General features: G+C 44.1%; 1 protein-coding gene across 1 annotated transcript; it reads right to left on the bottom strand.

Moving 5' to 3' along the window:
* Positions 1-44,725: 44,725 nt before the first annotated feature.
* On the bottom strand, positions 44,726-136,819 carry LOC120927350 (lysophospholipid acyltransferase 2-like). Its single transcript, XM_040337951.1, has 13 exons — positions 136,589-136,819; positions 128,091-128,236; positions 118,564-118,641; positions 93,512-93,601; positions 93,361-93,416; positions 91,199-91,253; positions 85,263-85,392; positions 81,780-81,954; positions 77,734-77,837; positions 73,417-73,481; positions 65,560-65,692; positions 50,884-51,035; positions 44,726-45,518 (listed from the first exon to the last, which is right to left on the bottom strand). The coding sequence occupies exons 1-13, from the start codon at positions 136,667-136,669 to the stop codon at positions 45,377-45,379; spliced, it is 1,407 nt and encodes a 468-aa protein (XP_040193885.1). The 5' UTR covers positions 136,670-136,819; the 3' UTR covers positions 44,726-45,376.
* Positions 136,820-138,323: the final 1,504 nt, after the last annotated feature.

The following is a 138,323-nucleotide window of genomic DNA, read 5'->3' as shown; positions in this document are numbered from 1 at the left end:
CGGCCAATCAGAATTGGACAGAACAGTCTCATGGCATGCCAATATGTTGGTTAATGATCATTTCCTTTTCTCTACAAAATAGGGAACAGCAGCTTCAATGGGTATGTGCCACATCAAGATGTTGGCCTGAGCTGAGCAAAGGGCACTGTTGTAGGAGTTATTAGTATCCCGGGAACTCAGTGGCAGGCAATTAAAATACTGCTTGTTGTTTCTGATGAGAGATTTGACAATGTATAGTTGGCAATAGTCAAAAGAAACATTTCTCAACTTTTTTAACCCTAGAGGAACTGTTGAGATGATTTTCAGGGCCCTTGATAAAATGAAAGTTTTCTAAAGGATTACAAAAAAGAATAATAAACATGTCATACTTACTGTACCTGCTCCATGCAATGGTTTTGCACAGAGCAGCCCAAATCCTCATTTTCTGGGGTCCCTCCACTGGCGCTCTTGGCCCCCTCCCCTGATCGCTCCCATAGCAAGCCATTGTTATGGGTGCACTCGTGCAGGCTTGCTCCTGAGCCGTGCTGTGTGTGTCCATTGACACACACAGCAAGGTTTAGCCCTGCCCCCGCTCTCTCCTCACTGCCTGTAATTGAAAGCAGCAGGAGCCAATGGCTCCCACTGCTACCTCAATCTCCAGTGAGGAAAGAGCCTAGAGAGCCACTGCTCTCAGGCACAGCGCTTGATCGAGATTGACTTTAGTTCTTCGGGGGTTAGTGGGAAGAATGCCCCTTACACTGGTGGTCAGTGTGATGATCTCCCCTTACTTTGATGGTCAGTGGGAAGAATGCCCCTTACACTGGTGGTCAGTGTGATGATTTGCCCTTACTTTGATGGTCAGTTGGATAAATGCCCTTTACACTGGTGGTCAGTGTGATGATCTCCCCTTACTTTGATGGTCAGTTGGATAAATGCCCTTTACACTGGTGGTCAGTGTGATGATCTCCCCTTACTTTGATGGTCAGTAGGATAAATGCCCCTTACACTGGTGGTCAGTGTGATGATCTCCCCTTTCTTTGATGGTCAGTAGGATAAATGCCCCTTACACTGGTGGTCAGTGTGATGAATTCCCCTTACTTTGATGGTCAGTAGGATAAATGCCCCTTACACTGGTGGTCAGTGTGATGATTTGCCCTTACTTTGATGGTCAGTTGGATAAATGCCCTTTACACTGGTGGTCAGTGTGATGATCTCCCCTTACTTTGATGGTCAGTAGGATAAATGCCCCTTACACTGGTGGTCAGTGTGATGATCTCCCCTTACTTTGATGGTCAGTAGGATAAATGCCCCTTACACTGGTGGTCAGTGTGATGATCTCCCCTTACTTTGATGGTCAGTAGGATAAATGCCCCTTACACTGGTGGTAAGTGTGATGAATTCCACTTACATTGATGGTCAGTAGGATAAATGCCCTTTACACTGGTGGTAAGTGTGATGAACTCCCCTTACTTTGATGGTCAGTAGGATGAATGCCCTTTACACTGGTGGTCAGTGCGATGAATTCCCCTTACTTTGATGGTCAGTAAGATACATGCCCTTTACACTGGTGGTCAGTGTGATGATCTCCCCCAACTTTGACGGTCAGTAGGATAAATGCCCCTTACACTGGTGGTCAGTGTGATGATCTCCCCTTACTTTGATGGTCAGTAGGATAAATGCCCCTTACACTGGTGGTCAGTGTGATGATTTCCCCTTACTTTGATGGTCAGTAGGATAAATGCCCTTTACACTGGTGGTCAGTGCGATGAATTCCCCTAACTTTGACGGTCAGTAGGATAAATGCCCCTTACACTGGTGGTCAGTGTGATGATCTCCCCTTACTTTGATGGTCAGTAGGATAAATGCCCCTTACACTGGTGGTCAGTGTGATGATCTCCCCTTACTTTGATGGTCAGTAGGATAAATGTCCCTTACACTGGTGGTCAGTGTGATGATCTCCCCTTACTTTGATGGTCAGTAGGATAAATGCCCTTTACACTGGTGGTCAGTGTGATGATCTCCCCTTACTTTTATGGTCAGTAGGATAAATGCCCCTTACACTGGTGGTCAGTGTGATGATTTCCCCTTACTTTGATGGTCAGTTGGATAAATGCCCTTTACACTGGTGGTCAGTGTGATGTTCTCCCCTTACTTTGATGGTCAGTAGGATAAATGCCCCTTACACTGGTGGTCAGTGTGATGATCTCCCCTTACTTTGATGGTTAGTAGGATACATCCATGCCCTTTACACTGGTGGTTAATGTGATGGATTCCACTTACTTTGATGGTCAGTAGGATAAATGCCCTTTACACTGGTGGTCAGTGTGATGAATTCCACTTACTTTGATGGTCAGTAGGATAAATGCCCTTTACACTGGTGGTCAGTGTGATGAATTCCACTTACTTTGAAGGTCAGTAGGATAAATGCCCTTTACACTGGTGGTCAGTGTGATGAATTCCACTTACTTTGAAGGTCAGTAGGATAAATGCCCTTTACACTGGTGGTCAGTGGGATGAAAGCCTATCTTACAAACTGTACAAAGATCTTTAGTGTCATGTTGCTGGTCCTGCCAAGTGACATTGGACCCTGAATTATGCAGGTACCATCACGTGGAAGGTCAATCAGCCACAACTCAGGGAACCCTCAACAACATCTCAAGGAACTCCCTGTTGGTCAAGAGCAGGGGTCTCCAAACTGTGGCCCGAGGGCCAGATGTGGCACTTTGCTAGCCTTTATGTGGCCCTTGGGGGACAATTCCTTCCAATGATCTGAGGTTCTATTCATCCCATTAACACCAACAATGGGGCACTGTATCTTCCATGGATACCAATGATGGAATACTATTCCTCCTACTAATAGGGGGAATACTCCTCCTATTGACCACCAACCCTGAGGCCATATTTATTCTCACTGATTTTGGGCCCGTGACATTTTCTGCCCCTGCTGGCCACAATCCGGCCCTTCTAAAGTCGGAAAGACAATAAAGTGGCCCTTTGATTGAAAAGTTTTGAGACCCCTGGTCAAGAGGATCTAAAAATTGAGATCCATAAGCAGAAATTATGGGTATCTGCTTACACTTTGCCACAATGGAAGCCTTAATTTTCTCTTGTTCACCCATAGGATGAATAACTGAAAATCAGCTGATTGCCTAATCCCCACGCTAACAGTTTGGATGGAGAAATCTCCACTGCTGGCTATTGTATTGTTTGACCGCAACACCCATAGCTCCCTGAATACGATGGCGTTGCCAAATAGTGACTGTATCCGATAGGATGCAGTCACCATTTAGCTGATAATTATTTACCTGACTCAGATGCTTTGTAAATTGACTTTTGTTGAGCTGGGTGGTATTGCAGCACCATCCATTTTCTCGAAATACATCTGATTCAGCAGAAATTGCCCAAAATTCAGGCCATCTATGTCCAGCTTAGCACTGGCTGTATTCATGAGATCTGTTTATTCTTAAGATTTGTCCATATGTCTATATCAGGTGTTCCATCGGATGACAGTAGTGAATGAGTATGTCAGTAGAGAAAAGAGAAGAATAGTGACTCTGCCAACATTTTCCAGTCTACAGAATAGTCACTTTCCCCTAGCTTTTCTAGTCTCCATTACGGTGAAAAACCTTGAGGGTTTACAACCCCTTTAAGGCCCTCATGCTCCTGTATCCATTCGAACATCATACATGGTGATATATTATTGCAAGAATGTGCAAAAATCGATTGATTATGCCGCGTACACACGATCATTTTTTGAGTTGTAAAAAACAACGTTTTTAAAAAATGTAATTTAAAAGATCGTGTGTGGGCTTCAGAGCATTTTTCGGGTTCTGAAAAACGACAAAAAAAATTTGAACGTGCTCTATTTTTTCACGACATTTTAAACTATGTCGTTTTTCGGGTTGTAAAAAATGGTCGTGTGTGGGCTTTAACGACGTGAAAAACCCGCGCATGCTCAGAAGCAAGTTATGAGACGGGAGCGCTTGTTCTGGTAAAACTACCGTTCGTAATGGAGTAAGCACATTCATTACGCTGTAACAGACAGAAAAGCGCGAATCGTCTTTTACTAACACGAAATAAGCTAAAGCAGCCCAAAGGGTGGCGTCATCCGCATGGAACTTCCCTTTTATAGTGCCGTCGTATGTGTTGTACGTCACCACGCTTTGCTAGAGCATTTTTTTTTCACTATCGTGTATAGGCAATGTTGTTTTAATGATGAAGTTGAAAATTTTTTTGTTTTTTCTAGAGGCTGAAAAACTTTGTTTTTTATAACCCGAAAAATTATCGTGTGTACGCAGCATAACTCATAGGTGTGCGCAGCCTTTTACATTAGGGTGTGCACCCCAAATCTCAAACATACATGAACGCCTCCTGCTGTCACAGGAAAGGAGGCTCTGGTGGTGGGAGACAGTTGATTGGGAGAATATTATGTTACGCCCTAAATACAGGTGTAACGTGTTCCCACTGTTGAACCTAGCCTTTAATATAATAGGGGCATTTACACTGGCCACTGGTATCCCCAACCACCCACCCGGTGCTGTCCCTGGCTAATGCTAATGCACACCTGGCACCCTGTCAAAAGACCGACGGGAAAACCGAGAACCGTCTCGGTCCCTTTTCCTCTGTACACACGGCCTGTTTTCCATTGCCAGGAGAACTTTGGTCGGGAGAACCGGCCGTGTGCATTGCTTCCTCGCAGTCTTTCCCATAGGAATACTGCTGGGAAAAAACGCTGCGATTCGCGGCGAGAAAAAGGAAAACATGTTCTTATTTTTTAAACCGCAGTTTTCCTGTCGGGAAAACTGCTAAGGAGCATATACACGCCCGGTTTTCCCGGCGGAAAAACGACCGTGTGTACTAGGCATTATTTCATATTTGGATAGAGTGGGATGCTTTAGTATGCCATTAGACTACCCCTTGATCCTGTTCTGTATTATGTTAGTCAAATAGATAAGAAGAGAGAAGACACATCCCAAATGGAAACCCAGACAGCTGTAAGAATGCCTTCCTCACTCTATCCAAAACAAAAATAAAGACGCTTTTGGCTGCAGTTGGTCATTTAGATACCTTTTGTCCAATACCTGCTGTTTATAATTTACACTGGATGGGTTTGGAACAACTGCGACAGATTACCTCTATAAAAAGCCATTGATCATATCAGTTGGTTTTTCTTCAGTAGGTGTTGTGACTCGCGAAATACTCCCTGTTGGGTGAAGAACAAATGTTTTGGCATTTAAAAAAAAAAACTAAAGAGGTAACCCCCATCTTATAAGTAAGAGTTTGGGATTAGTGTAGATGGGTACACAAAGAGCACCCAAGGGCCATTAACACCAAGCTCATATTAGTGCAGTTTAATTGACCTAGGCTATAACGATGTATAGATAAACTCTACTGCATTGGTGGACTCAGTAGCTTTTATTGGAGGTATAGGAGCCCCTGCTTGTGCTACAGAAGAGCAAACCCTAGACACACACACTGCAGACTCCCTGTTGCCTCTCGCATGCAAAACAATGATGTATACAATGGCCATGGCTAAAGCTAGCCATAAACACATAGGGCTAGATTCACATACCTTTAGGCGGGCGTAGCGTATCTCCAATACGCAACGCCGCCGTAAATTTGAGAGGTGCGTATGGTATTCTCAAAGATTTTGCGCCCGAAGTTACGGCGACGTAGTGTATTAGGGCCGGCGTAAGCCCGCCTAATTCAAATGTTGAAGCTGTGGGCGTGTTTTATGTTTATTAAGTGTGACCCCACGTAAATTAAGTTTCGAATGACGTCGGCAAATCGTCAATGCTTTCGACGTGAACGTAAATTACGGCCAGCCCCATTCACGGACGAGTTACGCAAACGACTTAAAACTTGAAAAATTTGACACGGTTCCGACGTCCATACTTAACATTGGCTGCGCCATCTTTTTGGTGGTTTATCTTTACGCCTGAAAACCCCTTACGTAAACAGCGCATCTTTACTACGACGGGCGGGGCGTACTTTCGTGAATAGGCGTATCTAGCTGATTTACATATTCTAGGCGTAAATCAGCGTACACGCCCCTAGCGGCCAGTGTAAATATGCAGTTAAGATACGACGGCGTAGGAGACTTACGCTGGTCTTATCTTAGCAATATTTAAGCGTATCTCAGTTTGAGACTTATGACGGCGTATCTACTGATACGCCCGTCGTAAGTCTACCTGAATCTGGCCCACAGATTTTTCTCAAATGGGCTTCATGAGATCTGAACTCTTAAAGTGGAGTTGGTTCCACCCTAAAAAAAAAAAAAAATACACAAAAATCCTGCTAATTTATGCTATTGAGGCTTTTATTTCTCTTTGGGGTGCTTATATGATCGTGCCCAATCGGGACGGTGGAAGTTTGTGAAGTACGATTTCCTAGCTCCCAACTGTCCCTAATTTCGAGGGACTGTCCCTGATTTGGAGCAATGTCCCTCTATCCCTCTTTCTCCCTTGTTTGTCCCTCATTTTGGTCTGATCTATATAGTTGTATATAAAATGCACTTTTTATCTTTCAAAATGTGTTTCCCAGTGCTAAACTTTTCATCCCAATTCTAAATTGCTGCATTTGTACATTTTAAAAGCCAATATAAAGGAATAGTGGTGGTAAAAAAAAGTCCTTGTGGATTTAATTAACCTTTTTTTGGGTTAATTCTCTTTTAAGGGGGTGCGGCATGGGGCGTGTCTTATGCCTACATACGTTTGTTAGTAGGTGTCCCTCATTCCCATCTCAAAATTGTGGGAGGTTTACAATTTCATCTGGATCCATTAAAGGCTGGGCATAGAGCCGAAAGCGTGTGCGATCACCCGTAATAGGAGATCATAGGGAGTCGGTAAGCGGCCATTCTTTAAGAGGTGGAAGTCATCTTTCTGAACATCGCTCATTTCTTGGTGCACTGTGATACATTGTCACTTTGAAAGCCACTTCACTGTGGACTTGATTTGCACTATGTATTATTTATGTATTATTTACTATTTACTATTTACTATTTACTTTTATGTATTATTTGATTGTTTAGCGCAACTTATCTTTGAATATTAGATAGGAAAGTATGTCATATTTACTTGCTTTAAACTTCTTCTTTTTTTACACTTCTTCAGTTACTTCCTGGTTTCTTGCCTAGGCAAATGATGTCATACATCCCAGGAGTCTTTAGGAGGGGAGGAGAGAAAGGGTGGTTTTCTTAGCACACTCTCCTGCATGCATGCCTGAGCTAAGGGCAGATTGATTCCAGGAAGTAAATGCTACATGAATCATTTGTGCTTACTCAAGAGGATCGCAGCCAGAAATGCTAGGAGGGTGTTTTTCAAAGTGATTTATTAACATAATAAAGCATAGAGACATGGATGGATGGGGGAGAGTTTGCTTTGAATATTAAAAATAAAGTAAATAGTGTTTTTGGTGTTCAGATGCAGTGAAGATCCGCTTTAATTCCCAAACAGTGACTTCATCTGATAGGATGCACTGTTTGGGGGACAGTTTTCCACCCAGCTCTTTCCATTTTTCCATTACAGTCGGACCAGGTGGGGCTAATAGGGCCACCCACGGCTCGAATTTTGTCCAAATCGTCAGGAATCAACCACAAATTAACCTGCTAGCGTAAGTGGTTAACATTTACGACCCGCAGCATTGACGTCCTTGGCTTGAATCTTAGCCAAGGCACTATCTGTATGAAGTTTACATGTCCTCCTTGTGCTCAGGTTTCCTATGGGTACTCCATTCAGGGCTGCTGTTAGAAATCATGGGGCCCTGTACAGCCTACCTGACAGGGGCCCCGCCCCCCTCAATATATCAAGACCATATTTTCACTAAAAATACACTAAAATCATTATTAGCGAACACAAGCATAACAGAGAACCTGTGTGAATTATCAATTTTTTATTATTTTTTTAAAAATTTTATAAAAATTATACTTTTTATAAAAATGTTTTTTTTATTATTTTATTTTACAATTTTTTTAAATTATTTATTACAAATTTTAACTTTTTTTTTTTTTTTACAGGACAGGAAAGACTACAATGCTTTAGGGGAGGGGGCAGCACAGTGACATGGGGGGGGGGGGATCAGAAGCAGGCAAGACAGAGAGGGGGATCGTGTCGGGGAAGCAATTACAGGAACGATGCCCTGTGTCTGTGTCTCTCCCTGCAGTAGTTGAAAGACGGAAAGAGGAGGAGAGACAGGCTTTCAGCTGCTGCAGAGAGCCGCACAAGACAACCTTCTGTAATTGCCCCTCCGCCCGACCTCACTAATTCCCCCTGCTGTTTGGGCCCCCCTGTGTGCCCGGGCCCAGAGGCGTATCTAGTGAAAAAAGCGCCTATGGCAAGCACTGAAACTACGCCCCTGTCGAAACATTTGAAACCCATCTTTCAGATAACCTTAACAAAAAAAACAGCTAACAAAACTAGTAATATTTATCATCCCTTGTGATACCTTGGGTAGTGACATATCCTCTTTATGGAGAAACCTGGGGTTTATTAGACCCCTGATCCCTCCTCTGCCCTCCAAGGCCAGGTAAATGCAGAACCAATACAAAAGTGATAAAATCTTCATCACTTAAGGCCCCAGTTTTCACAGAGGAGAGAGAGAAACTGATGTTCCTCCTTCTTCTTTGTGCGCTGCCAATCCGACCAGATGGAATGGGAGAGCCTGGGAGAACAGGGGAGGGCTGTGGCTGTAGGCAGCAGGGATGGCGCTGCCATTGTCCATCAGCAAAGGTGCTGAAAAGGAGATCCTGCCTATGCTCGGGAGGAGGAAAGAAGAGACCCTGATAAGTGCCTTGCTGCCCAGCCACTCAACAGCACCCCCTTCATATGGCGCCCATGGCACTTGCCATGGCTGCCATACCCTGGATACACCACTGCCCAGGCCCCCTACAGAAGGACTGGTGGTCCCCCCCCTATCAGCGGCCCTGACTCCATTACACCTTCCACAAGGTTGGTAGGTTTATTGGCCCTAGTATGTGTGTACAAATCAGCTTTGTAGCTGTGTTATCAAATTCTGCATGCTGGTCCATAGCCAAGCAATGGGGGAGTGAGTAGGCATGGTGTCCAGAGAGCTGGCCATGGAATCATTGGGAGTCCGATACAACTGATCAGATATCACACACACATATGCAATGATCAGTTAAACGTCTTGCATATCCATCAATCATATTCAAATAGGCCTTGGACATTTGGCACTGGTGATAAATGAGGCCGAGAGGATTTTCGCTACCTAGCGCAGACTTTAGAGTATACACTACCAGTAAACATGTAAGGTGCCCTCTGCATTCAGTTTCCTGACATTCTAGTTTTCTGTGAAATAAAGAGAACTCAGATCAAGGTAAACTGAGTGGACTTAGTGATTTTAGCACAGATGCAGTATTTGCTAGATAGCATTAGCAGCTCATTGCTTGCTTTCACTTACAGCAGTTTGTATTTGGCAGCACCTGTGTACACAGTAACAGCGTTGCCAGAGGCTACAATAAAACCAATTATCAGAGTCAGCCCGGGTTCAGTTAAGCTGTAGTATATTCAGAATCTTGCTGGTGGATGTTTGGTAATATATTCACACATGCAACCTCAACATCTAAGGAACTGCTAAGCTACAACGATGATGTTTCGGGAGCTCCCACTCATTGACTGTATTGAGAAAGGGATCCTTCACGACCCAGAAACATTGTGATACCCATTGCTTCATGTACACAAAGAACAAGACTATCACTATATCAAGGTGTGCTTCTTATTTCCTCACAACTGTATGGTGGCACCATCCACCAATTCACAACTTTGGGCAAACTGTAAGCTACGCAATAGATACAATGCAACGTTTTAGCAATAAAAACCTGACAAGAGTTGGCCATGCATGGTTATATTTTAGTTTGAACTTTTCCGAGGAAGTTCTAAGAAACCTTTCTTGTCATACAGTCGGCAAATTTCGTTCAAAAGTCCTTGGAATTTTGTCTGCTACTATATTTTGTTTACTTTGTATTTTATTTTAAATTTATATTTTTGTAATTGATTAATTCATTTTGTATTTTTTTTTTCTTTTTATAACAATGTATTAAAAGAAAAAAAAATGGTATCCAAGGTGTATGAAACAGGATTCATTACAATATATACTATTTTTCCAGAAATAAAACCACATTTAGGCTCCATTCACACTAATGCTTTTTTTGATGCATTTTGCAGAAATGCAGGGAATTTTTTTAACATGGTTTCCTATGGAACATGTTCACATCAATGCTTTTTTGTGCCTCAGCGTTTTTGGAAAGGGTCGGGGACTTTTTTTCCTGCAAAAAGCAGCGTTTTGCATGCAATAGAATTCAATGGATCTGCATCAAAAACGCAAGTGCAACGATTTTGCCGCGATTTGCGTTATCTTTAACCTGTTTATAGCTGGTTGTTAAAGGAAATGTAAAAAAATAAAAATTAATGGCTAAAAAAAAAAGGCAAAACGCAAATCGCGGTAAAAACGCACGTCAAAAAACGCAGCAAGCACCGCAAAAAGCATTGCAAAAACGCTCAAAAGCAACATGCATAGGTGTGAATCGAGCCTCAGTATTTTTAGTGCTTTTTGCATTTTGCAGATTTGCACTACAGAACGTGTTCCATAGGAAACCATGTAAAACTGTAGTGCAAAATGCAAAAAGCACAAAAAATGCATAGCTGTGAATCCAGCCTAAGGCTCTATTCACACAAATGTGTTTTTTGATGCATTTTGCAGAAAAGCAGGGACATTTTTTAACATGGGTTCCTATGGAACATGTTCACATCAATGCCTTTTTGTGCCTCGGCGTCTTTGGAAAGGGCCAGGGACTTTTTTTTTAGAAAAATGCAGCGTTTTGCTTGTAATAGACTTTAATGGACCCGCATCCAAAACGCGCAAATACCACATTTTTAGACTGGCTTGACACCTATGCATTTTTAGCGCTTTTTGCATTTTTTTTATTACAGATTTGTACTACAGTCCATTTACCATTGTTTCCTATGAAACACGTTCTGTAGTTCAAATCTTTCAAAATGCAAAAAGCACACAAAATGTATAGGTGTGAATCCAGCCTTACCGTGATTTTGACGCGATTTGCAGTTTGCATTTTTTTTACACTGTATGTAGCTGGTTGCTAAGGAGGGGGCTGGGAAGCTGGCCGCCGCGTCCTTAACAACCAGCGAGTCATCTGCTATCAGCTGGCTTCCCGCTGAATGTAAAAAATCTGCCGGTGTCTTGTCGAGCTAGTTCCCCTATCGTTATGGTTCCCTGCTTGACTGCGCAGGCGCAGACGAAGCCCACGGAAATCTCCAAACCTGAACAGCTGTTCTTATGCGCAGCTCAGGGCGGCATCCAGGCTCATTCTTACCATCCCCGTGGATTGGAGGATGTTAAAAAAAGAGCGAGCGCAGCGAAGCGAGGACGTGAGGCCGACTGGTCACTTACAGCAAATTCCACGTCACCCTGGACATGTTGCTACAGCTGATCAGGTTCGGTGATTTCCGCTGGCTCGGATTGCGCCTGCGCAAGCAAGGGAGGAACCATATCGATAGGAGGAACCATATCGGCAAATCACGGCTAAATAAAAAATTGTGAAAAAAAAACAGCGTGGGGTCCCGCCCCAGGTCCATACCAGGCCCTTGGGTCTAGTATGGATTCAGAGGGGAATGACAGCGGATGACTCATCGGTTGTTAAGGATGCAGCGGCCGGCACCCTCCTTAGCAAACCAGCTATATACAGTGTGAAAAAAAAGCACAAAACGCGAATCGCAGTAAAATCACGGTAAAAACGCATTTCCAAAAGCGCAGTAAGCACCACAAACAGCTCAAAAACAACAAGCCTTAGGCCTGGTTCACACCTATGCATTTTTTATTTTTTTTGCATTTTGCAGATTTGCACTGCAGTCCATTTTAGGCTCCATTCACACTAATGCATTTTTTGATGCATTTTGCAGAAATGCAGGCAAATTTTTTAACATGGTTTCCTATGGAACATGTTCACATCAATGCTTTTTTGTGCCTCTGTGTTTTTGGAAAGGGTCAGGGACTTTTTTTCCTGCAAAAAGCAGCGTTTTGCATGCAAAAAAATTCAATGGACCTGCATCAAAAACGCAAGTCCCGCGATTTTGCCGCGATTTGCGTTCTGCGTTTTTTTAACCTGTTTATAGCTGGTTGTTAAAGGAAATGTAAAAAAAAAAATTGCTGGCTAAAACAAAAAAGAAAAAACTGCGAATCGCGGTAAAAACGCACGTCAAAAAACCGCAGCAAGCACCGCAAAAAGCATTGCAAAAACGCTCAAAAGCAACATGCATAGGTGTGAATCGAGCCTGACATGGTTTCCTATGTAACACGTTCTGTAGTGCAAATCTGCAAAATGCAAAAAGCACTAAAGATGCCTAGGTGTGAGGCTAGGTTCACACTGCTGCGAATTCAAAATCGCAGTAAAATCGCGATTTTGCCGCGATTTCGGCCGCGATTTAAGAGACATCTGTGCAGGACAATTGCCGGCAAATGCCGCCGATTTGAGATGCGATTTGACATGTGAAATTGCATCTCAAATCGTACCAAATCGTACCCAGTGTGAACCTGGGCTGAACCAGGCCTGAGCCCAGGTTCACACTGGGTACGATTTGGTACGATTTGAGATGCGATTTCACATGTCAAATCGCATCTCAAATCGGCGGCATTTGCCGGCAATTGTCGGCAATGGCACCGTCCTAATCAGTGCAACGCAGCATCTGCGGTGCTGCACCGATTTCAAAAAGTAGTTCCTGTACTACTTTTTGCAATTTCGGGCCGCGATTTACATTGAACCCTACACAGATGTCTCCGAAATCGCGGCAAAATCGCGGCAAAACTGCAGCCGCGAAATCGCTATAAAATCGCGATTTTATCGCGATTTTGAATTCACAGCAGTGTGAACCTAGCCTCATAGCTAAAATGTTGTTTATTTGGGGAAAAAAAAGTTTAAGCCCTGGTTCACACTGGGTATGATTTGGAACGATTTGAGATGCGATTCGACATGTCAAATCGCATCTCAAATCGGCGGCAATTGTCGGCAATGGCACTGTCCTAATCAGTGCGACGCCGCATCTGCGATTTCAAAAAGTAGTTCCTGTACTAAATAATATCAGTTTGATCCTACTTACCATTAGAAAATTAATCGTTCCAAGTTTGTATATTTTTTTTGTGAAAAACCTTATTAAAAATTATTTAAAAAAAAAAAAAATAATCGTTCCAAGTTTGTATATTTTTTTTGTGAAAAACCTTATTAAAAATTATTAAAAAAAAATAAATAAAAATTAATCGTTCCAAGTTTGTATATTTTTTTTGAGAAAAACCTTATTAAAAATTAATAAAATAAATAAATAAAAAATTATCGTTCCAAGTTTGTATTTTTTTTTGTGAAAAACCTTATTAAAAATTATTTTTTAAAAAAATAAATAAAAATGAATCGTTTCAAGTTTGTATATTTTTTGGGTGAAAAACCTTATTAAAAATTCTTTTAAAAATAAATAAATAAAACTTAATCGTTCCAAGTTTGTATTATTTTTTTGTGAAAAACCTTATTAAAAATTATTAAAATAAATAAATAAAAATGTATCGTTCCAAGTTTGTATTATTTTTTCTCTAAGCGAAAAACCTTATTAAAAAGAATTTTCTAAAAAAAAAAAAATTACAAAATGTATCGAATGTTCCAATAATGAAGCATTTCAAACTAAATTCTACTCCATCTAAATCTAAACATAGTTTTTTCGGGACTTGCGTTTTTATTTCATTTGGACATCCATACATTTTGCCTATTTATTCAATCCTCCTGTCTCTCTACTCTTCCATCCTAATAACCAAAACAGGTGGTGCATACAATGAAGAGTAGAAGGCAGACTGGAATAAAGGCTTTCCATTGTGACAACACAAGAGAACTAGGACCAAAGTGGAGTGTATCTGCACAGTAAATGTTCCAATCTGTAGAACAAAGCATGTATAACAAAAGTCACAGGTGCAGATCTTGAGCAATTGTCCAAACGTATAGAAGCACATAGGGGTGTAAAATTAACAGGTGCTTAGCAAGTCATTTGTATATGAGCAAAGAAACACAATGCATTATGCATGTCCCAGAGACACACAGGATGCTGTGCTGATGTACTGAGTAGTGTTGAGCGGAATACGCCATATTCGATTTCGCGATATAACACGAATATATAGACGAATATTCGTGAAATATTCGCTAAAATCGAATATTCGTGATATTTTATCAAAAAATTTTTTTTTTTGCGAAATTTCGCGAATGCAAAATTGATTGCGAAATTTTGACAACTGTGGTAGGAGAACTCTGATTGGCTCTGATGCAAAAGAAGGGCGGAGAAAGTATTCGCGAATATTCGTGATATTTTATCGAAATTTCGCTAATGCGAATGCGAAATTGATTGCGAAATGTTGACAACTGTGGTAGGAGAACTCTGATTGGCTCTGATGCAAAAGAAGGGCGGAGAAAGTATTTGCGAATATTCGTGATATTTTATCGAAATTTCGCTAATGCGAATGCGAAATTGATTGCGAAATTTTGACAACTGTGGTGGGAGAACTCTGATTGGCTCTGATGCAAAAGAAGGGCGGAGAAAGTATTCGCGAATATTCGGAAATCGAATATTCGCAATTGCAAATATTCGGCAACGTAAAAGGATCGCCTCAGCTTAGCTACTCGGCCCAGGGTCTCTAATCATACCAGCAATGCTTTTAGACGTCGATAGGATGTGATCTGTTTTAAAAATAAATTAGAAAAAATACGAATATTCGGAATAGCGAATTTTGGCCGCGAAATTCGAGTTATTTGCGAATATTCGAATATGCCATATTCGTAACGAATATTCGCAATTCGAATATTCGTGAGCAACACTAGTACTGAGGACCAACGCTACTGTAAGGGTGCAAAATTACATTATCTTCAACCAGTGCTGGATTTCTAATGGAGCTGTGGCCCTGGACCCTCCGCCAGAAGAGGGACCTTCCTCTATACAAAAATATAATCATTTTTTTTTTTACAGTCTTTCTTAGGAATCAATATTTTGGGCCAGATTCACAAATAATTACAGCGGCGTAACGTATCCCCTTTACGTTACGCCTCCGCAAGTGCTTGATTCACAAAGCACTTACGTGTAAACTTGCGGCGGCGTAGCGTAAAGCCGTCCGGCGCAAGCCCGCCTAATTCAAATGGGGCGTGTACCATTTAAATTAGGCGCGTTTCCGCGCCGAACGTTCTGCGCATGCTCCGTTAGGAAATTTCCCGCCGTGCTTTGCGCGAAATTACGGCGCCCCGACGTGGTTTTTGAACGGCGACGTGCGTAACGTACATTCGTATTCCCGGATGTCTTACGCAAAAAAAAAAAATGTCAAATTTGACGCGGGAACGACGGCCATACTTTAACATGGCTGTTCTAAATCTAAGCCATGAAATAGCAGGCCTAAGTTTGCGACGGGAAAAAACGACTAGCGACGACGTAAGAGAATGCGACGAACGCGCGTACCTTCGTGGATCGCCGTAATCAGCTAATTTGCATACCCGACGTGGAAAACGACGCGAACTCCACCCAGCGGTCGCCGAAGTATTGCATCCTAAGATCCGAAGGCGTACGAAGCCGTACGCCTGTCGGATCTTAGCCAAATGCCGTCGTATCTTTGTTTGTGAATTACAAATAAAGATACGACGCGGCAAATTTGAAAGTACGCCGGAGTATCAGCAGATACTCCGGCGTACTTTTTCTGTGAATCTGGCCCTTTGTTTGCTATCATCTGTAAATGTTTTTAAAATTGTGGGCCATCGATAGCCCACGGTTTGGGGGTGGGGAGATCTGATTTGCACCATGTTACATGTTGCACCCATATGCCGCGTACACAAGGTCGGAATTTCCGACAAACAAATGTTCGATGTGAGCTTGTTGTCGGAAAATCCGACCTTGTGCATGCTCCATCGAACATTTGCTGTAGGAATTTCCGACAACAAAAATTTGAGAGCTGGTTCTCAATTTTTCCGACAAGAAATTCCAATCGTCTGTACGCAATTCCGACACACAAAAATCCTACGCATGCTCGGAATCAATTCGACGCATGATCGGGATCATTGAACTTAATTTTTCTCGGCTCGTCGTAGTGTTGTACGTCACCGCGTTCTTGGCGATTGGAATTTCCGACAATATTTGTGTGACGGTGTGTATGCAAGACAAGTTTGAGCCAACATTCTGTCATGAAAAAAAAACACGGTTTTGTTTTTCGGAATGTCCGTTTATTTCATTACAATATAAACTATGGGCCAGATTCAGAAAGGAGATACGGCGGCGTATCTCCAGATACACCGCCGTAATTTCAAATGTGCGCCGTCGCATCTTTACGCCGATTCACAAAGCTAGATACGCCTGAAAACATGGCTTCTGCCGTCCGACGTAACTTGCCTACGCCGGCGTATCGTGGGCGCATAGTTACGCTGGACGCATTCGGCATTCCCATTAAAAAATATGCAAATGAGTAAGATACGCGGATTCACGATTGTAGTTGCTTCCGGCATATCAATATACGTCGTTTACGTAAGGCGTCTGACCGACGTAAAGTTACCCCTTTTCACATCAAAAGCATGTCGGTTTCGGACATATCAAGGACAGATGTAAAGAAAACACAGATTTTTACATACTGTCCCTGGTTTTATTGAGCCTGGCAACCCTGATGGGGCCCCCTAATGGCATAGGGTCCTCGGGCAGTGCCCGAAAGTCCCAATGGTCAGTCCGCCCCTGCCGACCAGTTTCCTGATCGGCCAAAACACCAGGCGATCCAATTGGACGCCTAGGAGGAGGAGAGAGTAGAAGATCGACCGACTCATCAGCCACCACTGTGACTGTGGATGGCTCACACGCAGCTGCTCAGCCAATTCAAATTAGCCGGGTAGGGGGCGTGGATCATTTAAATTAATCCCAGGGTGCATTGCTCCAAATGACGTCGCAAGGACGTCATTGGTTTCGACGTGAACGTAAATGGCGTCCAGCCCCATTCCAGTCCCATTCACGGACGACTTACGTAAATTAAAAAATTTTGACGCGGGAACGACGGCCATACTTAACATTGGTTGCCCCTCATATAGCAGGGGCAACTTTACGCGGCGCAAATCTAACGTAAACGTCGTAACTTCACTGCGTTGACCGCGTGTACGTTCGGGAATTCGCGTATTTTGCTAATTTGCATACTCGATGGGGAAGGCGACACCTAGCGGCAAAAAAAAAATTGCATTCAAGATCCGACAGCGTAAGAGCCTTATGCCTGTTGGATCTAATGGATATCTATGCGTAACTGATTCTAAGAATCAGTCGCATAGATACGACGGCCCAGATTAGGACTTACGACGGCGTATATTGCGTTGCGCCGTCGTAAGCCCTTTGAGAATCTGGGCCTATATATATATATATATATATATATATATATATTTATATTTCTGAACCTATGTGTACAAAGAGTTACCTTTATTTTGTTTAGAATGAAAATACATTCTAACCAGTGGGCCGGATTCAGAAAAGAGATACGACGGCGTATCTCCTGATACGCCGTCGTATCTCTGAGTGCGGTCGGTCGTATCTATGCGCCTGATTCAGAGAATCAGTGTCTTACACCGTCGTATCTTAGGCTGCATTTTCTGGCTGGCCGCTAGGTGGCGCTTCCGTATGTTTACGCGAGGAATATGCAAATTAGTATTTACACCGATTAAGAAACGAACGACCGCCCGGCGCTTTTCTTTTACGTCATTTGCGTTCGACTTTAAAATTTTACGTTGTTTGCGTAAGTCGTTCGCGAATAGGGCTGGACGTCATTTACGTTCACGTCGATTCCAATACGTCCTTGCGGGGTACTTTGGCGCAATGCACACTGGGATATTTTACAGATGGCGCATGCGACGTTCAAAAATAAACGTAAAAACCGCGGGGTCAAGTCAAATTTAAATACAACACGCCCCCAACATGCCCATTTGAATTACACGGCCTTATGCCGCAACACATACGTTACGCCACCGTAAATAAGGGCGCAAGTTCTTTCTGAATACAGAACTTGTGCCCAAAGTTACAGCGGCGTAACGTATCGGAGACCCACCCCCACCAAAGTGTACTGCCTATCCCAACTAAGTCGGGGAATGAACAAGTCGGGGAAAGCACCTTGCGTCGGAGATACGTTACGCCAGCAGAAAGATGCTCGCATCTTTCTGATTCTGGCCCAGTGTTTTCAAGCAACATAAATGGGCTATCTCAAAAATTGTCCACCATGCTGATAAATTTCACTCTGCCATAACATAGCTTACAATATGAGTGATCACTTACTGAACTGAAATAATCTTTTTATTTTGCAGGTGTTCCAGAAAAATGGTTGATATCAAATGTGAACAATTACAATCAATGCAGGCAGGCTGGGAAGTCATGTTTGCTGTGGACTGCACCTGCACATAACAAATACATTTGTTTGTGTTAAAAAGATGATGGCAAAGTGAGAAATAATATACATTACACATCATTGGGAGTGTTAAATTCAACACCTATGCGTGGGTCAAAGTACTTCTGGAATTTCTAGGAAAGCTGTCTTAGCCTGCCATCTGGTGGACATTTTTCAGTACTGCCTCGCACATACAGTAGGTAAAACCTAATGGAGAACACAGATTAATTATTAACCACTTAAGGACCGGACCAATATGCTGCTAAATGACCCAAGGGGTTTTTACAATTCGGCACTGCGTCGCTTTAACAGACAATTGCGCGGTCGTGCGACGTGGCTCCCAAACAAAATTGGTGTCCTTTTTTCCCCACAAATAGAGCTTTCTTTTGGTGGTATTTGATCACCTCTGCGGTTTTTATTTTTTGCGCTATAGACCCCATTCACACCTAAGCGACAAAACGCCCGACGCGGGACGCTTCTGTCGCTAGAGGGGAGAATTCCCATTGCCGTCTATGGAGATGGTTCACATCTCATAGACGCGCAACGCCTGTCGCCTGAAAAAAAGTCCCGGACCCTTTTTTTCACGCGACAGGCGCGTTTTCCCATAGACAGCAATGGGAATACTTTAGGAAAAAAAAAAAAATTGAAACATTTGTAATCGCGGCAAATCTGCCGCTACACGCGAACGCGGCTGTCGCTTAGGTGTGAATGCAGCCATAAACAAAAATAGAGCGACAATTTTGAAAAAAATACAATATTTTTTACTTTTTGCTATAATAAATATCCCCCAAAAACATATATAAAACATTTTTTTTCCTCAGTTTAGGCCGATACGTATTCTTCTACCTATTTTTGGTAAAAAAAATCGCAATAAGTGTTTATCGATTGGTTTGCGCAAAATTTATAGCGTTTACAAAATAGGGGATAGTTTTATTATTTTTTTTTACTACTAATGGCGGCAATCAGTGATTTTTTTCGTGACTGCGACATTATGGCGGACACTTCGGACAATTTTGACACATTGTCATTTTCACAGCAAAAAATGCATTTAAATTGCATTGTTTATTGTGAAAATGACAGTTGCAGTTTGGGAGTTAACCACAGGGGGCGCTGTAGGAGTTAGGATTTCACCTAGTGTGTGTTTACAACTGTAGGGCGGTGTGACTGTAGGACTGACGTCATTGATCGAGTCTCCCTATAAAAGGGATCACTCGATCGACGCGCCGCCACAGTGAAGCACGGGGAAGCCGTGTTTACATACGGCTCTCCACGTTCTTCAGCTCCGGGGAGCGATCGCGACGGAGCGGCTATAAACGAATAGCCGCGCCGTCGTCCCGGATCGCTCCCCGCGGGAATCCGACCGGCGCATGTAGCGGGGGGGGGGTCCCGATCGGACCCCCGACCCACGTCTAGGCAGGGTCGTACAGGTACGCCAATGGTGGTTAAAATAGGACAAATTGAGCGGACTTTACCGGTACCAGTGAAGGACAATCACAACATAATTCTAATTAGAATTATGTTGTGATTGTCCTTCACTGGTACCGGTAAAGTCCGCTCAATTTGTCCTATTTTTATATCTTCTCAAGGATGAGGTACCCCCCATAGCCCATACAATTCCATATATAAACACTGATTATTAATTGGACAAAAGCGCTCTTTTTTTTTGTCAAGAACAAGGCACAAGGCTGATGTCTTATCCTGTAACTCCATTGAATCTCATAAGCAAATTCTCCTTATGAACCTTCTTAGGCCTACATTTCTTGACAATATAGCATTTTAACTGCATTGTGTAGCATTCTTTAGGTTGGGGGTTACAACAAATGGTCCTCCCCAGACAGGATAAATAAAAGAACCAGAGTCTTCACATCCTTCCGACCGGCGCATACAGCGCGTCACGAGTTGCCGAAAGAAGCCGAACGTCGGTGCGCAGGCGTCGTATAGAGCCGACTCGCAGTCCGGCTTCTTTTGGCAACTAGTGACGTGCTGTATGCGCCGGTCGGAAGGATGTCAATCACTTAGGAACGCCCAGTCCCGCAGATTACATACCCGGAAGCGGCGGTGAAAATACGGTATGTGCTGCACTGAAAAAAAAAAAACAGCCGATTGTCATTCTGACAACTCGGCTGAATGTAATGTTAAACATTTTTTTGGGGGTGAACCCCCTCTTTAACCCTCCTGGCGGTATCCCCGAGCGTGACTCGGGGTGGATTTTTTCTGCTATAATCGGTATCCCCGAGTCACGCTCGGGGTTGATATGCAGAGCCTGCAGCATGCGCTGGCTTACCTTGTCCTGGATCCAGCGATGTCACCGCGCTGTGTGAGCGAGTGGGACCTCGCTCGATTCACACAGCGTCCTCCTGTGCCGCCGATCTCCATTCCCTGCGACGTTACGACGCACGGGAGCGGAGATCGGCGCCAAATTCAAAAACGTAAACAACACAACAACACATTACATACAGTATACTGTAATCTTATAGATTACAGTACTGTATGTAAAAAATACACCCCCCCCCCTTGTCCCTAGTGGTCTGCCCAGTGTCCTACATGTACTTTTATATAATAAAAACTGTTCTTTCTGCCTAAAAACTGTAGATTGTCCATAGCAACCAAAAGTGTCCCTTTATGTTAAAAATGGTTTTAGATCAGCTAGAAAACAGCGATAATAAATTATAATCACTTGCAGAATTGTGCGATAGCGATTTGCGGGGAAATTCGTCATAAAAAAAAAAAATAATGACAACGACAATTCTGCAACTGAGCAAATTTCAGTGATTTTGATTTGATTACATTATTGAATAATTTTTATTATAATTATATTATTATTTGTTATAATTATTTATAATTATTTATTATATTTTAATTTATAATTTTGTTTTTAAAAAAATGTCATACCCGGGATGCCTATTAGATTCTTGTTTGGTCAGATTTAAGTGAGTTATTCCTAAAAATTACAGGCCTACAGTATAAAACGCCAAATTTCCTTGCAAATAATGGTACCGCTTTTGGTACGTAATTCCAGACATAATCATACCGCCAGGGAGGTTAAAGCTCTCTGAATGCTAGTCAAGGCCCCTGTCACTAAATAAAATGTCCTGTTTGCTTTGCTTTGGCTTCGCTTTGGCTTCGCTTCAAAAATTATATCCCACGTAGCTTCAGTGGTGAAGCCCTAGGGAAGCCTCATTGAAGCCCCACAAAGCCCCATCAAAGTACCAAGCAAATGCAAGGTGTAAACAGGACTGTAAGCTATCCATTTTATTTAGTGACAGGAGCTTCCACTGGCGTTCAGAGAGACATGTTTTGAAGCAAGTGTAAACATCTTCAAAGCCTCCATAGAAGTCTATGGCAAAGCCTCATTGAAGCCCCCACTGAAGCCCCACCGAAACCTCATTGGAGCCCCACGAAGCCTCACTGAAGCCCCACAAAGCCTCACCAAAGCATCACCAAAGCCCCACCAAAGACTCATCGAAGCGTCACCAAAGCCTAATTGAAGCACCAAGCAAACGTATGGTTTAAACAGGACTGTTAAGCCTCGTTTCAACTGAGCAGAACGGTTCGAGTGGGTACAGTTTGGAAGGGTTAGGATGGTCCGGCCTATGCAGGTGAGCGTTTCCACTGCAAGTCTGAAGTCCAGTTTCATCGGTCCAAACCGACCGTGTGTACGGCCCATCGGTCTGTTGTCCTTCGGACAAAAATTATCGAACTTGCTTTAAAATCGAACCGATGGACGGCTGACCATCGGTCAAAACCGATGGTTAGTACACAAAAGCATCGGTTCAAAACCCGCGCCTGCTCAGAATCAAGTCGACGCATGCTTGGAAGCATTGAACTTCGTTTTTTTTCAGCACGTCGTGTGTTTTACGTCACCGCGTTCTGACCCGATCGGTTTTTGAACTGATGGTGTGTACGCACATCAGACCATCGGTCTGCTTCAGCGGTGAACCGATGAAAACGGTCCGTCGGACTATTCTCATCGGATGGATCGAACGTGTGTACGCGGCCTCAGGGGCCATACAGGGTTTAGAAAAAATGCCTAGCGTTTCCGCCAATCAGTAGAATGTATTGTAGCTCCGCCCTAACCGAACCGTACCATTTTCTATGGCCCCACATCTGAAGCAGGACCCAGAATGGTGCGGTATGGTTCGGTTGTATGGGCCGCTTTCATAATGGAAACACTCAAAATAGCGGACGGTACCGAACCAACCCGAACCGATCCGATCAGTGAAAACGAGTCATAAGCTATCCTATTTTTTTAGTGACATTGCTTTGACTGGCGTTCAGAGAGCTTTAACAAAACGTGTCCGAAGCCATGTTTTGAAGCAAGCGTAAACTAGCCCTTAAAGTCCTAGGTAACTGGTTATTATCCTAATCCACAGGTGTCAAAGCAGCAGCATAAGGAAAGGAGGTACACTGTGATGTAAGAGAGAGTGGGGGGCTCAACTTCTGATGGTAGGGTGGCTCTTGACATCTAATGTAAGGGGGGGGGATGCGCTGGACATCTAATCTTACAGATACAACCGGCCTTTTTGAGAACAATCATAATGCTGATGCGGCCCACCATGAAATTGAGTTTGACACCCCTGTATCCAAGGGCTTTAAAGGGGTTGTAAAGGTTTGTTATTTATTTTCTAAATAGGTTCCTTTAAGCTAGTGCATTGTTGGTTCACTTACCTTTTCCTTCAATTTCCCTTCTAAATGTTTTTTTTCTTTGTTTTTTTTGTCTGAATTTCTCACTTCCTGTTACTCCTCAATAAGGTGTTCAGTAAGCTGTTCTAAATGACTTTCCATCGCTCGGATGATGGTGGAAAGCTTACTGAGGAGAAACAGGAAGTGAGAAATTCAAACAAAGAAAAAAAACATTTAGAAGGGAAATCAAAGGAAAAGGTAAGTGACCCAACAATGCACTAGCTTAACCGCTTGGGATCCGCGCTATAGTCAAATGACGGCTACAGCGCGGATCCGAAAATCCAAGTGGACGTCAATTGACGTCCGCCCCTTTGCGCGTTCCCCGCACGCGCTCCAGAACGCCCAGCGGGGAAACTCTGTGTTGGCCGTGTCCCAATTACAGTTCGCCGCGAACGGCCAGAGTGGCCGTTTGCGATGCGATCTGTGCAGCCAATGAGAGATGATCTCATATGTAAACATATGAGATCATCTCTCATTGCCGTTTTACACAGAGACAGCGTCCTGTCTCTGGAGAGGAGACCGATCTGTGTCCCTTGTACATAGGGACACAGATCGGTCACCCCCCCCCCAGTCACCCCCCTCCCCCACACAGTTAGAACACTATGCAGGGAATACATTTAACCCCTTCCTCACCCCCTAGTGTTAACCCCTTCAATGCCAGTCACATTTATACTGTAATTAGTGCATATTTATAGCACTGATCGCAGTATAAATGTGAATGGCGCCAAAAATGTGTCAAAAGTGTCCGATGTGTCCGCCATAACGTCGCAGTCCCAATAAAAATCGCAGATCGCCGCCATTTCTAGTAAAAAAAATTCTGTCCCCTATTTTGTAGGTGCTATAACTTTTGCGCAAACCAGTCGCTTATTGCGATTTTTTTTTTTTTTTTACCAAAAATATGTAGAATAATACGTATCGGCCTAAACTGAGAAAAAAATTTGTTTTTTTTCTTTTTTAAATTGGGATATTTATTATAGCAACAAGTAAAAAATATTGTATTTTTTTCAAAATTGTCACTCTTTTTTGTTTATAGCGCAAAAAATAAAAACCGCACAGGCGATCAAATACCACCAAAAGAAAGCTCTATTTGTGGGGAAAGAAGGACGTCAATTTTGTTTGGGAGCCACGTCTCACGACCGCGCAATTGTTAGTTAAAGCTACGCAGTGCCGAAAGCTGAAATTTCACCTGGGCAGGAGGGGGGTATACGTGCCCAGTAAGCAAGTGGTTAAAGGAACCTATTTAGAAAATAAAAGATTAACCTTTACAACCCCTTTAATGCTTTTTGAGTTTCATGTAAAATAATAATAGCAATAACAGTTCCCTCATTCTTATTTGTACAAATCTCCCTGATTCCCTGAACTCACTGCAGTTATCTAATGCAAAACTGTCTCTTACACTGCCAATTATTCTCCAAAATCAGCCTGTATTTTGAAGAATTCAAGCAATTTCTGCACTACCTCAATTTGTTCTGCAACATTGCGATCCTGGTTCATATATTTTACATATTTGGATTTGAAATTATACCATTTATTGGCTAACTAATTAGACTAAATTTATTTTATAGTATCTTTATTGTGAACATGTGATGAGAGATAGTCTTTACCCGCAGCATTAGACCAGTGGGACGTCCATCATAAGGTGTTGCGCAGGCTCCAGAAGGCGGGACCTGCTATGGGACTCGGCCACACTCGGCTACATTCGGCGGTGCTCGGGATCAGATCGATCCCGGCGGCTTGGGGCTAATAATGCAGTCCTGCCACCGTGAGACTCTGGGATTTACGGGGTCACATTTGGGGCTTCAGCCACGGCTAGCCACCCCCTCCCGACGCCCCTGGATTTCAGTCTGAATTGTTGGCTGTATTTGGACCTGAAATGGACCAGGAGACACACAGGACTCCTGTGCAATTCGCACCAGAGTCGCTCCAGGGATGTTTGAACCGGCTCAACTCAATTAAGAGCCGATCAGAATCTCCTGTTGTGCAAATTGGATGTGGGGAAACCCACATCCAATTAGCAATAGTGTGAACCCAGCCTCACAGTAAGATCATCAGAACAACCAATCAACTGTTTTGTTTTTAAAATGGAAAGCTCAGCACTTCTATGTTTCTTTAAAGATTAAAGTGGAGGTTCACCCCAAAAAAATCAATTTTTAACATTAGATTTAGGCTAATTAAGGGCTGCGGGACTGGGCGTTCCTATTTGATTGACAGCCTTCCGACCCTCGCGAGTTTCCGAAAGTAGCCGAACGTCGGTGCGCAGGCGCCGTATAGAGCCGCACCGATGTTTGGCTTCTTTTGGCAACTGGTGACGCGATGTATGCGACCATCGGAAGGCTGTCAATCAAATAGGAATGCCCAATCCCGAAGATCATACCTGGAAGCGGCGGGAGAACATCTATTTCTAAAACGGTAAGTACGGCATTGATTTAAAAAAAAATACCCGTTTCTGCTCCCCTTAATTAGCCTAAATCTAATGTAAAAAAAAAAATTTCGGGTGAACTTCGGCTTTAAGTTAGCCAGGTCTGGAACATTTGTTGCTAGCGCCTGTACTATACGTTAACCTGCATTCACACCTGAGCAGAGTCTATTTCAAGTTTTTTCAAGCATTTTAGAGGCAGTTCAGGTTCAGGTGTATGTTTTCTAGGCCAGGCAAGGCGGGGGAGAACAAAAATGTGCCTATTGTCCCTTTACTAACTCTCCTATTAAAGTCTATGGGGTCAAAAACACCTGATAACGCTCAAAAAACTTATTTTGAGCATGGGCCAAATGAGAGAACAAGTATGAACAGGGTCAATCAGAAACAATGTGATTCTGTGTATTGAGCATAGTCAGTTGTAGGGAAATCAGCTGAAAAATGCTCAAATGAGAAGGGGGCTTAAATATAAAGGCAAAATCATCTGTTCTCCAGTTATTCCTAATTTAGAATCTTCTGACTTAACCACTTTAGCCCCGAGCCTCTTTTTGAGACTTGTTGTTTACAAGTTAAAATATATTTTTCTTGCTAGAAAATTACTTAGAACCCCCAAACATTATGTATATTTTTTTTCAGACACCCTAGAGAATAAAATGGCAGTCATTGCAATACTTTAAGTCACACCGTATTTGCGCAGCGGTCTTACAGGCGCAATTCTTGTGGAAAAAATATATTTTTTTAATTAAAAAATAATACAACAGTAAAGCTTGATGGGAATAAGGGACACCTATCAGAAAAAGTATGCAGGCATAGGACACACCCCTTGCAACTCCCCCTTAAAGGAGAATTGTACAAAAAAATAAGATTTGTTAAACACAAAAGTGCTTTTTTTACCACTACTATTCCTTTATATTGGCTTTTGGAAATTACAAATGCAGACATTTAGAAATCAGATGAAAGGTTTAGCACTGGGAAACACTTTTTGATAGATAAAAAGTGCATTTTATATACATCTATATAGATCAGACCAAAATGAGGGACAAATGAGGAGGAAAGAGGGACAGAGGGACATTGCTCCAAATCAGGGACATTCCTTCAAAATCAGGGATAGTTGGGAGGTATGGTGTATGTGATCAGGTGGGTTAGTGTATTTGGTCAGGTAGGTCAGTGTAATGGTGCGGTAGGTAACACGTGTTACAAGAGCAGGGCAAAAGGGGTGAAGTCAGGGGCAGAGCCAAGGGGGGCAACAAAAGGAGTTTTTGCAGAGGATGTCAAAAAACCTTGCACCAGCCCTATGTCCCTTCCATCTAATCAGCTCTCAGAGCTCCCTTCACTGATCTCTGCTGAGTGTAATTTCAGCTCTCCGTCCCCTTTTTTGACAGCTCAGACAAGTTTTATAAATTCTTTGAACAAATGTAGAGAAAAGCATACTGCAGATAAACAGGTACTCCTTATGTAGGAGGATTTGTTTAACCACTTCCCTACCCGCCCATTGTCAAATGACGTCCACAGATAGGATCTCCCATCATATGACATCCTGGGCTTCCTGGCCGTCAAGGGAGCGCGCACGGCCGGTGCACGTGCCCGGCGGTCACGATGTCCGCCGAGCACCCGCAATTGCCCACAATCACAGCAGAGGCGAGGAGGCCGATGTGTGTTCCCAGTACAGAGGAACACAAATTGGTCTCCTTCCCTTGTGAGTCCCCTCCCCCTACAGTTAGAATGATTTACTAGGGAACATATTTAACCCCTTCAGCACCCCTAGTGTTAACTCCTTCCCTGCCAGTCACATTTATACAGTAATCAGTGCAGTTTTATAGCACTAATCGCTGTGTAAATGTGAATGGTCCCAAAAAGGTGTGAAAAATGTCCGATATGTCCGCCGCAATGTCACGGTCACAATAAAAATCGCAGATCGCCGCCATTACTAGTAAAAAAAATAAAAATGCAATAAATCTATCCCCTATTTTGTAGACACTATAACTTTTGCGTAAACCAAGCAATAAACGCTTATTGCGTTTTTTTTTTTACCAAAAATATGTAGAAGAATACTCCCAGGGTGCATTGCTCCAAATGACGTCGCAAGGACGTCATTGGTTTCGACGTGAACGTAAATGGCGTCCAGCCCCATTCACGGACGACTTATGCAAACGACGTAAAATTTTCAAAATTATACCCGGGAACGTCGGCCATACTTAACATTGAGTACGCCACCATATAGCAGCTTTAACTATACGCTGGAAAAAGCCGAACGGAAACAACGTAAAAAAATGCGACGGCCGATCGTACGTTCGTGGATCGTCGGAAATAGCTCATTTGCATACTCGACGCGGATTACGACGGGAACGCCACCTAGCGGACTTCGAAAAATTGCATCTTAGATCCGACGGCGTACGAAGACGTACGCCTGTCGGATCTAGCCGAGATGCCGTCGTATCTTGTTTTGAGGATTCAAAACAAAGATACGACGCGGGAATTTTGAAATTACGCCGGCATATCAGTAGATACGCCGGCGTAATTTCTTTGTGGATCTACCCCTTGGTTTTTTTATAGATTTTTGGGGGATATATATTATAGCAAAAAGTAAAAAATATTGCATTTTTTTCAAAATTGTCGCTCTATTTTTGTTTATAGTGCAAAAAATTAAAACCGCAGAGGTGATCAAATACCACCAAAAGAAAGCTCTATTTGTGGAAAAAAAAGGACGTCAATTTTGTTTGGGAGCCACGTCGCACGACCGCGCAATTGTCAGTTAAGGCAGTGCCGAATCGCAAAAAGTGCTCTGGTAAGGAAGGGAGTAAATTCTTCCGGGGCTGAAGTGGTTAATCTCTGTGTATCACCTGAGGTCAGTCACTTCACTGGGTATATGGAAGGGTTTACAACCACTTAAGGCACTTGTGCTTTGCATCATAGTTTAGTTATATTTAATTTTGCACTAATAGGTGGGCTGAGCCAGAGCTATAAAGGGTAGTAGCTTAGAACTGCCTCAAGTCAAATGCTCCCAGTCCCCTTCTGCAGCAACCCCATCCAATTTATAGCCTCTTTTCTTGGGTTGGGCATTATATAGAGTTCTGTGTTTACCCAGAGACACACAGTCCATTGCCCTGCTCTGCTGATTCATCTTGCAGAGGTGTGTGCAAGTTCTGGCAGTGGAGTTACAAACATGGGTGCACCGCAATGTACATTCCTCCCTGGAAGGATATCACTGCCTGGCACCTAGGTCGTGCCCATTTCACTGCAAGCTCTTGCCACAGAAGGCAATGGTTAGCACTGAATGAATAAAATGCTAAACATTTGGGAGCACTGGAGAAACGTTGAGAGTTTAGAACATTTTTTTCAAAGGAGTTAAAAATAAATGAAGATTATATGGAGATAGAAAGAAAGGATAAAGTGATATACATTTTCTACTATTTTATCTTTGATCTTATTTTAATTCCTATTTAGATTAGAATCTGTCACTTCCTTCAACTGGTACTGTCATATACCATAACTTTTTAAGCCCCTTTTGAAAAACAGAAACATGACATTTAACAGAAATAAGATGGCAATGGGAAAAATCCTTTGCTATTCGAGGGCTCCACTTTAGCTGGTATATGGTCATAGGCGCGCGCGCAGGGTGTACCGGGCGTGCCCAGGAGCACAGGGTGTGTCAGGGGTGCCCAGGAGCACAGGGTGTGCCCAGGAGCACAGTGTGTGCTGGGTGTGCCCAGGAGCACAGGGTGTGCCGAGGGTGCCCAGGAGCACAGGGTGTGCTGGGTGTGCCCAGGAGCACAGGGTGTGCCGGATGTGCCCAGGAGCACAGGGTGTGCCAGATGTGCCCAGGCACACAGGGTGTGCCGGGGGAAGCCCAGGCACACCCTAATCACCCCATGCACATTAGTGTTATTGCTCTGTGTAGCAACAGAAACATGGGAAAAATCTCCCTCTTATCGGTTCTGCCATAAGAGAAGTGCTTATACTCTTCTCTTTCACTGTGCCAGCAGGGAGATCAATGTGCCAGGGTCATATATATGTAGCTACATACACATGCATGTGTGTTTGAGCTTAAAGTGGTTGTAAACCCACTTTTTTCACTTTTACCTACAGGTAAGCCTATAATAAGGCTTACCTGTAGGTATCAAGAATATCTCCTAAACCTGTACGGTTTAGGAGATATTACCCCCGCAATGCGCCGCTGATTGCAGCGGCGCATGTGCAGGGGGGATCCTCGGCTAAAGGACCGGCAGCCGCGGGAGTGACGTCATCGCCGTTCCAGCCAATCATAGCGCTGGAGCGGCGATACCCGGAAGACACACCGGAGCAAGATGGAATCTCGCTCGGCGTGAACCAGGTAAGTGTTCCGAGGTAAGTATTTCATAATCAGCCAGTATGTGGTGCATACTGGCTGATTATGCCTTGCAGGTTTAAAAAATAAAAAAAGTTTATGCGGTTTACAACCGATTTAAGGGTGCACACCCTAATGCATTAGGCTGCGCACACCTATGTATATGGTGCAATCATTCCCATGAGGGGTCACAGCGCTATGCTGGACCGGCATGGGATGGCTCAAAGGGGAGATGTTGTTCTCTCCCTTTTCCCCTGCTTGTCTCGTGCTGCAGGATCGGAGTTCGCCGGGGCGGGACCGCCCCCCTCCCGTGATTGGTCGAAGGAAGACGGCACCCCATTGGTCGTGGCGTGCGGCGGGAGCCCGCGCTGAAGAAGCCTATATATACCCCTGCGTGAGGTGACCGCTCAGGCTGCTTCTTCCGTCACGCAGCAACGAGCGTCACCTCGCCTCACCTCACCGCCGCAGCCATGGATCCCTCCAGAGCCCGTGAGGAGCTTCTCTGCAAATTGCTAGAGAGGGCGGAGAGCGGAGGGGGGGAGGAATGGCTTAGGCGGTGCTTGGGTGATGAGGGCGGCTCTTGCTCCACTCCACCTATCCCAGAGGTGAAAACGGTCGGGGGCGGTACAAGGAAGCAGCCTGCCAGGAGGAATAAGAAACAGAAAACGAACGCTCCTCTGCAGCCTACCAGCCAAGAGGGAGCTGTGGTACAGGGTGCCCCTTGCCAGCAAGGGGGCAGCGCTACTCCCCCCCTTGCGGGGTCCACGAGTGGGCACGTTCCTGGCGGTGAGAATCTTTATGTTAATCATTTTACTAAATTGTCAAGTTTGATGGATTCTTTTTCTGAAGTGTTGAAACAGTTTAAAGGGGCACACGATAGTGGTGCTGATATGAGTGGTGTCACACAAGGTGCACGGGGGTCCGGTGCCAGAGGTAACGTATTAAGAAGTGATGGTGATGTTTCATGCGCACAGTTTGTTGGTGCTAAAAGAATGCAACATATGTCTGGTAATGACTTTAATGGTGTTAATATGCATGATGATATCAGTGCAGTATGGCAAGATTTAGGTGACCCCGCAATGCAGGTCAATGATACTTATTTATCACATGCTAGTGGATACCAACCAATGGCGGTTAACCCTATGTTGCCAATTAGGCCTTCTGCCATGACGGTCGGCGAGTCCTCTTTTAAAGAGCCCCTCCCATGCGCTTTATCTCCACTGGGCTTTCATTTATCTAAAACAGTGAAAGAAAAAATATGGAGGGGGGAGTACCTTGACATTTTGTCACTGCTTCCTGCCTCTAAGGAATTTCTGTCCAAGTCGGACAAGCAGGCAGGGGAGAGAGCGGAGGAGGATAGGAGGAGGGCAATCCCCAAGACGTTTCAGAATTGGCTGCAGGCTTTCTGTATATATGCCGCAGTCATGGGTGAACGTTTTCCTGGTAAGTGCTCCGGATTATTCCAGCATCTGGATATAATCGCTGAGGCTTTCCGCCATTTTGGCGGCTCGGCATGGTTCACGTATGACGAGAATTTTCGTCAAAAGCTAGCGGTCCATCCCTCGTTGCACTGGGGGTCCAAGGATGTGGGCCTATGGCTCAACCTGATGCTACCAAAGCCACAGTTTACCCCCCGCCCCCAGACGGCCGCTCAGAGCACATTTCGGAAGGGGTTTTGCTTCGCATTCAATGAGGGGCAATGTAAATTCCTCTCAAACTGCAGATTTAAGCATGAATGCTCATACTGCAGCGGTACTCATGCGGCGACAAGATGTTTCCGCAAAGCTGCCGCGAGCTCTTTCCAGTCAGGTTCCAGCGGCTTGGGGAAGGGCCCCGACGCCAGTGAGCTTGCCAAACATGCGCCCGTGGCTAGATCGTTATCCCGACCGCAAGATGGCAGTCCTGCTATCTGACGGGTTTACAGATGGTTTCCTGGTACCCACTTTCAGAGGCCCAGGGTGTACAGTGGTACGGAACTTGCAATCGGCGGTTACGCATTTGGATATCGTCCGGGACAAGATTTACAGGGAGCGTTTGGAGGGTAGGATTGCCGGCCCCTTTTCCGACCCTCCGTTTTCCGATTTTCGGGTGTCCCCCCTAGGCATTGTGCCGAAGAAGGAGGTCGGCAGCTTTAGATTGATCCACCATCTTTCCTACCCTCCCAAATTTTCTTTGAATGACGAAGTCGCAAATGTCAATGCACCAGTGTGTTACGCTTCATTTGACGAAGCGCTAGCCTTGCTAAGGCAGTCAGGCCAAGGGTCACTCTTAGCAAAGGCGGACATCAAGGCGGCTTTTCGCCTCCTCCCAGTTCACCCCCAGGGATTTAACTCCCTGGGTTTCCATTGCATGGGGCAATTTTATTTTGACAAATGCATGCCCATGGGGTTTTCTCTTTCATGTTATTATTTCGAAGCTTTTTCTTCTTTTTTGCATTGGGTAGCGGCAGAGGCAATACCCCAGAGTTTCATCCTACACTATCTGGATGATTTTTTATTTATTGGCCCGGCGGGGTCGTCGTTATGCATGGAATCGCTCCAGGTGTTTTCCGATGTCTGTAAGGAGTTCGGGGTTCCTCTGGCGCATGAGAAGACGGTTCTACCCGCAGTTTCCATAGAATTCCTGGGCATTACAATTGACGCTCAGAAGATGGAGTTCAGGTTACCGGAGCAAAAAGTGCAGAGGATGTCTTTGCTGATTACGGGTTTTCTAGCTAGGAAGAAGGTTTCGCTGAAAGAAGCCCAGTCCTTGCTGGGGCTTTTTGCTTTCGCGGCCAGGATCATCCCAATGGCTAGGGTGTTTTCGCGGAGATTCTCCTTAGCCCTGAGGGGTTACAAGAGCCCGTATGCTCATGTGCGAATCTCCAAGAGTATTAAGGAGGATTTGAAAATATGGGATTCCTTTTTAAGTAATTTCAACGGTGCATCGGCCTGGCAAGAAGATTTCATGGATAGCACACAATTGGAATTCTTCACGGACGCGTCAGGGTCCGTCGGTTTCGGGGCCTTTTTGCAAGGTCATTGGTGTTCTAGCAGGTGGCACTTGGAGTGGCAACAGAAGGAAATATTGCAGAACCTGGTCCTTCTGGAGTTATTTCCGGTCATCGTTGCCGTTGTGATTTGGAAGGACGCCTTTGCGAACCGAAGGATTTTGGTCCATACGGACAACAAAGGCGTCCTTTTTGCAATTAACACGTTATCTTCAAAATCTGAACCAGTCATTAAATTACTACGGTTTTTGGTACTTCATTGCATGCGTTTTAATATTTGGTTGAAGGCTGAACACATAGCGGGAAAAGTGAATAATATAGCTGACGCTTTATCTCGTTCACAGCTCAGGAGGTTCCGGGAGTTGGCCCCGTCAGCGGATCCGCATGGCACCCCCTGCCCAGACTTCCTCTGGGGCTTAATCTGGGATTAATCTTCACCAACCTCAAGGCCTCGGTATCGGAGAAAACATGGACGGACTACAAGCACTCTTGGAGCAAGTGGTGTTTGTTCTGTCGCGAGGCGGGTTTGGATTCTCTTTTTGTCACTTCATATGTTGCGTTATCCTTTTTGTCCCATTTGATCCAATCCCAACTTAGCCAGGCCTCTATTAGCAGGATTCTCGCGGGAGTTTCTTTCTTTTTAAAATTTGCCGGTCTCCCCGCTTTGACTTCATTTTTTCAAGTCACCCAGGTCATTAAAGGTCTTAGGAGATCTAACCCTGTGGTGGACGTCAGGCGCCCGATATCCATCTCTATGTTGGGGGACCTTCTGTCAGTCCTGCGGGAGGTATGTGTATCCGAATTCGAGGTTCTTCTTTTCAGAGCCGCATTCGCGGTAGCTTTCTTCGGTGCCTTTAGGCTAGGTGAATTCACAGCACCCAATAGGAAGTCATGGTCTTTTTTGCTTTTTTCGCATGTCCGTTTAGAGGGAGGCTCCCTTCACTTTTTTATGTGCAGGTCCAAGACATCCCAGCCAGGTCAGGGCCGTTGGTTTCGTTTGTCCAGTTCCCCAAATAGGGCCATCTGTCCAGTTCTTCACACATCAAATTATGTTTCTGCTAGGCCCGCGTCCGGCGGGTCATTTTTTATACATAAGGACTTATCCTCACTGACCAGGTTTCAGTTCTCGGCCGTTTTGGCCGCCTGTCTGAAATATCTGAACTTATCCGGTCTACGCTTTTCATCGCATTCGTTCAGAATCGGGGCGGCCACTACTGCTGACTCTCTGGGTTTGTCTGTTAACAAGGTAAAGAGTATAGGACGTTGGGGCAGTGACAGATACAAAATCTATGTCCGCCCGGGTCTCTTAACCCCTTGAATTTCTTTTTCAGATCATCCCAGGACAGTCGTATGGATCGTAGGCCACTCCTACATCTTTTGGGCCGCCAGGCAGGCTGGAGCTAGATCTTACTCGACTGCGTTAGGTCTGGACACGGATTTATTTATGATTTTTTGGTCTGGAGTCAGGGGCATGAGATGGCGGGGCTTGTTAGAGCATCTGTCCTACTTATCTGGCATATGGCCCGTCCCTCAGGTATTAGTCCTACACACTGGGGCGAATGACCTGGGAAAATACAGAACTTGGGATTTACTGTGTGAGATGAAGAGGGACTTGCACTCTATAACCCTAATGTACCCGGGGGTGGTGCTGGCTTATTCGGAGATGATCCCTAGGCTCCTATGGTCCCCTCAGGGCAGCCTTTTTTATGTGGATAGGATCCGTAGGCGCCTGAATAGGACGGTACATAGTTTCATTTCCTCCATTGGGGGGGTTTCCTTTCGTCACACCGAGTTGGAGGGGTTTTTGCCAGGATTATTCAGGAAGGATAAGGTGCACCTATCCATAATAGGTTTGGATATTTTTAATATGGGTCTCCAAAGTTTAATTGAATCGGCCACAGTGGTGGGGGGGCCACAGCCGGCAGCTTTGCGGCCGACTGGGGCCGGTGGGGAGTAGTCGTCCAGCTTCGGCTGGATGGACATTTATGTCATAAGAGTTTCAGCCAAAAAAGGGCTTACTTAATTATTTATTAATTTATTATAATTGTAACCCCCCATCCTGGTGGATGACACCGTGGCCAAAAATTTAATCCAATCTTAATAAAATTGTTGTATTATATTGGTGTGTTGTGTGTTATTATGGTATACCTTTGTGCTAGCCCATGAGGGGTCACAGCGCTATGCTGGACCGGCATGGGATGGCTCAAAGGGGAGATGTTGTTCTCTCCCTTTTCCCCTGCTTGTCTCGTGCTGCAGGATCGGAGTTCGCCGGGGCGGGACCGCCCCCCTCCCGTGATTGGTCGAAGGAAGACGGCACCCCATTGGTCGTGGCGTGCGGCGGGAGCCCGCGCTGAAGAAGCCTATATATACCCCTGCGTGAGGTGACCGCTCAGGCTGCTTCTTCCGTCACGCAGCAACGCCCACCCGCCCCCCCCCTCTTTTTGTTTTACCCCTTTTTCCCGTCACGAGGTCATCCGAAGTGGGGAGTAGTCGTCCAGCTTCGGCTGGATGGACATTTATGTCATAAGAGTTTCAGCCAAAAAAGGGCTTACTTAATTATTTATTAATTTATTATAATTGTAACCCCCCATCCTGGTGGATGACACCGTGGCCAAAAATTTAATCCAATCTTAATAAAATTGTTGTATTATATTGGTGTGTTGTGTGTTATTATGGTATACCTTTGTGCTAGCCCATGCCCTTGTTTGTGATGACTCTTGACACAGCAGGTTTTCATAGTGACCTCATGAGAGCTTCAGTGAAACTGTCAGAATGACTTAATACTCTAAGCGGAGCACCTGTGCTCACTGATCCTGAAAGCCAACACTGTTGTGAGTCCAGAGGCAGAGCCTGGAAACCCCCCTACCTAAGGCTATACGAACGCTGGCTATGATGCAGAAAAGTCCACCTGCCTGTTTGTGTAGTAAAGAGAGGCGATTTATCATCTAATGAAGCTATTCTCAGCCCTGTCCTCAGGCCTTAGGATCCCTTTCCAGGTGGATGGATGAAGCTGGCTAAACTATTAGTCCACCTGTGCTTCTTTAGGGGAGGCCAGGCAGCTAAAGATTGGGCTACAATAAAGATTTATTGCTTACAGAAATTCACAGCGAAATTATTCTGAAACCTACAGTAAATAGGAAAAACAGATTCTCTTTTTAGGAAAGCATTTTTTTCCCCAGAACCACTAAATCCTATATAAAACTAATATAAGTATCTTGACAGCCAGTGGAGCTGGCCAGGAAAGATTCATCCATTGATGTACGAGGAATCGATTAAATAACAGAAATTTACTAATATATTAGGTAGATTCAGGTAGAGTTAGGCTGACTTATCAGTAGATAAGCCGACCTAACTCAGAATCTACGCCGACTTATGTTTAAGCGTATGCTCAAACAGAGATACGCTTAAACATATCTAAGATTGCAATATTTTGGATGGCCGATTCACGAACGTACGCCCGGCCGCCGCAGTCGATTTACGCCGTTTCGGTAAGGCATTAGCAGGCCTAAAGTTATTCCATCTATTAGGTGGAATAACAATGTTAAAGTATGGCCGCCGTTCCCGCCGCGAGATTCAAATTTTTTACGTCGTTTGCGTAAGTCGTCCGCGAATCGGGATTTACGTAGTTTACGTCCACGTCGAAATCAATAGGCCCGTGCGGCGTACTTAGCCGCAATGCACCCTGGAAAATGTAGGTGCCCGGCGCATGCGCATTAAAATAAAAACTTAAAAAACGTGAGGTCAAGCCTCTTTACCATACAACACGCCCCCCTCCAAGACATTTGAATTCGGCGCCCTTACGCCCGCCCGCTTTAGGCTACGCCGCCGTATATTAGCAGGCAAGTACATTGAGAATCATGTACTTGCCTAGCTACCTTACGGCGGCGTAGCCTAAACAGGCTAAGCTACGCCGCCGCAAGTTTGCACCCAGGTACCTGAATCTACCTATATATGTCTACCCTAAGGCCACACTTATACGACAAACGTTCCGACATTAAGAGCGCATGATGTGTGAAAATCAATGTTTCCCTATGAGAGAAGTCTTAACTGGTCCTACACAAGTCGGTCCAACTCTGAAAATGCTCCCTGCACTCAGGACTGTATTCCTGACAAGGCCATCGAGGCCAGGCCTCGAGGCGGCAGTGGGTGCAGGGGTGGCGCCGGTTGTAACACACAGCGGGGGACTGCTGTGTCATGGAATTCCCTGTGAAAAGTTTGGGCGCGCTGTGATTAATGTCCCGCCCTCCTCCTACACCAGCCCGCTTGATAGAGGCAGTGTTCTGTCTATCACACAAGCTGGTCTAGGAGGAGGGCGGGACTTTTATCACAGCGCACCCAAACTTTTCACAGTGAGCTCTGTGACACAGCATGAGCAGGAGATGCCCGATGTGCGTAATGCACACACTGACTGGTGAGGCTACATTGTTTGGCACAGTAAGGCTGCAATGATGGTGGGGGGGTGTAATGATGGTGAGGGGGGCTCTAATGATGGTGAGGGGGGCCACAATGAGGGCACAGTGAGGCAGCAATGATGGTGAGGGAGGCTGCAATGAGGGCAGAGTAAGGCGGCAGTGATGGTGAGGCTGCAATGAGGGCACGGTAAGGCTACAATGATGGTGAGAAGGCAATGATGGGCACGGTGAGGCAGCAATGATGAGCAAAGGTTGGGGGACTTTCATTTTTTTTTTGGCGGGGGGCGGTATTGAAGGACCTGGCCTTGGGGCGGCAACGGGAGTAAATCTGGGCCTGCCTGCACTACTTTGGTCCGACTTTGATCCTACTTCAGCCCATTAAATATCATTGAAGTCGGATCAAAGTAGGATCCTTGTCCTAACCATCTGTCTTGTAACATCCGACATGGTGATTACAGCAGCAGTAAAAGGAATTTTACGTCACACTGGGATTGTTTTAATTGGTCAATGGACTAGTCATACTATCACAAAGTCGGATCCTGTTCATTCAAGTTGGATGGATGTAGGACCAATATAGGACTGATGTTGCAGAGCAAAGTAGGATGACAGTCCTATGACTGTTGTGTTGTATCAGTGTAAACCCAGCCTCAAACTAGCCATACACCAGTAGATTTTCATTTGAACATTCATATGGAGATTCTGAAAAAATCATTCATCAGAGCATTCAATCTTGCTGTCATTGAGTCATATCATTTTGTTCGAAAGTCCTTAACATTTAGTGTAGAGCCGCTACTTGAAACAAACATTGATTTGATCCCACTAACCGTCAGAAAATCAAACACAAAAAATACATTTTCCAACAATTTTTACTCTGGCAGAAACACCTTTTTCTTCTGCCATGCTCTCATTTTTATTGCTATGCTCAGCGAGGGTAGAACATTTATGGTCTGAGATCTGTACATGGTAATCTGATGGGGTGATGGCCATTTGGATAGAGTAAAACAGTAACTACCAGTTTTGCATACATATGATAAGGCCAAATCAATGAAACACTTACATCTCTGGGAAAAATCCTGGTTCAGCACCATATCTGAGCTGGCATAAAAGAAGACTTGAAAATTTATGGTCTGAGATCTGTACAGGTTAATCTGATGGGGTGATGGCCATTTGGAAAGAGTAAAGCAGTAACTACCAGTTTTGCATACATATGATAAGGCCAAATCAATGAAACACTTAAATCTCTGAAAAAAACCTGGTTCAGCACCATATCAGAGCTGGCTTAAAAGAGGACTTTTGTATCAACGACCCAATATGAGCTGAAGGTAGCCAAAGACGAGAGGTGGATATGAAGCTACTTCTGCCTACAGTGTGTCTAGCTTACCTACTGCTATTTTTTAAGATTAGGTGACAGTATTTTTTTTTTTATTCCATCCATTGATCATAGCGTTGGCAGACGAGTGCTGGTATTGTGTGACTTAAATTTGTTGGTGGCAAGAAAAAGCCTGACATTGCCCTATGAATAAAAAATGTTCTCTACACTAAAGTAGTAAGACCTCATCTGGAATATGCAGTTCAGTTTTGGGCCCCAGTTCTCAAAAAGGATATCGGGGAACTGGAGAAAGTGCAGAGAAGGGCAACCAAACTGATAAGAGGCATGGAGGAGCTCAGATTAGAGGAACTGAATGTATTCACTCTTGAGAAGAGGAGATTAAGGGGGGATATGATCAACATGTACAAATATATAAGAGGTCCATATAGTGAACTTGGTGTTGAGTTATTCACTTTACGGTCAACACAAAAGACAAAGGGGCACTCTTTACATCTAGAGGAAAAGAGATTTCACCTCCGAATACGGAAAGGTTTCTTCACAGTAAGAGCTGTGAAAATGTGGAACAGACTCCCTCCAGAGGTGGTTCTGGCCAGCTCAGTAGATTGCTTTCAGAAAGGCCTGGATTCTTTCCTAAATGTACATTATTTAACAGCCCTTTGGGCTGCTTTTGCTAATTACCCCATCTCATAACTTGCTTCTGAGCATGCACGTTTTCCCCCCCCTCGTTAAAGCGTACACATGACCGTTTTTCACGACGTGAAAAACAACGAGAAAAAATAGAGCAGGTTCTATATAAAAACACTGCCATTTTTCTCGTTGAGACAAATGCTCTGGAGCATACACATGTCCTTTTTTCACAAGCAACTAAAAAAATTGCATTGCGTGTGTACGCAGCATAAGGATGGGAGAGGTTAGGCCTTATTCTTGTTGTTTTCACCAATGTCCAATCACCTGAAAGTGGCAGCATAACCCCTAATGGATATGAAGATGTTCTATGTCCTGGGATGTACAATATAAAATGTTATGTCTAACAAAACAAAATAAGATCCTCAATGACCCACACGTGTCAAGAGTAAAAAGGCAGCCATGAAAGCTATGGGAAACTACATTGTCTGCTCCAGTTTTTTTTTTACCACCAGAATCCACTGCCATTACAGAGTATCACTCCCCCAATGCCTGATGTAGTTTCCATGATGTGAAATAGAAGCGAGGTTGAGAACCCCAATTAAAGGCCATGGCAGTCACTGGGAAGTTAAGAAACAGAAATGATTGCAAACACTTGCCTTATATCCTCCAGCTCATGTTGTGGCCGTATCCATCATATGTGTGGGCATGTAAAGCCCCAATTCCTTTTTCTTCCTGGTTTTCAGGGAGAGGTGCATGATGGGGCGATTTTTAGGCAAAGTAATGCCCAGAGACTCCTGGGAAATGAGTGTCATCATTTCCCAGGAGTCAATGAGGTGTTAGGACAGGAAGTTGAAGCACCGAGAACCAGGAACTAGGCAGATTACGAAATCTGCCTAGTAACAGCCAGATAGAAGAGAGTAAAAACATTTTTATTTTATATTTTTTTACATTAAAGGCAAGCTGTTAATAGAAAGTTCATTTTTAGGGTGGAACTCCGCTTTATAAAAGTACGTACACAGATTTTCATAAATTTTGCTTTATTTACGAACATGTATAAAATATATTGCAAATATAAAAAAAAAATTCAAAGGTCACAATGTAATTCTTAAAACATGCTCAATAATTTAGTGTTTCACCTAATATTCTAAATTATTAACAAAGGCCGATGAGCCAGCTAATTTGGCACAATAACAAAGAAATATGACATTGTACTGTATATAAATATTTTTGTTTCTTTCAGGGAGATGAATAAAGTTACTACTCTGTTTTAAAAACAGATGAAAGCATCCTAAAGGTGGGAAGGGTGTCATTTATATTTCCCCCCCAACATTGCAAGACCTGTAAGACTGGTGCTAGGCATTTTGTATAGTATGCACAGTAAACACCAAACACTATATTGGCACATGACCAACTGGCTTTCCTAGTTTGTGATGTATATATTTATGTTTATCTCTACGATGGTGACACAAATAATAGTAAATGGTCAAAGCAGATGGCATTTAGAGTGTTTGTTGTTACAGTGATCAGCATGTGACTGAAGTGCCAAGGGTAAGGTGACTGAAGATGCTGAGATAAGACTGTATGGGTGAACCACAGCTGCAGACCAGTTGTCCTGATGTTTGGCCATACATTATCCATTATTCTGTGTATATTACTAAATCTAAAACCTGGTACACACGTAAAGTTTTTTATCGTTCAACCCAGCGGGGTAAATAAAAAAATAAATTGACAAATCGTTGTATTAATACATGCAATGTTAATGTGGCGATCTCCTCGCTGTGCTTTTGTGTTCTGACAGGGAGACCATAACACACAATGGGGTAGATTCAGGAAGCAATTACGCCTGCGTATCCATAGATACGCAGCGTAATTGCTAAGTAGCGCCGGCGTATCGACTTTCTGTATTCAGAAAGCTCGATACGCCGACTGTAGCCTAAGATACCACTGGCATAAGGCTCTTATGCCGTCGTATCTTAGGCTGCATTCTGACGCTGGCCGCTAGGTGGCGTTCCCGTAGTTGTCAGTGTAGAGTATGCAAATTGCATACCCACGCCGATTCACAAACGTACGCGCGCCCGGCGGTCGTGTTTTACGTCGTTTGCGTTTGTCGCTTTCGTCGTAAGGCTGCTCCTGCTATTAGGAGGCGCAGCCAATGGTAAGTATACAAGTCGTTCCCGTGTTGCGATTTTCAAAATTTACGTCGTTTGCGTAAGTGAATCGTGAATGGCGCTGGACGCCATTTACGCTCACGTTGAAGCAAATGACGTCCTTGAGACGTCATTTACGGCAATGCACGTTGGGAAATTTTCCCGACGGAGCATGCGCAGTACGTTCGGCGCGGGAACGAGCCTAATTTAAATGATCCACGCCCCCTACGGGATCATTTAAATTACGCGCGCTTACGCCGGCCCCTTTTACGAAACGCCGCCGCAAATTACGGAGCAAATGCTTTCTGAATGAAGCGTAGCTCCAGTAATTTACGGAGGCGTAGCGTAAAAACGGTACGCTGCGCCGCCGTAGCAGTGCGCTCCCCTACCTGAATCTACCCCAATGTTTACAGACGGACACACTGATCAGCCATGCTTTTTTTCCTTCCTTTCCCATTCACATGTATGCCATGACCAGTTGGCCAACAGACAAACCTCTAGGTAGTCAGATCATGCCTGCATGTCTAACTGTCCCTCTTAGGTTTATGACAGCTTTACTGTGGAAAAAAAATAATACAGGAAACACAATGGTTTTACAGTACAAAATCTTTAGAACTGAGGTCGTGTCCATAAGACATAACGTGGTGCTTAGTAATATACTCCAGACACACAGATCCCTTTAGATGAAGCTTCTTGATTTCTTGTATTAAAAAGACCATTACTATCAATAAATGTTTGTTTGGTAAGCTGGTTAAAAATGCCAGTCGATATTAAACCTAGATAAATAAGTATTGTATTTGTGGAATAAAACCAAATTATAGTGGTATTGGTATACAACTTACTTATCTAAAAGTTTAATATTCTGTAGCTTACCAGTCCTTAGATATAGTGACTGGGTTTGTTTTCTTTTATCGTGCTTTTTTATTTATTTTCACCCAGTGATCTTGCTAGTAACATACTTCCTGTCTGACAATGACAACTATTATTCACTGGACTGTATCTACGAAAGAGCGGTGTTGTCATACCAAGCTGATCTCCTGGTCTACTTGGACTACAAAAACCTCCCCCTCTCTTAATCTTCATTACAGGGTTTGGTGTGTGTGTGTGTTGGGAGGTACTTAGCCTAAATAAGAAAACAAATGCAGCCACCACATCTAAGGACTTGTAAACTGCAGTATATAACATTTTTGCTCTTTTGCCGCGTACACACGACCAATATTCATGTCATGGAAAAAACAAAGTTTTTCTCAATGTGATTCCCCTCAAGCCTGCCTTGCATACACACAATCGTGATAAAAAATGCTTGAGCAAAGCGCGGTGACGTACGACGGCACTGTAAAGGAGAAGTTCCATTCGAATGGCGCCACCCTTTGGGCTGCTTTTGCTGATTTCCCGTCTCATAACTTGCTTCTCGTTAAAGCGTTAAAGCGTACACACGACTGTTCTTCACGACGACAAAAATGACGACGTGAAAAACGACGAGAAAAAATAGAGCATGTTCTAAATTTTTAATGCCCATTTTTCTCGTCGAGAAAAATGCTCTGGAGCCCACACACGACTGTTTTTCACTACCAATTTAAAAAATTGCATGTTTCTCGTTGTGAAAAACGGTCGTGTGCACGCGGCATTATACTTTGTCCGATTTGACCAGCACTATTTTAAATTTTCTTAACAAAGGTTGTAATTGAAAAGTAACCATTATAACACAGTATACTTGTATAACGTTGTTTGTGCTGCTTTCACCATTATTCACACACTAACCTTATAGTGTAAACTTACGCTTTTACTAAATTTGTCTCAGGGAATGTTGAATTTGTTGACTTATTTCTATAATAAAGCACAATAACTATGTATAGTTCTTGTTTTCCTGATTAATATTCAAAGTTTGGGGGCCCTTGTGGCAGAAACAAATTGACTAATGCATAAAACCTATTCTGTGCCTTCAGTAAGTGCCACATTCACTTTGTAATACTTGGCTTAAATCATAAAAATGGTGCAAGGGAAATTGGATACATTGTCCATAGCAGCCTGTCAGAGATCTCCTTTCATTTTATAGTATTAAGTCCATGATTAATTGCTATGAAGAAGTGTCCCTTTTCCTAGATGTTTATTCATTTTGGCAAAAGCAACAAAAACATAAAAATAAAACTAACACCCTAAAGGCTACAGTTCAAACTTATGCTGAACCAGCAGAAATGCAAACTGTAGGTGGCCTTGTCACACACCACCTAGATTGACAGAAGTTGATTGTTCAATCAACTTTTGCTTTAGAAGCTGTGTGAAAGTTTTGGCCAAACAGACTGTATCCAATCAGATGCAGGCACTGTTCAGGCATGCTGACAGATTCAAGTGCTGGCTGTCAGAATACAATAGCTGTCAGGGAAGATTTGTCCATCTGTGCTGTTCGGCATGGATGGAAGAATCAGTTATTTTTTGTTCTAGCCCACAGGCTGAACAAAAAAATGTATGCCTGTTAAGCCCCTTTCACCCTGGAATGGCTTCGGCGGCAAAGCGCCGCTATTCGTCCGCTAGTGGGGCGCTTTTACCCCACCGATAAGTGACCGAAAAAGGGTTAAAACCACCGCAAAACGTCTCCGCAGAGGCACTTTGCCGGCGGTAGACCCACGGTGCCCCATCGCCTTCAATGGGAAGAAGCGGTGGAGGAGTGGTATACACACTGCTCCTTCACCGCTCCAAAATGCTGCTAGCAGGACTTTTTTTTACTGTCCTGCTAGCGCACTGCTCCAGAGTGAGAGACAGCAGCAGCTGTTTCAGGTCGCTTTGAAATCGCTATTTTTAGCGTTATAGCGCCTGCAAAGTGACCCAGTGTGAAAGGGGTCATAGGCCCCGTACACACGAGAGGATTTATCCGCAGATACGGTCCAGCGGACCGTTTCCACGGATAAATCCTCTCAAAGATTTCCGCTGATTTCGATGGGATGGAGTGTACACACCATCGCATCGAAATCCGCGCGGAAATCCTCTGGCGATGACGTGTCATGCCGTCGCCGCGATTATGACGCGGCGACGGGCGCGACGCTGTCATATAAGGAATTCCACGCATGCGTCAATTCATTACGACGCGTGCGGGGAATCCCTTTGGACGAATGGATCCGGTAAGTCTGTACAGACGAGCGGATCCATCCGTTGGAATGGATTCCAGCAGATGGATTTGTTGTGCAGCACAGCAAATATCCGATCTGCTGGAATCCATCCCAGAGGAGATTTCTCCGCGGAAACAGATCCGCTGGCGTGTACACACCATAGGATCTATCCGCAGAAACCCATTTGCTGGGATTTATCTGCGGATGGATTCTATCGTGTGTACGGGGCCTAAGACATCTTAAAGTGGTTATAAAGACTGAACACGTTTTACCTTAATGCATTCCCTGCATTAAAGTGATTGTAAAGTCTAATTTTTGTTTCTCTAAAAATTACAAACATGTTATACTTACCTGCCCTATGCAGGGGTTTTGCACAGTACAGCCCAGATCCCCCTCTTCTCAGATCCTTCTTCGGCTCTTCTGACTTTACAACCACTTCAAGTTAGAAAATGCTGAAGCATTCATATCCCACCGTCCCCCCGTCCCCCAATTACTTACCTGAGCCCTCATTCGATCCAGTACTGCACGCGTCTGCAGCTTTTTTCTCCCCTCACTTCCTGGTCTCACAAGCTTTGCTGAGGTAGCGGAAGGCATTAGCTCCTGCTGCTGTCAATCAAAGCCAGTGACAAGGGAGCAGGGGCAGGGTCGAGACCCCTTGTTTGTGTCTATACATGCAGACAGCGAGCTTGCACGAGTGCCCCCATAGAAAGCAGCTTTCTATGGGGGCACTCGCCAGAGAGGAGGAGCCGGGAGCGCCAGCGGGGGACACAAGAAAAGGAGGTTATTGGCCGCTCTGTGCAATTCCATTGCACAGAGCAGGTAAATATAAACCTATTTGTTATTTAAAAAATTAAATAAAAATGACAGTCACTTTAAGTAACACGCATCTCCGTTTTGTATAACATTCTGGGTCTGGTGTGAAGAAAGTGCTCACTACTTTTCCTTCTTCAGGTGGTTGTCGTTACGGTCACAAGGTGTCTCTGCAGAGCTTTCTTTCACAGGGACAGATCTTTTTCTTTGAGGTAAAACCATGAGCAGCAAGACAGGAAGAATGTGCAAGCAGAAGAACAAAGATCTGCAAGGAGAGAGAGCCATAAGTCTACTTATTATAACATAAACAAAGAAATGCAAGTAGGTGTTTAAGAATGCATTACAGTCAGGTCCATAAATATTGGGACATTGACACAGTTCGAATCTTTTTGGCTCTATACACCACCACAATGGATTTGAAATGAAACAAACAAGATGTGCTTTAACTGCAGATTTCAGCTTAAATTTGAGGGTATTAACATCCAAATCAGGTGAACGGTGTAGGAATTACAACAGTATGTATATGTGTCTCACACTTTTTAAGGGACCAAAAGTAATGGGACAATTGGCTGCTCAGCTGTTTCATGGCCAGGTGTGTATTATTCCCTCATTATCCCATTTACAAGGAGCAGATAAAGGGTCCAGAGTTAATTTCAAGTGTGCTATTTGCATTTGAAATCTGTTGCTGTCAACTCTCAATATGAGATCCAAAAAGCTGTCACTGTCAGTGAAGTAAGCCATCATTAGACTGAAAAAACAAAACAAACCCATCAGAGAGATAGCAAAAACATTAGGTGTGGCCAAATCAACTGTTTGGAACATCCTTAAAAAGAAAGAACGCACCAGCGTGTTCAGCAACACCAAAAGACCCGGAAAACAACTGTGGTGGATGACCGAAGATTTCTTTCCCTGGTGAAGAAAACACTCTTCACAACAGTTGGCCAGATCAAAAACAGGAGGTAGGTGTATGTGTGTCAAAGTCAACAATCAAGAGAAGACTTCACCAGAGTGAATACAGAGGGTTCACCACAAGATGTAAATCATTGGTGAGCCTCAAAAACAGGAAGGCCAGATTAGAGTTTGCCAAACAATCTACAAAAGCCAAACAATCTAAAAAAGCCTTCACAGTTCTGGTGGTAGTGTCGTGGCGTGGGCATGTATGGCTGCCAATGGAACTGTTATTTATTGATGATGTGAGGTAGAATTCTGAAGTGTTTCGGGCAGTATTATTTGCTCAAATTCAGCCAAATGCTTCAGAACTCATTGGACGGCGTGTAGGCAGTTGCCAGTGATAGGGGAGCCTAGTTGGCTGCAAGAGCAAGTGGTTGAGTAATAGTATGTATTCACACTGCAGTCGAGTTGTTATGTTTAGGTATGTACCTATGTTTAACACTACTGACCCCTGGAGTGCCTCCAACACCATTTTGGAGGAGCCCGGTGTGCTGATAGGACGCACGAGATCTCGAGAGATCTGGGCAGCCATTTTGGGGGTGGTTTCCATATATAGGTGAGCTCTGGCACGTTTTAGGGGAGAACTTGGGTGTAGACAGATGGAGACAGAGTCCTTCCTGTAAGGGATAGTGCAGGGGTCCTACGGAGTCCTGCAGTGTTAACCCTGGTCGGGTGGAAGACGCCCAGCTGCTACCGGCCAAACTGGTGTCTCTCGCTGTGAGTGCAGGAAATGCGAGCCGGAATCCTATCTCTCTCTATGCACCGTCCGACTACAGTTTCCACGGGTAACGTGTTTCCCACCTGCTCCACTACGCAGTGAACGCTGGGGTATATAGTGTGCCATTAATTTGGAAGTGCCTGTGAAACTCAGAAACCCACATCGCTTAGAATAACAGTATCTGTACTGCATATTTGTGTCTCCAGGCCTGGAGAGGAACCATTTGCCGTTTGATTGTAATGACTGTTACCCCTCGGTAATAAACGTTGTTTTGTTCAGAGAACTTTACGTGTGTCTCCCTCTGTGAATCGCCACACCCCGACCCCGCTTACAGGCGCTTCATAGTGCAGATGGACAATGACCCGAAGCATACGGCAAAAGCAACCAAAGAGTTTTTTTAAGGGAAAGAAGTGGAATGTTATGCAATGGCCAAGTCAATCACCTGACCTGAATCCTATTGAGCATGCATTTCACTTGGAAAAAACAAGTAGCGCTAAACATTAAAACAACTGATGTAAACATATACTGTATAATAACTGTGAATTATAATAATCAATTGAAAAGTGACAGTCTTCATATAATCATATGTCATGCATTAAATACATAAAACTTTCAACAATAAGTCCATATAATAAAAAATTGGTTGAAACGTTGGATCACAAATCCAAAAATGGAAAAATAAAGTAGAATACTCCTTCACCAGTGAAGAAAAAAGAGTCCTCAAATGGTATATCAAATAGATCACCAATATGGAGTGACAACCAGATAGCTATAATCCTCCACCAACAAAGCATGTAAGGGGCCCCTTGATGAAGCAATCTCTCGCGAAACTAGTAGGGCGGAGCGTGCGGTACATCGGCATCACCCCCCTGGACTGCTTGGTTTCCCTGTTTGGACGGGTTCGTCTGTATGTATCCGGCCGGGACATCAGACTTTAAAGGCTCTTTTACTACTGCAAAATTGTGAGTTGTTAGCACATACAATTTTTTATGATCCAACGTTTCAACCAATTTTTTATTATATGGACTTATTGTTGAAAGTTTTATGTATTTCATGCATGACATATGATTATATGAAGACTGTCACTTTTCAATTGATTATTATAATTCACGGTTATTATATATGTTTACATCAGTTGTTTTAATGTTTAGCGCTACTTGTTTTTTTCCAATTTTTTTTACTGTTTAATGTTACACAGTAAGTTGCAGCTTTACTATTTGCTTCATTAGCTACCACTTTTGCACTTGTTTGACTTACAGGTTGTTTATTGTTTTATTAGCGCAGTTTTTCTTCCCCTTTTTTCACATGCATTTCACTTGCTGAAGACAAAACTGAAGGGAAAATGCCCCAAGAACAAGCAGGAACTGAAGACCATTGCAGTAGAGGCCTGGCAGAGCATCACCAGGGATGAAACCGAGCGTCTGGTGAGGTCTATGCATTCCAGACTTCAGGCTGTAATTGACTGAAAAGGATTTGCAACCAAGTATTAAAAAGTGAAAGTTTGATTTATGATTGTTAATCTGTCCCATTACTTTTGGTCCCTTTAAAAAGTGTGAGGCACATATACAAACTGTTGTAATTCCTACACTGTTTACCTGATTTGGATGTTAATACCCTCAAATTAAAGCTGAAAGTCTGAAGTTAAAGCACATCTTGTTTGTTTTATTTCAAATCCATTGTGCTGGTGTATAGAGCCAAAAAGATTAGAATTGTGTCGATGTCCCAATATTTATGGACCTGACTGTATCTCATTTTACCATGATTTAGCGGAAGGTCAGTGAAATGAATATGTTATTAACAGGTTCTCTATAGCTTATTACTATAGGACAAAGTGAGAGAAAATGAACAGCAGGGACATAAAACAGACTGAATACTTCCATAACAGAAACCAAAATAAATAAATACAGAGGAGAGATTTGTAGATTTATAAAGAACTTTTATAATGAATCAGGTCTGCAGTAGCTTGGTTTATTGGTTGATTGGTTTCAGAATAATCAGCCTTTTTTTCAGGTGTTTTTAAACCAGCAATCTTTAGGTCAGCAAAATAAAATGCAATGAAGTGGCCTCTGAAAGTTAAATGCCAAATTGTCAAATTTCTGGAAAAGCTGGCAAACTAGAACTAAACAGGACAATGGCCACAGGAAATGGGAAAACCTTGTATTACAAGAAATTTAGGCCACTGATGTTCTAAAGCTGCAATTGTTTCATTTTTTTTTTTCAAATTCCAGTACAGCAGTATTGTCATTTTAGGTGAATGTAAATACAACAAAAAAAATACTAGAAAAGTGGTTGGAAAATGTTGGAGTCTTAAAACTAATAAATGGTAGTAAAGAATAAACTTTCCATAAAACAGAAGAAACTTGAAAAAATAAGTAAAAACAAACAAACTAACCATCTTTAAAGTGGTTGTAAACCTCAGACATGAAATATGAACAAAGTATATCCCTATACAGTGTGTATTTGTCTCAATCCATTGTAATGTCTCACAACTTCTGACAGGTTTGCCCGACATTAAGAGAAAAAATGTGACAGGGGAGGGAACTCCAGCACACAGCCTGTGATTGACAGCCTCAGCTCTGTTCCTGTGTGCTGTGTAAAGGAGGTGTGTCCCTTCCATCCAATCAGCTCTCAGAGCTCTCCTTACTGAGCTCTGTAGAGTGGAATTTCAGCTTCCTGCCCCCTGTTTTCTGACAGCTCAGCCGAGCTTTATAAATTCTGGACTTTGAATATATGTAGAGAAGAGAAAAAAGTAGAAAAACAGGTACAACCTATGTAGGATAATTTGATTTATCCCTGTGTATCGCCTGAGGCCAATCACTTCACTGGGTATATGCAAGGGATTACAACCATTTTAACCCCAGGTTCACACTGACTGCGGGAATTAAATCGTGCAAGTTCAGCTGGACTCGCACAATTTCATTCCCGCATTTCAGTTCCGACTTCAGGTGACGATTTCAGAGACATCTGTGTGGGTTTGTGGAAACTGTGTGGGTCAATGGAAATCACACCCCGAAATCGCCAAAAGTAGTACAGAAATTACTTTTGGGCATAGCACCGCTTCGGACGTTGCCATTGCCGCCGATTTGTCATGCGATTTGAGATGTCAAAACGATTGCCAAATCTAATCAATGTAAACCAGGGCTAAGGGGATCTCATGCTTTGCCTATACAGGGCAACTGCTGGCCACTGTCAAACTTAGACTCCCAGCAGTCTATACTCACCTCTCCTTCACTTCTTTTTACTCTGTACAGCCCCCAGGAGTGAGGAAAGCAAGTCCTAGTTGTACCTCTAAATCAGAGCTTACGTGGCTAACTGACTCCTTGTACTTATGTGACAGAGCTGAGCCATTCAGCAACACTGTTACATAAGATGAAGGCAGGGCCGATCCGCCCTATAGGCTCACTATGCAAGCTGCTTAGGGCCCCGCAAAGCTGCAAAGGGCCCCCTAAATTACTAGAGGCCCCGCGTGGTGAGAAATCATTTTCGCCCCCTCACCCCGCTTCTCAACTCGCTGGCTGCATGGGAGAAGAGGTAAGAAGTCAGCACCCCCCCGCTTCTCACTTTAATGTAAGATATCATTTCCGACAGCAGAACACCCCCTCCCCCAGCTTCTCAACTTTCTTTAATGTGACATGTCACTGTCGTCAGCGCCCCCCGCTTCTCATTTTTAATGTGCCATGTCATTTTGCTTAGGGCCCCAGGGAGGTCAGGATCGGCACTGGATGAAATGAAGGGCATTATGCTCCAACATGCCCAGAAGTACAGATGAGCAGGGAGAACAGAAGAAAGCTGTCGCAGCAATCACAGCTATGTCCCACTCCTGAAATTCGCTGTAAATTCGCACCTCACACAGGACAAAAAAACGGAACAAATTCGCAGCGCAGCAGTGTGAACCTAGCCTAATTGTGAACTTCCAGATTTCCACATTGATTTTTCACTTTTTCCACACCCGATCTATTACCTGTATAGCTGCAGTGATGGTCCAAGCTCTAGTATTATGAAGGGAGCCACGGTGTAACACATTGTTATTTGTGTAGAAACCCAAGTGATTACATCATAAACAAATCTGTGTAATGCTGTATGTTGAAACAATGGACGTATGTTTTGCCTCACCTGGTGGTAGAAAAAAAAGAGTATATGCATTTTCCACACATTTTTTACATATCTGACAAATCTGTAGATTAATTTTACTTCTGCTTGGCACATGTGGAATCCCTGTCAAAATGTTTTTTTAAAAGAGAAGTTCAGGGTTTAAAAAAACAAAACAAACATCTATTCTCACCTAGGTGGATGCAGCATTGATCAAATGCTGCATCTGTCCCCTGCTGGCTCTGCAGTGAGAACTTAGCAATCATACACCGCTGATCGTTCAGTTCTCCGCTCCGAGCAGAGAGCTGTAGCTGTCAGTCAGTGGCTCCCTGCTCTTCCCTCCAGTGCTCACTGGAGCATTGGGCTGTGGAGGGGATGGGAGGAGCTCACTCAGGCTCTTAGCGGATCGCTGAGAGGCTAAGCCAGGTACTGGTGCAAGAACCTGTGTGGATTCCAACCATATGGTCTTTCCAGAGCCTGGATCGGCTGAGTGACATCATCGGCTGAAACGGGTCACAGGAGTGCAGAACGAACTGCACTACTGTGATCCACAGGAGAAGTACAGCCAAAAAAGCGTTGGCTATACTTCTCTTTTGAGCTTTGGATGGAGTGGAAAATAGTTAGACCTTCTATCAGGTCAATAAAAACTGAACAGAGGTTTTAACCCATTCCTAATCCATTCAAAGAAAAAAAGGCTTGAGTGTTAGAAACTGTTTGTGAAATATTAATATGTTGTATCAATATTACATATCCTTAAAGGAGTTCTCTGAGCTAAAACTTTTAACCCCCGCTGTGCCCGGGCTGTAAAACTATACAAAATAAACTTTCACTTACCTGCCTACGATCCCCCGTTGTTCCGATATCGCCATCCCGTTCTCCGGTCCCGGTCTCTTCCACTTCCTGGGGGTCGGTGACTCACAGTGCGCTCAGCCTATCAGCGGCCGCGACGGGACATTGCTGCGGCCGCTGATAGGCTGAGCGCACTGTGAGTCACCGACCCCCAGGAAGTGGAAGAGACCGGGACCGGAGAACGGGACGACGATATCGGAACAACGGGGGATCGTAGGCAGGTAAGTGAAGGTTTATTTTGTATAGTTTTACAGCCCGGGCACAGCGGGGGTTAAAAGTTTTAGCTCAGAGAACTCCTTTAAAGATTGCATAAAAGCCTTGCAAAGTTTTTATTCTCTCAAAACAGACAAAATTTACTTTTAATTAGCAGCATGAAAGGGCAACTTTTTGGGGGAATTTAACTAAAATTGCATTATAATCTGTAGCAGCTGTGCTTAGTAACCAATCAGCTTTTACCTTTAGCTTGTTCAGGTAAAGCAAAACTTCACCTAAAATGTGGAGTTCTACTCATCCTCCTTCCCTTCCACATTCTGCCATTATAGTGAACATTTCTTCCTCTGGGAGCTGGTACCCATTTCTTTTATCAATTCTTTATTTTTCATTTTTCCTTATTTCACAATTCCACAAAAACAGGGACATTACCATGCCATATTAGAGAATAAAAGTCAACAATCAAGCAACTATACATTGTCCTTGTTCCTGACCTATCTCTAACCCTGCTTACCGTTAAATAGTTAGACTACTATATAGCTCCCGCGTTAATTTACCGCTTTTCTGAGTTCCTATTCCCCTAAACCATTTGTCATGTCCTCTCCCCTTTTTGAGGTAGTGAAAAATCCCCATCACCCCTCTCCCACCCCAAAATCCGGGCCCCTGTCCAAGACCTTCCTAAGCCCAAAAAAAAAAAAAAAAAAAAAAAAAAAAAAAAAAAAAAACCAATCATTCCTCCAAAATTATTCTTCCTCCTCCACCCCTCCCCTCCCCCACTCCTCCCCCCTCCCACCTACTCCCTTCGTTCCCTATAACTATCATAGGGGGCCCATACCTCCCTGAACCTCTCCTCCTGTTCCCTCAGAGCCATCGTGAGACTCTCCATACATTGGATTTCCCTAATTTTTTCAAGCCATTGTGGTCTACTTGGTGAGCACGTATTCTTCCATAACGCTGGAATACATGCTCTGGCTGCTATTAACAGATGTCTTACCAAGGATTTTTTGTAATTTACTACTGATATCGGAATATCTAACAGTAGATAGGCCGCTGGATTTTCTCCAAGAGACATTTCAGTTATCCCTTCTATTTCGTCTGAAACCATCTTCCAAAAATCTTTCACTCCTTCACAATTCCAAAAAATATGTAGCAGAGTTCCCTCTTCTTTTAGGCATCGCCAACACATATTTGACGTTTGTGGAAAAATTTGATTTAAAACTTCTGGGGTCCTGTACCACCTGCTCAGAATCTTATATCCTCCTTCCTGGTACTTAGATGCTAGGGAGGCTTTATGATTAAATTCAAAAATTTTTTTCCTCTGAGTCTCAGTGAAAGTTACCCCCAAGTCTCTCTCCCAGGTTTGTATAAAACCTATTTCTTGTGGAGCTTTCAGTTTGTTGATCAGGGAATAGAACAGTGATAGTGAATGTCTAACCGCTTCTCCCTTTAGACACAGTTTTTCGAATTCCGATAATCTTACCCTCACCGTAGTCTGACTCTGTATTGATCGCAGAAAGCCCCTTAACTGTCTTCTCCTATATGGCTCCAAGTCCTCTGCTAACTCGCTTTCTATTTCCTCCCATGTCATTACCCGGTTTTCCTTCTGGAAGTGAATCAATCTAATTTTGCCATGTCTTTTTAAGTTCCCAAACCCTGGGTCGTTCAAACCTGGCATAAATGCCGGGTTTCCCAGGACTGGTGTCATCGGATTTGCTTCTATTTCATCATTTGATTTTCTAAATACTTTTTTCACCACCCTAATTGTCGTCCCAATCGTTGGATGCTTTTTAACTGCTTGTGGTAAAATGGTTCTAGAAAGCCAAATTAGTCCTTCCAATGGTAATTCTATCATTGCCTGTTCTAAAAGAATCCATGGTTTAACTTTCGGGGTGACGCACCAATCCAACACTCTTGACAGATGCACAGCCTCGTAGTATGTGAGTGGGTCTGGAAAACCTATGCCTCCTTTTTCCTTTGGTAAAGTTAAAATGTCTCTCCTAACTCTGGCTGGTTTCCCTGCCCAAATGAATCCCGCAAACTTCGCTCTGATCTCTTTCAAAAATCCCTGAGGTATGCTAATAGGGAGTGTCTGTAATAGATATAATAACCTCGGCATTGCATTCATCTTTACGATATTGACCCTACCGAACCAAGTAAATACCTCCTTATCCCATTTTTGTAGGTCACGTTTTATTTGTCTTACCAGCGGTGCTAAATTTAGTTCTAAAATTCTATTTAATTTCTTCGGGATTTTGGTCCCCAGATATCCAATATGTGAATTTGTCCATTTGAATGGGAAAAAAGAGGCCAATTGTCGTTGTTGTGCCATGTTCATCTCTACCCCCATTGCCTCCGATTTGTCATAGTTTACTTTAAAATTTGAGAGCTCGCCATATCTAGCAATCTCGGCCAGCAATGGAGGGAGAGATAAAATAGGTTCCGTAAGAGAAAACAACAAATCATCGGCAAAAGCCGCCAGTTTGTAAACTCCTCCCTTTACACAAATACCTCTGATATCGGTGTTCTGCCTTATTGTCCTCAAAAAGGGTTCAAGTGTCAAAATAAAAATAATTGGTGACAGAGGGCAGCCTTGTCGCGTCCCATTCCGTATCTCAAAAGGTTCCGACATAATCTCGTTTATTTTTATTCTAGCTTTCGGCTGCGAATATAGACTCATGACCCATCTTTGCATCCCCTCCCCTAAACCAATATATTTTATGATTGTTTTTAAAAACTTCCAGTCTACCCTATCGAACGCTTTTTCAGCGTCAGTTGATACGAGAACTAGAGCTTTCCTAAATACCTGGGAGAAATGGATCGTATTAATCACCCGCTGCGTATTCTCCCTGCCTTCCCTTCCTGGGGTAAATCCCACCTGATCTTGGTGTATCAGGTCAGGGATATATGGTAATATTCTATTTGCTAGAATTTTGGTAAAGATCTTCAAGTCAACGTTTAGAAGCGATATAGGACGATAATTCGAGCATAGTGTTAAATCTTTTCCCTCCTTAGGTATAACCGCTATATGTGCCAAAAGAGCTTCCTCCGGAATCCCCTGTCCTTCTCTTATCGCGTTATATGCCTTTAAAAATCTTGGCATAAGTTTTTCTGCATAGGTTTTATAGTAGAAAAGAGTGAACCCATCAGGACCGGGAGCTTTACCTGGTTTTAACAATTTGAGGGTGTTTGTAAATTCCTCAGCTGTAATCGGCCCTTCCATACTTCTCCCAATTTCCTCTGCTAATTTCGGCATTCCTGACTTCTCAATGTATTCCTTTATCCTTTCCTCCTGCCCACTAGTCTTTCCTGTGTCCAGCTCTTCTTTTAGTTGGTATAACTTCGTATAATAGTTTTTAAATACTTTTGCAATTTCTTGTGATGATTTCACTATCCTATCCCCTGTTTTGATACCTTCTATGCGGTTTTGGGTCCTCGTTTCTCTTAATGCCCTCGCTAGCATCCTACTAGGCTTATTACCGTATTCATAGAAGGCACGTTTACATCTTCTTAATGAGGTTTTTGCATTGTCTGTTAGTAGCAAATTCAATTCATCTCGCGCCTGCCTCAACTTCTCCTCAATCTGGATTGCCAGTGACTTTTTATGTACCCTTTCCAATTTTCGAATTTCTCTCAGTAATGTTTCCATCCTTATTCCTATCCTACGTTTCCGTCGTGTTCCCATTGAGATTAAAATCCCTCTCATGAAACATTTATGTGTTTCCCAAATGCAGCTTGGGGAAACCTCTCCCACCTCATTGTCCGAAAAGAACCCCTCCATTTCCTGGACTATCTTTCCCTCATACTCTGGGTCTTTAAGGAGAGATTCGTTTATTTTCCAGTGCCACTCGCGTGCTACAGGTTCTCCCCATTCTAGTGTGCAGTTTGTCGGTGAATGATCAGAGATTGTGAATGACCCAATGGAAGCCTCGACTATATTCTGTAAAAAATTTTGTGATACGAATATATAGTCTATTCGCGAGTATGTTTTATGTTTAGCTGAGAAGAAAGTGTAGTCCCTCTCCTGAGTGTGCCTGGTCCTCCAACTGTCTACTACCTGTATCTCCTGTATCAGGCTCTTTGCTTTACTTAATTTGCTATATGAAATATGCGATGTTCCTTTCGATGTATCTAGGATAGGATCCAGGGCCATATTCAAATCCCCTGCAAAAATAATCATACCCTCTGCATTCAGCTGTATTAAATTAATATATTTCTCCAACGCTACAATCTGTCCTTCATTAGGCATATAAACATTAACCAAAGTTACTTTCTGATCGTTTAGATAGCCTTTTACTATAAGTAGGCGTCCTTCCTCGTCCTGGATAACCTTTATTTCTTTCCATGAAGTCGTCTTTGCTAACATGATTGCAACCCCCTTTGTCTTTGTTGTCGATGAGGAACTCTGGTATATAGTTGGAAATCTATAATTACCCAATTTTGGACTTTTATTTTTCTTGAAATGGGTCTCTTGGAGAAAAACAATATGTGTCTTTAGTCTCCATAATTCTGCTAGCAATTTAGATCTTTTCTCAGGGTTATTTAGCCCTTTCACATTATAAGACATCAGATTAATCCTTGCCATTTTGGCGTCTCAGTCACGTGACTCTTTGGGACACCAGTAGAGGTATCAAAGGGGCCCAATAAGTAGATAAAAGGGCGGTGGGCAAGAGAATCCCCCCCGGAGAGGAAGGGAAAAAATAGGGAGGCGAGGAGGAGGAAGAGAGGGAGAGAAAGAAAAAAAAAAAAAAAAAGTCTCCTTAGTCCTCCAATCCGGTTGATCCCCTAGGATCCCAGAGAGGACAAATCAAAAAAAAAAAAAAAAATATATATGAGCGTCTCCGACTTCCCTCCACACGGAGGAGAGACGCTTTAGTGGGCTAAGGTGTGTGAGCACCGAGGAGAATCAAGCCTTACTATAGGTCCGGGTGCGCCTCCCTGAATTCACCCATAAGATCCCTTTCCCCTCCCCCCCATTTCTTGTCTACTATAAACTCTGCACACAAGATGGGGTACCCCCCCTCTCCCTATAGACCTTAAAACATTAAACATAATCCAACATAAAAATATATAGACATACATAAACCTATTTAGACATAAAAATCTCTGTCTCACGGTCTAACCAGTTAGAGGTCTATTCTCTTCTTTCCCCTTTCCACCCCCCCAAAAAAAAAAAAAAAAAAACCTACAGGCCTCCTTCTGAGCTCCCCCCTCCCCCCCAACTCTCTCTCTTCCACTTCTTTAATCTGTTAGCATGTTAGCATGTTTCTCCTTATATTTTACTCCCCCCTCCCGCCATCATTTCCATCTTTTCCTGTCCCAACTCTTCTTTGTTCTCTCTTCCCATTTTCCCATTAGATCCTCTTATTAGGCCCTCGTTACCTCCAGACCCCGCTCTCCCTACCTCCCCTTACCTCTCCCTATACCTCCCCCAATACCCTCTACCCTTACCCCTCTCCCCTGTGTCATACTTCTAAATAGGTGTCATGGCCTGTTTGACCTTTAGTGTCCATGTGTCAATATATCAATATTTTATCGTGACCCCACTTGCCCCCCCCCCCACCCTCTTAACTGTATCCCCACAAATATTACAAATATTACTGAAAATTCCATCAAATATTTACCAAAAAAAAAAAAAAAAAAGACCCCCCCCCCAAAAAAAAAAAAAAGAGAGAACCCCCCCATTCCCTTCCCTTCCCTTCCCTTCCCCAGATTCTCAACTTCCACACACCCCTATTTACCCTTAATAGTACTCCCTGTATACCTTTGTGTAGCTTATCTCATATCTTCTCTGATCCTTGATCCATCGGATCTAGAGGTAGTGACATAGTGACGTTAGTGAATTAATGAATTAGTGAGACCCCCCCCCCCCCACCCCCAACCCCTATCCCTCCTACCCCATGAGCAGGTCTAGGAGTGCTAGCCTACCAACCCTCCTATATTTTTAGATCCTCCTATTTCATTTAACTGTACCCCTAATAGGGCCATAGGGCCATAATAAACCAGTCCCAGGGAGAAGGAAGCATCCATAAATCTATACACATTTGAGAGGTGGGGTCCAGCCCAGCCCACCAGAGAATTGCTCTCTTAAATTATATCCTTCACCGGGAGAAATATTATCATCATCCCTAGTCCAAGTCTGGGTAATCCCCAAAAAGAAAAACACAAAAAAAAAAAAAAAAAAAAAGACCTCCAAAAAAAAAAAAAAAAAAGGGGGAGGGGGAAAAAAAAAAAAAATCATTCTTCCATCGGTTTCTCCTTCTCCTCTTTCTCTCTCTCTCTCTACAAAAAAGGGGGGGGGGTTCCCCCATATCTTCTATGGTCCGCTGCGATCTTACCCCTTCTGTCCTTCCCTCCCACCCCTTCATCTAATGTCTCTTTCAGCTGCCGCCGGCAGATCTAGCCAGTTAGAGACTACAATTGGTGCTGACCCCAGAAATTCGAATAGCGCTGGGAGCTGGGAAGGTTCTCTTAAATTAAAGTTCCTTCCTTCCTTCTTCACGTTGACAGCCAGTGGAAACCCCCATCTATATATGGCTCCTTGACCACGTATGTGCTCTAGTAGGGGTCTTAACATCCGCCGTCGGGCTTTGGTTTGCCAGCACAAATCCGGGAATATCTGTATATTCGACCCCTCCCACATCACCGTTCCTTCTTTCCACGCTTCCCTAAGAATTTCTTCTTTTTCTCTAAAAAAGTGAATCCTGCATAACACATCGCAAGGGTTGGTCTGGTCTGGGTTCCGTGTTGTAGGGACCTTATGGACCCTGTCTAATTCAAGGGGGGAGTCTGGGCTTTTTTTTTAAATTTTATTGAAAATGGCCAAAGCCGCTTCCCTTAACGCCCCCCCCCTCAAAGCTTTCTGGTATTCCTTTTATTCGCAGATTATTCCTCCTGCTTCTGTTGTCTGCCTCCTCTGCGTTTAATTGCAATCTTACCAACTGCTGCTGCTGTTTCTCACACTTCTCCTCTAGCACACCCAGTCTATAGTCCACGACCACTTGTTGCTCCTCCAGTATGCCCACTTTTTGCTCCCCCACCCCCACTTTCACCCGGATCTCTTCCAACTCTTCTTTCAGGGTACTCGTCATTGACATTAACATTTTCTGGATGTCGTCTTTGGATGGGAGAGCCTGGATAAGCCTGCTTAACTGTTGCATGTCTGGTATCAGCTCTGGTTCAGATGCATTCCCTGTGTCCCACATACTTTGTGTGCTCTGTGTGCTAGGCTGCTTAAGCTCATCTGATAGATGTTCACTCCCCTTAGTACTTAGTATAGCACCACTTAGTACACTCTTCTCTCTCTGGGTTAAAGATGAAGGGAGGGCAGGGGGTATGAAGGGTGCAGACATTCCAGCCAGTGTAAATAGTGTCCTTGTTTGCTCACTGGATCCCACAGTCACATCCCCCGCTACTTTGTCATCAATTCCCGGCCCCACTGACCTTGTCGCAGCAGAAAATGGTGAAGTACCTCTATTCCAAGCCGTTGAATCTATTTCCACCTCTGTCTGCTCCTCCGCTGGTGGTCTTTCAATCTCCCCCGCACGGTCCCGGTCTCCTATGACGTTCAGAGCTTTGTCTACTGCAGCGGCCGGGATAAGGACAGGTCCTGAGGCGACAACACACCCCCCACCAGCGATCAGCTGTTGTCCTTCTACCGCCGCGGAGACAGGTATAGATGTGCTCAAAGTTACTGCTGCAGCTTTAAGGGACCTCTCGGTCAGTGATTCCCTCCTCAGAGCGCTACTTCCCCCGGCGTCCTCCTGTTGTTCAGCCCCCCTTCTCACTGTCATATAACGAGTGATGTACGAGTGGCTGGGGGCTTGGACACCTCCTGCACGTCCTCCTTGGCTCTTTCCTCGCCGCCGCGACATCAGCTGTCAGGGACCTCTGTTAAGTGCCGCTCTCTTCCCCTACTCACAGCGGCTCTCCGTGGAGGGAGAGGGGTCTCGGATCTCTGATCTGCCGCTCTCCTGCTTCAGCGCACCCTGGACTTCAGGCTCTCCTCGCTAACGCGTGTTCACTCCTCCATGCTCACACCACCGTCCCGGAAACGGAAGTCCTGGTACCCATTTCTGACAGGTATCCACTCACTTCTGCTCTGCTTGCCTAGGTGTGCAGAGTGGAAATTACCCCCCCCCCACCTTCCTGGGACACATCACACGTCCCAGGCGACTGCGGGACCATTCTAAATGGGCAGATGTGCAGTGCACTGGACTCCTGGACAAGTCTGTTTATTAAAAGTCAGCAGCTACAGATTTTTTTTTTTTAGAAGTTCCTCTTTAACCCAGTGGCGGTGCATCTTTAGAGGGCGCTGGAGCGCCGCCCCCTCTGGCTCTCGCACCGCCACTGATAATAACATAGATTCATGCATTGCATGAATCTATGTTATTGTTGCGAGCGCCGGCCACCTGAATAACGGCAGCTGGTTGGCTGTGCGGAAGTGCCTATCAGAGCCAGCGGCTCTGATAGGCTTTCCGAGTACAGCCCTCCGGCTCCCAGAAACGTATCTATGGGACGTACGGGTGGTGCGTTCCTTAGATAAGACTAACAGGCGTCTCAGCCAATCAGGTTCACCGGTTCTGGTTACCGGTAACCTGATTGGCTGAAGCGACATCGAGGGCGGGACTAGGGAGAAGACATCGAGGGAGCGCGGAGGGAGGATGGCTGATCCGAGAAAGGTAAGTGCCGGGAGACAGGGGGGCGGAAGCAATCTGGAGGTTTTTGAGGGGGCACAATGGCATGGCACAGTGGCAACAATGGAATAGCACAGTGGCGACAATTAATGGGCACAGTGGCTGCAATTGGCATGGCACAGTGGCAACAATGGCATGGCACAGTGGTGACAATGGCATGGCACAGTGGCTGCATTTGGCATGGCACAGTGGCGACAATTGATGGGCACAGTGGCGACAATGGCATGGAACAGTGGCGAGAATTGATGGGCACAGTGGCGACAATGGCATGGCACAGTGGCTGCATTTGGCATGGCACAGTGGCGACAATTGATGGCACAATGGCTGCGTTTGGCATGGCACAGTGGCGACAATTGATGGGCACAGTGGCGACAATTGATGGCACAGTGGCTGCGTTTGGCATGGCACAGTGGTGACAATTGATGGCACAGTGGCTGCGTTTGATGGCATGGCACAGTGGCTGCGTTTGATGGCATGGCACAGTGGCGACAATTTTACGGCACAGTGGCCACGTTTGATGGGCACAGTGGTGGCAATTGATGGGTACAGTGAGGCTGCAATTGATGTTTTTTTTTTTCATTTGTTTGCGCCCCCCCAAAAATTTTGAGCACCAGCCGCCACTGCTTTAACCACTTCAAACCAGGCACTTACCCCTTTTCCTACCCAATCCAATTTTTAGCATTCAGCACTGTCGCTGTTTAAATTACAATTGTGCGGTCAAGCTACACTGTACCCAAACAGAATTTTTATAATTTTTACACAAATAGAGCTTTCTTTTGGTGGTATTTAATCACCCCTGCGGTTTTAATTTTTTGCTAAACAAAAAAAAATAAAAACGAAAACTTTGAAAAAAATGTTTTCCGTTCCGTGGGCTTGATATGCAGCACTGATGGGCATTGATAGGCGGCACTGATGGGCACTGATAGGCGACACTGATGGGCACTAAAAGGCTGCACTGATGGGTACTCATGAGTGGCACTGCTGGGCACTGATATGTGGCACTGATGGGCACTGATATGCGTCACTGATATGCGTCCCTTGTGGCACTGGTAGGCATTTTGGATAGGCACTGATTGGCAGCTGCCTGGGCACAGACTGGCATTTCCCTGGTGGTCTAGGTGGCATACCTGGTGGATTAGTGGGGTGGCCATCCCTGGTGGTCCATTCCGGCATCCTGGTGGTCTTGGGCGGGCATCCGAGGGGGGCTGCACTGATAAACAATCAGCGCAGACCTCCCCTGTTAGGAGAGCAGCCGATCGGCTCTCCTCTGCTCGCGTCTGTCAGACGCGAGTGAGGAAAAGCCGATCAAGGGCTCTTCCTGTTTACATCGTGATCAGCCGTGATTGGACATGGCTGAGCACGTGGTAAAAAGCTTCAGACTGACACACTGCATCACCGATCGCCGCGATGCGCGCCCCCACGGGCGCACGGCGGCTGTTATCCTGCTGAACGTCATATGACGTCCAGTCAGAATAACGCAATGACCACCCGGCCGTCATTCTGCTATAGGACGGGCGGGAAGTGGTTAAAGCTTTGAAAATGAAAACTAAAAGCTGACTGGTTTCCATGCACAGCTGTTCCAGATATTGGCTGCTCCAGTCTTAGTAAATTCCCCTCTTTTTTGGGTATATAAAATAATATTGCACTGAGCAAAGCATTATATGGAAAATGCAGTAACCAGAGCAACAAATGAGAAATTATTTTAATTTTGGCCTTGTTTTAGTTCAGTGAATACTGGCTTGATGCTACAATCAATGATTTGGTCTATATGAGCCTGCAGACATTACCAACAGCTGGTTATAGATTATGAAGTGACCTCACTTTTTTTTTTGGTCTAAACTACATAAAGGAAGCAGACTTTTTTTTTTGCTTCGTGTGATGTCATAAAGAACCACAGCAGGTACCCGAATTATCTGTTTCCACTCACTGTTCTACACTATGGCCCATTGAAGGACAACTATTAACTAGCAAGATTACCTAACGATTTTACCTGTCTGGTGGTCACACAAAGCAAGGTAAGTTCCTACAACACTACCCTTCTACACCACACAATACTTTTATCACTCCTGCCACCTCCCCAATCCTATACAAGCTCTGTTTGAAATCGAAGTTTCTAGGTATAGAGCAAACATGCATGCTCACTCCCCATCCCATAGAGCAGGGGTGTCAAACTCTTTTCTTGCAGGGGTGGAGTTGGAACGCAGAAAGTGCAGGGTCTGAAGGAGGACCAGAGTCTGCTGAATGCTGAGTCCAGGGGAGGCGGAGAGGAGGGGGTGCTGTGGCTGCACATAGAGGTGCAAGATCTGTATTAGGAGTTCTGTCTTCCTTTGTGCTACCGACTGCTGAGATGTGGAAGGGGGGGGGGGGGGGGGCGGCAGATGCCAGCTGCATGGAGAAGTGCAGGATCTGGTGGAGGAGTTCTGTTCTCCTCTCTGCTGCTGACTGCTGAGACAAGGTGAGAGCAACAATGATGGGGTTGTGACAGCTGCAGTAGAGGTGTGAGGGTCAAATGAAATGACCTGGAGAGCCAGATTCGTTTTCTTGGGCCTTGTGTTTGACTTATTTGCCATAAAGTTGTATTTGCTTCTTGACCATCGTATCACCAGACCTGAGGAAAACATGTTTAATGTGCAATGCAGATAATGACTTTCAGAATTTGGGGATCAAAGTGGTAGGCAGGAGCGTAAGACCACTATGTTTTACGGGAGGGTTCCTGTTTGCTTTATGTGAATTCCACAAAATGTTACCTTTAAATGCTTTTCTGCAGTCTGCAATGTATCCCTCCAGCCTCTGATCACACGGTATCAGGCCATACTATGTAGAAACCTTGTGACTTCCTCTCAGCATGACTTTGTGCTCCCTATATGCAGTTATCTTAATATGTTGTTTGCAATCACTCAGCCTCACTATATAGCATGCTATCTCTTCATCTTGTATTTACAGGTGGCAAAGGTTTGGAATCTAGGTGAAACTAGCATGTACATAATTTCCCATTATATGCCTGTAAATTTTTATATATTATGTACACTCTACAAGTTACCATTCCCCAGTTTCTTTGTACACATGGATCTTATGAAGTGGAAGTATATATGGGGCCTCTCCTTTTTTCTTTGCTCTTTTCTAGGAATGCATTATGCTGCAGTGTAATGTTGGCACCTCCCAAGTCAATCTTGCTCCTTTCTTTTTTTCAAATATAATATAGGATGTTGGTGCCTTTTGGAAATCCTTGATTTTCTATAAATGATCCAGTACAATGCCAAAACAGGCCCATATATAATGCTTATTACTGATACGTTTCTGTTCTGAAAAATGACTGCATCAATGCTGTGCAGCAGAGGACAATTAGGGCCCTTTCACACGGGTTGTCCGATCAGGTTCACCTGTCAGTCAGACCTGATCTGACCTTGCAGTCTCCTCTATGAGTGGCAGATGTCAGCGGACATTATGGGCCAGATTCACATACATTTAGATAGGCGCAGCGTATCAGAGATACGCTACGCCGCCGTATCTTACCTGGCTTTAAGTCGAATCCAGGAAGATTTTGCGCCGTAAGTTACGGCGGCGTAGTGTATTTTTGGCGGCGGAATTCAGGGGGCGTGATTCAGTCCCCGATTGAACTGCGCATGCTCCGTTTCGAAATTTCCCGCCGTGCTTTGTGCGAAATGACGTCGCAACGACATAATTTTTTTAACTTAGACGTGACTTACGTCCATCCCTATTCACAGACGACTTACGCAAAAAAAAAAAAATTCAAATTTCGACGCGGGAACGACGGCCATACTTAACATGGCAAGTCTATCTATACGCCGCAAAATAGCAGCTTTAACTATACGCCGGAAAAAGCCAACTAGAGATGACGTAAGAGAATGCGACGGCCGCGCGTACATTTGTGGATCATCGGAAAAAGTTAATTTGCATACCCAACGCGGAAAACGTTGCGAACTCCACCCAGCGGACGCCGAAGTATTGCATCTACGATCCGAAGACGTACAAAGCCGTACGCCTGTCGGATCGAACCCAGAAGCCGTCGTATCTTGGTTTGAGGATTCAAACTAAAGATACGACGCAGGTAATTTGAAAGTACGCCGGCGTATCAGTAGATATGCCGGCGTACTCGCTATGAGGATCTGGCCCTTTATAATTATTTCTGCCTGCCAAATCCAAGTGGATGGTAATCCTATTTTCCATCCATCTGGCGGATCGGATGAAAACGTACAGGCGGTTTGTTTCCATCCGATTTCCCCATAGAGAGCGGAACTGGGTCCGTGTCTGCTTTGCACAGCGGAGCAGACAGGACCTTTCATCCGCCTGCTAAGCGGGGATCAACAGAGAGATCCCCCACTGAGCAAGCGGGACCCGTTACGCGGAGGCGCCCGTGTGAAAGGGGCCTTAAAATTACACTGAAACCCTGAAGCAGCCTAAAAAATGGGAGTGGAGAGAAGCCACTTCTAAAAACCTGGTAAAAGTTTAATTGTACACAATTTTTACAAAAAATGGACTATGTTCATTGCATACTCAGCGAATTCTACAATTTTAACCCTAATGCATGGAATGGTCAACTATTGTTACCGTCATAAGAACTGCTCTGATTAATGCCACCCAGTCATTGATGGAGTGCCTGTACAGAAATTGGCTGCAGTAAATAAGATGCAACAAAGGATGAAGAATGGTAAAAAATATATATATTTTAAAAATTGCAATTGTTTAAAAATACACAGTGCTTTCATTTTGTCATGTTGTTTGGGTTTTCATGTAATTTGTAACTTCATAATTGATCAAGCTATTATATGACTTACCCTACGGGCTGCTAAGGTGATGGGCACAGCAGTGAGAAATGTGCAGTAATATCCTGGATGTACACCATGCCAAGCTGCTGACAGCACAAAAGTGGACAACAGTGGGTTGTATGGACTTCGGTCATAACACACCCTAAATGAGAAAATCAAGCACAAAAAGGGGATGGTTAGGTCAGCCAAACATGAGCCACAGTAGTTCTTCTACAGGAATGAACCTTGCTAGTGACCACTGCAACTTGCATCAATGTATTCTCCTTTCAATAGAGAAAACCAATCATCCCATACAAGCAAGTTCTCATTAGTGCTTACAACTTATCTTTTTTTTTAAGAGGGTCCTTTATTTTTTGGGGATTCTGTTATTAAGCATTTACAGTACCTAATATTATGGAATACAAGAGCTAGTACCTATAGGGGTCCAACATATTCCTTGCCCTGCATCTAAGTGGATACCAGCCCATATGCCTAAAGTGCCAATCGATGGGGAGCAGGCTAGGTTTTTAGAATTTTATTATAACTAAATGAGAAAATTACTCAATGCAGTAATAAACTCAAACCCCAAAATGTAATACATAGCAGCCTACCAATCCTTAGATGTGTGGTGGCTGCATTAGCTTTCTTTTCTTAGGCTTTTTTACCCCTCTGTATTCATCCCTGGTGATCTGCCCAGTAACACGCCTCCTGTATTGGAGTGCCTACACTCTGGATGAAGGAGCACAGGGACACCTTTGGACAGCAGCATTGTTAATCTTGGGGGAGGAGAGTGTTGGATATACTTCCAGATTTAGGTACACTAACAAATTGAAGCCAAACTCAAGCTCACACTTTTAAAGCAGTTATAGCAACAACAAAAATAATTCCACACACACACACATTATCTCACAAAAGTGAGTACACCCTTCACATTTTTGTAACTATTTTATTATATCTTTTCATGTGACACTTTGCTACAATGTAAAGTAGTGAGTGTACAGCTTGTATAACAGTGTACATTTGCTGTCCCCTCAAAATAACTCAATACACAGCCATTAATGTCTAAACCGCTGGCAACAAAAGTGAGTACACCCCTAAGTGAAAATGTCCAAATTGGGCCCAATTAGCCATGTTTCCTCCCCGATGTCATGTGACTCATTAGTGTTACAAGGTCTCAGGTGTGAATGGGGAGCAGGTGTGTTAAATTTGGTGTTATCGCTCTCACTCTCTCATACTGGTCACTGGAAGTTCAACATGGCACCTCATAGCAAAGAGCTCTGAGGATCTGAAAAAAAGAATTGTTGCTCTACATAAAGATGGCCTAGGCCAGGGATATGCAATTAGTGGACCTCCAGATGTTACCAAACTACAAGTCCCATGAGGCATAGCGAGACTCTGACAGCATCAAGCATGACACCCAGAGGCAGAGGCATGATGGGACTTGTAGTTTGGCAACAGCTGGAGGTCCGCTAATTGCTTATCCCTGGCCTAGGCTATAAGAAGATTGCCAAGACCCTGAAACTGAGCTGCAGCATGGCGGCCAAGACCATACAGCAGTATAACAGGACAGGTTCAACTCAGAACAGGCAAGAAGTTGAGTGCACATGCTCAGCGTTATATCCAGAGGTTGCCTTTGAGAAATAGACGTATGAGTGCTGCCAGATTTGCTGCAGAGGTTGAAGGGGCGGGGGGTCAGCTTGTCAGTGCTCAGACCATACGCCACACACTAGGGGTGCCGAAATTAATCGACACATCGGTGCATCGCGATTCAGGTGTCCCCGATGCGATTCCGATGCATGCAACCCCAAAAATTGATTGCAGGCATCATCCCGGTACCATTTTTAGAGCGGGCGGTCAGCTTTCCAGTGATAACAACCGATGCGGCTAAAAGCCGCTCGGTTGTTATCCTGGAGGAGCAGGAGGGGACATTATCCCTCCCGCCGCCTTCCGCCGCTCTGAGTGGGCCTCCCGTCCCACCGGGAAACCTGATCCGCGAGCCACTACCTCCAGCGGCTAGAGACAGACTGGAGCGAAACGCCGGCTTCGTTCCAGTCTGAATGTAAACACGGAAGCGTCGTCACAATGTCACTTCTGCTTTACTCGGCTGCCAATGACGCCAGTTTTTTTTAAAAAATTACAGTATTCAGAATCGCCGTTTTCAGCGATCTGAATACTTTGAAGTGCAAGGGAGGGATCGGGGGTCCCCGATCACCCCATAAAGAGTACCTGTCACCACCTATTACTGTCACAAGGGATGTTTACATTCCTTGTGACAGCAATAAAAGTGATCGAACATTTTTTTTTTAAACACAATGTAAAACGCCCCTGTCCCCGTGAGAAAACACATACGCCTGCATATGTGTTCAAATCACACATGTAAGGTATCGCAGCGATCGTCAGAGCAAGATAAATAATTCTAGCACTAGACCTCCTCTGTAACTCTAACCTGGTAACCGTTATTTTTTTTTAAAGCGTCGCCTATGGAGATTTTTAGGTACCGTAGTCGCCATTCCACAAGTGTGCGCAGAAAGACACTCTCCTGTCCCACAATCCAGCAACATGGCCACCCGAACCCTCTATTCTCTCCCCCAACTGTCCTGGCAATGCTACTGTAGGCATCCGGCTGTGACAGATTGCAGCTTCACAGCTGGGTGCGCATGTTTCACTGCGCTGTCCTGCATAGCCGGGCAATCTTCTGGGACATGTGATGTGTCCCAGAAGATCTCAGGGAGGAAGGGACACCTAGGCGGCCCAAGCGGAAGTGGGAGCTCGTCGGTAATCGTGAAGCATCGTGATGCATCGCGGAATCAAATCGCTTACCAGATAATCGTAATCTAATCTAATCGTGAGACCAGTAAAGATGCGCACTCCTACCGCACACTGTATCAAATTGGTCTGCATGGCTTTAGTTCCAGAAGGAAGCCTCTTCTGAAGATGATACACAAGAAAGCCCACAAACAGTTTGCTGAAGACAAGCAGACTAAGGATAGGGATTACTGGAACCATGTCCTGTGGTCTGATGAGACCAAGATAAACTTATTTGGTTTAGATCGGGCATCACTAAATGGCGGACCGCGGGCCAAATGCGGACCGCCTCACTCTCTTATGCGGCCCGCCGCGGTACCGCCATTTAGCAGCCTTTTCTTTCCCCTGCCGTCTCTGTAATCCTCACACAGAGCCGACAGGAGGAGGCGGGACAGTTCTGGATGCAGGGCGGAGTTGCCGGAGGTAAACAAGCAGGTGATTGGCTGCTAGGATGAAGGGCAGTCTTAGCAACCAATCATCATCTTACAACACCCGCCCTCCATCGGAGCTATGCCGTGCCTCCCTCCGATCTTCGGTCTATGCAAGGTGAGTGAGGGGGCAAAGTTGCAGTGGCTCTGTAGTTCCCTCACTGCGGGGGGCCCTCAGGAGACCGGGATATCGCTCCATTGTTGCTGGCTGCAGTTATGAGCAGAGAGCGTCTACTCTCTGTCACACTGCCAAGACCTCGCACTGACAGCCCACCCCCCTCCTCCTCCGGACACTCAGACAGGAGAGGAGATAGAGAGAGCAGGAGCTTCTCCTCCTGTGTGCACCAGCAGCCCCGCCCACATCCAATCCCTGGCAGCTCCGTGCCTTGCAAAGGGAAAGTTCAGCAGCCTGCAGCTAGATAGATAGTGGATGAAAGATTGCAACCCTCCACAATAGGGGATCCACAGCTCTCCAGGACAGCCTTTCTTCCTTCCTTCAAACCTCTCAGTGATTGAAAAGAAAGCAGCTCACAGGTGGGTCAGTCATGAAGAGAGAGTCTGTTGTCACCTCTAGTACCCCTCTACCAACACAGCAGCCTGCTGGGATTTCCCTGGTATGGTGCACTACAAGCCCCAGCATGCTCTGTCAGCCTATGTGTATGTATAGCACAGGTGAGTAGGCCTGCTTGCTGACCACAGTGGCAGAACTCCACTGCCCAAGTCAATGGCAGCTGGTGCTCAAATAAACTGAAAACCCCCCCCCCCCATCAATTGCAGCCTCACTGTACCATCAAACGCAGCCAATGTGCCCCATCAAACGCTCCCACTGTGCCCCATCAAACGCTCCCACTGTGCCCCATCAAACGCTCCCACTGTGCCCATCGAATGCTCCCACTGTGCCCCCCCTACCGCTGTCTGCCCGGCACTTACCCTGTCTCAGTAGGGCAGACGGCGGGCGGGCACAATGCCCCCCCGCCATTTAGCAGCCTTTTCTTCCCCCTGCCGTCTCTGTAATCCTCACACAGAGCCGACAGCAGGAGGCGGGACAGTTCTGGATGGAGGGGGGCAGCAGTGGTTTCCTCCATGCTACCTTATATTTATTCTCTTTTCTAACACAGCAGGGGGAACTGCGAGTGCCAAGAATAGGGGGTGTCGGCGGCGGCCATTGATAGATTCATGCATTGCATGAATCTATCTATTGGTGATAGAGGGGGGTGGTTGGAGAGAGGGGGCAGCGACCGGGCGCACCACCACTGACCCAAGCCTCCATCTATGATGGAGGCTTTCTCTTATCTCGCCAGCCTCTGAGCACACCAATGTAAGGGAGAGCTCCGTGGACTGTAATGTAAAGGGGGATTCTGATATAAGTGAGGGCTTTGGTGAGTAGAGACCCCCTTATATCGGTTCCCAGAGCACCCCTTACATCAGAGTTCCCCTTTATATTACAATCCACAGAACTCCCCCTTAGGGCCCTTTCACATGGGACAAAACGGACACCATGATCATTGGAAAGGGCCCCGGGACCAGAGATCAGGGGGGCCTTTATGGTTCCCTGCACCGGGGCCCAGATGGTTCTAGTTATGCCTCTGAGTTACAGGGAGTGAGGACACTGGTCTGGAAAGCGGAAAAAGATAACTCGCTGAGGACATTAAAGTGGAGTTGTTGAGGGCTGTCATGTGGTGGGCTGAGGACATTAGGGTGGGGGGGGAGGGAGGCTGAGCGGACTGTGATGTATGGGGGGAGATGTGGATATTACAGGGTGGGAGATGTGGACATGACAGGGGGGAGGCTGAGGACTGTGATGTGGGGGCAATGAGGACAGTAATGTGAAGGGGGCTGAAGATAGTAATGAGGGGGGATAATGTAAATTGGGGCAAAGGACAGTACTGGCGGGGGGGTTAGTGTCAAGGTAGTCTGAGAACATTACTGTGGAGGGGGGAGATATAAAGGAGGACCTGAGGACACTCCTCAAGAGGGCTCTGATGTGCACTGGGGACTGAGGATGCTGATGTAAGAATGGGTTCAGATCTGTACATGTGCATATGTCGTGGGTAGGTCAGCCCTTTTTAATGGGCTGCACTGCCCGCAAAAAAACTGGGGAAAGACGTCCTTGACGTCTTTTCCAAAATAGTGCGGCAGCAACATGCGGTTTGGCACATGCGAAAAGGCGCAACGGGTAATGACATGATGTTCGGACCCCTGCTGGAAGAAAATTTTGCTGACCGGACCTCAGTGAATTTTAATTCATTACCCCTGGTTTAGATGATGTTAGGCGTGTGTGGAGGCAACTAGGCAAGGAGGACAAAGACAAGTGTGTCTTGCCTACAGTCAGGCATGGTGGTGGGAGTTGGCAAACAAACTGTGCTGTGGCTTGTAGTGCTGTTTTTGATTTTACCAATAAAGGCAACGATTGGAGTGCGGCTGTCCAGAAAAATATACATTTTTTCTACCATGGTGATGGGAGTGTCATAGTCTGGGGCTGCATGAGTGCTGCCGACACTGGGGAGCTACAGTTCATTGAAGGAACCATGAATGCCAACATGTACTGTAACATACTGAAGCAAAGCATGACCCCCTTCCTTTCGGAGACTGGGCCGCAGGGCAGTATTCCAACATAACGACCCCAAACAAACCTCCAACACGACCACTGCCTTGCTAAAGAATCTGAGGGTAAAGGTGATAGACTGGCCAAGTATGTCTCCAGACCTGAACACTATTGAGCATCTGTGGGGCATCCTTAAGCGGAAGGTGGAGGAGCGCAAGGTCTCTAACATCCACCAGCTCTGTGATGTCGTCATGGAGGAGTGGAAGAAGACTCCAGTGGCAACCTGTGAAGCTCTGGTGAACTCCATGCCCAAGAGTGTTAAGGCAGTGCTGGAAAATAATGGTGGCCACACAAAATATTGACACTTTGGGCCCAATTTGGACAATTTCACTTAGGGGTGTACTCACTTTTGTTGCCAGCAGTTTAGACATTAATGGCTGTGTGTTGAGGGGACAGCAAATTCTCACTGTTATTCAAGCTGTACACTCACTACTTTACATTGTAGCAAAGCATAATTTCTTCAGTTTTGTCACAAGAAAAGATATAACATTTTTATAAAAAAGGAGGGGTGTACTCACTTTTGTAAGATACTGTATATATAACTGGCCATTTAAAGCACCCCTGTTGGTGTAAAAATGGGTTGACTCACCACTCTTAGGCCCCGTACACACGACCGAACATGTCCGCTGAAACTGGTCCGACGGACGAAAGCCCTCGCATGCGTCGAAGTGATTCGACGCATGCGTGGAAGCATTAACCTTCCAGGGCCGCGCACGTAGCCGCGTCATCGTTGCGGCGACGGCGCGGCCACGTCACCGCATATCGTGTCCACGCGGATTTCTGTCTGATGGTGTGTACAACCATCAGACAGAAATCCGGCAGCGGACGTGTCCGCTGAAAACGGTCCGGCGGACCGTTTTCAGCGGACAGATCCGCTGGTGTGTACGAGGCCTAAGTGCTACATCTGAAGAATAGCTTGTCCTGTTGAAAGACAAAGGAAACAAGCTAATGCAGCCATCAGATCTAAGGCCTTGTACACACGACCGAGTTTCTCGGCAAAAACTAGCAAAAAACTTGCTGGGAGATATTTTTTTGCCGAGGAAACCGGTCGTGTGTACATTTTCGTCACGGAAACTGTCGAGAAACTCGACGAGCCAAAAAGAGAGCAAGTTCTCTATTTGTCTCAAATTGGTTCGTCAAGTTCCTCGACGGGCTGGTTTTCGACGAGAAACTCGAGCGTGTGTATGCTAAGAAACCTGCGCTTGCTCAGAATAAAGTATGAGAGGGGAGTAAAAGTAGCATTTGTAATGGAAATAACACATTTTTCAAGCTGTAACAGACTGAAAAGTGCAAATCGTATCTTAACAAACTTTTACTTAACACGCAAACACATGAGATTAGCAAAAGCAGCCCCAAGAGTTTAGCCAGTGGAATCGAACTTCCCCTGCCGTTGTATGTGTTGTATGTCGCCGCGTTTGAGAACGAGGAGATTTTGTCTTGACAGTGTGTACGCAAAGCAAGCTTGTCGAGTTTCTCGACAAGCAAGGAACTCAACGAGGAAAACGATGTGTTTCGCCCGACGAGTAACTCGGTCGTGTGTACGAGGCCTTAGAATTGCTAAGCTAGCTGCAATATACTAAATGTTTGCTTTTGGGTTTAATACCACTTTAATACCCCTCCTAAAACTAGGGCTGCCCCAGGCACCAATATCTTCCAAGGGAAGCACATTTTTACAGGTGTACTTTCTTTGCTAGGTTGAGCAGCCCTTAGAATCATGTTTGCCAATTACAAATGTGATCACTAGTGCAGGCAGATCCAGACTGGTGAATGTTTTGGGATTTTCTAGGGCTTTTATAAATATGCCCCAGGAATCGGTCACCATTTAAATATATATGTAAAATGACACTTGGAACCAAAGAGTATTATTTTTCTGATGCAAGCCAAGATTTCCCAGCTGATCGACTGAACTAAGTTCATGTAATTCTATATACTAAATGTAGGAGGTATTACTCTGTAGGAACTGGGAGTCGTAGAATAACCTGCTGATCTATTAGAGCTTTGTTTCCACAGTGACTATTAATATAATTCATTCGGAGGCCAATACTTAACTCTTTTAACCACACTGCTGTTTGAATGTTCCAGTTGTCAATAAACATTTTGAAGCTAGTAGATGTCTACAATGAAAAACATACAAAGAACACAATAGGATGACATGTATACAGTAACTATAAACACAGTAAACTTAGCAAAACGTAATTATACATACACTGTACACATAACATATTCATTTAAAGAGACACTGTAACTATGCAAGTGCATGTGCCTGTGAAAAGACACCCAACCTACTGATTGTGTCTCCAAACACGCCCACTCCTTCCTCCATTGTAGATGGCACCAAATCACCTGGTGTCAGCTCCTAGTCACCCCTCTGTCATGTGACAGTGTTCCTGCCTAGTGACCAAGCTGAACCCAAATACTAAACCCAAACACTAGTTAAACAAAAATAACATATAAGGAATAAACTAGGCATTTAAAGCGGAGTTCCACCCAAAAGTGGAACTTTCGCTCATTTGTCTCCTTCCCCCCTCCGGTGCTACATTTGGCACCTTTCGGGGGGAGTGGTGAGCGGATACCTCCCAGGAGTGTCAGTCGTTGACGGCACCGTACATAGTACAGGTAAGTGTCCTATTATTAAAAGTCAGCAGCTACAGTATGTGTAGCTGCTGGCTTTTAAATTTTTGCAGCGGTGGACAGACCTCTGCTTTAATGTAAACCTATCACTATCCCAGAAAATTTAAAGAAGAACTATTTTTACAATACCCCTTTCCCATCTCCTTTATTAAAAAAATATATTTCAAAGTTCTACTGAGCCTCTCCACACCAGGCCCGGATTGGGCCATAGGGCATACCGAGCATATGCCCAGTGGGCCGCGGCGGGCTCCATGAGATATGTAAACGGCCTAGACCTAAATAATGGGCATTATTCAAGTTTTGTTAAAGCTGCACAGTTTGTTTTTATCTATAGTTGTCTCTTATCTGCATAGAAAGTGTTTTGTTAAAGAGGAAGTAAACCCTCACCAAAAAAAAAAAAAAAAAACCACACCCTGCAAGAGAAAGGCATAATGAGCTAATATGCATATTAGCTCATTATGAATTACTTACCTGAGATCGAAGCCCCCGCAGCGGACCCTCGTTCACCTCCTTCGTCGCCGCTATGATACCTGGAGTGATTTCCGGGTATCGCTGCTCCAGCGCTGTGACTGGCCGGAGCAGCGATGACACCACTTCCGCGCATGCGTGTGGGAGCCGGCAGTGACAGCATGATCGCCTTCACTAGCGGCACGCTCAGTGCGCTTGCGCCACGCGCCATAGACATCGGTGCAGTCTTTTCTGCAAATATCTCCTAAACCGTGTAGGTTTAGAAGATATTTATTGTACCTACAGGTAAGCCTTAATCTAGGCTTACCTGTAGGTAAAAGTGGTTTGTAAGGGTTTACAACCTCTTTAAAAGTGAACTAATCATTCAGGGAAAAATGGTATGTAAGAATGATAAGTTACATGGTTCCATAAAGTATTAAAAAAAATACATATATCCATCAAGTTCAACAAAATTACAGCCAAAACCTTTTATCCTTAGAACCATAACCCCACAGTTGATTCCTTCATAAAGCTTTGTCTGATTTGCTCTTACAGGAAAAAAAAACCCTTCCTGATCTCTTTTATTTTATTTATAAATATTAATAGCCAGTTATTCTTTGTTCATTTAGAAACACATCTACCATTGTTAATTGAATTGGCTAGAATTAGGTCCTGTTGAAGTTTTTTCACAACTCTTACCCTAAAGCGGAACTTCACTTACAAAAGGAAGTTCTGCTGACTGTCCACCTCAGCAAGAAACTTATTTTTCAAATCAGTGCGGCACCAAAAAAGTCTGCATCGTACCGATTTGAACAGTTTCATTGCAAACAATAGTGTGTGACTTGTCATGCGTTTTGGACCTGTCCAATCAAACATCAAAGTTACAGTTTTTTTTACATAAAAGAGATTTCCTACTTTCTGAAAAACAATAAAGAATAAAGCTTTTTTGGCTAATTGCAAAAGCTTCCTATTGCACACCTATCTTGACTTTTTAGCTACTCATTATTAGTCTAATCTCCAAGGAGACTTTCACCAACGTGCAGAAAGGTACGGTATGTTATTGATAGAAGAGAAACTGTTAATTAATAAATAAAAATGAGCCATAATTTATTTAAGCAAATGAATAAAAGAATGATTTTGCGCTAAAGTTGAATAAATACAAACAAACTTCTCACCGTGCAATGTGGTGATTAAGTGCTATCTGAGCAATGACAAAACGGCTTATATATTAAATAGACCCGTGAGATGATCAAATATACAAAAGTGATCCAATATAAATATGCTGCTGTACAAAAAAAATGCAATAACTGCAAATAGTGCAAATAAACTACAAACTGCACCTCGTGACTTCTTCAGGGGAAGAAGGGGACTCCCCTGAAGAAGTCACGAGGTGTGTGACATAACGCCGTAGGGAGACTGAGGCCAGTGCAGATCGGAGGAAGCGGAAGGAACAGTAAGACAGTGTATACACACTGCGGTTTTACCCTTACAGGCTTGCTTTAACTTTATACATTGTAAGAGTCCATACATATGTGTGTTTATATTAAAGCTTTTATTTAAAATACTACACCATTGGAGTCTCCTCTCCTTGCTTATTCCTGGGCACGGTTTGGAGTTTTCTCCCTCTCCCTCCCACTTCCCCCTCCCCTCTTTCAGTGACCTGCTGCATGACGGAGCGATCGTGGGTGTTAAAGGAGAAAAGCAGTGTCGTATCTATCTTTGCATCCAAACACCTATATGGTGGGAGTTATGGCAGTATTGATGTGCCTGCTTTTTATATCTGTAAGGTGAGAGTTCTGAGAGACTGGCGAAGGAGAGACACCATGGTTCAATATTACAGTTAAAGAACTTGAAGATAATTGGAGGACCTACCCTTTCATAAATTATATGGGACATTAACTCAGTTTTTGCACATTGCATCATTGCATTATTGAACCATTTATACACTGTGTACATTGGTGCAATTTTTTGGGCACGGCCAGCACGTTTTTACAGTTTTTTGCACTGTTTGTAGTTTATTTGCACTATTTGCAGTTATTGCATTTTTTTTTGCACAGCAGCACTTTATATTTATATTGGATCACTTTTGTATATTTGATCATCTCACGGGTCTATTTAATATAGAAGCCGTTTTGTCATTGCTCAGATAGCACTTAATCACCACATTGCACGGTGAGAAGTTTGTTTGTATTTATTCAACTTTAGCGAAAATCATTCTTTTATTCATTTATTTTTTATTTGTATGGTGAACACTATTAGATTTAGCAGCTTTTGTGTTTTTATTCCCTCACATTTTTCATCTACTCACTAGTAGCGCGAGAGATTTTTTACATTTAATTTATTTAACCTCCCTGGCGGTATGATTCTGTCTGGAATTACGTACCAAAAGCGGTACAATTATTTTGCAAGGAAATTTGGCGTTTTATACTGTAGGCCTGTAATTTTTTGAAATAACTCACTTAAATCTGACCAAGCAAGAGTCTTGTAGGCATCCCGGGTATGATTTTTTTTTTAAAACAAAATTATAAATTATAATATAATAAATAATTATAAATAATTATAACAAATAATAATATAATTATAATAAAAATTATTCAATAATGTAATCAACTCAAAATCACTGAAATGTGCTCAGTTGCAGAATTGTCGCTGTCATTATTTTTTTTTTTATGACGAATTTCCCCACAAATCGCTATCGCACATTTCTGCAAGTGATTATAATTTATTATCGCTGTTTTCTAGCTGATCTAAAACCATTTTTGACATAAAGGGACACTTTTGGACAATCTACAGTTTTTAGGCAGAAATTACATTTTTTTTTTTTATAAAAGTACATGTAGGGCACTGGGCAGACCACTAGGGACAAGGGGGGTGTGTATTTTTTACATACAGTACTGTAATCTATAAGATTACAGTATACTGTATGTAAAGTGTTTGTTTACTTTTTTGAATTTGGCGCCGCTCTCCGCTCCCGTGCGTCGTAACGTCGCAGGGAACGGAGATCGGCGGCACACGGGGAGACTGTGAATCGAGCGAGGAGGTCCCGCTCGCTCACACAGCGGGGTGGCATCGCTGGATCCAGGACAAGGTAAGTAACTTGCCTGTGGATCCAGCGAGAAGGTAAGCCGCGCCGCTGCACACTCTGCACGTCCACCCCGAGCGTGACTCGGGGTTACCGATCCTAACATTGAAAACCAACCCCGAGTCACGCTCGGGTTTACCGCCAGGGAGGTTAAGCAGTTTATATTTTAATACTTTCCCTAGTGTACCTATTTGGGATATTCTCACCTCAATTCTTAATATATTTAGGTTGGTCAACATATCCCATCTCTCCTTTCCATCGTCAGAGATTCCATTAAACCCAAAGCCAGCTGCGTTGTTTATGGCATCCGCTAAAGACAAAAAAGTAAATAAAAAATGTATATATATCTATATACACACACACACACACACACATTATATTTATACATTTTATTTCCAATATTGTAGAAAATTAAAGAAGTGAGACCACGTATTCTTTAGCTAGTTGCATAGTTACATAGTACACCTAGTTCAACCATAAAAACCATAAAAATAAATAAATAAAAAATAATATCATACAATCCCATATACACAATCCTATACCCCCAGTTGATCCAGCAAAGCATGATCCAATTTGCTTCCTGATCCACCTAAGAGGCAACCAGATTTCCCCCGGATCAACTGTACCTATAACTGTCAGTACCCAATTATACATGTACACTTAGGAAAGAATCTAGGCTTTTATTAAAGCACTCTACTGAGCTGGTCAGAACTACATCTGGAGGGAGTCTGTTCCACATTTTCACAGCTCTTATGCCGCGTACACACCATCACTTTATGTGATGAAAAAAAACGACGTTTTTAAAAACGTCACTTTAAATGACCGTGTGTGGGGGAAAACGTTGTTTTATGTCTTGTGAAAAACGACAAAAAAAAATTGAAGCATGCTTCAATTTTATGTGTCGTTTCTCAAAACGTCGTTTTTTACTTCACAGAAATTGACCGTGTGTAGCAAAACACGACGTTTAAAACGACGTTTTTACACCCGCGCATGCCCAGAAGCTAGTTATGAAGCGAGCTTCAATTGAAAAACGTGGTGAACGTAACCTCGCTTTGCTAGAACATTGTGAAAAAACGATGGTGTGTAGGCAACTTCGTCTTTGAAAATTGAAGTTTCAAAAACGTCGTTTTTTACTTCACAGAAAATGTCATTTTTTTCATCACATAAAGTGATGGTGTGTATGCGGCATTACTGTGAAAAAACCTTACCGTATTTGGAGATGAAATCTCTTTTCCTCTAGACGTAGAGAGTGCCCCCTTGTCCTGTGTTGACCGGAAAGTGAATAACTCAACACCAAGTTCACTATATAGACCCCTTATATAGTGCCTTGTAAAAGTATTCATACCCCTTGAAATTTTGCACATTTTGTCATGCTACAACCAAAAATGTAAATGTATTCTATTGGGATTTTGAATAATAGACCAACACAAAGTGGCACATAATTGTGAAGTGGAAGGAAAATGATAAATGGTTTTCAATTTTTTTTTTACAAAAAAAATATAAGAAAAGTGTGGCATGCATTTGTATTCAGCCCCCCTGAGTCAATACTTTGTAGAACAAGCTTTCACTGCAATTATAGCTGCAAGTCTTTTTGGGGATCTCTACCAGCTTTGCACATCTAGAGAGTGACATTTTTGCCCATTCTTCTTTGCAAAATAGCTCCATCCCTGTCATATTGGATGGAGAGCGTCTGTGAACAGCAATTTTTACTACAGATTCTCAATTGGTTTCAGGTCTGGATTTTGACTGGGCCATTCTAAAGGCCCGTACACACGATCTGACTTTTTGACAACAAACCTTCGACGGACCTGTTTTTGCAGACAATCCGACCGCGTGTACGCTCCATCGGACAAACTTTTTCGCTTTTTCATTGGACAAATATTCGCTGTGTGAACAGACAAACTTTCCGGCAACAAATGTCCGATGGAGCAAATCCGATCGTGTGTACACAAGTCCATCGGACTAAAGTACAAACACGCATGCTCAGAAACAATGTTAAAGATCAGATAACAATAGCACAAGTTGCCCAAAGGGTGGCGGTAAAGAGCAGAAAAAACACGTAGTAAGTTTGTTGGCTGGAAAAGTTCTACCGCGTGTATGCATACCAAGTTCACGGACAACGCCATTAGGGGGAAAAAAAACAGAAAAGTCAGTTAGAAGTCCGATCGTGTGTATGGGGCTTTAGACTGCCCTGTATTTGGCTCCATCCATCTTCCCATCAACTCTGAAAAGCTTCCCTGTCCCTGCTGAAGAAAAGTATCACCATAACATGATGCTGCCACCACCATGTTTCATGGTGAGATGGTGTGTTCAGAGTGATGCGCAGTGTGACACACAGCATTTTGTTTTTTGGCCAAATAGTTAAATTTTGGTCCCATCTGACCAGAGCACCTTCTTCCACATGTTTTCTGTGTCCTCCACATGGCTCCTAGCAAACTGCAAGCTGGACTTCTTATAATTTTCTAACAACAATGGCTTTCTTCTTGCCACTCTTCCATAAAGGTTTTGTACAGGGGCAAAAATGATCTCTCTCCCTGGAGTCCATACCTCTCTTAAAAAAAAAAGGACTTTGCCTCGCTTTGGAAACCGCAGCTTGGCATTGCATGTGATTATTTACGTTTATGATCTACCAAAACCCCCAGATCCTTCTCTACTACGGATTTCTCCAGTTGTACTCCCCCTAGTATGTATGATGCATGCATATTCTTAGCCCCCAATTGCATAAGTTTACATTTATCAACATTAAACCTCATCTGCCACATAGTCGCCCAATTAGACAGAGCATTGGCTTGTAAATTGGAGACATCCTGTAAGGACGTTATTCCACTGCATAGCTTGGTGTCATCTGCAAAGACTGAAATGGTACTTTTAATCCCAGACCCAATATCATTTATGAAGATATTATAAAGTAAGGGTCCCAAAACGGAACCTTGGGCTACACCACTGATAACCTTAGACCATTGCTAGATCAACAAAGGCAGCTTGTTGCTGCTCAATAGTGCCAGTCTTCTATTGCTGTATTTTCAATGTATTTCAATAAAGGGGAGACTGACAGCCTTACCTGGTCTAAAGCAGTGGTTCTCCACCTTTCTAATGCAGTGACCCCTTGATAAAATTTCCCAAGTTGTGGGGACCCCTAACGGTAAATATATTTTCGTAGCGTGGGTTGTTCGCACCCAAGGCAAGACTAGTACTTTATGCCCCTAACCCATGGACATTTAGTGCTCCCCGAGTCCCTTCCACTCGTACAGTATTAAAACCCCTTATGGTACATTTTAGGATGTACTAGACTTTCTCTGTGTTCTAGTTTTTTCCCTTTTATCTCTCTCTATCCTAATTTCTTGTTTTTTCCCCCATCCCTCTCTCTAGCCATCTTTATTGTTTTTTCGCTCCCTTTTTCTTTGTTCCTCCCGCTCTTTTCCTCTCCCTTAAAAATGCATTCTCTATTTTTATTCCTTCTCTTACTCCTTGGTGGGGGGGAATTGGATGAGTGGCAGTGCTGGCAGGGAGTTGGGATGAGTGGCAGTGCTGGCAGGGAGTTGGGATGAGTGGCAGTGCTGGCAGGGAGTTGGGATGAGTGGCAGTGCTGGCAGGGAGTTGGGATGAGTGGCAGTGCTGGCAGGGAGTTGGGATGAGTGGCAGTCCTGGCAGGGAGTTGGGATGAGTGGCAGTGCTGGCAGGGATTTGGGATGAGTGGCAGTGCTGGTGGGGAGGTGGGATCAATGGCAGTGCTGGCAGGGAGTTGAGAATCAGTGGCAATGCTGGGGGGAGTTCTGATCAGTCAACGTGCTCTTGATTAAGGTCATCTGCTGATCTGAGAACTGTAATGGGGACTTTTAATGGCAACTAATGGCCAGTCAGCTGACCTCTAGTTCTAGTCTCTGCCCCCCCACCCATGCCGTGAACTGAATGGGCGGCTGCGAAGAGGCTGAGTGGGCGGTCGCGGGATCCAGGGACAGACCTGCTGGGCAGCCGGAAAAAGGCTGGGAGAGAGGTGAGAGCTTCAGGAACAGTCCAGGATTTGGTGACCCCTGACAAATCATCATTCGACCCCCAGCTTGAGAACCACTGGTCTAAAGCCATTTAACACAGTAATGGTTCTGCTATGACATTGTGGCACTCCCTGAAACTCTAGCAGGAAAATGTCAATGCTGAACTCCCACAGAATCATAAAAGGGGCATGTAATTCATCCCACTTTTGCCAACTTAAAACTGACATATATTATAGGCTTTTAAGTCTTCAATTTCTTACCTAGAGTCCAGGCAATATAGTACTTGGGTCTTCTTGCGGCTGCTATCAGATAGAGATCTGAGAACTGACCAAATAATGAGCGTTCTGGATCATTAGATATAGAGAACCGATCCGACACTAAAACATGGATAGCCAGCAGAACACAGAACAGGGTCAACTTCTTGCATACTGCCACCTAGTGCCAGAAAATATTTCAGTATGTTAAAATCATTCTTTGTGTAAATACTCAACTTCAGCCAGCATTTCTTTATATTGTATACATTACGTCACATACTGTTGATATATATTCTGATCTACTACCAAGTATTGACTTTAAGATTAAAGGAAATGGAGACTGTCATTTATTACTGCTTCAGAAAATGCTATTTGTCTGGTTGTCAAGCTGACTCATTGGCTTCAGTACATTCTGAGTTTCTGGCCCAAAAAAGTATTCTGAGTTAAGAGCTCTGATTTCATTCTGACTCAACTTGCATTTATGTTCCAGTCCAGCGATTCAAGAAGTATTGAAGCCAGGGGCGGTCAGACAACTAGCATTTTTAGATGTAGGCCAGCAATGGCAGCATTTATATTTCTTTCTGTACAGGTTTTCTTTATAGTAATATACTCAGAAATCCACTTGATAAACATTGTTCAGCATTTACAAGAAATTACACAGATCCATGGAATATATACTGTATGTGTATGTGTGTGTGTGTGTGTGTGTATATATATATATATATATATATACACACACACACACACACACACACACACACATATATACTATATACTAGCCGGGTTGAAGCCCAAGTCTAAGCAACATTTATTTTTTCCGTTCCTTAATTTTGAATAGCCCGTATTAGAACTGGCAAGTTTTGTATTGCTGTCTCTGGGCCATATTCTGAGTAAACTTACGATGGAGTATCTCAGGATACTCCATCGTACAGGATACTCCATCGTATCTCTCTTTTTTGCCAGTTTTTTTTAGAATCATTTTCGCATAGATACACTGAAGATCCGACACGTGTAAGTCACTTACACTGTCGGATCTTAAATGTAATTACTCCGCCGGCCGCTAGGTGGCGTTTACGTTCAGGTCTCATTTGTTTATGCAAATGAGCCTGATACGCCGATTCACAAATGAATTTGCGTCGCGTAACCGTCGCTTACGTCGTTTGCGTAGGAGTAAGGTTACCCCTGCTATATGAGGGGTAACCTTAAGCCAGTCCCACGTAGGCCATGTTAAGTATGGCGTCGGGTCCGCGTCGTGTTTTCCCGTTGGGTACGTCGTTTTACTAAGTAGTTCTTGAATACGACTCTACGTCAATGACGCACACGTCGGCGTCATTGACGTTTTACGCCGAGAACTGGAGCATGCGCACTGGGCTATTTTAAGCCCGGCGCATGCGCAGTTCGTTAGAATCGGGGGCGCGCTTAATTTAAATAGAAGCCGCCCCCTTGGAGATACGCGGGGATACGCCGGGCCAAATACACTCCGCCGCCCCAAACTACGGAGCAAGTGTTTGGGGAATACAGCACGTGCTCCTGTAGGTTGGGGCGGCGGAGTGTAAATGGCTTACGCGCCGCCCGCCGGAAATCTAGGAGAATATGGCCCTCTGTCTGCATTCAGGCGATTTTCCCCTCACTTTTTTTCTTGTGACACCAAGACCAGAAAATAGGGAGACACTAGATCATGAAGGCTCAGGGTTAAAAAGAGACACACAACATTTTTTAAACTTTTCCCCATTCTAAAAGAAAATCATTTTTTTCAATGTTTTCCCCGCTTTAGAGAGATTTTCTGCCATTTCTTGTACCCCTAGCCTCTTGTCACTGGGGCAGGAGGAGGTGATGGGAAATCTCCACCATGAGGACACAGACAACAAACCCCTTTCACTCTATCAAAAACAAAAAATGTTTGGGCATTATTGCTAATATATATCAATATATAGCATATAACATGCTAAATTCCAAACATATAAGACCACTAGTTTAAAAAATTTTGCAAAGCTTTAACTAAAGGGGCAGAGTTTAATGTATTGTAAATATACTGTACAGGCCACCCCTATCATTCCCATATTCCATAAACTAGTTTTATTCTATGGGGTAGAAATTGTCACTTCCCTAAAAAAACTTCTCGTAGGAAGTGTGGACTCATCTGATGTCATATCCATAAGAGAAGCATTCATGTTGTGAAATTCATTCTCCGCAGCTTCTCATCCTTCCTCTCTCCTGTGCAGCTGTATCTTGTGTGGTTGGAAGATGTGTCTCTGCAACCTTACCCCCTCTTCTCTTCTAGGTTCTTTAATCTCTGCAACTACTCGCCCATCTTTTTTTCTTGTGGCTTTGTCTCTGCAGCCTCTATTCCTTTCTCCTGTTTGGCTCTGTTTTGGCAGCATGCTCTCCCACCCTTCTTCTGCATCCCTGTCTGTGCATCATCCCAATGCTCATATTCATTGCAGCCTTTCTCTGGCTCCCTGGTTATGTGTGGCTAAACCTTTGCAACCTCTCATCGCCTCTTCTCTCCTGTGTCTGCAAGCAAAGCCCTAACTATATACAATCACAGTTTGGGGCTGCCTTATTGGCTATGGCTCTGCCCAGTGAATAGAACTGTATTTTTTTGGATAAGGGGATGCCTTTTCAGGATGACAAGGTCTTAGATTCAAAGACAGCAGAAGCAATGGCTGCTTCATATCCAAATCCAAAAACGAAAAATGTATATATTGCAGATTACATGTATTTGAATGAGGTAACTATATTGTTTTTCCCAGTCTTTTTGTCTTTTCTAGGCAGGCCATACATTATGCGGGAGGCTGGTTGTACTAAAGTCGATCGATAGCTTGACTTCAGTACAACCAGTCTGCCCGTAAACGGATCAAAAGTTGGACAGTTCCTGCTGAACCAGCTGAATTTTAATCCGTCAATTGCCTTCTTTATTCCTGCTTATCCTGTGAATAACATGCTTCCTGCCCAAGCTATCAATATTTGCCTTTGTTCATCTACATTATACAGAGGTGATGTGATTACATTAGAAGATAATATTGTTTTTCCTTTCAGTTCACTTCAGAGGAGCATTTCTGGAACCATTAATAGGTACTCAATGAAAACAACCGTAGCCTGAAAACTGAAACAAATACACTTACCATATCTAAGGACTGGTAATCTGCAATATGTTATCATTTTGTTCTTGGTTTTAGTCTTGCTTTTTACAGAGCTTGTTAGGAAATATAATATGGCTTTCACTGATGTATTTAGCATAAATGGTCTAAAATATTTGATTATAGCACACCACAATATCTCATGTTCCCAAACAGGCACACTTTTGCTAGTATATAGTATGGTGAATGCTTAAAATGGTCATTAAATAAATGGCGAGTCCTCGATATAAATATATAGAAATGCTTCATCCAAAGAGTCTCTGTATAAAACGCAAACAATGTGATTTTTCGCATCATCAGTCTTTTTATTTGACACTTGAGCTGCATTTCTCTACCTTGTGTTACTCACATTTGGGTTTCCTATTTTCTCATTACCATGTATAAAAATTTGGTAGTCATTGAAGGAACAAAGAGGACCAGCAAGAAGTCCTAAAAACCCCACAGTGTAACTGAAGTATGGCAGGAGTCCAGGTGGAGACCTAGGATCAAGGGGAGAATATGGGAGAGAAAAGGAACAGGCATTATGAATACAATGTAAATATGATATCTCTAATTTTGTAAATATTTCCTTTTTTCAGCACTGGAATTTACTATACAGAATGCACAGTCATTGGCTCAACTGAGCACAGAAAGCCAGAAAACAAAGCAGAGGACAGAGAGATTAGAGACACCAATCAGGGTGTACACACACTTGTGTGCTCAGTGCTGACACAAGGTGCGCAAGTCAAAAAGGCCAACGTGCCCGCCCTCATGAGCTGAGAACTATTTCAGCAGCATAGATTGCAGGCCGTGCCCTATTTGTGGTTTCATCTCCTGCTGAAGCACCCAAGGCTGCAGCCGTTTCTGCCTACTCCATGTGTACTGAACCTGTGTGGCAGATAAGGTGTGTTTACAGCACATAGACCATATCTAGTTCATTTTCAAAGTGCCACTAATTAGCTTTAGTGGAAATGTACTTTTTTTAATCGGTACACATTCAATGCGTTCAGGAAAGCAGAGCAAACCAATAACCTGTTTTGACAGCTCTGCAGTGCAAACTGCTTACCTGACTACATAAATGTTTACCAAGCATGTAGCTAAGGTGCACATACAGTATTATCTGTGTTACTACAGGAGGAAGCCAAACTACAGAAAGGTCCAAAAGACTTTCATCAGAGGTAGTGAGGTTGGACAAACTAAGAGCAGAATGCTTAAAGTGGAGTTCCACCCAAAATAGGAAGCTCCGCTTATCTGCCTCCTCCCCCCTCCAGGGGCCACATTTGAGGGGAGGGGGGGGGGCAGGTACCTGTTTTTGACAGGTACCCATCCCCACTTCCATGAGATCTCGCCCTCTCCTCCTTCCACCACCACTGGGCCATTCAGAAAGCGCTGCTTGCATGCCCAGTAGGGAACGGGCTGTGAAGCGGAAATGCTTCACTGCCAGCTTCTCTTACCACGAATGGGAGTAGCAGCAGCCGATGGAAACATTGGCTGGGGTGCTGTCATCGCTGGATTCCAGGACAGGTAAATATCCTAATATTAAAAGTCAGCAGCTCAGCTACAGTATGTGTAGCTGCTGACTCCTAATTTTTTGCTGGTAGACGGAACTCCGCTTTAACTGTTAGGCTGCTTTCACATTGAGGCGTGGAGCTGCGGTGACGGTATAGCCGCGCTATTTGTAGCACGGCTATACCGTCGTATTTACCGCGATATTCGGATGCTAGCGGTGAGGTTTTAACCCCCGCTAGCGGCCGAAAAAGGGTTAATACCGCGGTGTTACCGCGCTTTCCCATTGATTTCAATGGGAAGGCGCGGTATAGGAGCGGTGAACACACCGCTCCTATACCGCAGTAAAGATGCGGCTAGCAGGACTTTTGGAGCGCTCCTGCTAGTGCACCGCTTCAATGTGAAAGCCTTCGGGCTTTCACATTGAACACTACAGGGCAGGTTTTTTCATGCGGTATAGCAGCGCTATTTTTAGTGCTGTACCGCATGAAAAACGCCTCAATGTGAAAGGGGCCTTAGGGTAACAAATAAATTGACTGATTAGGACTATCTTCAGCCAAAACCTTTTTACCATCTTGGAGTAGAGAATGATAAAACCCCATTCTAATTTTTGTCATCTGGTTTCATTCACTTCCTGCCCTGTAGTCACAAAAGGAAGTGAGAGGAGAGTTGTTCAAAGTAAAATAAATCACCTCTTAGATAATTCTCACAGAAACAAGTGTCCCAATGGGAAGATTTCCAATCTACTCCTGTTCTGATGACAACTTAAACAGCATTTTCCATCACTTTCACCCATGATATAAGTGGTCACCAGAATAAATAGAAAGAGTAAATCTCCCTAATGAGGAGAAATAACAACCCGACAGGGTTTCTAACCCCTCACCACTCCACCCAAAACAACAAAAAAGTACTGGCTTTAGACAGAAAAAGGCTGGGATATTATTTATACAGAATTGTGCAAATGTTTTCAGGTGTGAAAATAGGTTGTAAAGTAAAGCCTAGTACCCAGGGGGGGGGGGGGGGTTGAGTGAAAAAAAACATTCAGCTCCGGCCAGAGCCGCTGTACAAACGGTCCGACGTTAGTACATCGATCTCCCCCGGCTGAGCTGTTGTGTTCTAACAGGTGGACGCCCCCCCACCAGAACACTTCAATCAGCGCTCTCAGCCATTGGCTGAGAGCAAGAAAAAATGGTGCCAGCGCTAGCAATTAGTGTAAATATACAAAACACTGTGATAACAATAACAAAGAAAAATTGCAGAATATAAAAAAAAACACCTGAAGTGTTATGATAGTGAGTCCAATCATTGAAAATATACAAAAGAATCAAACATAAGAAGAGGTCTTAGAACAGGGACGCACCAGACCCCTGCTGTGAGCCGCATCCGTATTAGATGTGAACCCATACTTCGGCACCTAGGGTTGTCACCTGTGCAGATACAAAACTTTGCTGCACTACCGGCAGAGTAGAATTCATAGAAAGAACGCACTTTAAACCTCTCATGTTTTACTACATTGCATAGATAGCAGTCTGATAGAAGGGGGGAGAACAAGGATGAACTTATCAGTGAGTAGTAACAAAATGAGAAGTTCATCCTTGTTCACTATCCAATCACAGGATTAGGCAGTCATTAACCAACTGTAAAGAAAAAGTGAGGTCAGAACTGGTCTGTGCTGTCTGACAGGAATTTCTGAATTAGAAATAGAAGTGGCAGAACAGAATGACATATTTCTTGGCAGCTACAACTGTTCGTAGTTGTGTGTCAGGAGTCAGACGGTGAATATACCGTAGCGGTTAGCCTACATTTCCACTTTAAATGTCTAGAACACATGCTGTTTAGTCCACACTGCACACAGACATCTAAAACCCGGACTATGCCTCCGATTTCCCTCTGGGACCAAGTAGCACTTACACTTTAGAAGAATCACAACATTTCCAGACTGGCTGACTTTTTATTTTTCTCTGTAGAGTGGAGCTGCTACAACTTTTACCTGCAAACTCACTATACAGCTGTTTTACAATAAACACCAATGTTTATTCTTGTGCAGCCACCCAAAGCTGGCAGTAGATGGGCAGACCTGGCAAAAATGAGATATACTGCTAAGCACCTAAGGCCTCGTACACACGACCAAGTTTCTCGGCAAAAACCAGCAAGAAACTTGCTGGGAGATATTTTTTTGTGTTTGGCCCGTCGAGTTCCTAGGCCGTGTGCTTCAGCTTCAGGCTTGCCATATATTATACAATTTTCTTATTCAATTTCCTTTAGATTTGCCTTCAACTGTGTAGTGCAAGGGCCTACCTATCTGCATACAAATTGAAAGTATTTAGGTTTGACCTTCTATTATATGGTTTTGGTAAATCTAAGGCCAGGTTCACACTATAGCCAGATGCGGCTCACAGCAGGGGTCTGGTGTGGTGGATGATTATGACAGACTCACAAGGGGGTGGGTGGTATTGAGGATTGATGGGTGTTTCTGTTTAATGTTGACCAATGAAAATGCATTTTGTGCTCGTGTGCTGAAAATAAAGGTAACTGCCTAGACGGCAGCCATTCCCTTTTTGCTGTTGAAACGTTGGAAGGTGAGCATGTGAATCTTTTCTTGTCTCTAAGATTGCATTTGTCTCACTTTATAATTTGAATCAGACGGCAGTATGGGTAACCCTGAGATTGGATCAGGATATCAATTAATTAATGAGTCTACATCACTGGTGCGTGCTGGTTCAACGGTTCAGGTCCGATTTCAGCCGGAATTTTGGGCTGAAATCGAACCTGAAATGCACCAAAAAAGGCACGCAATTTTCCGGCACACCGCACCGGACACGCTGCGGAGATATGTGAACCAGCTCCATAGAGAGCCGGTCACATTCTCCTGCTATGCGAATTGAATGCGGGGAAACACACATTCAATTCACCTAGGTGTGAATCCGGCCTAAAGCCGACCATAGACAGTTTGCTTCTTGGCCAGTTCCGCAGGGACTGGCTGAGATTCGAACCATGCATGGGCAGGCTAATTGTACCCAAGTTGATTGATCGATAAACTAGGGCACAACCAGCTTCTTGCATTTTTTCATGCGGTTACTGTCAGCAGCTATAGCACTGTGTTCCCTCAGCAAAAACAGCTTCCCTCGCCCTCCTGCAGGGAGAACACAATCGCTCCACGGGAGGAATTTCAAGATATTATGAAAGAAAATTGCATCTCACGGTAAAGATTCCCTTTGTAAAGTGAACAATCTAGTTGTCTTCAGTAAATCAACCCTCCAAGGCTCTAATTACGAAATATAGATGTATTTCTCAAAGGAAGTGGCGTAATTGTGGTAAATTATTAAATGACCAATATATGAAGATTACCTTTCTCATGTTGGTATCCATAAAAATGTGATTATTATGCCAGTGTATAAACATGGACTTTGTAAATGGGTCAGGTCAATTATTCCTCGTTCAACATTAGAGAGTTTTTTTTTTTTGCTGAAATGACTGTTTACAGGGTATAGAGACATAATAGTTAACTGATTCCTTTTAAAAACGATTAAAAATAGATAAAAATCAATCATATAATGTACCTGTAGTTTCTAGTTTTGTTTTTGCATCTAGTTTAGTTTTTGCATGTTATTTCCTGCCTCTGTGCTATACAGAGCATACAGAGCCATAGAGCAGTAATGGTTTGGAAAACGAAACTAGAAATTAGACACACAGGGCCAGATCCACAGTGACAGTACGCCGGCGTACTTTCAAATTTCCCGCGTCGTATCTTTAGTTTGAATCCTCAAACCAAGATACGACGGCGTACGGCTTTGTACGCCTTCGGATCGGAGGTGCAATACTTCCGCGCCCGCTGGGTGGAGTTTGCGTCGTTTTCGCGCATCGGGTATGCAAATTAGGGATTTACGACAATCCACGAACGTACGCGCGGCCGTCGCATTTTCTAACGTCGTCTGTAGTCGGCTTTTTCCGGCGTATAGTTAGGGCTGGTATTTTGCGGCGTATAGATAGACCTGCCATGTTAAGTATGGCCGTCATTCCCACGTCGAAATTTGAAATTTTTTTTTTTTGCGTAAGTCGTCCGTGAATAGGGATGGACGTAACTCACGTCGAAGTTCAAAAAATGACGTCGTTGCGACGTCATTTCGCGCAAAGCACGGCGGGAAAATTCGAAACGGAGCATGCGCAGTTCAATCGGCGCGGGACGCGCTTTATTTAAATGAAACCCGCCCCCTACCCGCCGATTTGAATTCCGCCGCCAGAAATACACTACGCCGCCGTAACTTGAAAGTACGCCAGGTAAGGTACGGCGGCGTAGCGTATCTCTGATACGCGGCGCAAGTGAAATTCTCTGTGAATCTGGCCCACAGTAATCACACCTCATTGAAGTAAATGACCACAGAGAGAAAGCTCCCAGTATTGTGGTCATCAGGAAATAGACAACCAGGAAGTATGGAGATCAGAGAAGAATTACAGAAACTTGAGAGCAAAAACGAACAATGAGGACATGAAAACAGCACTGCATTAAGGTAAAGGAAGCTATTAAGATAAAAAAAAAATTCCTTTACAAACCCTTTAATTTTGAATATGCATTGAGAATAACATGAATAGTTACACTTCCTTCAGCCCAAAATTTGAACATATTATCTCAGAAAAACACGCCATTTTCCGTGAGACAAACGCTTGACCCTGAAAACCTGTACACATCTTTCCTGCTTATCATGAGAAAGCTATACAATGTCAATAATATAGATCATGTAGATAAGAAGGGCATGACAGGGAAAGAAGATAAAGGAAGACAAAGCGAAGACAAAACCATACCGGATCGCAAGGCGTCTCTGTGAGGGGCTTAGGGATTGATCATTGTGGATAGCACCTGTAACACGGTATATAATATCTGAGATATAGTGTATAGAAACATTGCTAATCAACAGAAAAAACAACAAATACTTGCAAACCAGTTCCTCAGTAGCTACTCTGGCAGAACCTGATTACAATTGTACTGTATCTGTATCTAAGAGTACACCAGGACCTGACAAAGGTCGGAGGAAACCTTCTCCTTCTGTAGTATTTGCACAGTGATGGAGAAAGACGTGCATGTCACCCTTCCCATTCCAACATTAATCCTCACAATGTGCACAGAAGGAGATAGTGGCTTGTATTTCAGCTTTATCAAGAAAAGCCTATTATAATGTCATACTTCATACATCGTCACAGCGATGTCTTTTGTGGTGTCTAAGTGGCATTTCTCAAAGGAAATCATTTTACAGTAATTAAAGTGTTACTAAACCCACAACAGTAAAATCAGTCTGTATATGCAGTAAAGCATGCTTGTCATACTCACTGTGGAACCTAAGGAGTCAGTGACGGCTGGTGTTTATTTTTTATTTTTATAGGGGGGCAGCAAACAATGACTCCCCCCCCCCCCCCGGTCGGCCGGCACCCCCCATCTAGCCCAGTACTTACCTCATTTATGTCTTGGGCAGGCAGCGCTTCAAAGGGGCGGCGGCTTCCATTGTGTCTTCTCCTCCTCTGCTCCTAGGCGTCCAATAGTATCGCCTGTACTTTCAGCCAATCGGGTAATGGGTCTTACGACCCGCTTTCTGATTGGCCGGGAAGAGAATCAGTGTCACAATAGCAAATATCTATTCGCTATTGTCACACAACTGGGTGGGCTCAGGGTCCGAACCCATCCTTTTTTGATGCCTATTAGAGCCTCTGGCTCCAATCATATGTTTAAAAAACAAAACAAAACATTGGAATCCATGTGTCCCGCACCCTGCATGTAGATTAGAGGGCCATACCCCTTATGGACGGGATGCCACCGTAATGGGTCAATCCTCCACATTGTGTAAAAAGGCTGTTTGATCCTGTCTTCTTTGATCCTCCCCTTCTTTTACTGTCCCCAATCCATCTTCTGACCGAACAGAGACCTAGGAGGCACTCTGCACATGCTCATGCTTTCTTTTTTTTCGGAGGGTGCATGTGATCAGCACAGGGCCAAACAGGGGGTTAGGGGTCATGCAGCATCATTGGACAATCAGAGGAAAACTCCTCCTACCAGCTTTAACCAGACACTGATAGAAGTCACAAGACTGCTATATAGTGCTGATGAGAAAAGGTATTTAGCAGTTTATATTTACTAAAATAATCGCATTTCCATGTTATGTGTACTGTGAGAGACCAGATATAGTGAATGCAGGGTCCTGGGTTTAGTAACACTTTAAATCAATACAAATTCATTTGTAATTAGTTGCTATGCATTTTAGTATTTTGTATCCTGACATACTGTATTAAAGCGGATCTTGCATTTCAAGCATGGTCAGCTTTTATACTCCGTGCTCCCTTCACCATGCCAACATACAGCATACATAAAAAAAGCTGACAAATATATTGACCTGACTCCAGCCTTTGGAACCGCAGGAGGTTACATCACCATCCTTGCAGTGAGGTAATAGGCAATGACAAGTAGTCCAAATCTTGCAAGATGATGCTCCTGCACAGAAGAAAAACATTTTTTGCGAGATTTGGGCTATTCAACCTTCCGTGATATATCATCTGAAGGATATATAGTCACGTCACCCTCGACTAGGTGCAGTGAGCAAAAGCTGGATGTAAGGTAAGTATATTAGAAGTTAGTATATACAAACTTTTTTAACCATTTTTTTTTTCCTTTTTTTTTTTAGTGCAGTGTCTTGGCATGGGGAAGGAGGCCCTGGGTAAAAAAATTGGAACCTACATTTTTAGTGCGTGGTCAGCTTTACTTAAAAATAGACTGATATCCTCAATTGTATCCTTTACATCATTTCTCACATACTGTTGTCCACAAAGGAAAACCATTCACTACATATAGGAAGTCAATGCATAGACCTGCAAGTGTTAGCGTGAACAGGAACACTGTTATTATTAGCATGGAAGCGAAGAGTTCCTGTTCTCTGTCAGACTTCATTTTCCATAATTCAGAAGAATGCTTGTTAGCTTACCATCATGGTATTCAAAAGCCGCCCTGCTTAATTTTTGGGTCAGTGTCATTAAAGTCCTGGAAGAAAGACACATGCATTGATTTAAATAAACAACAGAGTGATGTGAATACAATGTGGATGATATTGGGTACATTTTTGACGAAATGCTTACACAGTGAAGTCCAGTTCATCTACAAATGGGTCTGCATATCGTCGTATGTGGAAGAATGTGAGATATGCCATGGTCAGGAACAAAGTATACCTGAAAAAAAGCAGCAATATGTGCTGTTATGTTCTTTTAAATCACAGTACAAATGATCTTTTTTCCCTTAACCCCTTCGCGCCCAACGGTAAAACAAATTTAAATGCCTTAGCACAATTTTGCAACTTTGACATGTGTTAGTAAAGCTGTAAATATCGTCACACCTACTTAGTGCAGTGATGGCGAACCTCGGCACCCCAGATGTTTTGGAACTACATTTCCCATGATGCACATGCACTCTGCAGTCATTGAGAATCATGGGAATTGTAGTTCCAAAACATCTGGGGTGCCAAGGTTCGCCATCACTGACTAATGCCGCGTACACGCGACCGCTTTTCATGATGTGAAAAATGCAATTTTTTTAATCGGTCATTAAAAACGGTTGTGTGTAGGCTCCAGAGCATTTTTTTTCTCGACGTGAAAAATGGGCATTAAAAATTTAAGAACATGCTCTAATTTTTTGGGTAGTTTTTCACGTCGTGTGTAGGCTTTAACGACGGGAAAAAAACACGCATGCTCAGAAGCAAGTTTTGAGACGGGAGCGCTCGTTCTGGTAAAACTAGCGTTTGTAGTGGAGATAGCACATTCGTCACGCTGTAACAGACTGAAAAGCACGAAGACTGAAAAGCGCGAATCGTCTCTCACCAAACGTTTACTAACATGAAATCAGCAAAAGCAGCCCAAAGGGTGGCGCCATCCGAATGGAACTTCCCCTTTATAGTAATGTCATACGTGTTGTACGTCACCACGCTTTGCTCAAGCACTTTTTTTTCACGATCGCGTGTAGGCAAGGCAGGCTTGACAAGAATCACGTCGAGAACAACTTTGTTCTTTCTAGGACATTAAAAACGGTCGTGTGTACGCGGCATTAGTGTAGCCAGGTGGATTATACCTTGTTTGTTTTTTTTCAGGAAAAATTGGGCTTTCTTTTGATGGTAAATGGTAATGGATATCTCCAGATTTTTTTTTTATCATCAAAGGAAAACTGGTCCAAAATAGTCATTTCAATATAGCTTTATATTTCTTGCTATTATCATAATTTAGCACCAAAGAACAACCCAAAATAAATGCTCATGCTCCGGACAATTGGAGCGATACCACATATGAGAGTTGGTTGTTGTTTGTAGCTGTAGTACAGCCCACAATGGTACGCATTTTTTTTTTTTTGTCCTACCTAAAACACACTGATACTAATTAAAAAAAAAAACATATCAATTCCACACACAATATGCTGACTGTGACCTTTGACCTGACCTTGATCTTGTTATTGTTTTCTTTATTTTTATATTATTTTTTTACACACTTTGGATTGTGTACATTCCCTCTCCTGCATGAAAAGGAAGATGCAATGGAGTTGATTTACTAAAGGCAAGTACAGTTGCTCTCTGCTAGTGCAGTTGCTCCAGAACTTAGTTAAATGAGGTAAGGCTTCACTTTTCAGTTTTTATTTTAACCACCTCAATACCGCACGCCATCATATGACGTCCTAGTATTGAGGGGGGATATCTGAATGATGCCTGCAGCTACAGGCATCATTCAGATATCCTTCTTTTCAGCTGGCGATTCTGCGCACCATAGAACGATAATAGCAGCAGTTCCACCGCTTGATTGTTCTTATAGGTGACGGAAGGGGACGTCCCCCCCTCCCGTCACCAACTGGTGCTTCTTTGGGCTTTCCCGTGCCATCGGGGGCCCGGAAGTTAACAAAGCTGCAGTCGCGGCGGTCAGCATGAGATCAGTGAATTTTTTTTCACGATCTCATGCTTTCAATCCTGGAGGAGAGATGTGCTGTCTTATTGACCCCGCATCTCTCCATAAAGAGGACCTGTCACAATAGATTCCTATTTCAAGGGGATTAAAGCGTCGTCTATGGAGATTTTTAAGTACCGAAGTTTGGCGCCATTCCATGAGTGTGAGCAATTTTAGGTATCTTTTTACTAGGCGTAACATCATCTTTCACATTATACAAAAAAATTGGGCTAACTTTACTGTTTTGTTATTTTTTAATTAATTAATTAATTAATTCATTTAAAAAATCTGTTTTGTTATTTTTTAATTAATTAATTAATGAATTCATTTAAAAAATGAATGCGCAAATACCGTGCCAGATAAAAAGTTGCAATGACCGCCACTTTATTCCCTAGGTCTGTTTAAAAAAAAAGAATATATATATATATATATATATATATATATATATATATATATATGTTTGGGGGTTCTGAGTAATTTTCTAGCAAAAAAATTAGGATTTTTACATGAAGGAGAGAAGTGCCATAATTTGCTTGGTATTGAGGTGTTTAAGGCCATATTTTAAACATTTAGAATTAACCATGTTTAATGTAAACCATTATGCATACAGAAAAAAAACAATGATTTTATTTCATGCAACACTATAATTTATCTATCCGTACTTTGTTTAGATATTGCCCTACCTGCTCTACATAGTACCTTTGTAGCCTGCAGTATGCAAACAGTATAAGTCACACCTTAGTGACATGTAGTGACATGACAAGTATAACAATATAGTACAGTATAACATAAAAGGAGGATTTAGAAATCAATGGGCCAATCGTTGGCAGGTAATAACTGCATTATTTAATCCAGGTAGAGAAATATAAGGTCTCTATAGCCTAGTACATGTACACACTAGCATTTTTTATTTTTTGCTCAACCCAGACGGCTGAACAAAAAAAAACTGAAGAGCTCAGGAGGAGACGCTGTAATAACTATCCAATGTTAGTACAGCGATCTCCCCGCTGAGCTAATGTGTTCTGACAGGGAGACAGCCCACCCCACCAGAACACACTGGTCAGTGCTCTCAGCCATTGGTTAAGATTGCTGATCGGCTGACCTTTTTCAGTTATGCCCCTTTGACAGAAGCTAGACGTTTGGCCGGATTCTGTCAGATCGGCTGCCGCATACAAGGCCCAAATTTTTGCCGGTTTCTATTGAACTGGCTGGTACCGCCTGATATTGTGTACCACAGGGATATGCAATTAGCGGACCTCCAGCTGTTGCCATACTACAAGTCCCATCATGCCTCTGCCTCTGGGTGTCATTATTGACGCTGTCAGAGTCTCGCTATGCGACTTGTAGTTTGGCAACAGCTGGAGGACCGCTAATTGCATATCCCTGGTGTACCACCTGATACCTGTGTACGGGCTTTAGATTGTAAGCTCTAATGAGCAGGGCCCTCTTAGTCCTATTGTATTAAATTGTATTGTATCTGTACTATCTGCCCTTATGTTGTAAAGCACTGCACAAACTGTTGGCTCTATATAAAACTTCAGAGACTGGGCCACAGGGCAGTATTCCAACATGATAACGACCCCAAACACACCTCCAAGAAGACCCACTGCCTTGCTAAAGAAGCTGAGGGTAAAGGTGATAGACTGGCCAAGCATGTCTCCAGACCTAAACCCTATTGAGTATCTGTGGTTCATCCTCAAATGGAAGGAGGAGGAGCGCAAGGTCACTTGCTTTCCAGCCCATAGTCAAAATACGTCCTGTTTTTAAAGATGGATATCTCAGTAACGGCAGCAGCTGCTGCCACAACTGAGGTATCCATCTTTAGTGCCGACGGTCCTGTACACGATAACGGCGGTCTCCGCGGCGGATTCGCCGTGAGATCGCCGTTATCGGTGGCGGGAGAGGGGCCCCCCCCTCCCGCCGCTGTCCCGCGCCCTCCGCCGCTTACCGGAGCCGTCGGTAGCGGCGGAGGGGATCGCGACCATCCGGCAGCTGAGCGGGGACGAGACTGAAGGAAAAATCTCCTTCGCCCGTCCCCATAGCTCGGCTGGGCGGAAGTGACGTCAAAACGTCAGTCCCGCCCAGCCTCTTAAAGAGACATTTTTTTTTTGTCATTTGAAAAAATGACATTTCCAAATTTTTTTTTTTTGCATTTAAGCCCAAATATGAGATCTGAGGTTTTTTTGACCCCAGATCTCATATTTAAGATGCTTTTTTCTATTACAAGGGATGTTTACATTCCTTGTAATAGGAATAAAAGTGATAATTTTTTTTTTTTTTTTCAGTGTTAAAAATTCTAAAATAAATAAAAATAAATGCGAAAAGCAAAAAAAAATTTTTTTAAAGCGCCCCGTCCCGACGAGTTCGCGCGTAGAAGCGAACGTATATGCGAGTAGCGCTGACATATGAAAACGGTATTCAAACCACACAAGTGAGGTATCGCCGCGATCGTTAGAGCGAGAGCAATAATTTTAGCCTTAGGCCTACTCTGTAACTCAAAAAATGCAACCTGTAGAATTTTTTAAACGTCGCCTATCAAGATTTTTAAGGGTAAAAGTTTGACGCCATGCCACGAGTGGGCGCAATTTTTAAGCGTGACATGTTGGGTATCATTTTACTCGGCGTAACATTATCTTTCACAATATATAAAAAAATTGGGCCAAATTTATTGTTGTCTTATTTTTTCATTTAAAAAAGTGATTTTTTTCCAAAAAAAGTGCGCTTGTAAGACCGCTGCGCAAATACGGTGTGACAAAAAGTATTGCAATGACTGCCATTTTATTCTCTAGGGTGTTAGAAAAAAATATATATATAATTTTTGGGGGTTTTAAGTAATATTCTAGCAAAAAAAACAGTTTTAGTCTCGTAAACACTGAATCTGAAAAACAGGCTCAGTAGCGAAGTGGTTAATATTCACCAACTCTGTGATGTCGTCATGGAGGAGTGGAAGCGGACTCCAGTGGCAACCTGTGAACTCCATGCCTAAGAGGGTTAAGACAGTGCTGGAAAATAATGGTGGCCACACAAAATATTGACACTTTGGGCCCAATTTGGACATTTTCACTTAGGGGTGTACTCACTTTTATTGCCAGCGCTTTAGAAATTAATGGCTGTGTGTTAAGTTATTTTGAGGGGACAGCAAATGTACACTGTTATACAAGATGTACACTCACTACTTTACATTGTAGCAAAGTGTAATTTCTTCAGTGTTGTCACATGAAAAGTTATAATAAAACATTTACAAAAATGTGAGGGGTGTACTCACTTTTGTGAGATACTGTATATTTGGTATCATATAAGTGGGCATTTGTCTTTAGCAGAAAGAGGGCTTGCAGTTGTCAGATCACCGCTGCATCCTGCATAGGTAATTGTTTTACTCAATGCACCGAAATATCAGATATGAAAAAACGAATTGAACCGGTGTTTCATTATACAAAACAGATCAGGTAAGATCTAGCTTGTTAGCAATGATAAGTAAACGGCTTTATCAGACATGTAAAGATAATATTTTTAAAAAATCAAAAAAAGAACAGAAAAGTCCAACATGATAAACAGCGCTTGGTTATTGGTTATAAATGTCCAATTTCATATATAGCAACTATATAGAGGCCCTCTGTAGAAGTTGATTGGACAACGAAACCAGTCAGGGCGGGACTATAACGGCGATCCGGAAGTGACGTGTGCGCTCCAAGTGTGCGCTCCATTGGCGGCTATTCTTGTAAGGAGTCCAGCGTTCTGGTTTGAATTCTTCTCTCTGGGGAATCGGACACCAATCGGATGACACCACCACTTACCCATATCACGCCTGTTTTTCATCTACTTGTGGTACGTGCATTCAGAGCAGGGATCTTTTATTGTGAAGGGATTGCTTTCTTTTAAAAATAAACGGGATTACACTATGTTTGGTACCCTTTTGTGTTTTATGTGGAGCGCTTCCCTTATTTGATACCAGCCTGTGAACGGAGGATCCAGTGAGAAAGATACCTTTTACTGCATATAATATCTAACCTTCTGGTGAGTGAGTACCCCGAAGGGGAGTGTGCCCCACGTGTGTTGTCTTTTCCTGGGAAAAGGTGTAGGATATACTATCGACTTTCTTCACTCCTATGATCTCTAAATCCGTCATCAGATGAATGCTATATATGAAATTGGACATTTATAACCAATAACCAAGCGCTGTTTATCATGTTGGACTTTCCTGTTCTTTTTTTGATTTTTTAAAAATGTTTTGGTACATGCGTCTCTTGACAGTGTGTTTTAAATAGCTGCTCTCACACTTTTACCTACTTTATTCTTTGGTTTAGAATTTGGTAGCTTACTTATGGTTCTTATTGTTTAAAATTGTTTAAATTGAGATAAGCTTTGCTGTCCCATATTATCAATTTTATTGATTGATTCACTAATCAACATATTGGGAATTATCTCTCATCAAGGCGCTGAGGTGTGCCACTAGGCCTAGTGCTGCACTCTTGTTCTTTGATGTAAAGATAATAATTTAAGTGTGAGTGGAAAATGTACTTATACTAATCTTTTTAGAAAAAAAAAAAGTTTCCCTGCTTCTATTCATGTGGTCTCTGTCATGCTATAGATCAGCTGAAGCAGACGACTAGCAGTAACATCATCAACTTTCCCTTGTCACATGAGGTGTCATCTAAAATGATTTACGAGTGTTTACAGAGCTCCATGGTAACACGATAAACTGCGCACAATAGCTTTATAAAAGTAGAATCTGGCAAACAGTTGTTTAAAACAGAAGACTCCTATTTTCAATGTAGTACTATCACAACACAGCAATTCACCAGCAAAGGATGGGACACAAGGGGCCTGATTTACCAAGCCTTTACTCCATGACTCATGGAGTAAAAGCAGGAGTAGCAGCCGTTTGGTGATTTACTAAAGAAATACGCTGCTAGTGCAGTGTATTTCCCTAGTTACTAATGTGCTCCGTGCGCCCAGGAGAGGGTGCATTGTGCACCAGTACAGACCTGGCGCACGGCACATTAAACTGTAAATTGCGGGGGTTCGGGCGGGAGTTTATTAGGGGGGGAGGTGGGGGGATGCAGGGGAAGTGAAGTGACATGTGTTTTGAAGTGTTTGGCGGGCCGAATTGAAAGGGAAAGTGTTTTTTGAAAACAGATCCCCGTACGCTTGCACAGTGCGCCTGAACCTCGGGAGGTTCATTTGCATACTGGGCATGCGCAGAGAGAAAAGTCAGGGATTCCCGTGCGCCTTGTCAGTACGCCGTGAAAATCTTGGTAAATACCAAGCGGCGTACCCGTGATTGCGCTGCGTGACGCGGCGCACGGGAATCTCCGAGCTGTTTTCAGTCCTGAAGGGGAACTCGGCGCCAAATTTCAAACTTGAAATCGGCGCGGGTCCCCCTTCAGGGCTACATTAGGCTCTTAGGCTTGGTCCGGAACGTGAGGGGTTAAACCCGCGCCGATTCGGCGCGGGGGTCCCCCCCAGATCCAAACCAAGCCCTCATCCCAAGCATGCAGTCTGGCCCGGACAGGAATGGGGGAGGGGACGAGCGAGCGGCCCCCCCCCCCTCCTGAGCCGTACCAGACCGCATGCCCTCAACATGGGGGAGTGTGTGCTGTGGGGGAGGGGGGCACTGCCCCCCCACCCCACAGCACTCTTGCCCATGTCGATAGGGACAAGAGCCTCTTCCCGACAACCCTTGCCATTGGTTGTCGGGGTATGCGGGCGGGGCTAATCGGAATCTGCGAGCTCCCTTTAATAAGGGGGCCCCCAGATGCCGGCCCCCCACCCTATGTGAATGAGTATGGGGTACATCGTACCTCTACCCATTCACATGGGGGAAATGTAAAGTAAAAAAAACACCACACAGAATAAAATATTTTATTAATCTGCTCCGGAGCCCCCCCTTTCTTCTTTAGCTCTCTTAGAAGGGGGGGTTTCTTCTCTCCCGATCTTCCGCCGGGACCCTGGGCTTCGGTGATTTCTGCCGGGGGAGGGCGCCATCCCTCGGTCCTCTCCGGAGCCTTCCGCCGGATGCCCCCACCCCATTTAAGCTCTTTTTCATTAGGGAGGGGCATCCGGACTTCGGGGTCTTCTGCCGGGGGATGGCGCCTATCCCCCGGTCTTTCCGGTGCCTTCCGCCAGGGTTCCGGTCTTCCTGGTCTTCTGCCGGGGGTGCGCCAACTCCCCGGTCTTTTCTCTTCTGTCTTCTCTGCTCCCTCTTCTGCCTGGCTCCCCCGCGGAGCCAGGGCTTTCTTCCGTCTTCTTTCTTCTCTCTTCCTTCTTCTGCCTGTCTCCTCCGCGGAGCCCAGGGCTTGTCTCCGCTGTCTTCTTGCTTCTCTTCCATTGGATGTTGACACGACGAGGTCCGGCGCTGGAATGCCGTCTGAGCAGTGGGCATGGACTTATATAGGGCAATGCCACCATGTGACCTCAACCCATGTGACATCACATTCCCATCATGCCCAGGGAATGTGATGTCACATGGGTTGAGGTCACATGGTGGCATTACCCTATATAAGTCCATGCCCGCCGCTGACACGGCATGTCAGCGCGGAACCTCGTCGTGTCAACATCGAATGGAAGAGAAGGAAGAAGACAGCGGAGACAAGCCCTGTGCTCCCGGAGGAGACAGGCAGAAGAAGGAAGAGAGAAGAAAGAAGACGGAAGAAAGCCCTGGCTCCGCGGGGGAGCCAGGCAGAAGAGGGAGCAGAGAAGACAGAAGAGAAAAGACCGGGGAGTTGGCGCACCCCCGGCAGAAGACCAGGAAGACCGGAACCCTGGCGGAAGGCACCGGAAAGACCGGGGGATAGGCGCCATCCCCCGGCAGAAGACCCCGAAGTCCGGATGCCCCTCCCTAATGAAAAAGAGCTTAAATGGGGTGGGGGCATCCGGCGGAAGGCTCCGGAGAGGACCGAGGGATGGCGCCCTCCCCCGGCAGAAATCACCGAAGCCCAGGGTCCCGGCGGAAGATCGGGAGAGAAGAAACCCCCCCTTCTAAGAGAGCTAAAGAAGAAAGGGGGGGCTCCGGAGCAGATTAATAAAATATTTTATTCTGTGTGGTGTTTTTTTTACTTTACATTTCCCCCATGTGAATGGGTAGAGGTACGATGTACCCCATACTCATTCACATAGGGTGGGGGGCCGGAATCTGGGGACCCCTTTATTAAAGGGGTCTCTCAGATTCTGATAAGCTCTCCGCCCGCATACCCCGACAACCAACGGCCAGGGTTGTCGGGAAGAGGCTCTTGTCCCTATCGACATGGGGGCAAGAGTGCTTTGGGGTGGGGGGGCAGTGCCCCCCTCCCCCACAGCACACACTCCTCCATGTTGAGGGCATGTGGTCTGGTATGTCTCAGGAGGGAGGGGGCGCTCGCTCGTCCCCACCCCCATTCCTGTCTGACCAGACTGCGTGCCTGGAATAAGTGCTTGGTTTGGATCTTGGGGGTGACCCCCACGCTATTTTTTTTGCGCGGGTTTAACCCCTTATGTTCCAGACCAAGCCTAAGAGCCTGGTATGCACCTGGAGGGAACCCACCTTATTTTTTTTTTGGGGGGTCTGGAGTTCCCCTTCATGAACAGCGATCTGTCATTTACACATGTCAGTCCCCCCCCCCTACAGTTAGAACACACCCAGGGAACATATTTAACCCCTCCCTCGCACCTAGTGTTAACCCCTTCCCTGCCAGTGGCATTTTTTGAGTAAGCAATGCATTTTTTACAGCACTGATCGCTAGAAAAATGCCAATGGTTCCAAAAAAGTGTTCGATGTGTCCGCCATAATGTCGCAGTACCGATAAAAATCGCTGATCGCCCCAATAACTAGTTAAAACAACAAAAAAAAAAATTTGTAGACGCTATAACTTTTGCAAAAACCAAACACTAAACGCTATTTGCGATTTTTTGGAACCAAAAAGATGTAGAATACGTATCGGCCTAAACTGAGGGGTTTTTTAGTTTTTTGAATATATATTTTTGGGGATATTTATTATAGCAAAAAGTAAAACTAATTTTTACATATGTGGGCGGGACTTACGCAAGTCCCGCCCACATATATAAACATCGTTCAAACCACACATGTGAGGTATTGACGCGTGCGTTAGAGCGAGAGCAATACTTTTACCACTAGACCTTCTTTGTAACTATAAACTGGTAACCTGGAAAAAAAAGAAAAAGGTTGCCTATGGGGATATTCACGGAATTCATTTTGGCCCCATTGCAGGAGTGTTTCCAATAGTAAAGCGTGACATGTAAGGTATCTATTTACTCAGTGTAACATCATCTTTCACATTATCCCCAAAAATTGGGCTCACTTTTGTGTTTTGTTAATTTTTAACCACTTGAGCCCGGACCATATTTCTGGTCAATGACCGGGCAAGTTTTTGTGATTCGGCACGGCGTCGCTTTAACTGACAATTGCGCAGTCGTGCGACGTGGCTCCCAAACAAAATTGGCAACCTTTTTTTTCACACAAATAGATTATTAAATGTGCGTGTTTACTTCTGTCTTTAACACCTCCCCTTCAGGCTGGAAAGCATCAGATCAGGGGAAACCAAAAAAAAAAAGCTCTCATTCCATTGCAGCTTGGTTCCTACATGTGTGATGAACTGAGCATGCTCAAACACTTAGAAAAAAAATATCCTTTCTTTTTAAAAGGTGAAAAACACTCCTTGGATGCTCATAGAGCGTGGTTTGGGTTAATTGCAGGTGTGCCCAATTACAAGCTCACCCAAACTAGAGACTGCAATTTGTTCATGTGATTCCAATTGCTTCATTACTAGCACTGTTATAAAAAGCTTGGATCGATCAGTCCTCAGCTGCCCTCAGAAGGGGCAGGCTGGCAGAAATGCTGTTGCTAAACACAAATGTGGTTTGTTGCATGGGTTTTGTTTTATTTTGCCAATGGTTTTGGTTTATTTTTAAATGATGTTCACTTTGATGTATTTGTCTATGTGGCCTTATTTTATGAAAAATGTGTAAAGCTATGGTTATTTAGAATTTTGAAATGTATTTTTGTTTGTTTGTCTTTTTTTGCTTTCCTTGTTTTGTTGACCAATAAAAATTACTTTAAAATTGTTAAGTTTGTCTTTTGTTACTTTTTCATGCTACATATGTTGACAGCTGCAGCTGAACTAGGTTTGGGCCTAACAAATTATGTGTGATTTTTGTCTAAGCTTCTTTCCTGGTGTGTAATCATGAAATGTTTGCCATGTTTATTCTCCATGACTTTAAAGACAAAAACTGGTAAGTATTTTATTTATTCTGCAGTGGTCCTCAGCCCTCAAGTACCCCCGACAGGACATGTTTTGGGGATTTCTCTTATCAAGAATTGCTGTCCAGACTGTATTTTAAAGCACATGTGCAAGATGAAGGAAAACCTGCAAACATGGCCTGTGGGGGGGGTTTGCTATTGGTGGACAGGCTTGACGTGCTGATTTACAGCACTGTGCTTAAATCTAGCGCAAGGCAATCCTATTCAAATTGTGGGTGTTTGAGGGAAGCCAAGTGAGTGTTAGAACCCCTGCTTTGTGTTTTTTTATTTTTGTGTTGAGCTTTGTGTCCCTTTTCTTAAAATTGGCTTCACTTCCTGTCACACAGCTGAACAGGAAGTGAGGTTAAAACCCTACCAGTGTCATTTCTTGGGGGCACAGGTCAATCTAACTAGTGTCCCCATTAAGCAAATTGCACTCCAGCACTGCTGTGTACACCCCAAATCATGGGTCTTAAAACTACGGCCCTCCAGTTGTTCAGGAACTACAATTCCCATCATGCCTAGTCATGTCTGTGAATGTCAGTGCATTACAAGGCCTCATGGGATGTGTAGTTCTAAAACAGCTGGAGGGCCGTAGTTTGAGGATCCCTGCCCCAAATGATTATTTAGTTTGGGGTTTAGTAAAGGCAAAGCCGCTCTGCAGTACAAGCATAGTTGCTGAAAATCAGAGAGGAAGCACTGATGGTTTTAACATCCAATCCTGTAGAAGCAAAGTTGTTTTGTTTTCTTTCTTCCTTGCTTTGCACTTGTAGTGCAAAGTGAATTTGCCTTTAGTCAATGGACCCCAAAGTCCAAGATCCCTAATAATTTGGGGTGTACACAGCAAAATGCTAGAGTGCAATTTACATAATGGGAAACTATTTAGCTTGATCTGTGTCCCCAAGAAAAGATATTAGTAAGGTTTTACCCTCACTTCCTGTTTGGCTATGTGACAGGAAGTGAATGAATTAGAAAGGGTGAAGACACCTCACAAATGTTGTCACTATCAGGGGTGCAGACATCCCCAAAAAATGAGCAGATAATACTTATTTGCAAATTAATAATTTTTTAGTTAACATTGGGTGGGGTGCTCTAACGCACACATTCCTACATATTAGCAACGCTCTATCCTGGCCTATTGGCATGGTTATATTTTTTGGGGCTCTCAATAAAACTCTATGAAATTTGTGCTTAAACTAGAACCAGGGGCGGACTGACAACTCATGTGGCCCCTGGGCAATAGAAGATTATGGGGCCCCTCTGGCTTACAGATGACCACCACGCCAGGAGGTAGTGCAGAGGCGGGCAGCTAAAATCTTGGGATATTCACATTAAAAGCATGTCATTTTCGGACATATCAGGGACAGATCTAAAAAAAAACACAGATTTTTACATACTGTCCCTGGTTTTACTGAGCCTGGCAACCCGGATGGGGCCCCCTAGTGGCATGGGGCCCTTGGGCAGTGCACGAGTGACTCAATGGTCAGTCCGCCCCTGACAAGAACTATAATCAACAAGTTTTATTTTCTTTAATTTTGGATAGAGTGAGGGAGGGTTATAGGCCCTGTCAGTTTATTTTGTATTATCTGTGTCCAATTGGGGAGATTTGCCTTCACTTCCTGCCCCATAGCCAAACAGGAAGTGAGAGAAAAACTATGCAAATTAACCACTTCCCGCCCAGCCTATGGCCGATTTACGTCCGGGAAGTGGTTACACAATCCTGACAGGACGTCCTGCAGGATTTCATGCCGCACGCGCCTGTGGGGGCACGCAGTGCGGCGATCGGTGATGCGGGGTGTCAGTCTGACACCCTGCATCTCCGATCTCGGTAAAGAGTCTCTCACGGAGACGGAGACTCTTTACCACGTGATCAGCCGTGTCCAATCACGGCTGATCACGATGTAAACAGGAAGAGCCATCGATGGCTCTTCCTCACTCGCGTCTGACAGACGCGAGTATAGGAGAGCCGATCGGCGGCTCTCCTGACAGGGGGCGTTCGCGCTGATTGTTTATCAGCGCAGCCCCCCCTCGGATCACCACACTGGACCACCAGGGATGCCCACCCTGGACCACCAGGGTGTGCAAAAACAAAAAAAGATATAGAACAAAAAAACAAAAAGCAATAAAAAATAAGAAAAAAGATGCCAATCAGTGCCCACAAATGGGCACTGACTGGGAAAATCAGTGCCACCCCACAGTGTCCATCAGTGCCACCCCACAGTGCCCATCCATGCACAGTGCCCACCTATCAGTGCCCACCTGTGCCACCCATAAGTATCCATCAGTGCCACCCATAAGTGCCGCCCATCTGTGCCGCCCATGAGTGCCCATCAGTGCCGCCTATGAGTGCCCATCAGTGCCGCATAGCAGCGCCGCCAATCAATGCCACCTCATCTGTGCCGTCAGTACTACCTCATCGATGTCCATCAGTGCCATCTCATCGGTGCCCATCAGTGCCGCCATATCAGTGCCCGTAATTGAAAGAGAAAAACTTATTTACAAAAAAATTAACCTAAAAAAATAAAAACTTTTTTTTGTTTCAAAATTTGCAGTCTTTTTTTAGTTGTTGCGCAAAAAAAAAACGCAGAGGTGATCAAATAACAACAAAAGAAAGCTCTATTTGTGGGGAAAAAAGGACGCCAATTTTGTTTGGGTACAGTGTTGTATGACCGCGCAATTGCCATTCAAAGTGCGACAGTGTTGAAAGCTCAAAATTGGCTTGGCGGGAAGGTGCGTAAGTGCCTGGTATGGAAGTGGTTAAGGGAATCCAGTGCCCCCCCAGAACTAGTGTGTGGGTCCCCTGAAAATTACTGGGCGGGGTTATACAAAAACAGGGTGTGACCTTGACAGGAAGGGGTGGGTCATTTTTCTATTAGGAGGTGCAGATATGTAGTCAGGCCTAGGGCAGAACCAAACCTAAATATACTACTGCATATTAGGGCTTATTTAGACCGGAACCGATTTACAGCGTGTTTTTATATTGTGGGAGGAAACCCACGCAGGCACAGGGAGAACATGCAAACTCCATGCAGATGCTGTCACGGGCGGGATTCGAACCAACGACTCTTTTGCTGCTAGGTCAAAGTGCTATACACTACACCACTGTGGTGAACGAACATGATTGCAGCTGAAAGCATGAGAACTTTTATTTTTTTTTTTCAATACCATGCTTTCCAGCCTTATTGACCCCGCCTCTCTCCATAAAGAGGACCTGTCACACACTAGTCCTATTACAAGGGATGTTTACATTCCTTGTAATAGGAAGAAAACTGATCATTTTTTTTTTATTTTTTTATTTCAGTGTAAAACATTATAAAACTAAATAAAAATAAATAAGAAAACCCCAAAAATTTTTTTAAAGCGCCCCGTCCCGACGAGCTCGCGCACAGAAGCAAACGCATACGCGAGTAGCGCCCGCATATGAAAACGGTATTCAAACCACACAAGTGAGGTATCGCCGCGATCGTTAGAGTGAGAGCAATAATTCTAGCCCTAGACCTACTCTGCAACTCAAAAAATGCAACCTGTAGAATTTTTTAAACGTCGCCTGTCGAGATTTTTAAAGGGTAAAAGTTTGATGCCATGCCACGAGCGGGCGCAATTTTTAAGCGTGACATGTTGGGTATCATTTTACTCGGCGTAACATTATCTTTCACAATATATAAAAAAATTGGGCAAAATGTATTGTTGTCTTATTTTTTAATTCAAAAAAGTGATTTTTATCCAAAAAAAGTGCGCTTGTAAGACCGCTGCGCAAATACGGTGTGACAAAAAGTATTGCAATGACTGCCATTTTATTCCCTAGGATGTCTGCTAAAAAAAAATATATAATGTTTGGGGGTTCTGATTAATTTTCTAGCCAAAAAATTGTGATTTTCACATGAAGGAGAGAAGTGCCAGAATTAACCCGGTGGGCAAGTGGTTAAAGTACTCATGGCTATAAAGAATAGAGTCATTGCTCATTAAAAAAAAAAAAAAAAAAAAGGGGGTCCCTCCAAATTAAATTACCAGGCCCTTCAGGTCTGGAATGGATATTAAGGGGAACCCCGCCGTAAAAAAACCCCCAAAAAATGGCGTGGGGTCCCCCCAAATATCTATACCAGACCCTTCAGGTCTGGTGTGGATTTTAAGGGGAACTCCACCCCAAATTGAAAAAAAAAATGGCGTGGAGTCCCCCTAAAAATCCACACCAGACCCTTATCCGAGCACGTTGACCTGGCCGGCCGCAGAAAAGAGGGGGGGACAGAGTGCGGCCCCCCCCTCTCCTGAACCGCACCAGGCCACATGCCCTCAACATGGGGAGGATGTCCCCATGTTGATGGGGACAAGGGTCTCATCCCCACAACCCTTGCCCGGTGGTTGTGGGGGTATGCGGGCGGGGGGCTTATCAGAATCTGGAAGACCCCTTTAACAAAGGGGACCCCCAGATCCTGGCCCCCCCCCTATGTGAAATGGTAATGGGGTACATTGTACCTCTACCATTTCACCCCAAAAAAAATGTCAAAGTGTTAAAAATGACAGTAGCCGGTTTTTGACAAATCTTTTAATAAAATCTTCTTTTCTTCTTTCCTTCGGGTTTCTTCCGCTGCTTCTTTCTTCTCGTCCACATCTTGCCCGACGTGTTCTTCTATCTTCTCCGTCCGTCCTTCAGCCTTCTGGTCCCGCATCTTGCCCGTTGTCTTGTCCTGTCTTCTTCTCCGTCCGCCTCCTCGTCCGCATCTTGGGTCTTCTGCGGTGTTCTTCTCGTCCCCGGACCCAGCGTTTGAATTTGATTTGGCCGCCGTTTTCCCGCTCCTGGGACCCGCCCCCCTCTGACGCCACAAGTAAACTCCTTAGAAGGTCATGTGCGTCAGAGGGGGGCGGGGTCACATGAGTGTGACACGGCGGGAACTTCTTCTCCGGGCGGCGCGATTGAAATTGAATTCCCCTGCTGTGTGACGCTCTGCGACCCCGCCCCCCTCTGACGCACATGACCTTCTAAGGAGTTTACTTGTGGCGTCAGAGGGGGGCGGGGTCACATGAGTGTGACACGGCGGGAACTTCTTCTCCGGGCGGCGCGATTGAAATTGAATTCCCCCGCTGTGTGACGCTCTGCGACCCCGCCCCCCTCTGACGCACATGACCTTCTAAGGAGTTTACTTGTGGCGTCAGAGGGGGGCGGGTCCCAGGAGCGGGAAAACGGCGGCCAAATCAAATTCAAACGCTGGGTCCGGGGACGAGAAGAACACCGCAGAAGACCCAAGATGCGGACGAGGAGGCGGATGGAGAAGAAGACAGGACAAGACAACGGGCAAGATGCGGGACCAGAAGGCTGAAGGACGGACGGAGAAGATAGAAGAACACGTCGGGCAAGATGTGGACGAGAAGAAAGAAGCAGCGGAAGAAACCCGAAGGAAAGAAGAAAAGAAGATTTTATTAAAAGATTTGTCAAAAACCGGCTACTGTCATTTTTAACACTTTGACATTTTTTTTGGGGTGAAATGGTAGAGGTACAATGTACCCCATTACCATTTCACACAGGGGGGGGGTCAGGATCTGGGGGTCCCCTTTGTTAAAGGGGTCTTCCAGATTCTGATAAACCTCCCGCCCGCATACCCCCACAACCACCGGGCAAGGGTTGTGGGGATGAGACCCTTGTCCCCATCAACATGGGGACATCCTCCCCATGTTGAGGGCATGTGGCCTGGTGCGGTTCAGGAGAGAGGGGGGGCCGCACTCTGTCCCCCCCTCTTTTCTGCGGCCGGCCAGGTCAACGTGCTCGGATAAGGGTCTGGTGTGGATTTTTAGGGGGACTCCACGCCATTTTTTTTTTCAATTTGGGGTGGAGTTCCCCTTAAAATCCACACCAGACCTGAAGGGTCTGGAATGGATATTTGCCGGGAACCGCACGTCTTTTTTTTTTTTGGTTTTTACGGCGGGGTTCCCCTTAATATCCATTCCAGACCTGAAGGGCCTGGTAATTTAATTTGGGGGAACCCCTACACATTTTTTTGTTTGTTTTATGAATGAATCCCTTTAGAATTGTCAGAGCCGACAATTCATTATAGCCGCGTGTGAATTTTTAAATGACTTTTTTCCTTCTGAATGTCACTTTGTGCAGGGGGAGTTCTAAGTGCGGGAAAAATGCGCTATTTCACATGCTGACATTACACCCCCCCTAGGTACGAAATTTAAAGGAATATTTCACTTTTATTGTTTCACTTTAAGAATTATTAATTTCACTGCTCCCGAAAAAACGGCCGTTTTAAAAAATAAAAAAAGCATTGATACATGTTCCCTGGGGCAGGACTGAGGTCCCCAAACACTTTTTAGGACAAAACTTGCAGATTAGCCTTTAAAATGAACACTTTTGATTTCTCCCATAGACTTCTATAGGGAGTTCGGCGCGGCTTTACATATTAGTTTCAATGCGCCGGCTGCTACGCTGGTTCATGCGCCCAATTAAGCCTCCACCCAGAGTACTAATTAACGCATGAACCAGCGCAGCGCACAGAGCATAGTAAATCAGGCCCAAGGAGTTTAGGTCAGCACTTCCTTTTTATGTCAGATGTAAAGATATGATTCTAAGTGGTACATTATTTTGAAAAGGAAGAGTTATGGCTTGGGAGCCAGTACTGGTGAAATGAAAGTGAAATGATCAGAAATAAATATCACAAACAAAAGCATTTAAACCTTAAACTCTATAGGAACTTTTCATTTAAATTAGCTAAATACATTCAAGGTGCATCAAAACCAAAAAGTGTGCAACGTCTTATAATTCATTTGTTCTACTTCCCAGGAAGAAAAGCCAACCTGCTGTAGAAAAGGTCCCCTGCTCTATGTGTGAAAGCAGTGGCCTCTCTGCAGAGATCTGGCATTTCTCCCCATGCCGAGTCGAGGCTACAGCTCTACAATTAACAGGGAGCATAAAGCATTGCTAATTGCAAAGCTACAGGTCTGATTCTGCAGGGGCATGTCAGACCTCTGCAGAGAGGCCACTGTTTTCACAATGAGAACAGCATTTGTTCTCTACAGCGTGGAAAGTGCGTTTTATAAAGAAGATTGAAAAACTTCTGAAACAACTTTTGTTTAGCTGCACCTGGATCAGATAGATAATTTAAACTAAAAGGTCAATTGAGCTTTAGCCCTGGTTCACACTTATGCGATGCGGCAATGTAGTGAATCCTGTGCATTTCCGCACCGCATAGCAATAGCATGGTATCCAAGCGATCTGCTGTGGGTGTCAAGGTTATCTCAACAACACCCTGAAACAGATCACAAAACGTAGTGCGATTGGCAGAATCGCATTGCATAAGAGCCTAAACTTATCACCACCCCTCCTGAGGACTAAGGCCCAGATTCACTAAAGAGATACGACGGCGTATCTCCTGATACGCCGTCGTATCTTTGTTTTAGGGTCTTCCTAACTATGCGACTGATTCATAGAATCAGTTACGCATAGTTAGCCCTAAGATCCGACAGGTGTAATTGTTTTACACTGTCGGATCTTAGGATGCAATACCGCGGCCGCCGCTGGGGGGAGTTCGCGTTGTAAACCAGCGTCGGGTATGCAAATTAGTAGTTACGGCGATCCACAATGGTTTTTCGCGTTCGCTACGTCGCTGCTAGTCTAGTTTCCCGTCGCAAAGTTAGTCGTCGTTTTAGGTGCCCTAACTTTACACAGCACACGTATGTGCTGTATAAAGTATGGCCGTCGTTCCCGCGTTGAAATTTAAAAATGTTTGCTTCTTGCGTAAGACGTCCGGGAATACGGAAGTACGCTACGCACGTCACTTCGCGCAAAGCACGGCGGGAAATTCAAAAGAGAGCATGCGCAGTAGGTCCGGCGCGGGAGCGCGCCTAATTTAAATGGCACACGCCCCTTTGAATTACGCGGGCTTACGCCGGAGGCCGCCGGCAGAAGTTTTCACGCAAGTGCTTGGTGAATCAGGCACTTGCGCTGAAAACTTGCAGCGGTGTAACGTATCTATGATACGTTACGCCGCCGCGATTCTACGTGAATCTGGCCCTAAGATCTTTTCTACACCCTGTATAGATAAAGCTGAGGGTTCACCTGCGTGACAAGTAAACCATTAAAAAGATTAGCTACATTGGTTAAATGTTTCTTGTAAATATCATAAAGATGGTCATGCAGGCGATCCCTCAATCTGCGTGTGGTGCGACCAACACACTGAATAAGACAAGGGCCGCACGTAATCACATATATAAAAATACTTAGTGTTACAATTAATGAAAGAAGTAATGTCATGATTTCTGTCATTACTAGTAGAATGCACAGAATCTTCCCTCTTAATATGTGAACAGCAGGGGCATCCACTAATGTCACATGCAAAGGTACCTTTGCACTGAAGCCAGTGTGAAGGATATGTGTTTGGGGTGTCATTAGGAATACAATGGGGGTTATTTACGAAAGGCAAATTCACTTTGCACTACAAGTGCAAAGTGCACTTGAAATTGCACTGAAAGTGCAGTCCCTGTAAGACCCCTTTCACACTGGGGCATTTTTCAGGCGCTTTATCGTAAAAAAAAAATGCCTGAAAGAAGCTGCATCTGCAGTCCCAATGTGAAAGCCCAAATACTTTCACACTAAAGCGCCTGAAAAACGCCCCAGTGTGAAAGGGGTTTTAGCATTAAAAAAAGCGCCTGAAAGAAGCCTCATCTGCAATTCCAATGTGAAAACCCAAGTGCTTTCACACTAAGGCCTCCTCGTACACACAACCGTTTTCCTCGGCAAAATCCATCAAGAAAACTGCTGTCAGAGCTTTTTTGCAGAGGAAAACGGTCGTGTGTATGTTTTTCGTCAAGAAAACTGTCCTGGATCTGGACGAGAAAAAAAGAGAACATGCTCTTTTTTCTCATTGGGAGTCTCAATTTCCTCGTCGTGTTTCTCGTCGGGCTGGTTTACGACGAGAAACACGTTTGTGTGTATGCTAAGAAACCTGCGCATGCTCAGAATAAAGTATGAGACGGGAGCGCTCCTTCGGTAAAAGTAGCGTTTGTAATGGAGATAGCACATTTGTCACGCTGTAACAGACTGAAAAGCGCGAATCGTCTCTTATCAAACTTTTACTTAACACACAGTAACATGAGATTAGCAAAAGCAGCCCCAAGGGTGTCGCCAGTGGAATCGAACTTCTCCTTTATAGTGCCGTAGTATGTGTTGTACGTCACCGCGTTTGAGAAGGACGAGATTTTGTCTTGACAGTGTGTACGCAAAGAAAGCTTGACAAGATACTCGTCAAGCCTGACAAGGAACTCGTAGAGGAAAACGATGTTTCTTTTACGACAAGATTCTCGGTCGTGTGTACGAGGCCTAAGGCGCTGCACTGGCAGGGCATCAAAAAAAGTCCTGCAAGCAGCTACTTTGCAGCACTTTAGGAGCATTGAATGGTGTATTCAATGTATCTAAAGCGCTGCAAAGTAGCCCCTAAAGCGCCCCTTACCATTGAGGCGCTTTTTTAATGCCAAAGCACCTAAAAAACACCCAGTGTGAAAGGGATCTTAGCGGAGCTTTACCAGCGTTTTCGGGCGCTGGCAGTGTGAAAGGGCTCTGAAAGCGCTCAGGCTTTCACATTGGGATTGCAGATGAGGCTTCTTTCAGGCGCTTTACATGAGCTTTTTGTAACGCCAAAGCACCTGAAAAACACCCCAGTGTGAAAGGGGTCTAAATCTGAGGGGTAGATCTGAAATGAGGGGAAGCTCTAGTGATTTTATTATCCGATCCTATGCTGTTTTTAATTTTCCTTGCATGTCCCCCTCAGATCTGCAGCGACTGCACTTCCAAGTGTACTTTGAGTGCAATTTAAAGTGCACTTTGCACTTATAGTTTGCACTTGTAGTGCAAAGTGGATTTGCCTTTAGTAAATAACCCCCTATGATACCTGCAGCAAATCACACACCCAGTGCGTTTTGAGCATGGCGCGGGAAACACCCATTTTGGTGTGGACCGCGCCGAAAGTCATGGATTTTCAAAATGGGAAAAAATGCTAATTAAAAAGTAAGAAAATGTGGAGAAATGTGTATGACATAGCTCGACAGTAACACTTACACTGTCGGATCTTAAATGTAATTACTCCGCCCCCGGCTAGATGGCGTTTACGTTCAGGTCTCATTTGTTTATGCAAATGAGCCTGATACGCCGATTCCCGAACGAATTTGCGTCGCGTAACCGTCGCTAACGTCGTTTGCGTAAGCGTAAACTTACCCCTGCTATATGAGGGGTAAGTTTACGCAAGTCCCACGTAGGCCATGTTAAGTATGGCGTCGGGTCCGCGTCGTGTTTTTCCGTCGGCCACGTCGTTTCCCTAAGTCGTTCTTGAATACGACTTTACGTCAATGACGCACACGTCGAGAACTGGAGCATGCGCACTGGGCTATTTTAAGCACGGTGCATGCGCAGTTCGTTAGAATCGGGGGCGCGCTTAATTTAAATAGAAGCCGCCCCCTTGGAGATACGCGTGGCTACGCCGGGCCATTTACACTCCGCCACCCCAAACTACGGAGCAAGTGTTTGGGGAATACAGCACTTGCTCCTGTAGGTTGGGGCGGCGGAGTGTAAATGGTTTACGCGCCGCCCGCCTACATTTAGCCAGAATATGGCCCATAATCATTTCCCTTTAAAAGATCACTGATGTTCAGATTACATTTATTTGTATTTTTGTTTTCTCTTACCATTTCTATACTTGATTAAAGCTGTTATTAGTGATGTGCGCAAAATAAAAATAAAAAAATACTGGCATGCATGACATTCTTATATGAGGCAAACAGCTTGCTTTTTGTCTTTATACATTATCGAAGCTTTCCGGATAAACGATTTCTCAACAATGCATCTGTTATCTGTAGATATTATGAAACTGACATATGACAATTTGATACTTGGCCCTTTGTGTCTGAGGCCAGCAGAAAATCATAGGCTGCCTGGGGTTCATCGTCACAAGGATAATGCAGAATGATATATTTTGACTCCTCTGAAGCAAGATGCCCATGCATACTGGTAATATTGTGTTCTGGTAGGAAATACTGGGCTCATTCACACAATAATACACATAGAAAAGTATAAAACTGTGCAATTTGTCCAGTGTATAGTGTACACTTACAAACTTCAATTGGACCATGCTAGAATGCAGCATGCAGGGCTCTTTCACAATGCATTGTAATGTAGTGTGGTAGTGAGAATAGTGTGGTAGTGGGAATAGTGTCATAGTGGGAATAGTGTGGTAGTGGGAATAGTGTGGTAGTGGGAATAGTGTGGTAGTGAGAATAGTGTGGTAGTGGGAATAGTGTCATAGTGGGAATAGTGTGGTAGTGAGAATAGTGTGGTAGTGAGAATAGTGTGATAGTGAGAATAGTGTGATAGTGAGAATAGTGTGGTAGTAAGAATAGTGTGGTAGTGACAATAGTGTGGTAGTGAGAATAGTGTGATAGTGAGAATAGTGTGATAGTGAGAATAGTGTGGTAGTGAGAATAGTGTGGTTGTAAGAATAGTGTGGTAGTGAGAATAGTGTGGTAGTGAGAACAGCATGGTAGTGAGAATAGTGTGGTAGTGACAATAGTGTGGTAGTGAGAATAGTGTGGTAGTGAAAATAAAGTGATAGTGAGAATAGTGTGGTAGTGAGAATAGTGTGGTAATGAGAATAGTGTGGTAATGAGAATAGTGTGGTAGTGAGAATAGTGTGATAGTGAGAATAGTGTGGTAGTGAGAATAGTGTGATAGTGAGAATAGTGTGGTAGTGAGAATAGTGTGGTAGTGAGAATAGTGTGATAGTGAGAATAGTGTGGTAGTAAGAATAGTGTGGTAGTGAGAATAGTGTGTTAGTGACAATAGTGTGGTAGTGAGAATAGTGTGATAGTGAGAATAGTGTGGTAGTGAGAATAGTGTGGTTGTAAGAATAGTGTGGTAGTGAGAATAGTGTGGTAGTGAGAACAGCATGGTAGTGAGAATAGTGTGGTAGTGAAAATAAAGTGATAGTGAGAATAGTGTGGTAGTGAGAATAGTGTGGTAATGAGAATAGTGTGGTAATGAGAATAGTGTGGTAGTGAGAATAGTGTGATAGTGAAAATAAAGTGATAGTGAGAATAGTGTGGTAGTGAGAATAGTGTGGTAATGAGAATAGTGTGGTAGAGAGAATAGTGTGATAGTGAGAATAGTGTGATAGTGAGAATAGTGTGGTAGTAAGAATAGTGTGGTAGTGAGAATAGTGTGATAGTGAGAACAGTGTGGTAGTGAGAATAGTGTGGTAGTGAGAATAGTGTGGTAATGAGAATAGTGTGGTAGTGAGAATAGTGTGGTAGTAAGAATAGTGTAGTAGTAGGAATAGTGTGGTAGTGAGAATAGTGTGGTAGTGAGAATAGGGTGGAAGTGAGAATAGTGTGATAGTGAGAATAGTGTGGTAGTGAGAATAGTGTGATAGTGAGAATAGTGTGATAGTGAGAATAGTGTGGTAGTGAGAATAGTGTGATAGTGAGAATAGTGTGATAGTGAGAATAGTGTGGTAGTGAGAATAGTTTGGTAGTGAGAATAGTGTGGTAATGAGAATAGTGTGGTAGTGAGAATAGTGTGGTAGTAAGAATAGTGTAGTAGTAGGAATAGTGTGGTAGAGAGAATAGTGTGATAGTGAGAATAGTGTGATAGTGAGAATAGTGTGGTAGTGAGAATAGTGTGGTAATCAGAATAGTGTGGTAGTGAGAATAGTGTGGTAGTAAGAATAGTGTAGTAGTAGGAATAGTGTGGTAGTGAGAATAGGGTGGAAGTGAGAATAGTGTGATAGTGAGAATAGTGTGGTAGTAAGAATAGTGTAGTAGTAGGAATAGTGTGGTAGTGACTAGTGAGAATAGTGTGGTAGTGAGAATAGGGTGGAAGTGAGAATAGTGTGATAGTGAGAATAGTGTGGTAGTGAGAATAGTGTGGTAGTGAGAATAGTGTGGTAGTGAGAATAGTGTGGTAGTGAGAATAGTGTGATAGTGAGAATAGTGTGGTAGTAAGAATAGTGTAGTAGTAGGAATAGTGTGGTAGTGACTAGTGAGAATAGTGTGGTAGTGAGAATAGGGTGGAAGTGAGAATAGTGTGATAGTGAGAATAGTGTGGTAGTGAGAATAGTGTGGTAGTGACAATAGTGTGGTAGTGACAATAGTGTGGTAGTGAGAATAGTGTGGTAGTGACAATAGTGTGGTAGTGAGAATAGTGTGGTAGTGAGAATAGTGTGGTAGTGAGAATAGTGTGGTAGTGAGAATAGTGTGGTAGTGAGAACAGTGTGGTAGTGAGAATAGTGTGGTAGTGAGAATAGTGTGGTAGTGAGAACAGTGTGGTAGTGAGAATAGTGTGGCAGTGGTAACAGTGTGATAATGAGAATAGTGTGACAGTGAGAATAGTGTGGTAGTGAGAATAGTGTGGTAGTGAGAATAGTGTGGTAGTAAGAATAGTGTAGTAGTAGGAATAGTGTGGTAGTGAGAATATTGTGATAGTGAGAACAGTGTGGTAGTGAGAATAGTGTGGCAGTGGTAATAGTGTGATAATACAAAAGAACCTGTTGATCCTGCCATAAATCATGTGAGCTTATACCTTCCTGTGATCTCTGCTTGTACTGAACTCTTATTAGTTAGTATTGCTTCCAGCTCTCTCTGTGGGTGACGGAACACCTCCTCGTATGTCATGTAGATAAAAAGAGGGAGGAGTTCTATGGTCACATGATCCGAGAGTGACAACGTTGCTCCTCCACAGATAGGGAGATCTTTGTCTGCCCCAGGATATGAAGTGTGTAAAAATATTACTGGCAGGATTATCAGATTAAAATAAGGATAAAAATGCCTTTCAAATAATACTAATGCAGCCACTGAAATATACGATGGGTCTTCAAAAAGTGGCATCCTTTTATAATATAATAGAGTTAAAAAAAAGCGCAGAAACCTTTTGGAGAACCCTTGTATAATACATTTCTGTTCCTGGGTTTAGATATGTTTTAAGGACCAATCACACAAAACTTACACGTGTACTTTCCTGGGATCAATAAAAAGAAGCATGAGGTAGCATAAGAAAACTTCTCCTATCAGGAATAGGGTGAGCCTGGAATATAAACAGAAAAAAAAGCATATAAAGGTTACTATTTTGCAGCTTTTCATGTGTTTTGAGCTACACAAAACCAGGTGATACATAATTACATAGGTTGGTAAGGCTGGATAAAGACACCAGTCCACCCAGTTCAACCTGTATATTTGGTGTATGTGTGTTCATTTCAAAAATGATTTCCCCTATCACTGTATACTGTGTTCGCTAAGATACCCCTCCAAGAGTTTTTCAGATTCTTTCAATACTTCCCGCTGACACCACCAATTGTGGAAGTGAATTCCACGTCGTTGCCACCCTGACAGTGAAAAAAACCCCATACGCAGTTTAAGGTTATACCGCTTCTCCTCCAATCTCATTGATTGGTCTTGTGTCTTCTTAAACTCCCTGAGACGGCATAGTTTATTCCCTATGTAAGAATCACAATTGAGGTATTTTTATATCGCTATCATATCTCCTCTCAAGTATCTCTTCTCCAGAGAGAATACGTTTAGTGTTTGTAGTTGTTCCCCTTGTTTACTTTGTGAATGAAAGTGATTGGTGTGTCCTCTTTTAGATCCGGCACCTCATCCCTATAGATTATGGTAAAGGATTGTGAAGGATGAAAGGGATTATGACGGTGCCAAATATGAATATATAAGTATTTTATTTGTAATAGAAAAATAGAAGATAAAAACAATAGTAATCGACTAAGATTGACATAAATTGTTACATAGTCCCGACATGTTTCGGCAAATTGTTGCCTTCCTCAGGGGTGTGAGTCAATCAGTATGTCTTTATACAATCTAGTGGAAGATATACATGCATAATTAATACAATACAGTATAAAAAAATGAATGTCTCATGACTGAAAAACATGACTGAATTCTCAAAAGGCTCAATGCACACACAATGATCTCAGGTGTGGAGATGATCAGGTGAAAGTGACCAGAGTTGCAGGGGGCTAATATTAGTCCCCTGCAACCGCACTAAGGTTGGAGTGTTGCTGTGATTGGCGCTGCGATTTGCTGCACTTTGGCTTTGCTTCTTGTTTGGACTTACAGGGTATGTATGGCTCTCACTCTGGTCATTTTCACCTGATCATCTCCACACCCGAGATCATTGTGTGTGCATTGAGCCTTTTGAGAATTCAGTCATGTTTTGAGACATTTATTTGTTTATACTGTATTGTATTAAAGTGGAGGTTCACCCGAAAATTGCTATTTTTACCCTTAGATTCCTGCTCATTTAGTCTAGGGGAATCGGCTAGTTTATTTAAAAACGAAGCTGTACTTACCTTTTTAGAGAGCGATCTTCTCCGCCGCTTCCGGGTATGGGCTGCGGGACTGGGCGTTCCTATTTTGATTGACAGTCTTCCGAAAGGCTTCCGACGGTCGCATCCATCGCGTCACGATTTTTCGAAAGTAGCCGAACGTCGGTGCGCAGGCGCAGTATAGAGCCGCAGCGACGTTCGGCTTCTTTCGGCTACTCGTGACGCAATGGATGCGACCGTCGGAAGCCTGTCAGAAGACTGTCAATCAAGAATGAACGCCCGCTCCCGAAGACCCATACCCGGAAGCGGCGAAAAAGATCGCTCTCTACAACGGTAAGTACTGCTCGGATTTTAAAACAACTAGCCGATTCCCCTAGACAAAACGAGCATCCATCTAAGGGTAAAAAAAAATGTATGGGTGAACTCCCGCTTTAATTATGCATGTATATCTTCCACTAGATTGTATAAAGACATACTGATTGACTCACACCCCGAAACATGTCGGGACTATGTAACAACTTATGTCAATCTTAGTCGATTACTATTGTTTTTATCTTCTATTTTTCTATTACAAATAAAATATTTATATATTCATATTTTTGTTTGGACTTCTCTGTATGACTTGTTTAAATGGCACTGTCATAATCCCTTTCATCCTTCACAATCCTATACCTTGTTAACTTTGTTGCCCTTCTCTGGACTCTCTCCAGTTCCCACACCTCACTCCTGAGGATTGGTGACCAGAACTGGACATCATATTCCAGATCAGTGGCAGGTGGTGCTCAATATTTTAAGGGGGGGGGGGGCGCATCAAACCAATGCCACCCCCACCCACGAGAGATGGACGGGAAGGTGGCCCCCCCAATGGAAAGGGACGGGGAGGAGGCGACATCCCCCCCCAACAGGAGACGGACAGGAAGGTGGCAATCACCCCCCCCCCACCATGGGAGACGGACGATCTGAGGCCTCCTTACTTTAGGATCCATCTGGGGTAGGGCTGCTGCTCCTCGCTGTCTTGTTTCAGAGCCATTGCTTCTCTTCCTGGCCGAACAGGAAGTGGGTCCCAGACCTGATTGGCCAGGAGTCCTAGGCCAATCGGGTTTCAGGACCCACTTCCTGATTGGCCGGGAGGAAAATCAGGAAGAAAATAACGAATATTAATTTGCTATTGTCACACAACTGGGTGGGCTCAAGGGTGCAGTGCTCTGAACCCTGAGCTCACCCCTTCTTGAAACCAATTAGAGCCTCAGGCTCTAATCACATGCTTAAAAAAAACTAATTAAAATACATGCATCTAGCACCTTGCATGTAAAATAGGGGCCGGGCGCATGGATTGGGGGTGCGGCGCCCCTGCATCCCATATGGATGGGCCGCATTTTTTCCAGATGTGGCCGAACCAGAGTTTAAAAAAATGGCAGGATTATTGTTTTATCTCTGAAGTGAAATCCCTTTTTAATGCATACTAATATTTTGCTAGATTTGCTTGCTGCCACTTGGCATTGCGTGCCATTGCTAAGTCTGTCATCTACTGGGACCCCCAAATCTTTGTCCATCCTGGATCCCCCCAGAGGTTCTCCGCCTAGTGAGCAATTTGCATTCAAGTTTTTAGGACCCAAGTGCATTACTTTACATTTCTCAACATTAAATCTTAAACCTATTTATCACAAACCCTTTGGACGTACTCCTGTAATCAGTTTTGTATCCATGAAAAAACTCTATGGTCCATGCCTACAAACCGCAGTTTGAAAATTAAGCGTTTATGGGGAACTGCATCAAATGCTTTTGCAAAATCCATATACACCACATCCACGGCCTTCCCTTTTCTAGATAGTAGCTCACTTCCTCATAGAATGTTAAAAGACTGGTCTGGCAAGAATGATCCTTCATAAATCAAAGCTGATTACTACTGAATACTACTAATAATACAGTTTTTATCGGCAAATTCTTGGATATAGTCCCTTATCCCCTCCAATAGTTTACATTCTATCGATGTTAGACTGACTGGCCTGTAGTTTCCAGGAATATGTTGTGATGTGTTACTAACAATACACTCATTGTTTTTATACCTTTTCTTTTCCTTTGTAAAAACTGGGGAGAAGTATGCATTTAGTACAGTTGCCTTCTCCTTGTCATTTGTAACCAACTTCCTGTTATCATCCTTTATGTGGCCAATATGCTCTGACCTTGGTTTTTTACTGTTAATATATTTAAAAATGTCTTGGTATTTTTTTTTCAATCTCCTTTGCTATGTGTCTCTCGTGGTCTATTTTAGCTGCCCCGGTTGTGTTCTTACACTTGCAGTTCTTGTAGTGTTGGAATGCTGACAATGACCCCATGGCTTTATATTTTTTAAAGGCCATTTTTTTCTATTTAACTACATGCTGACCAGCCGCCACAGTTGTACTGTGGCAGGTTGGCATGGCTGCGCGAATCACCATCATGGTAAGTAGGCTCTGTAAATCGATATGGCAGTCCCCGGAGCCGATGCACGTAGCCAGCGGGCGCAATGTCTGCCGGGTACCCACGATCGCTCCTGACAGAGCTAGAACAGGCATCTGTGTGTGTAAACACACAAATCCCGGTTCTGTCAGGGGTGTAGAGACAGATCGTGCGTTCTAACTAAGTAGGAACAGCGATATGTCTCCTCCCCTTGTCAGTCCTATCCCCCAACAGTTAGAACACACAGTGAGGTAACACATTTAACCCCTTGATCGCCCCCTAGTGTTAACCCCTTCCCTGCCAGTGACATTTATACAGTAATTAGTGGCTATTTTTAGCTCTGATCGCTGTATAAATGTCCCTGGTCCCAAAAAAGTGTTGCAGATCGCCACCATTACTAGTAAAAAATAATAATAATAAAAATGACATAAATATATCCCCTATTTTGTAGATGCTATAACTTTTGCGCAAACCAATCAATATACGCTTCTTGCAGGTTTTTTTTACCATTAAATATGTAGAAGAATAGATATTGGTCTAAACTGATGAAGAATTTTTTATTTCTTTTTTAAATTGAGATATTTATTTTAGCAAAAAGCACAAAATATTGGGGTTTTTTTCACTCTTTTTTTGTTTAAAGCACAAATAATAAAGACCGCAGAGGTGAACAAATACCCCCCCAAAAAAGCTCTATTTGTGGGGAAAAAAGGACATAAATTTTGTTTGGGTACAATGACGCATGAACGCACAATTGTCAGTGAAAGTGACGCAGTGCCGTATCGCAAAAAATGGCCAGATCATTAAAGAGGAAGTAAACCGCCCTGTGAAAAACCTAAGCCTACTAGCTCATTATGTGCCACTTACCTGAAATCAAAACCCCCTTAGTCCTCCTCGTTCGCCGCTGCCGCCGCCATGTCCCCTCGCAGATATTTTCTTGTTTCGCTGCTCCGGCGCTGTGGTTGGCCGAAGCGGCGATGACGTCACGTGGAGATGACGACCGGCAGATCCCCGCACATGCGCGAAAACATGACATTAACCCAGGTTATGCCATTGTGAAAAACTGCACTTTCAGTGCACCTGCGCCGTTGTCTACGGTGCGCATGCGCCGTAGACATCGGCGCCTGTAATTAATGTAAATATCTCCTAAGCCGTGCAGGTTTAGGAGATATTTCTTGCACCTACAGGTAAGCCTTAATCTAGGCTTACCTGTAGGTGCAAGTTGTGTAGTTGAGTTTACAACCACTTTAAGGGAGCAAATCCTTCAGGGGCTGAAGTGGTTAATTTGTCTTTTTACATTAATGTTTTTCCACCCAGGTTTAATTTTAGCTCTTTTATATTTATTGCCCATTGGAATGCACTGGATAATACCTTTATTTAATGTGTTCCTAAAGTAGTCCCATTTTTCCTCAGTGTTCACTGTTTCTAGGATTTGGTCCCATTTGATGTCTTGTAGTATTGAGCACAGTTTAAAAAAGTTGGCTCCTTTGAAATTTTGTATTCTTGTACTACCCTTGTGCCTCCTTGTCCTATGATTTATGCTGAATGCAATTATCCTGTGATCGCTGGTTCCCAAATTGTCCCAAATTTCCACATCTGCGACCAGATCTGAGTTATTTGTAATTAATAGATCCAGCAATGCATTCTTTCTAGTCAGGGCAACCAACAGTTGAGACATGAAGTTGTCCTGTAAGACATTTATGGAACGACAGGCCCTAAATGAGTGAGCTGGTTCTTCTGCCTAGTCAATATCTAGATAATTAATGTCCCACATTATGACATTGCCCTGCCTAGTCGCCTTTTCTACCTTTGACAGGAGATCCAACTCCTTCTCAATCTAAATCCTCCCTGTGTACTGGCAGCTCCAGTCTTCCATTTTGTTGGTAGGTTCCTGGCATTTGTGAACATGCCTCTCAGTTTTGTACAGGCATGTATTTTTTCCTCCTCAGATTTTATGTGGCTGCGAATATGTTTTGCCAATGCACTTACCCAGGGTTTAGGTATTAGGGTTATATTACCACTAATTATTATTATTAGATTATTATTATACAGGATTTATATATAGCCAACAGTTTGTGCAGTGCTTAACAAAAAAAGGCAGACATTACAGTTACATTACAATTTGGTACAAGAGGAATCAGAGGGCCCCGGTCCACTAATGCCTCCATTAGCACCCTGTGACCTTTGCTCACTGCTGGCTATCACTTTCTCTGCCCCCCCCCCCCCCGCCATCTAGTTTAAAAGCCCCTTCAACTTTTTGTCCAACCATCCTTCCTGCACCAATTCTTCAGCCACTGTATTTATTAATTTTTTTAAAGGGGGAAGTTTGGTAAAGTGGTTCTAAAGTCAAATCATTATTTACCCTAACGCATTCCCTGCATAATCATTAAAGGGGAGTTCCACCCACAATTTCACTTTTTAAATATAAATACCCCTGTAATACACAAGCTTAATGTATTCTAGTAAAGTTAGTCTGTAAACTAAGATCCGTTTTGTTAGGTTGTTACAGCATTTAGATTTTATAATCTAGAAATAGACCGTGGCCATCTTAAGTGTGGGCATCATGAAGCCAGACTGTATGACTTCCTGGATTTCAGCTTTGCATATCTCGCACATGCTCAGTGCACAAGCAATGTAATAGGTTTCAGTCAGGTTTGCAAGGACTACTGGGAAACATGATGCCTATCCCAGAAACCCTTGCAAATAGCCTAGGCTATTAAGGAGGAGGAAGTAATGAAGGACTACAAAATAAAGGTATTTACAAGCAACAAATTAAATAAAAATTGTCCATTCTGAACACTATGAGATTAGAGCATGCAGCACAGACAAACATAAAAAAATGGGTGGAACTACTTGTTCTGGCTGCCACCCACCAAACATTTACCTGACTCTCCTCTCTTCCCACTCTGACAGGCTTCTTATGCAGCAGCAGCAGCCATTAGCTCCTGCTGCTATCAGTCAAATCCTGTGAGGAGGGGGCGTAACCAAGCCGTGCTGTGTGTGTTTACAGATGCACACAACCCAGCTTGGGAGCGTGATGCACACAACACAGCTTGCTATGGGGGTACTCACAGGAAGAAGATGTGGACAGCTCTGGCAAGGGACTGCTAAAGAAGAAGAAATGGACCACTCTGTGCAAAATCAGTGCACAGAGCAGGCGGGTACAAACCTTTTTTTATTTCAGGAAAAAAGAACTGCCTTTAGAACCACTTTAACGTATGCCCTTAGTGGTACTGTGCCCTATACAGATGTCTTTACTACTTTTTGTTTTAAAAGTACAAAAGAGCAAAACATAACCAAGTGTTCTACTATAAATAAATCCAGACAGCGCAGCAAAGTTATGATGAAAAAAAGTACCAGCTTTCCATTAGTCAGAGCATAGCTGGAAACCACAGCAACTCTGTTGGACACATAAACCCCTCTGTCTTAGGAATCATTTTGGCATTAAATAGATTCAAATCTAAGACAGAACTACTTATTTGCCAGGGAGATCCCAAGGTTCAGTTGTATACATACTAATGAAAAGCATATGAGAAACATTATTTCTAAACTCAATGGAGCTGTTTCGAAGTCAGAAGTCAGCAGCTAGCTATCAATTGAAGTCACTCTGCAGAATCTTCAGTATGGATTTAAACTCTCTGCGCCCCTTATAGGGAGATTTCCCTGTACTTCCTGTCCTATGATCACCTGTCACTGGCACAGGAAGTGAGGCGAAATCCTCCCAATCTGCACATAGACAACAATAATATCCTATGTACACAGTAAAAAGAAGAGAGCACAAGTAGGTTCGAGGTACAGTTACAGTAGTTTTATTAACATTTAAGGTGATAGCAAACAAAGCAAACAACCAACATGTTTCAGGTGCTTCAGCAGTCCCCCTTCACCAGCATGTGTGCAGCTATCAGGCTTAGTGTGCTTATCGTGCAGTTCCTCATTAGGGTAGCTGATTTAACAGAACTTGGGGTGCAAAAGTCCCTGAATTAACCTGGTTATTCTCTCTCTTTTCCTTTTACTATATACATAGCTTTCATCTAAGGGGCCTATTTGAGCCTGTTGGTCTCTAGAAAGCTGACTTTGCTCTCCAGACTTTTATAGAGACTTATTTTGGGGCTTGACAATCTACCCACACTGTTTTTTGAACAATAAAGACCTGACTGAGGTTCTAGCCCTTCCCATCTTTACATAAATACATTTTTTTTAACCACTTCAGCTTTTCCACCTGTATACCACCTATTGGCCCGAAATAATTTTTACATTTCTCGTATGGACCTATTAAATCACTAATAATGTTGTCATTATTTAAAGGAGAAGAAGCGCCAAAGCTCTTTTGGCTCTACTTCTCCTGTGACCTGTATTCTGCTGACAGCAGGTGATCTGACAATATGGTTCTTACTATCGATATGGGTCCTGTCTTGACTGCGCAGGCGCAATCCTTGCCGATGGGAATCACCGAACCTCCAGGGCGACGTGGAATTTGAGGTAACATCCTCCAATCCACGGGGATGTTAAGGAATGAGCCTGGATGCCGCCCGAGGTTCGGCGATTTCCGTGGGCTTCATCCGCGTCTGCGCAGTCAGGCAGGGAACCATCTCGATAGGGGAACCAGATCGACAAGACACCGGCTAAAGCCCACTGTTGACTGATTTTACTCAGCTGGTCCAAACTCTGTAAAGATCCCGACTTTAATGTCAGGATCCGCCCAGATGCCTGAACCGGCATCTGAGCACTAGAGGGGCAGAGCAGAAAGGCACTGACTGACAGTCACAGCTCTCTGCTCAGTTAAGATTGAGAACTGAGCAATCAGCGGTCTTTGATCGTTCAAATCTCTGTGTTGATTGTAAGCTCTCCTGAGCAGGGCCCTCTTAATCCTCTTGTATTTTATTGTATTGTAACTGTATTTTCTCTCTTTTATATTGTAAAGTGCTGCGTTATATAAATACTGTATTATTATTATTATTATTATTATTATAATAATAATAATAATAATAATAATAGAAGTGGCGGGGGACAGATGCATCCGGGGGACAGAAGCAATCTGATTTCCTAAATTTAGCATGCAGGCTGAATGAAAAAAAAATGTCATAGCGAATGGCCAGCTTTAACCCACAACTATTTAACTTGTGTTGATTTGGAGAGATTTCTAATCATTTCCTGTTTCAGTGATCCCTGGGTCTACTACAGGAAATGAGGGTAAGTCTCCCCAACAAGAGCGCAATGAAAAAAATAAAAAATAAATGTGATAAGTTTTAACCCTTTGCTACTATCCCAACAAAAACATAAGGGGCTAGTGTAAAAGGCGAAAAAATATTAAAGAAACTAAGGGCTCTTTCACACGCCTGCCAGTTTTTTTGGCGGACCTGAACGGGCGCTCCGTGCTTCTCTGACATCCGACCCGCTCCGTTCTGCCAAAGTGTGACAGAGGAAAAACCTACTTTTCCATCCATCTGGCCGATCTGATCGAGTGAACACAGACAGATGGTTCGTGTTCATCCAATCCCCCCATAGGGCAGAGTGGAGAAAAGACAGGGCGGTCCCTGCACAGTGTGCGGGGACTGCCCTGTCATCCGCCGGCTCATCGGGGATCAGCGGAGCGATCCCTGCTGAGCAAGCGGAGGTTCACGGGGCGGATCATTACTGATCCGCCCCGTGTGAAAGGGGCCTTAGGCAATCAAGTAAGGTCTCTTCAGTAATATAATTTTTAATTCCTAGTATCTCTTGGTAATAATAAAAAAAAAAAGAATATTCTTAAAAGGTCTCTCACCATCCAAAACAGTAGACTGACAAGCAGATTCCCAGCAAGGAGGCCACGCTATGTCTGATTCTTGGTCCATACTGAGAGGGAGGTAGGTAGTATCGGAACAAAAAGGCCAGGATCAACGCAGAGAACTGCCCCACAAGGAAAATGCGCTAAAGAAGAAAATAAAAGGCATATGTGAACAGCTGAAAGGGTTCTTTGACCATGACTGTTACTGTTAGACAATTAAATCAGTATATACAAATATGGAAAGCAGGATCAGCTATTGTCACACTACACAAAGGTCATCCAGATGGCAGAGTAGAAAGTTATAAACAAACCATGTCTAGCATAACTGGAATGTTGCTGCATTGATAATTCCCATACAAATGTGACATATACTCTATATGCAGCACTGATAAACATTTTTTTATTAGGAAAAAAACGGTCAACCTTACACCTGCTGGTTTGTATATTGAACTATGTGAAAATTGTATGCTTCTGGGTGAAATGATATTGAAAAGAATGCACAACTGCTGAAATCAAATGTTTAAAAGATATTACTGATCCCTTTATGGTTTTTAAAGGCTTCATTCAGATGGGTGCTGAGTAGGGTGACCACGTGTCCCGGATTGCCTGGGACAGTCCCACATTTTGCAGGTCTGTCCCAGGCACATTCATTCCAGGATAATACAGTGTCCTGGAATGAAACTGACACAGCCACCCCCCTCGGGCCAATCTGATGCCCCCAAAAAAGGCTGCCACATCACCGCCTTACTCACTGACAGTACTTGTCCTGGCCGGAAATGCCTGGAGGAGCACAATCCCGCCCCTGCTTGTGATTGGAGAAATTATAAATCCCGCCTCTTGTGTCCAATCACTGTGCTGTGATTTGTTACAGCACAAGCTGATTTTTGGGAAGGGAGGGTGTCCCTGAATGGTAGTTTGGAAATGTGGTCACCCTAGTAGAGATGTTTGTTTTCACACTGGCATCCTCCCTGAGCTGTCATATGTTGACATGTGGCTGTGTCCATGAGACTTCTACATGACAAACTGGAGGATGCAGAGAACCCGGCTCGCAGGGATAACCTGAGAGTATGTGGCCTCCTGCAAAAACTGTGACCACTTTCAAGCCAATTTGTTTTTGTGGTGGAAATGAAACCAATTCCTAAACAATCAGTTCTGAGTTTCTCATTAATTGATTTCTGTAAGTGTTTGATGCCAAAAGTGATAGCATTGAGGCCAAAAGACTAGCTATCTTTGTCTAAACAATCATTTCAGACATTTAGCCAATCAAAATAAACATACAGGATAACTGATTGTTTGAAGAATCAATGCAAGTATAGGCAATATTAGTAAATTATTAGGAACTACTAAAATGTGCCTGTGAGCTCAGGCTTAAAGGGGTTGTAAACCCTCGTTTTTTTTCACCTAATGAATCCTATGGCAGTCACCGAACCCCCCCCCCCCTCATCCTTCCGTTTTACTTACCTGATCCCATTCATCTCTTTGGCTGGGACGTGCTGTCCCTCTCTCCACAGGGTCCCGGCTCTTGGTTGGATAGATTGATAGAAGCGCAGCCATTGGCTCCCGCTGCTGTCAACTAAATCCAATGATGCGGGCACCGATGAGGGGGGGGTCCGGCATTCGTGTCTTTGGACTCAAATGCTGGACTCTGGAGTGTGCCCGCAAGTTAACCCCCCCCCCCGGGAGAACGCTTCTCCTAGGGGATATTATCTGATGCGGGGAGGACCCGCTAGAGCCACCCAGGGACCCCAGAAGAGGAGGATCGGGGCCACTCTGTGCAAAACACGCTGCACAGTGGAGGTAAGTTTGATATGTTAGTTATTTAAAAAATAAATAAAAAACGATCCTGTACAATCACTTTAATATAGAACTATATGCACTTTTTTTTCCATTTTTGGATAGAGTTAGGGAGGGTTATAATCCCTGTCAGATTTTTTGTTTCACCATCTGTGCCCCATCGGGGAGATTTCCCTTCACTTTCTGTCCCATAGCTAACAGAAAGTGAGAGGAAATCCCTGCAAATCAAGGGAATTCCTTGTGGACCCCCGGGTCACCAGAACTAGTGTCCCCCTCTATTATCTGGAGATAACCCAAAATGTATGATTCTCTTTTACTTTCAATAACAGTACACAGGACAAATAGAGAGGAGGAATGTCCCTAACCAGGGCACAGACAGCAATAAAGAATGTCAGGATTTCTAATCTCTCTCCACTCTAAAAGGAAAGTTTTGCCTTTAGTTCTACTTTAAATGACAAAATAATTGTACAATTACAAGCTTCAAATGAAGGGTGTGTCTTTGTTTAAGACCGTGATTAGAAGATAAGCATGCAGGACCTATTCAGTTTAGATGCTTCCAGGTTTTAAGCCTGCTACACATGAGCAGGTTCAGTTCTGCGACTTAATCACATGACTACCACATTTTGCTTTTCCTGGTTAAAAATGCATAGGGCGTGATTTTACATTGGACAGAAAACCTGCATGCATCGACAACAGTCCTGCTCAGGGAATTTTGTTTTTGTAACTATTCCAATAATGCAGGTTTATTTAAAACAGTTACTTGTTTCCCAAGTCAGGTAATACTAATTATTTTTTAAAGCTGTTAACCACTTGCTTACTGGGTACATATACCCCCTTCCTGCCCAGGCGAAATTTCAGCTTTCAGCATTGTCACGCTTTGAATGACAAATGTCGTGCGACGTGGCTCCCAAACAAAATTTACGTCCTTTTTTCCCCACAAATAGAGCTTTCTTTTGGTGGTATTTGATTACCTCTGCGGTTTTTATTGTTTGCGCTATAAACAAAAATAGAGCCACAATTTTTTAAAAAACACACTATTTTTTACTTTTTGCTATAATAAATATCCCATTTTTTTTTTATAAAACATTTTTTTTTTCTCAGTTTAGGCCAATACGTATTCTTCTACATATTTTTGGTTAAAAAAAAATCGCAATAAGCGTATAGTGATTGGTTTGCACAAACGTTATAGCGCCTACAAAATAGGGGATAGAATTATGACATTTTTCTTTATTGTTTTTTTTTTACTAGTAATTGTAGCGATCTGCGATTTTTGTCAGGACTGCGATATTACGGCGGACACATCGGACACTTTTGACACATTTTTGGGACCATTCACATTTATACAGCGAACAGTGCTATAAATATGCACTGATTACTGTATAAATGTGACTGGCAGGGAGGGGGGTTAACACTAGGGGGCGATCAAAGGGTTAAATATGTTCCCTGCTAGGTGAATCTTACTGGGGGGGGGGGGGAGGGGACCGATGGTTGTCCCTATGTACAAGGGACACACCATTGGTCTCCTCTCCCTAACAGGTCGTGGATCTATGTGTTTACACACAGAGCTCCACGTCCCTGGCTCTGTGACTGCCGATCGCAGTCCTGGATTACTGGTGGCTCCGGCATGCATGCGAGGGAGTGACGTCATCGCAGCTCCGGCCAATCACAGCGCTGAAGTAACTCTGGAAGTGATGTCGCCGGCTGGTGCTGTGTAGGAGCACCGCAGCGGGGGCTTCGATCTCAGGTGAGTACTACATAATGCATCCATAAACCCTTTCCATTCTTCTTTCATTCCTCTAGCCTAGGGGAATGGGAATTGTAATTCCTGAACAACTGGTCTAACCACTTAATGTAAGGTGACCAGATTTTTTAAATGGAATCAGGGGACATATTTTTTTTTTTTTACTAGTAATGGCGGCAATCAGCGACTCTCTGCCCGCCACTGCCCCCCTCACAGCCTGTCAAGTCTCACTCGCCGGGCCCCGGCTACTACTGGGTGGGGAGCGCAGGAAGATCACTCCGCCAGGGAAGGCAAGGAGATAAATAGGCAGGCGGCTGGCCGAGACGTGAGCCAAGGCAGAAGAACATGCAAGCGGAGATGAATGGGCATGCACCCGAAACTGAAGACATATTCACTCCATGCTGACCAGCACATGCTCATCAGAAAGGGGCACAGATAATGGAAAAAAAAACACCCCTAAGGTACTAGGTGCGGCGGAGCGGGGGGGTGTAATTCCGATTTAATTTTTTAATTCTGCAATGACTGTCTTTGAAATTGCCCCAGCCCCTGTTCAAACCCAATCCGGGGACAAAACTGGGGACAAACTTGGTCTGGGGACAGTGTCCTCAATCCGGGGACTGTTCCCTGAAACTGGGGATGTCTGGTCACCCTAACTTAATGGCCACCCTATAGCATGTTTACTGCTACAGGGAGGCAGCTGTACGCAGTATCACATATATATACGTGACCCTTCACTTCCGCCTGCAGTGGGTGCCCACGGGCCGCCGGCATGTTGCTTCTTCTGTGATAATTCACAGCAGAAGCCAATCTGCGGGTGCTGGGCACTCAATGTGCTCCGGCACCCACCGATCATCAGCAATACACAGAGAACTGAGATATGTAAACAAGGCATATCTCAGTCCTGACAGGGGTGGAGGGGATGGATTCTGTGTTCCTGCATAGCAGGGACTTGAATCGATCTCTTCCCCTAGTGAAAGCAGCACACTGTGTAAACAAAAACACTGGCTAGGCACACAGTTAACCCTTTGATCGCCCTATATGTTTAACCCCATCCCAGCCACTATTATTAGCACATTAGTGTCATTAGCAGCATATTTTTAGCACTGATCACTGTATTAGAGTCGCTGGTTCCCACACAGTGTCAGTTAGTGTCCGAGTGTCCGCTGCAATATCGCAGCCCTAATATAAGTTGCTGATCGCCGTCATTACTAGTATAAAAAGAAATATATATATATCCCATAGTTTGTAGACCCTATAGCGTTTGCTTAACCACTTGCCGCCTGCCCACCGTCAAATGACGGAGGGACAGTGCTGCTCTCTTTCTGGGTGGATATCATATGACGGCACCCCAGAATGGCCTTAGCTGTTTACCCATGTGATCGGCTGTATCCAATCACAGCCGGTCATATGTAAATATGGAGGTGCCATGAATCGTCTCTCTTTGCCTCACACTGACAGAGTATGTGGCAAGGAGTGCCGATCAGCAGGATCGCTTTACAGGGGAGACCTGGGCAGGTAATTAGGGCACTGATCATCAGTGCCCTGATTACAGAAAAGCCCCATTAGTGCCACCAACCGGTGCCTATCAGTGCCACCAATCAGTGCCCATAAGTGCCACCAATCAGTGCCTATTAGTGATACCAGTTAGTGCAGCCTTTCAGAGCCCATCAGTGCCTCCCATCAGTACCGCCCATTAGTGCTGCCTATCCGTACCGCCTATGAGTACCCACCAGTGCTGCCCATTAGTGCCACCTATCAGTGCCCACCAGTGCCACCTATCAGTGCTCATCAGTGCCACATATCAGTCCCACCTATCAGTGCCCATTAGTACAGCATATTAATGCCTCATCAGTGCCACCTAATCAGTGCCCATAAGTGCCCCCTCATCAGTGCACATCAGTGAAAGAGAAAAACAATTTTTTTCCACAATTTACTGACCGCAACGGAAAAAAAAATGTATTTTCTTTCCCTTTTTTTTTATAAAAAATAAAAATCCAAGCAGTCATTAGAAACTACCAAAAGAAAGCTCTAGTTGTGTGAAAAAAAGATAAAAAAATTTGTTTGGGTACAGTGTTGCATGACCGCACAATTATCATTCAAAATACGACAGCGCTGAAAGCTAAAGAAATGGCCTGGGCAGGAAGGGGGTGAAAGTGCCCTGTATTGAGGCGGTTAAACCAATCAATATACACTTATTGGGATTTTTTTACCAAAACATGGAGCAGAACACATATTGACCCAAGTATATGAAGAAATTCGATTTTTACATTTTTTTTATTGGATTTTTATAGCAAAATGTTGTTGTTTTTCACAATTGACTGTCTTTTTTGTTTATAGCGCAAAAAATAAAAACCGCACAGGTGATCAAATGCCACCAAAAGAAAGCTCTATTTGTGGGGGGGGGGGGGGTAGGTTTATGTACAGCCTTGCAAGACCGCGCAATTGTCATAACTAAAGTAGTGCCGTATCGCAAAAAATGGCCTGGCTATGAAGGGGGGTAAATCTTCTGGAGGCTGGCTAGCTTGGTTTTAAATCCCAGCATGTAGACATGTGCCTATGTTTCCATACCTACACATGTACATTGTATAGAAATACAGGGGGTTATCCTCAAAAGAGATACTCCGACTTAACTGCTGTTCAGTCTGTGTGTAACTTTGGAAACGATCCTCAAAAGGCTTTTTCCAAAGTTACACTTGAATACAATTGAATTACACTGCCTAATTTTAGGATGCAGTACCGCATCCGCCGCTGGGGGCATTTCGAGTCGAAATGCCGTTGCTAGTATGCAAATTAGCACTTAAGGCGATCCACAAAGCTTTCTAGCTTCCTTTTTGCGCCGTAAGTGTTATTTTGCAAGTGTAAAATTAGGGCTCGTTCTACAAAGTGTAAACTAGTTACACCTTGTAAAAGCCCATTCCAGCGACGGCATTTGGTATGCTTTCCCGAGGGAGAACTCCACGGCAATTTGTAAAAAACAAAACCGGCATGGGTTCCCCACCCGTGAGCATACCAGGCCCTTAGGTCTGGCATGGGTTGTAAGGAGACCCCCCCACGCCGAAAAATTGACGTAGGGGGTCCCCCTACAATCCATACCAGACCCGTATCCAAAGCACGCTGCCTACCCACGTGCACCCACCACGTGGGTACCTACCGGAGCATGATGGGACGGTGATGCCTATATAAATGGGATGCAAGGCGCGCTTCCATCATTACAGCGACAAGAGGCGACGAGGCAACATCGGAAGAAAGGAAGAGAAGACCCTGACGCCACAGAAGACCGCGCTGGCTGCCTGTTTGAAATCGAGCTAACACACAAACATAGCAGGCAGCCAGCGCTGAAGAAGAAGGCACCGGAGAGCTGCAGAAGAACCGGGGTTCGCCGAGTCAAGAGCGGAAGAGGGGAGAAGATGGAAGAAGACCCCCGGAGTCCGGAGAAGCCCCCCCCCCCCGGAGAGCGGAAGAAGAAACCCCCCCCGGAGAGCGGAGAAGACCCCCGGAGAGCGGAAGAAGAAGCCCCCCCTGGTAATTGAGCTAATAACGAAGACAGGGGGGGCATCCGGAGCAGAATAATAAAATATTTTAAAAAGCCTTGTGTTGTGTGTTTATTAACTTTTACTTTTTGCCTCCAGGTGAATGGATAGGGGTACGATGTACCCCATATCCATTCACTTAGGGTGGGGGGCCGGTATCTGGGGGCCCCCTTATTAAAGGGGACTCCCAGATTCCGATAAGCCTCCGCCCGCAGACCCCGACAACCAATGGCAAGGGTTGTCGGGAAGAGGTCCTGTCCTCATCAACATGGGGACAGGGTGCTCTGGGGTGGGGGGGCCCGCAGTGCGCCCCCCTGCCCCAGAGCACCCAACCCCCCCATGTTGAGGGCACGCGGCCTGGCACGGCTCAGGAGGGGGGGGGGGCGCTCGCTCGTCCCCACTCCCTTCCTGGCCGGCCGGGTAGCGTGCTTTGGATACGGGTCTGGTATGGATTGTAGGGGGACCCCCTACGTCAATTTTTCGGCGTGGGGGGGTCTCCTTACAACCCATGCCAGACCTAAGGGCCTGGTATGCTCCTGGGGGGGGAACCCATGCCGTTTTTTTCTTTGAAAATGGGCATGGAGTTCTCCCTCAGGAATGCATGCCGCTGTCATTTTTTTTATCCCCGACGCAACTTTAAGCCGTCGCGATCCTCAAAACTCGGCGTAACGTAACTTCGCGCATGCGCAGTACGGCCGGCGCGCATGCGCAGTACGGCCGGTGCGGGAGCGCGCCTCATTTAAATGGGACTCGCCCCATTTGAATAGGAACGCCTTGCGCCGGCGGAATTTTAGTTACACAGCCTGAAATTTCTAGATAAGTGCTTTGTGGATCAGGCACTTAGGTAGAAACTTTAAGGCAGTGTAACTTAAATTGGATTTTTTAAGTTACGTCAGGTTTTTGTGGATCTGGCCCACAGAGCGCGGACGCAGAGCTTTCTACTTTCATTTTACGCCGCTGAACGCAAGAGTGCGCAGCAGCTGTGGGCACGGTCCCATATAATACAATACTGCCCTTGGGGACTGGAAAGGTGGTGTAGCTTGTGCTTGGCGCGCCTGTGTATTGTCCTTCATTTGATATCAGTGCTGTTAGCACCCTGCTGCTTGCTCACTACTCAGCAAATAACAAAGACAGCACATGGACCGCCCTGCTCTGCTCAGACGTTTCCTCCATCGCCAGTGACGTCGCCACGTGCTGTCATCCCCTCACACTCTCAGCCCATGGTGTCACTACAACTCCCTGCTCCCCTGCTTCTCCTGCAGCCCACCAAACTCTCTCTATTAGCAGCAGCACAACTTTAGAGAAGTGTAACTACTTCCCTGCAGTGATGGCTGATAACTCTGAGTCGTGCTGTGCCATGAATAGTGTTAGAAGTAGTTTACATGAAGCCTATCCATCACCTCCCCCAGCACATACATATGTATACACACCTGCTCTGTAGGAAGGGTGGTGACCAGGTGCCACAGAGCCAGCAGGGGTGCCCCTTCTTCAGACACCCCCACTCCTTTCATGTCCTCTCCTGTCCCGAGTCCTCCGTGATCTGTGCTGACAATCCACCCCCGGACTGAGACTTCACTGACACTACCTACTATGACACCCGCCCGCCCTTGTCCTACCACACCCGTACACACACACTACCGTGACAAGTATGTTGCTAGGAGGGCACCCCAGAAGATGTGAATGGAGGGAGGAACTTGGGGAGGGAGTGAGGGAAGGCGGCTCATCTAGTCAGGAAGGAGCAGCACAGGACACTGTCTGTAGGAATGTATTCTCAATGTAGGAGGGGAGCCTGTACCAGCAGAATGACAAGAATGTAACGACACAATGATACACTGTATAAAAAGTACATACTACATAAGAAACAAAGCCCCACCTTGCTGTATGATAGTGTATGTCAATGACTTTATAATAGTGTACTGTATACCATGACAAGAAATCCTTACATCACTGTATAATAGTATATACCATGAGGAGAAATCCTTACATCACCGTATAATAGTATATACCATGAGGAGAAATCCTTACATCACTGTATAATAGTGTATACCATGAGGAGAAATCCGTACATCACCGTATAATAGTATATACCATGAGGAGAAATCCTTACATCACTGTATAATAGTGTATACCATGAGGAGAAATCCTTACATCACCGTATAATAGTGTATACCATGAGGAGAAATCCTTACATCACTGTATAATAGTATATACCATGAGGAGAAATCTTTACATCACTCTATAATAGTATATACCATGAGGAGAAATCCTTACATCACCATATAATAGTGTATACCATGAGGAGAAATCCTTACATCACTCTATAATAGTGTATACCATGAGGAGAAATCCTTACATCACCGTATAATAGTGTATACCATGAGGAGAAATCCTTACATCACTGTATAATAGTGTATACCATGAGGAGAAATCCTTACATCACCGTATAATAGTGTATACCATGAGGAGAAATCTTCACATCACTCTATAATAGGGTGACCAGACATCCCCAGTTTCAGGGGACAGTCCCCTGATATAGGACACTGTCCCCGGACCAAGTTTGTCCCCGGTTTTGTCCCAGATTGGATTTAATAGGAGGCAGGGGCAATTTCAAAGACAGTCAGTGCAGAATTAAAATATTCCGCCGTGCCTACTAGCATAGGGGGTTGTATTTTTTCCATTATCTGTGCCCCTTTCTGATGATCATGTGCTGGTCGGGGGGGGGGGGGGGGAGGGAATATTTCTTCAGTTTCGGGCGCATGCCCATTCAGCTCCGCTCACATGTTATTCTGCCTTGGCTCAAGTCCCGGCCAGCCACCTGCCTATCTCCTTGCCTTCCCCGGCGGAGTGATCTTCCTCCGCTCCCCATCCAGTAATACACGGGGCACAGAGAGTAAGGCTTGAGAGGCTGTGAGGCGGGCGGCGACAGGCAGAGAGTCGCTGATTGCCGCCATTACTAGTAAAGAAAAAATATGTCCCCGGATTTCATTTTAAAAATCTGGTCACCTTACTCTATAATAGTGTATACCATGAGGAGAAATCCTTACATCACCGTATAATAGTGTATACCATTAGTAGACATCTTCACATCACTGTATAATAGTGTATACCATGTGGAGAAATCCTCATTCACTCTATTATAGTGTATACCATGAGGAGAAATCTTCA

The sequence above is a fragment of the Rana temporaria genome, chromosome 2 (assembly GCF_905171775.1).
Source record: "Rana temporaria chromosome 2, aRanTem1.1, whole genome shotgun sequence".
Classification (NCBI taxonomy): domain Eukaryota; kingdom Metazoa; phylum Chordata; class Amphibia; order Anura; family Ranidae; genus Rana; species Rana temporaria.
This window is presented reverse-complemented; position numbering and strand designations above follow the sequence as displayed.

What these genes read in the sequence shown, in the direction of transcription:
- LOC120927350 (XM_040337951.1), bottom strand. Translation starts at nt 136,669, where the DNA reads ATGAAAGGAGTGGGGGTGTCTGAAGAAGGGGCACCCCTGCTGGCTCTG. An exon ending in TCAGTCTACTGTTTTGGATG is followed by an intron (nt 118,642 to 128,090) that starts GTGAGAGACCTT and finishes TTTATATTCCAG; the next exon opens with GCTCACCCTATTCCTGATAG. An exon ending in CCATCACTGCAGCTATACAG is followed by an intron (nt 45,519 to 50,883) that starts GTAATAGATCGG and finishes CTCTCCTTGCAG; the next exon opens with ATCTTTGTTCTTCTGCTTGC.